At 40.7% G+C, this 144,179-nt stretch overlaps 2 protein-coding genes across 5 annotated transcripts; one reads left to right on the top strand and one right to left on the bottom strand.

The window, feature by feature from the left end:
- Positions 1-14,284: 14,284 nt before the first annotated feature.
- Positions 14,285-23,517, bottom strand: cdc42ep3 (CDC42 effector protein (Rho GTPase binding) 3). Its single transcript, XM_061745478.1, has 2 exons — positions 23,241-23,517; positions 14,285-16,119 (listed from the first exon to the last, which is right to left on the bottom strand). Exon 2 carries the CDS (start codon positions 15,891-15,893, stop codon positions 14,829-14,831), a length of 1,065 nt encoding a protein of 354 aa, XP_061601462.1. The 5' UTR covers positions 15,894-16,119; positions 23,241-23,517; the 3' UTR covers positions 14,285-14,828.
- A 46,674-nt stretch (positions 23,518-70,191) lies between these two features.
- On the top strand, positions 70,192-129,495 carry LOC133463283 (regulator of microtubule dynamics protein 2). Of its 4 annotated transcripts, none has more exons than XM_061744742.1 (13): positions 70,192-70,328; positions 76,002-76,115; positions 79,093-79,126; positions 80,204-80,661; positions 99,379-99,556; positions 99,640-99,742; positions 105,877-105,937; positions 120,357-120,432; positions 120,881-120,958; positions 121,529-121,627; positions 124,400-124,453; positions 124,535-124,615; positions 126,815-129,495. In XM_061744742.1, the coding sequence occupies exons 3-13, from the start codon at positions 79,115-79,117 to the stop codon at positions 126,866-126,868; spliced, it is 1,254 nt and encodes a 417-aa protein (XP_061600726.1). In that variant the 5' UTR covers positions 70,192-70,328; positions 76,002-76,115; positions 79,093-79,114; the 3' UTR covers positions 126,869-129,495. The 4 variants fall into 4 exon arrangements, with proteins under 4 accessions (XP_061600726.1, XP_061600728.1, XP_061600725.1 ...); XM_061744741.1 differs by lacking the exon at positions 70,192-70,328 and adding an exon at positions 75,652-75,724; XM_061744744.1 differs by lacking the exon at positions 79,093-79,126.
- Positions 129,496-144,179: the final 14,684 nt, after the last annotated feature.

The raw sequence follows: 144,179 nt of genomic DNA, 5'->3' as shown, positions 1-144,179 counted from the left end.
AAAAGGCAAGGCAAGTTTATTTGTAGAGCACAATTCAACACAAGGTAATTCAAACTAGTGCTTTACATCAACATTTAAAGCGGCAAGACACAATTAAACAGTAAATAACAAATAAAATGAAATAAAATGATAAGAAAAGAGGTAAAATAATAAAAAGCACAAGTTGTTAAAAAGTAAGGGCAGTAGAGTACAGCAGGTACATCTCATTCTTACACAGAGGTGTCAAAAGTATTCACATTCATTACTCAGGTAGAAGTATAGATACTAGAGTTTAAAAATAATCCTGTAGAAGTTGAAGTATCAACTCAGGTTTTTTACTCAAGTAAAAGTATAAAAGTACTGGTTTCAAAACTACTTAAAGTATAAAAGTAAAAGTAATGTAAGGGGGGGAAAAGCCATTAAGGACAAAAGCGATTGAAATGAATGAATCTTAGTATAATGCAAATATATTATAGAAGCATATATGTGTACTATTGAGCATTAACATGTGTTTCAGAGAGCAGGAGATATGATGACTAGTTGCCTATAAGTATTGTAATGGTGCAAAAAGTCAAACTTCAGAGGCATGTTATCATTTATCCTAACCTTTATTGGAATGTACATCCAAGTTTAGTTGCAGGAATCTGAGGGAACGGATGTAAGAACAAAACTGGACAAGAACATCTGAAACAACCACAACCAAATTCACTCTATCCGGATGGAGCAATTTAACTGGATAGTTTTTTTTAAAGGCTGAAATGAAATAGAGTAACGAGGCTGTTTTTAAAATGTAAGGAGTAAAAAGTACAGATAATTAGTATAGATATAGTATAGATAACCAAAATTTCTACTTAAGTAAGGTAACGAAGTATTTGTACTTTGTTACTTGACACCTCTGTTCTTACAATTGCAAGAATTAAGTTTCTATACAAAATGTAGAAAGACCGGGTCAAATACAGTATTACAAAAGTAATCTGTGCCGATTCGTGCGGTGAATCAAACCAATTTGACAATTCTACATCACAATGCCTGCATTCAGGGCTTATCCATAACTTTGCGTGGTTTTCAAAAATCATAAGTATTTAATTTAAGAGCACGCTTAAATAACAAATAAAATGAAATCAAATGATAAGAAAAGAGAAAACCCTTCCACACCCCCTGTGATTTTTTTTTTTTTGCCGTCCACCAACATATGGGACCAGAGCCCCAAAGTTGGTAACCATTACCTCAAGAAATTGCTTCTTACTTCATCAGAAAATATTGGCCATGAACAGGCTATGTATAGTTGAGTCATGGTACAGAAAAAGAAAAGAATGTGATAAACACCCTCTGAACTATTCTTAGGGGGGATGTGTTTCCCTGTAGACACAACTCCAGGCTAACGCCGTGACCCGACCCGGCTATCAGATCCCTAGTCGTTGACCTCTCAGATGTAAAGCTGGTAAGTGATGTCATCTACATCTATAAGAGGGAGATTCCAAGGCAAGAGAAAATGGATCAAAGTGCAAATATATAAATATCTCCCTACGGGTGAATTTAGAAAGCTGTCAGAAGGAGAGCAGTCGAGGAGGCAGTTGCTGCCTCTTGGTCGGGAGTTCACGCCATTTAAAAAGAGACAATCTATAAGTACGGGTTATGTTAGACGTTTCACATGATGGCTAATCTCTGGTTGGAGCTGCCGTAGAAGGAGACAACAGGGACTGCTGTGGAGCCGGTAGCATTTTCTGGCACCACACTTGTATGTACAGTATATCATGAATAATTAATGATCTGTTGCTTGTGGGAGTTGTTGCAAATTAAGAAGATTATAATGGCAAGAACAGAGTTTCAGAGTCCAAAGCACTCTTGCAGTTCTCATAAAAAACAACTATTAAATTAAGTTAGTATTTGAAGCTGAGCCATCAAAACTCATTGTTGTGTAAGTTGAGGTTTAAATTGTGCCCATTTCTGTAAGTTCCGAATGAATTGAAATAAATTATTTAGCTTCTCGTTTAGTTTAAAATAGGCATTTTAACAAATATATATTTTTCAAACACAATTTACCTAATTAATGATTTAAAGTATTCTTTGGCGAAACTGTTTACTATAGCTTTGATATAAAAGTGTGTTAAAGGTCTCTACCTGTGCAAAGTGGCCCACGCAGGAAACTGTCAAAAAGAGCATATTTTAACTCATTATTGACAGTTACAGAGCAGTAGACTTGTAGTCAAGACCGCCTTAACCGAGTCCAAGACACTACCAAGACCAGAAAGTATCAAGATCAAGACTAGTTCAGCTCAAGACTGAGACCAAAACAGATTAGTTTGGAAAAAAACTAGTTTCCATATGAGCTTGTTTTCAACTGCAGCTCAATAACACAGAGAAGTGGATGATGATGTTGAACTCACTATAAATGTTTCCATCCATCAGCTGAGATCAGATATGTGTGGCGACTGCACTACTGCTATTTCTACACTATTGGAGGATTGACTCCAGTGCTTTTAAGGATTGACACGACTACTAACTAGTCCCAAAGTATCTAGCAGAATAACCAGCTCCAACACCCCCCTCCACCTCAGAAAAGGAATGAATAGTAAATGTTACTGATTTAAATTGGACTCCATTTGGAGATGAAACATGAATTTTATTCATAAATATTAAAGACACAATTATCAACTTGAAATTACATTATTGACCATTATAGTAATCAGATTACACCGTATATCAGCATCACTGAAATGGACCTGATGCTTAATCAATCACAACGATATGCAAATATTATTCATATATTTATTCAAACAAAGCCGTTATAAACACAAAACTGTAATTAAATACAGACACACATGCAGATGCACCAAAACATTAAATCAAATGCAAAATACAAATAGTTTATAAAACTACATTAACAAGCGGAAGAACTGCTGATCACCAGATTCTGTCACCTTGGTGTCCAACAGACTCTCAGTTAACAGAGTCCGGGACCTGGAGAGACCGAGACAAGACCAAGACCACAAAAGTGATCTTGAGACCAAGATGGGTCTCGAGAACAACAAGTTTACACAGCAGCATGTGGATTTTATTAACAAATGACTTAAATAAGTAAAAGTTAATGGTGACTGCAGCATTTAAACTTTGCTACACCTGTCACGGCTGGTGTGGTGAGGACCCAGATGCAGGAGAGCGAGAGGCAGGAGTTCAACAAAAAAAGGGTTTATTTACAAAAAACAAAAACCAAAAGCGCTGCTTGGCAGGATCAAAAAACCTAAGCAAAAACCTGGCAGGACACATGGAGGGAAGAACCGTACGGAACCATAAGGGGCAAGGGAATGACAAGACCAGATATAGACAGGGGATAACGAGACACAGGTGCAGACAATCAGGGCAGATGGGACACAGGCGGGGCAGAACAGAAACACAAACTGGGGGAAATGTCAGACACTGACAACACCGTTCCTGAGAGGGGAGAATGACCAAATGTTTGATGCCTCTAATGTCCGACAAAGAGGGGATGGGAAGGAGGCCGGGATTTGAACTGGTTGCCACGGACAAGTGTCTACAATCAAACCAGCTGTTCAAAGGTTGCTCTGCAGAACACCAGCGCTGTTAAAAAAGATGAAACAAGGCAACTGGACTTGGATGGGAATCCCATGAAAATGTGTCACTCCACAAGTGGATCACAAGATAGAAGCAGTTTCTCTTTGGACCTTTGTACTCGGTAGTTAATACTTTAACCACTCGGGAGAATTAAACGATGCCGTTCAGACAGTTGTGTAGGTTCTTGACAGCGTCATGGCTCAGCTTGCAGGTTAACACATATTCAAAAAGTTAAATCAAACACAAAAAGTGCTGTGAACATTTCTAAGACTCCAAACAAACCCTGGACTCCAGGTGAGAGGTGGGGTACACCCTGTAGACGTGTGGATGAAATCAATTACATCAATACAATGTAGTAAGACAAGAAACAATTGTTGGAAATAATAACAGTAGGGGTGTAACAATACATCCAGCCACAAAATTTTGCGATACAAAAACGTCACGATACGTGTCGCGGAGGTGACAAACTGTATCGCGATATTGGGTTATTAATATTAATATATTGTAGTAACGCGCATCCTATTGGTGCAGCGGGATCACGTGACGGCCGCGCCTCGGCCCGCGGATGAAAATCTTACTACGCTCAGAAGAAACTAGTACCGTTTTGCGGTCCCGATCACGGGACTCTTGCAGGATTTTGAGCTCCAAACTTTTACTTATAAGGTGAGCAGGAATCAATCTTATTTTATGATGTAAAGATTGTGTCGTCCCCAAAGGTGGGAGGATGAAACGATAACGGGGTTCACATTACGGCCTCAGGCTGGGAGAATGTGAAGCTCTTAGCCCTGGCAGAAGATAAATAACACTCTTGGTGCACTTTGGAGTTTGGGACTTTTCATAGTTTATTTATTTACTTTTATTTATTTATTTATTTAATTTTAGTTGTTACATTTCTGGAAAAGAAAAAAGTCAAGTCATACATGAGAGAAACTATTCAGTTTGTAGAAAAATATTTGTACTTGTATGAAAGTGAAGATGCATAATGCAAACCTGACATTTACTTTTAGTTCAGTTTGTGGAAAATGGTTGGCCTGGCTTTCTCTTTAAAACTTAAACAGTTATAAAGCATTACAAACTGTAACAATAGGGCAAACGTACAGTATTGTTTTGTATTTTGTGTCTTTCAAATAAAAGACATTTTTTTCCAGTCATATGTTCCTCGTTCAAGGTTGTTAAAAAAATACTGCTATAATATCGTATCGTTATCCTGACCTCAATATCGTGTATCGTATCCTGAGATTAGTGTATCGTTACACCCCTAGATAATAGTAACGTAGCAACAGTAAAACAGCTGTGAGACGGTTCCATGTAATCAATTAAGGGTTGCCTGATCCTTGAGAACAGATTACAACTGCTGAGGCATATCTTATTTTCTCTAAGGACATACAGTAACACATTTTTTGATAAAGAGAGCGGGAGAGAGGGGGGTGGGGGGGTTGGAGGATCCAGGATCCAAATTAATACCATACAGTCTCTGGAAACAAAGAGCTAGTTTCATGAAACACTCTCTGGATCTGATTTCACTGGGGAGGTCATAACTTAGGTCAACGTCTTACTTGCATCATTCTAAGACCGTGCTACTGAATATGCTTTTGAGGAAAATTTGAGATATTGGAACTGTTTTAGGAAAGTAGACTGGAAAACACTAACTTTTTTACAAAGATCTCACATCTTTACCAAATCAGATTCCTCTCCTGATTATTTTGCTTTCACTCTTGAGACTCTAACTTTAACATACACATTTGATTACCTTAATAAAATACAGATGCAGAAATACAGAATAAACATGTAGATATGTACATTTATTTATATATGTAGATATCAATATATGTGTATATTATGGATATAGATATGTTATATGTAGGTATGTATATAGATATATTAAGTTATATTATATGTACAGTATTTATATATCTATATCTCTATTAATATATATAGATTTATAGTTATTTTTATGTATATAATTGGAGGTAAATATATGAACCAGTATAAATAGCATATCTACTCTTATATAGTTAATCAAGTATATTGTTATATCATTGCTGTCTATTGTTCTCTATTATATTCTAGTGTTATTGTATAGTAATGATAATGTAATACTAAACATTATAATTACTTCTATTATTACATACATACATAGTAGCACAACTAAATGCTGGGCGTTTGTTTTGTTTTCTTTTTGTTTGCTTTGATTTGTTTTGTTTTTGACTATATTTATATATACATATAATTGAGTATTATATCTGTCACACCTAGGCTTAGGCGAAGATAGTGTAACACCTCAGCACTAGACCAGAAACTGTCCACATGAGTAAGGGATGGCAGGCAGACACAACAGGGCAAAGTTCAGGGTGATTTATTCTCAAGTACAAAAGTGGCAATTTACTTGGGGCGGTCCCAACATGCCTTTAAAACAGGCAAAACAGCTCCTCACAGCAACAGCAGGGCCGAAAGAGAGTGAACTGAGGGTTTCACCCACTTTTAAACCCAAGCCTTCTCCAAAACTCCACCCACCCAGCATAAACCTTTACAGTTTTTAAAACTTAAACATGTGTGCCTTTAATCAGGGTCCTCCCCTCTTTTAACAAATTAATCATTCCCAATCTATTTTTTGTAATGTCATTTTTATCAGGATTTTTTTTGCCATAACACCCAAAAAGGAACATTTAATTTGGTTTAATCCACCTGAAGTCCTCCCTGATGCAGGTGGACTCAATCAGCAGCAATCAAGTGAGGGCTACAGTGACCATGGGCACAATATCACTATATTGAATAGTTATTAAAGGGAAAGTTCGGTTTTTTACAACCTGGACCTTATTTCTGGCATTTTTTATGGTTGTATACTCACCCAGAGGTGTTTGGTGTCATTTGGAGTCCTTCGGAAGATATTAGGAGTTTTTTGCGAGCCGCTTCTCCATATAACGGTAGCGCATGAGGGCACAGAGGGACACAGACATGCAGCGTCTAAATAACACATGATTGCCGCGAAACTCTTCATTTCTTTTATGAATCACTAGATCTGCTTCCAGGACCTGTTGTAACATTGTGGCGCTGTCTGTGTAATAAATAAATCCGTTTGTAAACAAGACCTCTGAACTCATGACGTCATATCTGTGCGCGTATCGCAGACACAGCTCCGTGTACAGCTGGAGTTCGCTACTGTTAGTTTACTGTTAGTTATTTGAAACATGTCTGAATATTTGTCAAATTCTGAGGTTGTGGACGACGACTTTGAATATGATGGACTTCCTTACCGTTTTGAGCCGGAGTATACGGCTGAAAAGCTCACTGAACGGAGGACAGAGTGCGCGCACAGAGATGACGTCATGAGTTCAGAGGTCTTGTTTACAAAGTGATTTATTTGTTACACAGACAACCCCAGATGAAGACAACAGGTCCTGGAAGCAGATCTAGTGATTCATAAAAGAAATGAAGAGTTTCGCGGCAATCATGTGTTATTTAGACGCTGCATCGTCTGTGTCCCGCTGTGCCCCGTTCACTACCGTTATATGGAGAAGCGGCTCGCAAAAAACCCCTAATATCTTCCCAAGGACTCCAAATGACACCAAACACCTCTGGGTGAGTATACGACCATAAAAAATGCCAGAAATAAGGTCCAGGTTGTAAAAAAAACGAACTTTCCCTTTAAAGTAGGGGTGTTGGGTTATGTGTGTTTTATAAGTAAGTTTATTGAAACTCTTGTTATATGTAAGAATGTATGTAAGATTCAGGGGTAGGACTCGATAAGTGTTTACTTCTACTACTTTCGAGAATGTTGGTGCATCCGTGAGGTCTGCCCAAGTGCTGTACATATAAATATATATATGTACTTTCTTTTTTTACTTTTTTGTATTGTTTTTTTTTTAACATGCATGTTCGAAATAAAAATCTTCACACAAAATCTTCAAATGTATTCTCCAGCTGAAAATATCACATAAATGTTAAGTAATTAATCAAACCTAGCATGGCATTGTGATGACCCGGGCCGAGGGTGACACTGCTGTGTTTTAATTCTCGTCCTCTCTCCGGCCTCCCGTCCCTTCAGGCCTCCCGAGCAGCAGATACGAGCTCGGCTCACTATGGAAACTGTCGGCCAAACAGCAGTCAACAGAGTCGTGAACCTGAGGTGTCCACCGCCTGCCAGACCAGACTGCAGCATGTGAGCTCGCCTCGTATCTGCGCAGGATCGACCCATGCAAAGGTTCATTCTGTTCAAGCATGGGAATAAGTTCTCTCTTGCCTCCTCGTGTTGTTGTCTTTCGAAAGGGAGCTGCGGCTCTGCGCCGCTGAGTCAGCAGATTTACACAGAGCTCTTGAATCCAAACTCAGCGCCTGAAATCCCAAAGTAAATGTTCCCAAAGCAACGTGTACCACTCAGGGTGCGATTATCGTGATCGTGGCATCCACAGCTGGAATACATATAGTGAATGATATTCGTTCGCTCGTTTTCGTTTATTTCGAACATGTAAAAAAAAACAAGAAAAAAGATAAGAAAACAAATACAGGTTGGCATTCCACCACATAAAGAAAAAAACACATATTTCAAGTTACATGTTCGAAAAGGAGTGAGAGGAAGTATAAACTTATTTAATCCCGCCCCCTTTCCAAAACTAAACATAAATTATATGTCTGTATTTATTTCTTATACTATACACTAATTTGTATAAATAAATATCATTTTTACAAAAATAACCTGTTTAATACAAGATGTAAGCTCTATCATAAATATAATATAACTATGATATTATAATACATATATCTAAGTATATAAACATACAACAGGACAAAATAGCAGAAAACACAGCTGGGGATCTTTAAACACAGTCTTCACTTTTATACTTTATATATTTCTTCTTAAATTGTTTTATGTTTGTACATTCTTTTAACTCCAAGTTCAAACCATTCCACAGTTTAATTCCACAAACTGATACACAAAAACTTCTTTTTGTTGTACGCACAAATAAAGATTTGAAGTTTAGGTTTCCCCTTAAATTATAACCCCCTTCCCTCCCAATGAATAATTTCTGAATGTTATCCGGTAGCGAAGGACTTTTTGCTTTAAACATTACTTGTGCAGATTGAAATGCCACTAGATCCATGAGTTTTGGTACTTTAGACTGTAAGAATAGTGAGTTAGTGTGATCTCCATATCCAGCCTTATGAATGTATCGTATTGCTCTCTTTTGAAGTATGAGTAATGAGTGTAACCTGGTTTTATAGTTATTGCCCCAAATTTCTGCACAGTAAGTGAAATATGGAAGATCTCTCTCAGGCAAGCAAAGTAAATATTTAACAATAATATATCGGAGAGAGGCTATGCTCATACCTTGAATATTTCCCTCTGCCCACACACCTGGCGGGATGGCTGGTCCTGTATGTGTTTGGGATCTTTTTGGGTTGTGCAGGACATTTACAGCGGGTGAAAACAAGAGGAGCATTATCCCGCGGCTCACCTCTCTGCTGTCTCCATCAAGGGCCAGCTAACAGGGAAACGTCTTATTAAATGTTCCCCTCTCGGTCATCTGACGCAGCCCCGACGCTGCTATGAGGGGCTCTTTCAGCCGCCGCGAGGAAGACAGTGCGAGCATTATGCAGCTCGGTCGTGGAGGTAGGGTGGAACATTTTACTGGGCCTTCGCTGTGTGTTCCTTGGCTCCGGTGGCTTCTGGACCAAAGCTTTTTCATCTGCGGATTGACAGCTTCCCCTGAGCTCAGGAAACGGAGGAGCTGGAGCCCCAGATGTACGAGCTGCGGAAGAAGAGTCAAGAAATAATTTTTGTGTCTTTTTGGAGTTTGCTCCCCACATTGTAAGACATTACATCCTAAGAAAGCTGTTTGGCTTTTCCTTCTAGGGTTTTTTACACTCTAACTAAACCCCCATGTTGAGTAATTTCACAAGTTAGTCTGTTACCCCTTTTCCACCAAACTGGTTCCAGGCTGGTTCTGGTTCTAGTTCTGGGCCAGTGCTTGAGTTTGGAACCGAGTTTTTCTGTTTCCACTGACAAAGAACTGTCACGGGCCAGAAATACCGGTTCCAAGGTAGCACCAACTCTTTGCTGGTCTAGAGGAAAGAACCGCCTACGTAAGTGGAGGGGGTGGAGTTATTAAGACCAACTGCAATAGCAAGACTGGGAGACGGAGACATTTTCAAATAAGAATGAATCTGGATGCAGCAAAGCAGCAGTGGTCTGAGGAGGAGACAACCTGTCTTTTATGGCGCTTTTCCACTAGAACCTTCTCAGCCCGACTCGACTCGCCTCCACTCCGTTTGGCGCCTTTCCACTAGGGGTCGAGGTGTGCCGAGTAGATACTTTTTCTGTATCTATTCTGCCAAGGTTTTAATGGCGCTTTTCCACTAGTACCTACTCAGCCCGACTCGCCTCGGTACGGCTCGTCACGCATCGTCCCGGCTCCACCCGCTTTGTCCTTGTTTGTTTTTCCACATCCAGGTGAGGAGTGGGGGGGTTGGGGTGAAGCTGCTGTGACGTACTCGATTGCGCAACACCTTTGTTTGTGTCGGCGCTGATGAGAAATCAGCTGGAGCCGCGAACGGCTGAGAGTAAAACAGAGCTCCTGGTGGATCTGATCGTTCCTTATCACCCGTCTACATCCCTTTTTTAATTCTTTCGTCAGCCACCAGGTTTATGAACATCTGCACTCCAGAGTTGGATCACCAAACAGACTGTGGCAGGGTGGAGGAGCGGCAGCCACTCCGGTGATGGGACACAGGTGTGTCCCGTCAACCTCTCCACCCTGCCTTATAAGGCATGGCTGGACAGCAGCAAGTGTTCGGACTGAGAAGCTGCTGCTGACCTGTGTGATGCTGTACTTGTGCACGTGTGGCGGTGTTTGGCAATAAAAGGGTTCTGCACTAAACTCTGTGTCCTCTCTATCCTGTCGGTCGGGCCCCGTAGCACTCGCCCTGCTACACAGACGTTTGCGCTGTATAATAAAATCGCCGTGAGCCGCCAGTCGTTCTCGCGCTGACTCCCGTTTCCTGATTCAAACGTCTGACGGCCCCGCCCTCCGACCAATCAGTGTTGTGTAGAGTGATGACGTCAGATATAGTGCCGGCTCAGCACGCTTAGAACCTCGGCAGAATGGTTACAGAAAAAGTATCTGCTTGGCACGGCTCCACCCGCCTTGGCCCGTACTGGAAAAGCGCAAGACAGGGGCGTGGCGGGTAGAAGCGCGCTGAGTAGATACTAGTGGAAAAGGGCCATTAGAGCAAATACCTTGTTGTTGCTGCAACTTTCACGCAAACGCAGCGACGTAACTGACGTTTGCAGTGATGTAATGACGTGGCTCCCCTTAACACCCCAAGCTATGGAAAAGAAACAGGTTCTCAGCTGGTTCGCAAGTTCGCGAGTTGTGAACCAGAACCAGCACTGGCTCAGTACCAGCCCCGGTTTGGTGGAAAAGGGGTATTTTTTCTTCTTTTAAACAGCAATCTCCTTATATTAGTTAATGTTCACGATTGTGTTCATTACTCTCTTTCATTTCACTTCATGTGAGTTTCCTTAGTTGTCCAAAAGGCTTTACAGAACGATTATACATTTTCATTAAACTCAGCTGAACGGCTGTTCAAGTGAACTGAGAAATGGTCGCTAAAAATGTGACTTGCAAGACAAGTGGAATATTGTTCTGGATCTGGGGGCGTCACACAGTGAGCCGTCTGATTGTCCTTCTCCGCTCTGCCTTGTTATGAAATCTCAAAAGCAGTTGGAGTCGAGGTCTCTTCAGGTCGAACATCCACCTTGGTCTTGCAGTAATGAGAAACAGCCTTCTACCTTTCCTTCTTTGGTATTTTCTCATCTGGCCGTAGGCTCCCAGGGAACACTAAAGCCGGAGACAAGACAAGAGATTCAAACACACTGATTGAGCAGTACTTAAATCAAATATACTGTCGATGCGGTGATTTGTTATCTTGGCTTTGAGGAGCCCTTCCAAAAAACTTCAGTTTCACTTAAGAAAAACCTGGACGGCTTTGGAAGACTGTTGACTGCCAGTTGCTTGCTCGGACTAAAGAAACTTTCCGTATCCTGTATTTTGTTCGGAGGGGCTGAATTCACAGAAACGAACAGTGCTCACAATCTAACATATTTCAAGTATTTGTCTTGGATTTCATCAAACGCTGGTATTTCCTGGTATTTTGTGTCTGAGAGCTTTGGCATCTCTGCAGAAATACTTCTAATATGTTACACAACATGCTACGCCGCTGTGGTCGCAATGTTCTTTTGCAAACCAGAGGGAATTCGCTCGGGGTCCACGCCTGTCAAGAACGAGGCCTGTCATCAAGTTAGTGAAGGAGCATTTGCAGGTACGAACCCAGTAATTACCCTGACAGAGAGGGTTTTCATTACTCATGTTGGGAGGCTGTGTGCTCGGCGCTGGCGCTGGGATTTTCCACTGGTCGGGGGTATCTGTCATAACACGGATTCTGCTGCGGAGGGAGATGATCACCTCTGCTCTGACATCTGGTTTCACAGCGCGTTCCGATGCCTCGGATGGGCCTGTCGTGGTCGTCTAGGGACGCCCTGAGGCCTTTCGGGGATTAGGAGAGGTTCGCCGCATCGGCCCCGTCCATGTCAAGGGGGCGGAAAAGAGCCCAGATAATTATTTGCATATGAAATTAGCGAGCCGCAAAGTTTATATGGTTTAGTTTTTTTTTGTCTAAACGAGTGTGACACGCTGGAGCGATGCCTATCCCAGACCTCCACTGGCTCCCTTCACAACTAGGACTACGTTTACATGCAGTCAATAACCCTTTTAAAACCCGAATATTGGCAATAACCCAAATTTGCACGGCCACGTAAACACCAATAACCCCTTTGAATAACCCAAATTTGCTCATATTCGCTGAATATGACCCCTGGGTTACTCCTTTTAAAACCCGAATATTCAGTCATGTAAACGCCAAACGGAATATCCCCATCAAACGGAACATGAATTCGCATGCTCTGTTCACAAGGAATCCTGGTCTTTTGAGTCCAGGAAGTTCTTATAAACACGGAGAAACGCAAGACCAGGAGGAGACTAATCACTTCATAAATGTAATGAAGGATATGAACATTTTGGCATATGTAGATGATAGAAATACGGGGATAGCGAGATTTAAAAGAAGGTGAGCGAAAAGTTGCGCGAAGCAGCATTTGTTTTGAATTTGGATACAGGAAGAAGAAGCGGAAATTACGGGAATTGCGTCATCACGTTCTCCGTGCGTCGCTGGTTTGATCGGGATATCCTGAATGATTAATTACCATGGAAACAGAATATTCCGAATGTTTCAGTAACCGGACTATTAGCAATAACCCGAATTTTGACTGCATGTAAACGTAGTCTATGACTACGTTTACATGCAGTCAAAATTCGGGTTACGGTCAATATTCCGGTTACTGAAACATTCAGAATAATCTGTTTACATACGGGAGCAAACAGGTTTATCCCTGTATACATGGTGATTGTAATCATTTGATCAAACCAGATCAAACTCGATCAAACCAGCGACGCACGGAGAACGTCATCACGCAATTCCCGTCATTTCCACTTCTTCTTCCTGTATCCAAATCCAAAACAACAACAATAACAGCAGCACGGCGGATAGTGAACAGCCAAGTAGAAGTCGCCTTCTTTTGCGCTTTGGTGCTGGTACTGACCCACTACCAGGACTTAACATTATTCCTCGTCGCCTTCTTTATTAATGGAAGGCGAGAACGTGAAAAAACAGCAAATGGAGCCGGAGCTGTGGCGTCCATATCCATGCTGCCCGTTTACACCAGAGCACCCCGGACACTTTGGATGAAGGTGCAGTCAGGACTGGTGGGAACGGGTAGTAATGAAGGAGTTCACCGACGCCCACTGGCGTGAGAATTTCTGTATGTCGCTTCCTGGACTCAAAAGACCAAGATTCCTTGCGAAAAGAAAGTGTGCAGAAAACAAATTCCTGTTCCTTTTGATGGGGAAATCCCGTTAGACAAAATATTCGGGTTAGAAAAGGAGTAACCAATTTTTGGGTTTTTAAAAACTGGAATATCAACCAAATTCCGGTTATTTAAAGGGGTAATTGGTGTTTACATGGCCGTGCGCAACCGGGTTATTGCTAATATTCCGGTAAGAAAAGGGTTATTGACTGCATGTAAACGTAGTCTATGACGATGTGCACCTTAGTCTCCCTCGTCAGCAGTACTGCCGTCTTCCTTCCACCCAAAAGGGTCAAGATGTCTCGATTGTGACTGAACAGAAGGACAGACGACGTCTTTTGTTCAGCATGGAGCGAGGTTTGCCCACGGGGTTGTGAGTATGTGTCTTACAGTCTCATTCCTCCGCACACCGGATGATGGATGGTGAAACTCTAGACCGAAAGCCCTTCCTCCTCACTTGAAACAGCTGATTTATGTCCGGTCCTGGACACTTGTGCACTGCGGCTGGAATGCGAGGAATCTGAAAGACCCCTCCTCTGCCCGTCCCGTGCACATGCAAACAAATGGAGCAGGCGCCTGGCTGGGCAGATGAAGGCCCACCGATGCTCCCACTGCCTGACAGGGAGGCAGAATGCGAGGAATGTCAGAGGCGAGAGGATAAATACGTCCTATCCTTCTTTGTTGCCATCTGTAGCCCTTTTATTCTCTATTTGTCCAGTTTGAGAGTTTTAATTGCATTCTCAAGAGGTTTCGGAGTCACCTTTCAGTCCAACGACACGTACACATTAACAATGCAAGGAGAGAGAGTCCAAATAGGAAAAAAAAAGGATTTATTTGCGTTACAATTTTATAAACACAAATATGTATGGAGTTCTGTAGTTTCTAAATCGTCATTTGGCCAATGAACCATGTGACACACACACAACAAAAGTGCTTTGTTAAACACAATCAAAGTCACAAAATATAATCTAAAGCCTGAGGATTGAAACTGTGTAACAAAAAAAGAGAGAAAAGAAAAGAAAAATGAGCTCAAAGTTACTGCATTTATATACTGGAGGGCCAATAGAAGTATGTCATGTAGCATTTTTACAGTAATTGAAAACCAAAGGCCTGACGGCTGTGTTTTAGCTGTAACTCAAAAGCACATGCATCTTTAACACGCTGCTGGACGAAGTAAGGAAGAAGAAAACAACACTCCATAGAAGCTTGAATAGTAATAAGTTTTGATAATGAAAACATAAGCAGCATCGCAATGATATATCCAGACACCATTTTGATTACTTTTTGAGTCTTTTCTGCCGTCATGGCTTCATGTTTCAATAATTCCCTTTGTCATCTCGGGGGGCCTCAGCACAGCTTAAGGCCTTCGCTTCTCCTCGGGTTTATCCATTATGTTGAGCACTTCGTCCAGGATGGATGGGCCCAGATCGAGTTCGAGGGAGAGGAGTGACCCCGTGATCTGGGTGAGGGAATCCTGAGAGGTGCTCTTCTCTTTGGAGAGCTCAAACTCTAAATCACAGAGGCGGCCCTCCTCCACCCCGCTGTCCCTGTCCATCCAGTCTCCGTGGCATTTGGACAGCCTCTGCTTGAAGCCCAGGCTAATGTCATTGTTAAAGTGTCTATAGCTGTTGCCGTTTAGACTCCCGCTGCCGTTGTAGATCTTGTTCTGGAAGACATCTTTACCACTTAAGCTGTCGAAGCTGTCGCTGCTCGCGTTGCTGTTCAGACTTCCGTTGGTTTTAAAGCTGCCGTCGTTGCGGCCGTTGATGTAACAGGATGACGGATTGTCAAATCTGCTTTCGCTCTTTTTCGATTTGCCGGCTTTGACGGCCACCTTGGACGACTTCTCCGTGTTTTCCAGGAGATCTAAGAGCACGTCGGGTTTCGATTGGATGTCTGCGAAGGGAGACAAGGGCTCGTTGCCGAAGACGTCCATGGAGCGCAGCAGAGCGTCCATCTGCAGGAGTTCCATCTCCTCGGCGCTCTCACCTTTACCCGGAGACGCGGGTCCCAGGATGTCCTCCAGCGGCTCCGGCGGCATGGAGAAAACCGTGGAGGAGATCATGGGGAGGGTGAGAGCTTGGCAGCCCCCGATGGTTGGGAGAGAGATGGCATTCTTGAGCACCGGAGACGGGGTCTCGGCAAAGGACGCATCACCTGTGCTGTTGGCTCGCAGGAAGTCGCTGGGGATGCTGTACTGAGGGTGGACTTCCCGCTTTCCTGGCAGAAGCTCATACTTCCCCTGAAGGAAGGACATGTCTCCGAAGGCGTCTCTCTCCCCGCCTCTGCCGATGTGGATGGTGTGGCGAAAGTCGCCCAGAGGGGGACTGATCATGTCGGGGGACAGTATATCCCTCAGGCGGCATTTCTTTCCCTTTTTACTGTTGGTGGGCTTCAGGTATATGGGCGCCTTTGCCGGCATTGCTGCTTCTGTGCAGGAGATCTCAGATATGCAGGATGGAAAAGCTAAAAAATGCTCTGTAAGGTCTGGATGCCTTCGGTTCTCCAGGGAAGAGGCTTGAGTTACATTCTCAGAAGCACACTGCTCTTACAGGACTCCAGAAATAGGCAGAGCATCGATCTGGGAATGGCTCTCCATGCAGGGCCAGCGATGTCGAGCGATGTCGGACGGTCAGATCAGCACTTTCCTGAAATCAGAGACAAATGTGGAGCATGTCAGTGTTTTTTCTCAAACATGGAAGCCCAGTTTCCAAGAGCCAAGATTTCTTTGTTGAACACTACCACTGATGCAAAACTCCTGTAATGTAATTATGACAAGAAATCTGGCCACCAAACCATAATCCAGAAATAAACCAAAAACAAAAAGAAAAAACATCCTCATCTTGCATCTGGTGAGCTTAAAAGCCAAGGCAGAGGAGGATGAAGCCTGGGTCTAAGGCTTTCTGCTGCTCTATTCACATTTCCACACATGAGCCTCCTTTGGCCTCCACTTCTCTGGATGTGCTAATGTGGAACAGCTGGATGGCGGATCGGGGAGAGGGGAAGCGAAGGGGGACTTTGAGCGGATCAGAGCAGGGCAGCCTGTTTTAACAGCGAGCTACTGCTCAGACACGAGATGGACCAGAGGGGGGGAATGGGGTTGACAGGGTTTAAGGGGGGGATTGCGAGAGAGATAGAGCGAGGGATTACAGAGCAAGTGGATTTCAAGAAAGAAGGTGGCGCAGTGATTTTGTTTTGAAGGGGCTTGAGGGTCACCGCATACTTTTGTAAATGGAACAATATACCAGTCGGGTTGAATATTACAGCAGGATGCACTTTGATAAACATTGCAAGATGGCACTTCGCCTTAACAGAGATTTTTTCCATTACAAACCCGATCAAGAATGTCCCAGTGCTGACAGTCAGCCACCTTCGTGGAGGACAGGGAATCGGTCTGAAGCGACCAGTGTTGGGACTAACGCGCTACAGTAACGCCGTTAGTTTTGGCGGTAACTAATACTCTAACGCATTACTTTTTAAATTCAGTAATTCAATTGCCGTTACCAAACGGTGCGTTACTCCGTTATTTCTGGACAGTTACAGTGAAGCTTTTTTTCCCCACACGCTGAGACCGGAGGAAACGTAGTGGGCGTGTGCGTGTGCATTCAAAAACGTGAGCGGTCATGCCGAGCCAAGAGAGCAAGGAGAGTTTGGCAACGTGCAGATATTGTCATTATTTCGGTTTTGTCGAGCGGCACAATGACAAAAACATTTCAGTGGAGTTTAACCGAGGGACCTCTGTAAGCAGGTCCAACTTGACAAAACAATTGAACGGTATCTGGTGGGAAACATGCTACCTATTTCTACAGTGGAGTCACCCGCTTTCAGGCAGCTAATTAGCATGATAGCATGCCCAGGCGGCACACGACAAATGGGACGGAAAACTACTTGGATAAGGAATATACAAAAATGGAAAATAAAGAAAAGAAGACATTCGAAGCACTTGCACTTCTATTCTGAATAATAGCCTATATTCAGCTTGTTATTGTTATTTATTTCAGAGGTCATTTAAAAAAAAAGGCTTTTGTTAGGCTATGATGTTTTAGAAAATCCAGCGTTTGTTCAGTGTATGGCTGACTTAAATAAATTGCCATTTAAAAATAACATTGTGTTTGTGTCAGATTTGTTTGTACAGACCATAATGCTGAGCAGATTTCAGTGATGTGAATGAAAATGAATTGAAACTGTTAAGTTGATCAACAGTTTGTATGATTGTCCATACAGTACCTGCTGAAATGAACACTAGAGGGGCTTTAACCCTTGTGCTGTCTTTGGGTCAAAATGACACAATTCTTCTATCCTTCTTTCCTCCTGCCATGCTCTCTCCTTCCTTCTCCCTTTCCTCTTTTCCTCCTTTCTTACCCTCCTTTACTCCTTTTTCTTCCTACCTCCCTTTTGTCATTTGTTCCTTTACTACCTTCTTTGCTTTTCCTTCCTTCTTTCCTTATTTTCTCCATTCCTTCCTTCTTCCCTCCCTTCTTTCTTTCCTTTTCTCCCTTCCTTACTCCCTTTCCTACTTCCTTCCTTCTTTCCTTCTTTTCTCCTTTCTTCCTTACGTCCTTCTTTCCTTCCTTCCATCTTTTCTCCCTTCCTTCATTCCTTCTTTTCTCCCTCCACCCTCCCTTGACCCAAAGACAGCACAAGGGTTAATGGGAGCATTTAAATATTTTTTTTAAGTAACTAAAAAGTTACTTTTCATAGTAACTCATTACTTTTTGGTCTAAGTAACTGAGTTACTAACTGAGTTACTTTTTAATGAAGTAACTAGTAACGGTAACTAGTTACTAGGGATGGGCGGTATGGACTAAAAAATGTATCACGATAATTTCTGGCATTTATCTCGATAACGATAAAAAAAATACCAATACAAAAACGTCATCAATGGGAATTTATCTTTCTTTCTTTCTTTCTTTCTTTCTTTCTTTCTTTCTTTCTTTCTTTCTTTCTTTCTTTCTTTCTTTCTTTCTTTCTTTCTTTCTTTCTTTCTTTCTTTCTTTCTTTCTTTCTTTCTTTCTTTCTTTCTTTCTTTCTTTCTTTCTTTCTTTCAGGCTCATATCTTTCTTTCTTTCTTTCTTTCTTTCTTTCTTTCTTTCTTTCTTTCTTTCTTTCTTTCTTTCTTTCTTTCTTTCTTTCTTTCTTTCTTTCTTCCTTCCTTCCTTCCTTCCTTCCTTCCTTCCTTCCTTCCTTTCTTTCTTTCTTTCTTTCTTTCTTTCTTTCTTTCTTTCTTTCTTTCTTTCTTTCTTTCTTTCTTTCTTCTTCTTTCTTTCTTTCTTCTCTCTTTCTTTCTTTCTTTCTGGCTCATTTCCTTCCTTCCTTCCTTCCTTCCTTCCTTCCTTCCTTCCTTCCTTCCTTCCTTCCTTCCTTCCTTCCTTCCTTCCTTCCTTCCTTCCTTCCTTCCTTCCTTCCTTCCTTCCTTCCTTCCTTCCTTCCTTCCTTCACGTACGTTGTGCGTGGATTTAACGCAGAACCATAAATCAGCTTTACACAAAAACATCATCAACAGGAATTTATCGTTTTTACCGTGAGATACAAATTCTTACCGTGGGGAATTTTTTTGACGGTTTATCGTGAACGGTAAAATATCACCCATTCCTACTAGTTACTATTTTTCAGTAACTATCACAACACTGGAAGCGACGCAGCAGCCGAGCAGAAAGGGAAAGCTGCAGCGGAGTCCATGGTGATAGCTGTTTGAGACGGGGGGTGGGAGAGCACCAGGGAGAGGAGAGCCTGCCCATTTATAGACATATTTACTTATGAGAGGTCTGTCAGCAGTGACCGTCTGATAAAGTGCCTGGGCGGTCAAGTCCACCCCCCCCTATACCCCCTCCCAAAATAAGAAAAGGTTTCACTGAGAAAACATCCACATTCCAGCTGCAACCGATGGATGCAGAGACGCTGCACGGGCTTATCACAGATACTTTAAGGAGGCTCTGTTTATTCAGGAGGCACATTAGCGTGGAGCCAGAGAGACAGACACTTACTGCGTATTTCAGGCCAGAAAGTAAAAGCTTCAGCTTATCGTCTTGTGTCTTCAACAAAAGAACCACTGTATTGATATCCGTATAAAAGGCGGCATACAGTACATGGTGACATTCTTTCACTTTAAGTTTGACCATTACAGCTCAAATAAACCAGTGCTTCCACGCTAAATATAGCGATGAGCAATACTGAGGGATGCAGGATTGCAGGAGTGAATGTGTGGAACGGCACCTCTGCTATCCAAGGGTGCAGGGCTGGAGTGAGTGTGAGTGTTTGTGCGAGGTGTTTGGGATAGCGGTTTTGAAGGCACGAAATAGTGCGACGGAGAATGTGTTTGTTTGCTTACAATGAGAGAGAGAAGGAAGGAGAAAGGGGGAGGGCGGAGGAGAGGAGGGCTGCGGTCTTTGATCAAGAGAAGGGGGCAAAATCTGCTGCTGGTTGAGAGCAATATGTGTTTATTTTTGCTCATATCTCTCGTTCTTTCATCAGTTTTCTCCACTTAAAATCTCTTTAAAGTCTTTTGCCAGCATCTTCATCTGTCCAATCTGACCCCGAGGGCCGATGCAGACCGACTGCAGCGAGAAAATGTTCTTCAAAAGCTGAGTCAAACGAGTCAAAAGCTGTGCAGGATGTCTATATCTCCATTTACTTTTGCGCAAGAGCTCCCAGCAACAGATGGCCGAAACGCTTCATCACACGCATGTTTATTGATTATTGATCACGTCTGTATACCCTCCAGTAGAGTTGTAGTTTTCGAGACCGGTCTTTGTCTCAAGACCACTTTTTTGTGGTCTTGGTCTTGTCTCGGTCTCATTGAGGTGTCGTTGCTCACCAAGGTGACAGAATCTGGTGATCAGCAGTTCTTCCTCTTGTTAATGTACAGTTTTGTAAACTATTTGTATTTTGCATCTGATTTAATGTTTTGGTGCATCTGCATGTGTCTGTATTTAATTACAGTTTTGTGTTTATAACGGCCTTGTTTGAATAAATATATGAATAATATTTACATATCATTGTGATTGATTAAGCATCAGGTCCATTTCAGTGATGCTGATATACGGTGTAATCTGATTACTATAATGGTCAATAATGTAATCTTAATCTTTAATATCTAAAATTCAGGTTTCATCTCCAAATTCAGTCCAATTTAAATCAGTAACATTTACTATTCCCTCCTTTTCTGAGGTGGAGGGGGGTGTTGGAGCTGGTTATTCTAGAGGACTTTGGGACTAGTTAGTAGTCGTGTCAATTTTTAAAAGCACTGGAGTCAATCCTCCAATAGTGTAGAAATAGCGGTAGTGCAGTCGCCAAACATATCTGATCTCAGCTGATGGATGGAAACATTTATAGTGAGTTCAACATCATCATCCACTTCTCTGTGTTATTGTGCTGCAGTTGAATACAAGCTCATATGGAAACTAGCTGAACCAGGATGATGTTCTACAATCACGCAGGATCAGGACATTACTAGGTTTCTGTTTGGTCTGGAGCTGAACAAGTCTTGGTCTTGGTCTTGATACTCTCTGGCATTGGTCGTGTCTTGGTCTCGGTTTAGGTGGTCTTGACTACAAGTCTACCCTCCAGCATCCTGATAGGGCTGGAATCAGTAGTTATTGACAGAATCCGTCTGAGCGGCTCCTCCGTCTCTGAGGGGGGATACATCTGTTGTACATCTGACCCCGGGTCTCCGGCAGAAGTCAGCTGATGCAATGAAAGCATGAAGGTCTGACCTCCACATCAGCCGTGCTGCTGGTGGGCCGGTTTGGCTCGAATAGCAAACATGAATGGAATTCCAGAGGGCACCGGCAAAGTAAAACAATGACTCCGGGCTAATTTCCTCTGGCCTGCAGTCAGTTCATACGTATCTCTATTGGGGGTTGATAGTTAAAACTCCACACTAAAGCTTGAGTTATGGTTCTGCGTCAAAACGACGCCGTGCCTACGGCGTGTGGTACGCGTCGACGCAGAGCACACGCCGTCACTGACGCCGTCACTGACATGCACGTCCCGAAAATTGTAACTACGCGTCGAGGCGACGCAGACCACACGCAGCAACGCATTTCCGGTTTCCGGTTTGAAGCAGTCGTGAACTTTCAGCGCTCTTTTCTTCGTGTATGTGTAATTTTTTTTGTTTTGGTTTTTTGCACAATAGTTGTCCTTATCTCTTTGATTTACTGTGACCGGAAAAAGTCGGATAAACCATTCAGAAAAAGATCGCTAACTAGCGGTCGTGGGGGGTACTGCACCGCGACGAAATGGAGTGACGGAGAAGTCCGAAGGGTTCACGTCGGCGTCACGGCGACAGAGTCACGGCGACGGCGTGTGCTCTGCGTTGGTTTGACGCAGAACCATAATTCAAGTTTAAGGCCAGTTTTGCATCGATCACTCCACTTCAAGAAGAGGTTACATTGCAAATTTAGTAGGTGCCAGTCGAGCCGTGTCACCAGTGCAGACTGCAGAGCCAGGATTCATTTACACCTCCTGGGAAGTGGGGGATCTGATGGCCATCCGGTCATAATACGAGCTGCAGGACCGAACCACTGTGTCTTCGGGTCGGCGGCAGCAATCTGTCTGGGCACGGAGTGATCTGGAGCCACTCCAGTCTCCCTAAACGTGCAGCTTTGCCTCATCGGTCGGGGATTGGAGGCCTAGATATGAGCAGTGGGTCGGCAGAGGCATCCGGGTGATGAAAGTTTGAATGTGGGGGCAGATAAATACAGGGACGGGGTTGGTATCTGGTAATTAAGCTCACGGCTCGTGATTAGTCTGGGTATTTGTGGACGCCTCAGCGCCTCGCGTGATATCAGTGTGTCAGTGCAATCTTACTGTAGCCTAAATAAAAGCCACAAAATGCTTCACTGTGAGCTGCTGACCCCGACGGCAGCTGTTCGCAAGATGACCCGTAAATGACTTCCCCTTTCTCTAAAATAGAAGCCATGCATTGCCTGAAATATCCCTCCCTTGATGGCGGCACGGGGATGACATTTCACATCAGTGCTGCTGATGAAAACCTTTCAGTGATGGCCAGTGTAACATCATTGAGGTGCAGGAACTGCACTCTCTTTGCAAAACAACCTAGCAGAGCTTTTGAAGTCCCCAAAATACTCCCTCGGCATCCAAACCCTGGCCTTGACTTCTGTAACACTTTAGCGTTGCAGGAAGACCCTCTCTTAAAAAACGGTTATAAAAAGCTAATCCACATACCACAGGGGCAAATTGTAGCTTTGCAGAGTAGACAGAGCTGTTTGCCACATAAAAAAAGTCAATTAAAGGTAAAAGCGTGAGTGAATGACAGGGTGGAGTATTTGCTCTTTTTCTTTCTTTCTTTCCTTCTTTCTTTTTTTCTCTCTCGCCACCCACACGAACGGCCAGCACTTGTCGCAGTTATCTTTGGCAGTAAACGCAATCAAAGCAAACGAAACACGTAGAGAATGTCAACACACACGCCGGCTGAAAAGAAGAGGCATTTTTTTTCTTCTTTTGCAACCATAAAAGTCATCAAAACCCTACGATGAAGCGATGAAGTGTTATCAGCTCTGCACTCCAGCATGGAGGGGAACTTGTTTCTTTGGGGAAGGCGAGCTGGGGTTTTGTCTAGTTCAGAGCCAGACAAACATTTCCATACAAGCTTCACTTACCAATGCGTTAATAATTCATTATTTCCAGGCTGCACACACTTCCACCGAGGCTGTGATGATAAAGCTCCACATGCATGACAGCGTGAAACCTGCTGCAGCAGATCCCAGTCACAGATGGGAAATAAAACACTGCTCTCAGACTCACTCACCTCAGATGATCCAGAGGAGATCTTGATCCTTCCCAGGTACGGCTGCAGCTCCACGGGTCTCCTGCAGCCTCTGGATGAAGCGTATGAGTGTGTGTGTGTCGGTGTGTGTGTGTGAGTGTGTGTGTGCGGCGCTGCGCCTGTGGCTTGTTGACACTGTCCAGCCTTCCGTCTCTGCCTCGGGGGCTGCACTTCTGTCGACTGGGACGTCTGCCGGACAGCTGTTTTGGACTCGCTCTCCGACTCCTTTTCCCCCTCTCCAGCGAGGCAAGTCTCCTCCTACACCCCCCCTGCTTCAACTTCCTCCTCCTCCTCTGCTTCTCCCTCATTTGCCTTTTTCTCTCTCCCTCACTTGCCTCCCTCTCCCTGTCTCTCTCTTTTTAGCGGCACCTGTGCATGTCTGTCCTTGCTCTTCCCCCCAGAGCTTGGATTATGTGTTTTTAAGCAGCTCTGTGGTGTTTGACAGTCATATCCTTCAGGGTGATCACACGCCACCGTCCTGCGGCCCCTGGAGAAGCAGATTCCTCGTACTCTCTGATCTAAAACAGACTTTTGATTATGTGTACGGTGACTTTGTCATTCCTCCGTCTGACTGCTCGCATCTGATAAGACCCCTCTCTGTAAATGCTTCTCGGACTCACCCAGTCTGTCTTTGGAGCCTCTTTTTCTCGATCCTTATCATCTGCGTCACAGACACACACCCAAACTCCAATTATTCTCCTCATTTCTAAAACTCGGCGTAAACATTTCTAGACGATGCATGTTTTTGGTGCGTAGGAGCAGCAGAAGCAGCAGAAGCAGCAGCAGGGAGAGGGAGAGGCATCTCAAACGAGGGGTTAATCACTGCAGAGCACTGCAGCGCTGCAGCATGTGCTCGCTGCAGCACATGGCCGATGGAAACCCTCGCTCTCTCCGTTTCACTGCAACGATACCCTGACGTCAAGGACGTGACACCTGTGCTTAGTTTTTTACCTATTGTATGAAATAAGACCTGGAAACAGGCATTGTGGCATATAATTGTCAAATTGGTTTAATTCACCGTACGAATTGTTACAGATTACTTTTGTAATACTGTATTTGACCCGGTCTTTGTACGTTTTGACCAAATAGAAACGTAATTCTTGCCATTGACCCGGTGTTCTGCCATTTTTTGCTGCTTTGCCAAAAAATGCTACCTAATGGTTTCCTACCTTTGTAGAGCTACAATTTTATTGTGTTTTACTCCCTAAACCACTTCCTTGTCTCTTGCCAGGCCGTCATTGTAAATAAGAATGTTCTTAATGACCTGCCTGGTTAAATAAAAGTGAATAGCCGAATGAATATCAAATAAAGCGATAGAATTGTTTTTTTTTTCTCTTTATCGTATAATTTTCACAAAGTGCAATGTAATTCATGTCATGGGTAATGTATTTTGAAGGATCAAATACTCGACATCCAATATTATCCTTTTTACATCGTGCAAAAAATGATTGGCGTCGCAATCAAACTTTGAAAATCGACTGTGCGCATGCGCAGAACCACAAAGTAGCATTTTCTGGCAGGGAGCATGGAATGGCAGAACACCGGCCTTTGTACGTTCTGACCGTATATAAACGTAATTCTCATTAGTTGCATGAAATAAAAGCTGGAAACAGGCATTGTGGCATAGAATTGTCAAATTGGGTAAATTCACTGTACAAATTGTTACAGATTACTTTTGTAGTACTGTATTTGACCCAGTCTTTGTACGTTTTGACCATAATTCTTCCCATTTTAAGAATGAGATGTACCTGCTGTACTCTACTGCCCTTACTTTTTAACAACTTGTGCTTTTTATTATTTGACGCCTTTTCTTATCATTTTATTTCATTTTATTTGTTATTTACTGTTTAATTGTGTCTTGCCGCTTTTAAGGTTGGTGTAAAGCACTTTGAATAACCTTGCATTGAACTGTGCTATACAAATAAACTTGCCTTGCCTATTCTTGCAACCCCCGCCCCCCCCCCAAAAAAAAAACACTGATCACCTTGGCAACCGCTTCAACACAGAAGTGATTTCATCCTGTCATAAAAATTTCTTCCCCCCAAAAAAAGAGCAAAGAGAGAGGCGTATATGTGTCTCTGCTTGTGCAGTGAGTTTCAAAGCTGGATGAAAACTGGGGGAGGGGTGTATGTGACTCAATAAATGTATGTGCTGCTGGGAAAAAAAAGGTGAATTCATGCCCTGGCAAGCTACAATAATCCAATGCTGCACATCCTTGGGCAAACAGTGCAAAGTCCCCCCTCCTGCTGGCAGGTACATTTCGACCCGGTCAGCTCAATCGCTTTAATCCGTCTTCATTTTAATGTTATATTTCCCATGATGGCTGCTGCTCTGAAATAACTCGCCCTTCGTGAACACGATGCTTTGAACAGTGAGTGCCGGGTTGTGTCTGTTTGTGAACGGCTCACAGTTGCGACGACATCCTTCTATTTAACTGGCGCAGGCGTTGTTTAGCGCCGGTTAAACAGCAGTTGTGAATGAGGCCCTTTGGTGTTGCTGAACGGCCCCGGGGCTGATGTCATCGTGGGATCCATGTGGCTGGCACATGATCTTTAAGAAGACACACACAAGCCTGTCTTCTCATTTACTGTCGGAAGCCCGTTAAACCGTGGAAACTCCGGGACTTCGGCGCAAAAAAAGTCCTCAATAATCAATGCTCCTCCGAAAAAGATAAATCACTGGCCTGAAGCGAGAAGGAAAATTCACTCTTTTGGCGAAACACCCACAAACCAGCACGCCCTTTCCACAGCACATATTTTAGCATGATGTCGTATTAATAGTAGTAGTCCTCCTAATCTCTGAGTGTCAAATCACATGCTTCTCTACTTTGATTAGTAATTAGTCACAATTTACGGCAGCCTGCTTGTGGTCGAATACTGGAATGATGTCATTTCCAGTAAAGCAGTGACCATGTGACCAGTAATATACCGGGACCCCGATCTCGAAACATTCAGAAGGAATCCAGTCATCATAACTGCAGAGCTTCTTTTTTCTTTTTTTTTTAATTTCTTTTTGTTGACATTCAGCATTAGACATTCAAATCCGTTACATCATGTATGCATACATCTTACATCTGTTGTCCCTCCTAAATGTCAGACGAGTGTTTTTGTTTTATGTCCAAACAATGAAAAGAAAAAAAAACACCAAAAAGTACAATGACTACGTTTACATGCAGTCAAAATTCGGGTTATTGCTAATATTCCGGTTACTGAAACATTCGGAATATTCCGTTTCCATGCGTGAGCAAACAGGGTTATCCCTGTTTACATGGTAATTTATCATTTGGGATCTGGATCAAACCAGCTACGCACGGAGAACGTGATGACGCAATTCCCGTCATTTCCGCTTCTTCTTCCTGTATCCAAATTCAAAACAAATGCTGCTTTGTGCAACTTTTCTCTCACCTTCTTGTAAATCTGGCTATCCCGGTACTTTCTACCATCTACAAATGCCAAAATGTTCATATCCTTCATTACATTTATAAAATGATTAGAAAGTGTGGCGTGGTCTTGCGTTTCGCCGTGTTTATAAGAACTTCCTGGACTCAAAAGACCAAGATTCCTTGCAAAAAGGTTTTTAAAAATCCAAATATGAGCAAATTCCGGTTATTCAAAGGGGTTATTGGTGTTTACATGGCCGTGCAAAACCAGGTTATTGCTAATATTCGGCTTTTAAAAGGGTTGCATGTAAATGCAGTGTATGACTACGTTTACATGCATCAATAACCCTTTTCTAACCGGAATATAAGCAATAACCCGGTTTTGCACAGCCATGTAAACACCAATAACCCCTTTGAATAACCGGAATTTGCTTATATTCAGGTTTTTATAAACCTGAATATGACCCCTGGGTTACTCCTTTTAAAACCTGAATATTCAGTCATGTAAACGCCAAACGGAATATCCCCATCAAACGGAACAGGAATTTGTTTTCTGCGAATGTTCTTTTCACAAGGAATCCTGGTCTTTTGAGTCCAGGAAGTTCTTCTAAACACGGAGAAACACAAGACCAGGAGAAGACTAATCACTTCATAAATGTAATGAAGGATATGAACATTTCTGCATTTGTAGACGGTAGAAAGTACCGGGATAGAAGATTTACAAGAAGGTGAGTGAAAAGTTGCGCGAAGCAGGATTTGTACGAAACGCCAGACCAGATCAAGCTCCACTGGAAGACGCTGAAAAAGGCGAACTACAGGACCGAGAAACAAAACGACTCCTACTGGGATGTTCATTATCCGCCGTGCTGCTGTTATTGTTGTTGTTTTGGATTTGGATACAGGAAGAAGAAGTAGAAATGACGGGAATTGCGTCATGACGTTCTCCGTGCGTCGCTGGTTTGATCCAGATAATCCCAAATAATTAATTACCATGTAAACGCATGTAAACAGATTATTCCCAATGTTTCAGTAACCAGAATATTGACCTTAACCCGAATTTTGACTGCATGTAAACGTAATCTATGTACAAGTAGGGAGTGATCTTTTCAACAAAACACAGTCATTGACTTGAGAAAAAAATCAGGCCTATGGCGCGTGACGTAGTTGACCCAGTTTTCCCAGTATGAGGTGAATTTCTACAATTTATTATAAATAAATGCCGTTATCTTCTCCATTTTATAAATTTCCATTGTAATTTCTATCCATACCTTTAAAGTTGGGCTCTCCTGTGATAACCATGTCCTTGTAATAGGCTTTTTACAGGCCACTCCATCTCTTTTTGGCCAGTCCTGAGGTATGTGTCCAAAAAACATGGTCTTACTCTTGAGGGATATTTTGCATTTGAAGATATCCTGTAGTGCTTCATGTATCTCTTTCCAGTAATTCTTTATGACAGGGCAATCTCAGAAAACATGGTAATGGTTTGCATGTTGATTCCCACAGTTTCTCCAACAGACAGAGGAGTTATTATCATAATGAGACTTCTGGGAGCGTGTAATAAAATACCTCATCAGACTTTTCCATCCAAACTCCCTCCACTTCTGTGAGCTGGATTGATCCCTCCATATCATTGTCCATTCTTCCTCCGATATAGTTATCCCTCCTTCCTTCTCTCATTCACAACTTCACAGCTTCTTACAAAACCAAAAGTTTAGGACATTTAGATGTTTGAGGGTGTGTTGATGTCATTTTATTTTAAAGGAGCATGAGGCTCCTTTTAAGAAATGAGACTCTCTAGCGCCACCCTTCACCTTGACGGCCGTTGGGGGTACTGCAGCCAACAGTGAAGCCGGCACGGGAGAACGGGGAGAACGCGCATGCAGCGTCATGTGACGTCACATCCGCAGGACAGCGCGGGAAATTCGGGACCGAATTGCAGCACATTTTGCAGCACACAGCCTGTTCAAGGCAACGGAGAGATACACTAGAGGGCTCATACTTTTGGGTTTGGAACGCTTCATCTGACATTATTACTAGAAAACTTAAGACGTATACAAATTTTTTTCATAAATCCTGCCTCAATCCTGCCTCATGCTCCTTTAACTTTGTAAGTGTACAGAAAGTGAACAGAGAGCATCGTTTGCACAGGAATCTCCAGCCGTTTGCAGTTACGTGGTCAAAAGTTTGTAGGAGTCGACTTTTGATGTCATGCAAAATACTGTCAGCGGACGAAGAAAGGAGGAGAGCGCTGACATAATCTGTGATCAAAATAGGCGTGAGTAATAAGCAGAGGCCACTAACGCATTTGTTTTGTCATCTGTAGTCAGATTCCTGTCTTTTTGCTAAACCTTTTGTGACATACAAAGTTAAGTTTGCCCTTTCTTTGTCTTGCATGACCCTACCCACATTAATGCTCATGTGGAAAGACATTTCTGAGCCTTGTCCAGGGCTTAAAATAGCACTTTATTTTGACATAGCTGTCACCCCCCCAAGTGCTAACATCAATTGTCATGTTGCTGCAAACGTTTATTCGGTTCTCACTCAAAACTACTTTATTTCACATTGTTTTGGCCCCTAAAGAAAGTTTAAGCACCTAATAATAGAGTAAGGGGCCGTTTTGTCTCCGGAGAGTTTCTTTAATATATGCAGTCATGCAAGACAGAGGCATTATGACCGAGCTTTGCTGCCAGTGACCACATTCTTCATATTTGAGCTATGTTCAAGCAAAACTCTAATAGCTGTGGTATTTACCAAAATGAAGTGCAAATGGAAACACGCATAAATCATCCAGTTTGTAGATAATTGAATCCATCAACGGAGAGGTGAAACTGGTTGCCAGCAAGCGAAAAAGAAAAGCCTTCTGCGTAAATATTAACCTTTAAACATTTATAGCATCACATTTATAAGGGATTATAAGGGGGGGCTATTATTTAATCCTGAATCACAACAAAACGTCTGATCCGTGTGACGGTTGGCTCTTATCTGCGGTCACGCTGGGGATCTGCAGGTATGCGCTTTGTTTGGCAGCCTTATCACAATCAGAAGCACTTACACAACTTGCACAAATTGAGAAACTAATTATACGTTTTTCTGAACTCTGCTATTTCTCAAAGTCCCACGCAGTCATCCCGGGCGTCCAGCGAGGGGAACGGCAGCAGGAACGGCCCTGTGTGGCTTTCCTCACCGTCTCTAACCCGTGATCCAGTCTGTGCCGACTGGCTGGTAAATCACTGGTAAATATTTGTCTCCTACAGTAACGTGCTCGCTCAGCACTTGTAAATTGCAGCAGCGATTACATGCTTATTTACAGCACACGTCATAGTGTCAGATATCCGAGGTGTCAAAAGTATTCACATCCATTACTCAGGTAGAAGTATAGATACTAGAGTTTAAAAATACTCCTGTAGAAGTTGAAGTAACAAACAAGGCTGTTTTTAAATGTAAGGAGTAAAAGTAAAAAGTCGTCTGAAAAATAATTACTCCAGTGAAGTATAGATAACCAAAATTTCTACTTAAGTAAGGTAACGAAGTATTTGTACTTTGTTACTTGACACCTCTGTCAGATATAGACATGGAGAGCCGACGTGGTGCTGCCATTTCAAACGGTGCGAACAAAACTTTACAACCGCCACCGTTATTCCTCTTACTTGTTTTTGCACTTCTTTTCTCCAAAAGCCGTTCACCAAACACAGGCTTGCAGTGTGTTATGTGGTCCAATCTGACCTGTACTCTGCCAGGAATATGTTTGTCATCTTGCCCTTATTTTTCATCACGGGTCATATTTTCTTTTTGGGGTTGCGAAGGAAATTTCCTTATTTTTAATTCCAGTTCAAGGCTAATTTGTCTCGGGCTGCATGTCTACGGCGTCTCAACAAGAAGGCCCTCTGTAGATGTGAGGGAGGTTTCTGTTCCACTGATGTCACTCCTCTTCTCCCTCCTCACACCGCGTACCGGCAACCAGTCAGGTAAACAAGTCCGTCCTTGTCCCCGTCTGCAGTGAAAAGTGCCATGAATTCACATTTATTCCACTTCGGTACGGCGATTCGACTCACCAGACGTTTCTATGGCGACCGGCGGATGGAGGTTGTCGGCTCGGGCTTTAGTTAGTCATAACACCTCGCTCAGGTGGGACAGCCGCTATCTCCTCTCAGACAAGTGTTCACATCCGAGTATTTTAGTGAGAAGCTTCATCATTAGCACCTTCTGTCTGACGGAGAAACACAGACCTCCGACTTCTCTGTTTCTGTTGTTTTAATAAAACTACCCAAAAGTGCAATAGGAAGATTTCTCCGTTACAAAGAGAGAAAGAGGACAAGGCTGTGTCTCAGTATCATTTCCGGTGCTATAAGATGTTTACATTGGAGGGAACAGCTCTAAGATAATAGATGTGTGAAGCAGGAACAGCAACATTCCTTCTTATGTCTCTGAAGGAAATTTCTCAGGCTTTGCAGCTTTTTTGCCAAAAAGTCAAGAAAGAAAATGTTTTTACACAAAAATTCAAGAGCCGGAGGCTGAGCATTTCATTTCCACTGCTCTTAAAGAGAGAACCGAATCCCTGAGTTGCTTCTTTCCATGTCTCCGAGGCTCCTTGAGCACAATTATTTCCATCCTGACAGTAAACAACGTTGTCGGCGCTCCGGCCGGCGCTCAGCGAGGCGAGCCGACCCTGGAGGCAGAGGCCGCCCCGCTGCGTGCAGGTGGATGTTAAAGCCCAGCGGTGCAGCGGGTCGGATTGTGGGTAGTCTAAACACCGTCTTGCTCTGTGGCTACTTCCCAAAATGTTTTCCTGTGTGTATCTGTGGGCGACGGATGAACACCGTGAGGCGGCACCTGAGCTTTCCTGTCTATTTTTGCAAGTGAACAAACCTCAGTCAAGGTGAGAGGTAGAGCTCGGCAGGAAGGGACGGGAAAAACACTAATTTCAGTCCTCCACTTGCATTTTGGATAAGTTTCAATAACTGGAAACAGTTTGGTGAACAGCTTTTTATGATTTTTAAAGATAATATAGTCTTCTTCTGTGAATTTGAATGAATGAATGAATGAATGGTTTATTTCGGACAAAATACATTGAGACATTTACATGTTCATTTCACAAATAAAATAAAAGGTAAATAGAAATGTCCGAAAAAGGAGTAGGCTGAAGCCAAGGGCTTATTATAGCCTATCCTGTGCAGTGTGTATCATTCACACAATATGGCATCCGGTGGATGATAATACACAAATAAGAAAAGAAATATATAAAAAGAAAACAAAGAGAAACTGTCATTGCATTATATTATATAAAAATAGTAATATCAATAATGCAAAAAGGGGTATATAGTGGTGCTATTTTCATGTTAATCTATAATAGGCTACACCAAAATAATTAACAGATTTCTTTATAACTGTTTATCGTTTTATATTTAAACTTTAAAATTTTTTTAAAAACATAAATTGAGGTACACATTCTTAAAGGAGCATGAGGCTCCTTTTAAGAAATGAGACTCATTAGCGCCACACTTCGCCACGACGGCCGTCGGGGGTACTGCAGCCAACAGCGAAGCCGGTGTCGTGCCAAAAAGTGATTGCCTGCCAGAATCTGATTTCTACCCAGAAAATGGGTCTTTTTACCTGCCAAATATTGATTGAAGGCCAAATACAGTTAATGAAAGGTTGTTTCTACCTAAATATGATTTAATCTCATCCTTGAGCTTCATAATATAAACACTAGAGCTCACAGGATTGCTTTTAACTATTTTAAAGGACCATTACAACACAAAATAGGCATTTTCACCTGCCAAAAATTGATTGAAGGCCAAATACAGTTAATGAAAAGTTGTTTCTGCCTAAATATAACTTGATCTCATTCTTGAGCTTCATAATCTGAGAAATCTGACATTTTAGTGCTATCGTTCAACGGGCTGTTGTGCGCGCTCCCGCGGCCAGAAATCAGAAGAAATCAGATTCTGGCAGGCAATCACTTTTTGGCACAACACCGGCACGGGAGAACGGGGAGAACGTGCATGCAGCGTCATGTGACGTCACATCCGCAGCCCAGCGCGGGAAATTTGGGACCGAATTGCAGCACATTTTGCAGCACACAGCCTGTTCAAGGCAAAGGAGAGATACACTAGAGGGCTCATTCTTTTTGGTTTGGAACGCTTCATCTGACATTATTACTAGAAAACTTAAAACGTATACAAATTTTTTTCATAAATCCTGCCTCAATCCTGCCTCATGCTCCTTTAAATCCTTATCACAGCAATTCCACAATTTGACACCTTTCACGGAAACACAGTTTTCTTTACTTTTGGTTCTTCCCCATGCCTTCTTAAACATACCTGTGTTCCTTAGTTCATATTTACTCTTGTGCATTTTGAACAGCCTCTGAGAACATCTTGAAGAATTAAACTTTGAAGTATGACAACAAAGTGCTTCTGTAGTTAAAAGAAATAGACGGCATCTGTTAGGAGTTTCAGTGTTCTGTCAGTCCGCATCAGAATACCTCATCTTCCCCGCGTCCCAACATGCTCCGCTGTCATGTTTTGGCAGGGCAAAACTACATGCATGCAAATTACATGCTGTCATATGAGCTCACCGGTGAACAGACAAAAGTGCCTGATCGTTTAACAGGTTTGAATATGCCTATCAGTGCGTGATTGTGGAGAGGAAAGTGGGACATATCGTATAAATAGGCCATGACTCATTGCCACGTACACTTGAAAGTGTATAACAACAACAGGACGTGAGAAGCCTTCATGATCTCAGCGGGACGGTAGAAGACAACTATAGACTTTAATTAACTACCATCCAGGGCACGATGTACCTGGTTTTCATGACCCACTTCCCTGGATCTCGCAGATATCTTCCTGCATCATTATGTCTAATTCAAATGACTGGATCCTAATAATTTGATCCAGGAAAGGGAAACATTCCTCTAGATCAGGGGTCGGAAACCCAAAATGTTGAAAGAGCCATATTGGAACAAAAACACAAAAAACAAATATGTCTGGAGCCGCAAAAAATGAAAAGTTGTTTAAGCCTTAGAATGAAGACAACACATGCTGCATGTACTGTACTTCGAGAAAAAAGTCAAAATTTTGAGAAAAAAGTTAAAATTTTGAGAAAAAAGTCAAAATCTCCAGATTAAAAAAAGAAAGGAAAAAGGAAGAAAAAAAGGAAAAAAGAAGAAAAAGGGAAAAAAGAAGAAAAAAAATTGAAAAAGGACAAAAAAAGAAAAAAAGAATAAAAAAGGAAAAAAAGAAGAAAAAAAGGAAAAAAAAGAAGAAAAAAAGAAAAAAGAAAACAAAGAAGAAAAAGAGAGAAAAAAAGAAAAAAAAGAAAAAAGAAGAAAAAAAAGGAAAAAAAGAAAAAAAAAGAAAAAAAGGAAAAAAAAAGGTCAAACATTTTTGAAAAGCTCCAAGGAGCCACTAGGGCGGCGCTACCGACCCCTACTCTAGATAGATGACATTAGCTGCATGCCGACCTGACCGAGACGTGGACTCGCTGATCCACCTCATTAGGTGTCTAATTCTTATCTGTCTGATCTGCTTTTACCCTATAAACCCTGGCGGACCCTAAGATCCTCCGGACACCGGCCTTTTAATCATTCCCAAAGTCAGAACCGTAACCCACAGTGAGGCATCATGTCACTACTACGGCCCACGTCTGTGGAACTGCCTGCCGGAGAATCTGAGGGCCGCAGAGACTGTTGATGGTTTTAAAAGCTCAAGACTCACTTTTTTAATTTGGCTTTTAGCTGATTCCTTTTAGTCTTTCTTGAATACCCTTGTTTTAACTAGCTGTTCTTGTTGTTTTAACCCAGGTCTTATACTCTTAAGCTTGAGTTATGGTTCTGCATCAAACCGACGCCGTGCCTACGGCGTGTGGTACACGTCGACGCTGTCACTGACGTGCACCTCCCGAAAATTGTAACTACGCGTCGAGGCGACGCAGACCACACGCAGACGGAGAGAGCTGTGATTGGTTCGCTTGGAAGCAACGCATTTCCGGTTTCCGGTTTGAAGCAGTCGTGAACTTTCAGGGCTCTTTTCTTCGTGTATGTGTGATTTTTTTTTTGTTTTGGTTTTTTGCCCAATAGTTGTCCTTATCTCTTTGATTCACTGTCACCGGAAAAAGTCGGATAAACCATTCAGGAAAAGATCGCGAATTAGCGGTCACAGGGGGTACTGCACCGCAGCGAAATGGAGTGACGGAGAAGTCCGAAGGTTCACGACGGCGTCACGGCGACGGCGTGTGCTCTGCGTTGGTTTGACGCAGAACCATAATTCAGGCTTTATGGTTTTAAGTTGTTCTTATGCTTGTTTTAGCAGGTCTTGCTTTTTAGACCTACTTTTAGGATTTTATGTTATACTTTTAAACTCTTTTAGTGTGTATTTTAACCTCATAGCCTCATCTTATCCTGCTTTCTTGTAGCTTTTAGCTCCAGTGTTTCCTCATGGGGAGCCTCCATGCTGGGAGTGACTCTGGCCTGCAGGGGGTCGTCCTGGGGGTGGTTCTGGCCTGGATGGTTGTGGAGCTCTGCACCACGGCTTCACCGCTATGGTGTGGACTCCTCTATCCGTCCGGGCCGGGATGGTCTCTGTGGGCCCCCCCCCTTGTAGCTGCGGGCTATGAGACCTCCTGGCGTGGACGGTTCCCTGATACCGTTTCCTCACCTGGATCCTCTGTGCTCAGCCATATACTTGTGTGTGTGTGTGTGTGTGTGTGTGTGTGTGTGTGTGTGTGTGTGTGTGTGTGTGTGTGTGTGTGTGTGTGCGTGAGGGGGGGGGGGCATTATTAAGTTTTATGTTTTATGTAAAACACTTTGCGTTGCATTTTTTATTTTGTATGAAAAGCACGCGCAAATGAATATTGATTTGATTTGATTTGATTTGATGAAGAGCTAAAACTACCAGAAGGCAACATTGCAGACGCTCAGAACAGCAGAAGTACCTTCAAGATTATCACCCCGGATCGGAAGAACAACATCAACATATTGTATATGTCATCAGATGCCCTGCTGATATAAATCACCTGGCTGCAGGAGCAGCCAGGTGACTCCTCACTCCTCATGGTGAGGAGTTTATATATATATATATATATATATATATATATATATATATATATATATATATATATATATATATATATATATATATATATATATATATATATATATATATATGTATATATATATATCAAATCAAACTTTATTTATATAGCATTTTTCATACTATAGTAAGGCAAAGTGCTTTACGTAATAAAATCAACATTTAACATATAAAAACTCACGCACTCATATACTATTTTAATATTTGGCGCAAAGTTTGTCCAAGAGTCACAAAACATGAAAATTGACTCATTCTGTCCTCTTCATGCTTTTCATGCTTTATCAAGATGCCATCTTCACCTCTGTTCACCTCAAAGGACCATAATGCAATGCAGCCACACTCCAGCTATATTTAGAGCGGGAGGCATGACTTGAATTTTCTAAACGGGAAATCTTCGTAACGCTCATTAATGTCGTTTCCGCCTCCTATTACCATTTGGTATCCCTCCACGGAGTGGATGTTCGTGTAAAACCACAGCTGATCGCAGCAGACCGAGGCAGAGTCTGGATACTGAAAACAAAAGAAAAAAGTACAAATATTTGTAACATTGTGTAGCACTTCATCATGAAAAACAACTCCTGGAATGCAATAAACACTTGTGACTGATGACAGCATAAGAGAACTAAAGGGTTGTTTTTTTTACCTCCAAGAAACAAAGTCTCTGTCTTGGAGTACGAGACTGTTGGACATCTGGCGTACAGTGAGTTGGTGTCTGGCTCGCATCCTTGGAAAGAGAGCCAGCGATGCATCACGGTGTAAGCTGCACGTCCTCCCACCATCGGCCCGTGGTCGTCCGTTTCCACCGGCCTTCATCCTTCTCCATCCAGGATCGCAGCACTGTTACGTCCATGAAGCCCCCCCGGCTGTCCTCACACATATTCTTTTTATCATTCAACTTTGTATTGCTTCTCACAATATCCGCTGCTCTGCTAGCAGTAGTGTTGAGTGGATGCATGCTGCATTGTCCTGGATAAAAGATGACCAAAGGCTGGCGTGTAGCCTGGTAACATTTTCTTTCAACATCTGGAATATTGGTTAACCTATCAATTTGTTATCACGTCTAAAACCCATCAATACTCAACATGGCTCTGCAACCAGATCTGCTGCTGGTGTTCACTTTACTCTTCCTCTACCAAAAACCAGAGCACTAAAGAGGCTACGATGTATAGAGCAGTAACATATTGGAATAAGCTTCCACCACATTTAATGATAAACAATAAAGCTAGATTCAAAAATAAATTAAGAAAAGCAGTACTTAGCAAGGACGTCAGTTTTAGTTAGTTGGTTTATTCTGAGAGTGTGTAAAATTGAATATTTTTTATTGTTTGGTTCTGGCTGGTTTCAACAGTTTAATGGTTGAATTCCATCACATCTCATCATTTTTTTTAGATTTAGTTATGTTTTCATTGTAAGGATTCTATTTTATTATTTTATGTGTGCAATGTTGGACCCCAGGAAGAATAGTCTTCATTGCAGTGAGGACTAATGGGGATCCGTAATAAAAAAAAGAAAAAGTATATATGTACGGTATATATATATATATATATATACACACACCGTATTTTCTGGACTATAAGCCGCACCTGCATATAAGCCGCATCCGCTCTATTTAAAAAAATAAAAATAAAAAAAGATATACAAGCCGCACCGCTCTATTTAAAAATAAAAGATATCCAAGCCGCAGATATTTATGTTGTTAGATTAGATATTTACTACATGTACAGAACAATTTTGAACTGTAAATGATGTACATGTTTGTACCTAAATAGATAACACGGCAGCGACTTTGCTGATTAAAACGGGACAGAACCAAGAGAAAATAACTGGTATTTATCTGTTTATCTGCTTCTATCTACTTCTATCTGCTAAAGAAGAAATATCGTATTCTTCTTTGCATTTATTTTGTCTTAGTTTTGATTCTAATTCCGGTTAGAAAATACGGTATATATATATATATATATATATATATATATATATATATATATATATATATATATATATATATATATATATATATATATATATATATATATATATATATATAAAATCAATAATACACATACTGTATGACAATAATTATCAACATCTTCAATCCCCCCTCCAAACCCGCCCCTCCATCGTTCAGATATAGTTCGTCCACAACGCTACTGTTCCTTGTTGCGCTTGATTAATCCTTGCAGAAGAAAGTTCCAGATATCCAAAAAGCTTCTCAGCCAGTGAGTTTTTCAAATGTCCTGAGGTGGATTCCATCCTTGTACGATGATCTTTCAGCAAACCAGACCTTCCGGGTGTTTTCGGTCAGACGTAGTTTAGAGTCATCATTCAAACTGTACTGAAACTGTACCTACTGTACCTCCGTTACGTCAGATATAATCTTTATAACCTTTCCCCAAAACTCAGTGATTCCTGGGCTGATTCCTGGGCGTTCCCATACCATATGTATAAATGAGCCCAGTGTTCTCGGAGCACAAAATGTGCAATAAGCGTTAGGTGCTAATCCCATCTGATGTCTGATTCTGGGTGTTACATGGGCTCTGTGTCCTCACCTATACTTGAGATGGAGCGGCAGATTTAGGGTACCAGGTCGAGTGAAACGGAGGCCAGCAACGTGTCTGAACCTGCGCTCACATCATCGACTACGGCCAGGATATTAATAGCACAGCAGTTCCCAGTTACCAGACATCTCATGTTGTGCAGATCTTCAGATAAACTGATGGACACAGTGTCCTGTGCAAATCTCTGGGTTAATCTGCAGCCTCCGGCGGAGTCTGTTCCCCATCAAAAATGAGTTTCATGCTCTAGGAACATGTTCCACCACGCTGGAATCCTGGGAATGTGCAGATACAGCGTTTATGTAATGTTCATTTTACAGTATAATGTGAGTAACCTGATGTTTTGGATGCAGTTATTGAGCAACAAGTGAGACAGGAAGGATTTCTGTGGTGCGTATTATTGGTCACAAGGGAGACGGGAAACATGTTCAGCATTTTTGTGAGTGAATAGTCGTTCAGCTCTATTTTTGAACCTGGAGCCTATTACATGGTTGTTGCATGACAGCGCTGGGAGGAGGGCGAGCTCGAATGAAACCCGTCGTTGTTTAGTTACCTTCAATCTGATGAAATGATTGCTTCCTGTTTTTCTTCGTTACCTTCCCGAATGTCCACCGGGAATACGAGTGTCGCTCCAGTTTATAAAAATCTTATCCTTCTGATCAATAAATAACATTCCAAGGTTGCAGGGAAAAAAAACAACGTTTATTTATCTTTTGCAGTTGAAACACTAATTCCCCCCATGTGCATCTAAAGGACACAGACTTGGGTCGTCCTGGAGGCATCGGAGGAGCAGATGATCTGCCGACTCAAAGGGCCAATCCCAATACACCCCTACTTTCTACCACTAGCCCTAAAAAAATAAGCCAAAGATTTTAGGGCACTTGAAATCTTCCAAGGGGCCTGTCCCAATACACCCACTAACCCTACTTTTCAGCACTACCCCTAAATTTTGCTTGCCACGTCACTGCGTGGTTTACGTTCAGGTACGTAAGCGACTGTGTAGTTACGTTTGCACATACGTCACACCATATCAGGAAGTTGAGAGCTAAAAGCTGTTTTAATTTCAGCTTTAGCGCTGTTAATATGCCACTTTATTACGTTTTAATATTTTTTCAGGCGTAAAAGTTACCGTTAAGATCCCCAACCTGGGCTCAGTTTATCCAAATAACGCCGGTTAAGAAATTTTCTCCGATGTTTTCGGAGATGAGAAGAGCCGCCGGCTCAGGAGCAGCAGCAGCAGCAGCCAGAGTACAGATGTGATCGCCAGGTCAACCTGTATGGAGCTAGAACAGTCTCATAATTCACAAATGCACAGGACAAGTTTTACAAATGCACAGACCGATTTGCAAATACACACACCGTTTCACACGTGCACAGGACAAGTTTTACAAATGCACAGACTGATTTACAAATGCAGAGGACAAGTTTTACAAATGCACAGACCGATTTACAAATGCACACACAGTTTCACACGTGCACAGAACAATTCACACGTGCGTAGGACAAGATATACAAATTTATTTTTGATGCACACACAAATATAACCTGATTTACAAATGTTTTTTTGTCTGTGAGCTGCGCTGGATTTGTGTGTGACTTTTGAGACTCCCTTGACGTGACTAGATCCACAAATGTGGGTTTTTTTAACACGGAAGGATCTGCAACCAATCAGATTAAAGGGGCGGATACACCTGCTGTTTGAACTGCGTTCGCTTAGAAAAGTGATTAATATTTGGAGTTGGTGGAGAAAAGATAATTAAACATCAACAGGAGATAAAAGATAAATAAACAGGATGGAGAGGAGATCATTATTCTGATTTTTTTGTGATCTAAAGAAAACAGCGCGATCTGAGATGGTTTGTCGGGCTGTTCAACCAGAGCCGTCGGGAGAGCTCTAGTCCTGCCGATGCAGCATCTGATGATGAGAAACAGCGGAGATATTTATGTATTTGCTCCGTTTGGTTTCACGATGTATTACTGTCCCGCTGATTGAGCTCAGAACCAGACAGACAGCAGAGGCTGCGCTGCCTGACGGGGACGAGCAGCAGCTGCAGGTGGAGCAGCAGCGCATGTCAGGAGATTAATTTACCGAAATATCTGGAGTAAAGTCGGTATCAGTCGACTGATAACCGAAGAACCTTTGCATCCAGCTCAGATGTTTGATGATCGGTGGACTAAACCCCGACCAGCATCATCACGGCTGCATCTTCCCACGACTCTATCTGCACCGGGAATGTGTTGATCTGCCACCGCTGTTTTGACACATGTTTGTCTCTGTGTGGTGGCAATGTCCCATCATAAACGTGAGGATAACAGCTGCTTGTTTCTGACCTCCACGTCTGGTCACTGTGGTCAATGGTGTCTGACCGGGACCAGCGCCACTCACGGCCAGAGCCAGAACGCGACTGCAGCAATATTCACCCCCGTCATTTGACACGTCAACAGGCTCGTTCTCCTGAAACACACCTGTAGTTCAAATACAGAAATATCTCCGCTGTTTCGCATCATCAGTTGCTGCATCGGCAGGACGAGCTCTCCCGACGGCTCTGCTTGAACAGCCCGACAAACCATCTCAGATCGCGCTGTTTTCTTTAGATCACAAAAAATCAGAACAATGATCTCCTCTCCATCCTGTTTATTTATCTTTTATCTCCTGTTGATGTTTAATTATCTTTTCTCCACCAACTCCAAATATTAATCACTATTCTAAGCGAACGCAGTTCAAACAGCAGGTGTATCCGCCCCTTTAATCTGATTGGTTGCAGATCCTTCCGTGTTAAAAAAACCCACATTTGTGGATCTAGTCACGTCAAGGGAGTCTCAAAAGTCACACACAAATCCAGCGCAGCTCACAGACAAAAAAACATTTGTAAATCAGGTTATATTTGTGTGTGCATCAAAAATAAATTTGTATATCTTGTCCTACGCACGTGTGAATTGTTCTGTGCACGTGTGAAACTGTGTGTGCATTTGTAAATCGGTCTGTGCATTTGTAAAACTTGTCCTCTGCATTTGTAAATCGGTCTGTGCATTTGTAAAACTTGTCCTGTGCACGTGTGAAACGGTGTGTGTATTTGCAAATCGGTCTGTGCATTTGTAAAACTTGTCCTGTGCATTTGTGAATTATGAGACTGTTCTAGCTCCATAAACCTGCGCCGTCGTCCCGGGGAGAAACCTGCAGCTCTGTGGAGAATTACCGCTGGCTGAAATAAATCATTTAGGAAGATAAATGTTGGTTTAATAGATGAAATCTAACAGTTGTAGCTACGCCTGTTAAGAAATTTGCTCCGAAAATTTCGGAATGAGAACTGCCTGCCGGCTCGGGAACTGATTTATGGTTCCGCGTTAAATCCACACAGAGCCTACGGCGTAGGGTACGGCGTACGGCGCGCGTCGCCGCGTAACCTACGCCATAGGCTATGTGTTGGTGTAACGCGGAACCATAAATCAGCCTTTATTCTGGCAAGGTTTGAAAAAGACTTCGCAACAACGGGCAAACGAGTGTTTATATACATTCACTGAGTGAATATTATGAAAGTAAAATATATATTTCTCGCTAGAAATGTAATCAAAACGCATTTTTATGCAGAAACTAACTCAAAATATTGATTTTATTCACTAAAAAATAAGAAATGTCCGCCATGTTTTTTTTTTGATTCAGTCCGCAAATGACGACGAAAAGCATTCTGGGAAATTTCTCTAGCCCTCGGTCAGCGAGTCAGCATCTGAAAACCCTCGCTCTGAAGGGCTAGATTCATAAGCACTACCCCTAAATAAGCACACTCCCCCTAGATGAAAAGAGGAATTGGGACACCACTACCCTCACGGGAACGCGCAGAATTTAGGGGTAGTGCTGAAAAGTAGGGGTAAGGGGAGTATTGGGATAGGGCCCAAACTTGTGCTTTTGACGTAATTCAGAAGAAAATAATGACGATAATAAGACTTTTGTGTCCTGTGGAGCATCATCAGAGCGGGAGTGTGTCTTGGCTTCACCAGCTTTAGATAGAGGTATGTGTGGTTTTCGTTTCCAGCAACAGCACTTTGCTCGGTAACATCTGGCCAGATTATCTCACAAAAGCCCGCTTCATTAGAGGCGTCGGAGGTTTCCAGCTGCCGATCTATAAAACACTTTGATTGTGCTGATTGCAGTCAGACTTCTTAAGAAATTGTTTAATTGGGTTGTTTGAAATAAAAAAAAACAACATTTCCTTTTCACTTTATTGAAAGTTATTTGCGTGGCACGCATCCCTCAATAAAGGCATATGATTGTTTCCACAACTTTGCTGAGCACAGAATGCCAGAAAGGCCCTGGAAGAGTTTATCCAGAATCCTGACGAGAGCCAGGCACCATCTGCTTTACTTATTATCATAACAGATTTGATTTGACAATTTCATTCTTTTAAATACTGACTGCAACCTGGCGCGCCGCATTTACATGTCCTAGATGAGCCCAATCAATCTCTTTTTCATTCTCTTTTTTATTTTCAGGAGAAAATAACGTGCGTGTGCTTTGATATTGTTTAGCGATGACCTCAAAGCTCGATTTAAGCCTCCGTCTGGGATCAAAGCAGAGTCTACGATGAGCGATGTACGCAATAACGCTTGCTGAATTGCGTCTACAGTCATGTTTGAAAGGAAATATACCCTCTTTTGATGCTGAGGTTTCTGTATTGGGTATAAAAGTCAACATCGGGTTCTTACCAGGTCTTAAGATTATAAATGTAACTTCAGATGTGCAACAGACTTTGACATATTACTATGCCCCTTTGGTGATTTCTCAAAAATGAAGACAAAGTGCATAGGAAGGGTGTGAAAAACGAATTAAATCCCACAAATCGATAGCTAGTGAAACCATCTTCAACAGCAAAATGTTAGGGGATTTTTTATTTGTACAATTTAATCTTTCTTACAATTTAGTCTTTCACAAAAATAAGATAAGATAAGATAAGATAAGATAGTCCTTTATTGATACCCAGAGGGGAAATTCGGGTGCTACAGCAGCTCAAAGTCGGACAACATGAACTCAGACTAAATAAACGATAAAGATAAATTATAAGTATGAAAAAGAAAAAAGAAAAAATACAGTAAAAAGAAACTGAAACTGAACAAGTTTACTCTAAACTGAATAAATGTACTATAAACATAGTAAGTACAGTATAATAAATAGTGTGTTATACTAATATAGTATAAAGGAATAGTGTGCAGTTGCAGTTTTATTATAAATACAATCGAGAAAATAAATACAAAATGTAGAGGAATTTCACTTTTTTCCAATTTAACACTGCTGTCATAATTTCTTTCAACTGTTTCTGCCATCAACCTAAAAGATAGATAAATAAATGCTGCTTTTACTGATTTAACAGCTTGGTTATGAGAGGGGGGCATACATGGAGGAGGTATCTCAGGAGAAATTAATCATGTTCATTTGTGATCACAGTGAACTTTAACTGTTTCTACCATTTAAGGAATATCTCCAAACTAGGAACAGTTGTTTCTAAAAATGATCTTGAGCTTATTATTCATGCTCTTGTGTCGTCTCTTTTGGACGATTGCAACAGTTTGTTTTCCTGCCTAAACAAGAAGGAACCGTCTCATCTTCAGCAAGTCCAACACTCTGCAGCGAGGCTGCTGACCTGCTCTGATAGAAGGACTCACATCTCCACCGGCTCCCCGTCTCTTTTCGTTTTAACTTTAAAATCCAGGTCCTGACTTTCAGAGCTCTGCATGGTCCGGTCTCCTCCTACATCCAGGACCTACTATTCCCTACTCTCCGTCTCAGATGCTGAGGTCATGTGACCAGAGCTGACGGTCCCTCGTACCGAGTCTCTGGACCGATCTCCCTCCGTCTCCACGTTCTCTGGACTCCATCGATGCTTTTTTTTAAACTTAAAACCCACCTTTTTCTCTGAGCTTTTAAACATCAGTAGTGAGACGGTTGTTTTATGACCACCATGATGATTTTATGTACGTTTATTCTAGGAGTTTTTATCGGTATTGTCTTGTTTTTTTTTTTTCGTATTTCTATTTTTATAGTAGTTTTTTATACAGAAGAGTATTAGGGCCAGGCAGGAGAAAAATAAAAATAATATTTTAGAGGACGAAGATTTTTTTTTCTTCGAGAAAAAAGTCGAAATGTTGAGAAAAAAGTCGAAATGTCGAGATTAATGTTGAAGTACAATTTCGAGAAAAAAGTCGAAATCTTTAGAAAAAAGTCGAAATTAGATGACCATATTGATTTGAAATACAGATCACACATATGCATAACTCCAGAAACGTACCGTTCCACTCCAAGGATGTAAGTTAGTTAGTTAGTTCTCTATTCAACAAATTGTATTTCAACTTTATTCTCAAAATTTCGACTTTATTCACGAAATTTTGACTTTATTCTTGAAATTGTATTTCAACATTAATCTCGACATTTCAACCTTTTTCTCGACATTTCGACTTTTTTCTCGAAGTGCACAATAAAAACTAATCTTCCCCTCTCAAATATTTTTTTTCTCCTGCATGGCCCTAATACTACTATAATAATACTATTCCGTAGTTTTATTTGTATTATTGAGGTTGTTTTATTTTTTGTGAAGCACCTTGTGACATTCCGTTTTACATTTTACTAACTTACTTACTTACTTTAGGACATGTCGTTGTGATGAGCTGACATCGTGAGGCGGGTGTTTGCTGGTGACCACTTCTGCTCCGGCTCCAAGCTCCATGTTCTGCTCAAACATGATGCTCCTTGTTGGGGATTTAGTGTTTGGGAGCCGTTGCCACCCAAATGGAGCTGCTGCATTAGATTATGATAAGTAGCAATATGTTCTCCTCCCTGACCCATAAATGTCAGGAGAACTGACTTCCTCCCTTTTTTAAACTCCACAGTGAAAGTCAGTTGCTTCCTTAGCGAGAAAGTAAAAGAAATTAAAGCTGCAAGCAGCGATGAACGGGCCCTCGCGCGTGAAATTTTCACCAATTAAAGTCAAGGACTCAAAACTAAGTCTGATGACACCACCTATGAATCTGTATGTCAAACCATTCAAAGGTTATGGCAGAAAATAGGAACGATCAAATATCGACCAATCAGAAGACGGGGCGGGGCTAATTTGCACCAATTATGTTCAAGGAATCAAAACCGAGTCCGGTGACACCACCCACGAGTCTGTATGTCAAACCGTTCAAAAGTTATGGCAGAAAGTAGGAACTATCAAATATGGACCAATCAGATGAAGGGGGGGCGTGCTTTTTGCCGTTTAGCGTCGCCACGGTAACGCTTTTGACTGAGAAAAGTAATGCGCGTCGTCCCAGGATGGAGACGCACATTTTGATGTATAACACACCTGGACGTTACGGTTCGGGCCGCATTAACGGCCGAAGGAATGGCATAAATTGTGCCAAAATTACACGATTAATTCAAAATGGCCGACTTACTGTTGGGTTTCGGCCATGGCGCCAAGAGGCTTTTCTTTAAGTTGCGAAATGATACAGGTGTGTACCGATTTTCGTGCATGTACGTCAAACCGTGTTGTGGGGCTTGAGGCACAAAGTTTTCTAGGGGGCGCTGTTGAGCCATTAGGCCACGCACATTAATGCAAACCATGAAATATCAAATTTTTTGCCAGGCCTGGCTTGCGTGCAAACTTTGGTGACTTTTGGGGCACGTTTAGGGGGGCAAAAAGGCCCTCATTTCGTTGGAAGAAAAACGGGAAAAACATTTCCTACAGATACAATAGGGCCTTCGCACTGTAAGTGCTCAGGCCCTAATTAACCACATTAGTTTCACGGATCTTAAAAAAAAGAAGAAATCATTGACATGTTGTATTTAAAATAAACTGTTAAAGCAGACAGGATAGAAGCTGGCAGTGGTCATGTGATGGTAAAGTGTCCAAACCTGCTGACAGAAGGCAGAAACATCACAGCACACTATTTTTACCCAACATTTCTTCAGTCGCTCTGTTTTTAAATCCAATGAGCCGTTTCACTCGTCTTCTATTCATTTTCATAAGAAGCCCTTTCACTTTCGGTAACAATGCGTGGCGAGGACAATGTCATACTTTTCTCCGCTGAAACATAGAAATTAACTCGTGTGGGGGGGGTGAAATAAAGGCCTGCACCTCGAAGCCTTTAGTCCGTGTGAGAAACAGACTGCAGTGGCAAACATAAATGCCAGCGATTCCTCTGGCTTATTGTTTTCAGAGGACTTGAGTGCGGTGGAACACAGAGACCACAACAGAGGTGATCGCATGACACAAAGAGCATTTACTATTTTGAGGCACAAGTATGAGATCCATCGAAGAAGATGCTGATAATTAAGTGTTGTGTCAAAGTCAGCCCATGTTTATGGTTTAATGTTGGCTGTGAACGGATTATATTTTAAATTAAAGCTTTGGTTAAGGAAAGTCCTTCAGTGCCCTCAAAGTTTAGAGCCAGGAGAATACCTTCCCTTACCTCACTCCAAAATAATTTCAGAACTGCTGATTTGATGGACATCTCTGTTTCAGCTCTGGTAGCATTAGACTTGTAGTTTTCGAGACCGGTTTTGGTCTCGAGACCACTTTTTTGTCGGTCTTGTCTCGGTCTCTCCAGGTCTCTGACTCGGATAATTGAGAGTCCGTTGCACCAAGGTGACAGAATCTGGTGATCAGCAGTTCTTCCTCTTGTTAATGTACAGTTTTGTAAACTATTTGTATTTTGCATTTGATTTAATCGATTTTCTTTGGCAATATGCATGTGTGTCTGTACTTAATTACAGTGTTGTGTTTATAACGGCCTTGTTTGAATAAATATATAGATAATATTTGCATATCGGTGTGTTTGATTAAGCATCAGGTCCATTTCAGTGATGCTGATATACGGTGTAATCTGATTACTATAATGGTAAATAATGCAAGTTCAAGTTGATAATTGTATCTTTAATATCTAAAATTCAGGTTTCATCTCCAAATTAAGTCCAATTTAAATCAGTACATTTACTATTCATTCCTTTTCTGAGGTGGAGGGGGGAGTTGGAGCTGGTTATTCAGCTAGAGGACTTTGGGACTAGTTAGTAGTCGTGTCAATCCTTAAAAGCACTGGAGTCAATCCTCCAATAGTGTAGAAATAGCGGTAGTGCAGTCGCCACACATATCTGATCTCAGCTGATGGATGGAAACATTTATAGTGAGTTCAACATCATCATCCACTTCTCTGTGTTATTGTGCTGCAGTTGAATACAAGCTCATATGGAAACTAGCTGAACCAGGATGATGTTCTACAATCACGCAGGATCAGGAAATAACTAGGTTTGTTTTTGGTTTCAGTCTTGAGCTGAACTAGTCTTGGTCTTGGTCTCGGTTTAGGCGGTCTTGACTACAAGTCTAGGTAGCAATTACAGAAATTCTCACAGTTATGTTAAAAATGAGTCAGAAAATTACTCTAAACGAGTAATAATAAGCAAAAAGCAGTTGAAATCCATCGGACTGAGAGTACAATACTTGGCATCTGCAAAACTATTGATACATATTTTAAAGACTCCCCGTTGTTTCATGTTTTAATGTCCACGCCCACAGACCAAATTAAGCTGTTAATGCCGTCACAACTGAGCATTTGCACTTGGTGAGCGGCTTCTTCCAGCGTGCTTGTGTGCTATTTTCATCAGCTACATGATCAGCACATCCATATGCTCGCCTATGGAAAAAAAAAACTCCTCGTCATGTACAGAAGGGGCCGGTAGAAGAGAAGGGGAAGACTGGAAGGGGATCCACAGCTCTCGGAGACTGCTTTGAAGGAGATCTCTGGGCTGAGTGGGTGTCACAGGTTTAAATTAAACCTGATCGTCTCCTCTCCCCAAATCATCATGGAGCATTGAGATTTATCACAAATTTTAGATCTCTTACTCACCACTGTTCTTCGTACGCCCGGGTTGGATGGTATGCTCTGGACACCCGTAGACAGGGGGTCGGCAACCCGCGGCTCTAGAGCCGTATGCGGCTCTTTAGCGCCGCCCTAGTGGCTCCTGGAGCTTTTACAAAAATGTTTGACCTTTTTTTTCCTTTTTTTCTTCTATTTTTTCTGTCCTTTTTTTCTTAATTTCTTTTCCTTTTTTCTTTTTTTTCCCTTTTTTTCTCTTTTTTTTCCTTTTTCCTTTCCTTTTTTAATCTCGACATTTCAAATTTTTTCTTGACTTTTAAACTTTTTTCTCAAGATTTTACTTTAACATTAATCTTGACATTTCGACTTTTTTCTCGAAAATTTCGACTTTTTTCTCGAAAATTTCGACTGTTTTCTCGAAGTGCATAATGAAAAAAGAAATCTTCCCCCAGTTATAACTAATATAGAAACATGCAGCATGTGTTTCCTTCATTCTAAGGCTTATACATGACTTTTCATTTTTTGCGGCTCCAGACATATTTGTTTTTTGTGTTTTTGGTCCAATATGGCTCTTTCAACATTTTGGGTTTCCGACCCCTGCCGTAGACTTTATCATTGGCATGTCTTTGTTTATAAGGCCATTCTGAGCCTGCTTCCAGCTTATTTGGGGAGGTATCTCTCTCAAAAAAACACTGGGAGTTGCAAAAAAAACCTTAAAATTAAATAATCTGGTGTCACTTGATGCTTTTAAGGTTCTTCTGAAAGACTTGGAAGCAAGTACAACTGGCTGTAGATGCTTTGACTGCTGATTTTGTTTGTGATCTGTATTTCTAATTTGTTTTTACCAGTTTTGTTACTGTTTGTTTGTGCAACTTTGTGTTTAGGCTGCCCGTCTTGGCCAGGACTCTCTTGTAAAAGAGATTTTTAATCTCAATGAGACCTTTTTTCCTGGTTAAATAAAGGTTATAATAATAAAAATAATACACCACATGTAGATCTTTGTCTCTCCAGTTTTCAGGATAGCCTGGTCTAATGTCCTGCAAATTATCCAAAAGGTTTCAACAACCAAGACCACCTTTTTTAGTCTGTCTGACTGGCAGGACTCTGAGATCCAGCAGCTCATTGGCTACTGATAGACTCAGAGCTTTACATTGACTGAGGTAAGTATCCCCCTCAATTGGCCTCTAGGAACGTGACGAGCAAGTTTTTGGAGCTCTGACGTCAACGTTGGCGCCGAGTCATTCAGTAGCAGAGGTGTCAAGTAACAAAGTACAAATACTTCCTTACCTTACTTAAGTAGAAATTTTGGTTATCTATACTTCACTGGAGTAATTATTTTTCAGACGACTTTTTACTTTTACTCCTTACATTTTCACGCAATTATCTGTACTTTTTACTCCTTACATTTTAAAAACAGCCTCGTTACTCTATTTCATTTCGGCCTTTAAAAAAAAACTATCCAGTTAAATTGCTCCATCCGGATAGAGTGAATTTGGTTGTGGTTGTTTCAGATGTTCTTGTCCAGTTTTGTTCTTACATCCGTTCCCTCAGATTCCTGCAACTAAACTTGGATGTACATTCCAATAAAGGTTAGGATAAATGATAACATGCCTCTGAAGTTTGACTTTTTGCACCATTACAATACTTATAGGCAACTAGTCATCATATCTCCTGCTCTCTGAAACACATGTTAATGCTCAATAGTACACATATATGCTTCTTTAATATATTTGCATTATACTAAGATGCATTCATTTTCAATGGCTTTTGTCCTTAATGGTTTTTTCCCCCTTACATTACTTTTACTTTTATACTTTAAGTAGTTTTGAAACAGTACTTTTATACTTTTACTTGAGTAAAAAACTTGAGTTGATACTTCAACTTCTACAGGAGTATTTTTAAACTCTAGTATCTATACTTCTACCTGAGTAATGAATGTGAATACTTTTGACACCTCTGTTCAGTAGCCAATGAGCTGCTAGATCTGGGCTTCGTCCTGCCTCCCTGCTGTAGATTAACTGATGGGACACTTGTTGCAGAATTGCAACCACAAAAAGAAAAAGCATTACTGAGAAAGACGGATTGAAAAGGCTGGAAGTGATTGTGAGAAAAAGAAAAGTGAGACTTAGGAAGATGCAGGATTTGATTACATTTGGTGATGAATTGATACCATAAAATTGGCCCAAACAAGTAGATGTTACTGTAAAATGCTCTCAAGGCCCCTGCAGACGTGCACTTCTCCCCATCATCTGAACGATTCCCTTTGGTGTCTGCATCACTCTTTGGTTCTCTTCCATAACTCGGTGCGACAGCACAAGCAATCTGACCAAGTTTGGACATCGTAGCACGCATCACTTCCAACATGGCACAAGTCTGAACAGCTGCAGTCTGTTTAGCAGCCTCTCCGTTTATCGTGCCAGAAAACAGGGTCACAGAACGAGTGGCTGCACAAGAAACTGATGAACCTGAAATCCGAGGCAAATCCATCAGTTTTCTTCCTTTTGTATAATTAGCATCCATATGTTTCCTCCGCTGCGATTGAAGCAGAACTCTGCACGTCAACCACATGAGAAAATGCTGATTCCCACAACGGGGCAGATCAAAAACCATCATCAAAGTGATCTACACCTCTCTCATGTGGTATGTATTTGACATGGTATGGGAGTGGGGGCTCGGCTGCAGCGTCTGTCCCCTCCGACGTCCCAGACTTGAGGCTGAGTCATGCGGACAGACCTGCCCCATCTGGGCCTGTTTATCCCTGACTTTGTGTAACCCAGACTGAACGCTGATCAGAGCCGTTCAGCCGTGATACAGACTAGACTTAGAGCTCTGGAGACCGGTGTCGGTCTCAAGAACACTTTTTTGTGGTCTTGGACTTGGATCATTGAGAGTCCATTGGACACCAAGGTGACAGAATCTGGTGATCAGCAGTTCTTCCTCTAGTTAATGTACAGTTTTGTAAACTATTTGTATTTTGCATTTGATTTAATGTTTTGGTGCATCTGCATGTGTCTGTATTTAATTACAGTTTTGTGTTTATAACGGTGTTTGAATAAATATATGAATAATATTTGCATATCGTTGTGATTGATTAAGCGTCAGGTCCATTTCAGTGATGCTGATATACGGTGTAATCTGATTACTATAATGGTAAATAATGTTATTTCAATCTTTAATGTTTTATTTATCTATTTATTTATCCTTTATTTATCCAGGAAAGTCCCATTGAGATACAATATCTCTTCTGCCAGGGAGTCCTGGTCAAAATGGTAGCAGAAAAATAAATTCAGTTTCATATAAAAGAAAATACATACAAGGACAAGTAACTTTACAAAAAAAATAAAAAACATATCAAAACAAGAAACAAACAAACATAAAACATACAAGGATCAGAAAGCTAAAAACAATTCATGATAAATAATGGCATTTGATTAAAAACATTGACATTGTTCTGTGAAAACGGATTTTAACATATGTTTGAACATGTTAAGAGAGGGTAAATATTTCAAGTTGAGTATGTGTTGTAGCTCATTCCAAGCTTGCGGTGCATAAAAGGAAAAGGCCGATTTACCAACTCTGTTCCAGTGCTTGGGACCATGAGGAGAATTTTCACTGATGATCTAGTGTTATAGCTACTAGAGTAATATTTTAATACATTGGATATGTACAGCGGTAGTTTACCCAGTAATGCTTTTGCAATAAATATTAACATATGTGATTTTATTTTGTGATTATTTAAAATTCAGGTTTCATCTCCAAATTCAGTCCAATTTAAATCAGTAACAATAACTATTCACTACTTTCCTGAGGTAGAGGGGGGTGTTGGAGCTGGTTATTCTGCTAGAGGACTTTGGGACTAGTTAGTAGTCGTGTCAATCCTTAAAAGCTCTGGAGTCAATCCTCCAATAGTGTAGAAATAGCGGTAGTGCAGTCGCCACACATACAGTGTTTGATACACTGCCGATTTCGAAAAAAATCCAGAAAATCACATTGTATGATTTTTAAGTAATTAATTAGCATTTTATTGCATGACATAAGTATTTGATACATCAGAAAAACAGAACTTAATATTTGGTACAGAAACCTTTGTTTGCAATTACAGAGATCAGATGTTTCCTGTAGTTCTTGACCAGGTTTGCACACACTGCAGCAGGGATTTTGGCCCACTCCTCCATACAGATCTTCTCCAGATCCTTCAGGTTTCGGGGCTGTCGCTGGGCAATATGGACTTTCAGCTCCCTCCAAAGATTTTCTATTGGGTTCAGGTCTGGAGACTGGCTAGGCCACTCCAGGACCTTGAAATGCTTCTTACGGAGCCACTCCTTAGTTGCCCTGGCTGTGTGTTTCGGGTCGTTGTCATGCTGGAAGACCCAGCCACGACCCATCTTCAATGCTCTTACTGAGGGAAGGAGGTTGTTGGCCAAGATCTCGCGATACATGGCCCCATCCATCCTCCCCTCAATACGGTGCAGTCGTCCTGTCCCCTTTGCAGAAAAGCATCCCCAAAGAATGATGGTTCCACCTCCATGCTTCACGGTTGGGCTGGTGTTCTTGGGGTTGTACTCATCCTTCTTCTTCCTCCAAACACGGCGAATGGAGTTTAGACCAAAAAGCTCTATTTTAGTCTCATCAGACCACATGACCTTCTCCCATTCCTCCTCTGGATCATCCAGATGGTCATTGGCAAACTTCAGACGGGCCTTGACATGCACTGGCTTGAGCAGGGGGACCTTGCGTGCGCTGCAGGATTTTAATCCATGACGGCGTAGTGTGTTACTAATGGTTTTCTTTGAGACTGTGGTCCCAGCAAATACTTATGTCATGCAATAAAATGTATAACTTAAAAATCATACAATGCGATTCTCTGGATTTTTTTTTTAGATTCCATCACTCACAGTTGAAGAGTACCTATGATAAAAATTACAGACTTCTACATGCTTTGCAAGTGGGAAAACCTGCAAAATCGGCAGTGTATCAAATACTTGTTCTCCCCACTGTATCTGATCTCAGCTGATGGATGGAAACATTTATAATGAGTTCAACATCATCATCCACTTCTCTGTGTTATTGTGCTGCAGTTGAAAACAAGCTCATATGGAAATTAGCTGAACCAGGATGATGTTCTACAATCACACAAGATGATGAAATTACCAGGTTTTTTGGTCTTGGTCTTGAGCTGAACTAGTCTTGGTCTTGGTCTTGTTTTGGTCTTGATACTCTCTGGTCTTGGTAGTGTCCTGGTTTCATCTTCTGAGAAACCTTGGGTTTGACAGCTTGGGCTTTTCAGGTCTCTAAACTCTTTAAAAGCGGTCCTCGGTCTGTGATACTTGCAGTGCACGGTTGAGAAATACAGTAGTCGGCATATTCCCAGACCATTACAAGTAAAGTAAGTGTGAGTTTGGGATCCAAAAGAGGGAGTAAGATGGGGGTGACATTGTTTGAAATACGGCGTTATACAGTTTTCAGTGGTCACATTCTTCTTCAGTGAGATTGTGTGCATTTGTGCTTCACCAGGTGCCTGGAATGCATCTGGACAAACAGGCGATATTTCACTCATACGGTCTTTTGTGTTGCTGAGTGCTGCACATTTGAGTCAGTAAAGGGAGCTACAGAGTGACAAATGTTAACTCAAGGCCTCCCTAAAACAATAGCACTCTCTGTATGACTAAATAGTTCCCTAACGGTCTGCCATTACGTTGTTTAGAATTTATATTTCCCAACGGTGCACTTCGTCAACACATTCAGATACCCAAAAAAAGAAAAAGAAGAAGGAAAGAAAATGGGAGGAATGTTCTGCATTTCGTCCGCTCTGCTCCGAACATTCATTACTCACTGAATTTGACTCAATCGGCTCCACATAATTGGGTGATCAGCAGCAATAACAGCCCAGGAATGCTGGTGTTATCGTTAACTCCGATGACTGATGTTGTGATTAACAGCTCCGCGGGGTGTGTTTATCCTGTCCGCCACACTGCTTACATTTTTACACCCAGAAACAGAATCGTGCGTTTCACTCCCCTAGATATTCAAGCATCTCTGAACGGCTGAGCAATCCTGCGAAAAAAGGGAGGACGACACCTTATTCTGTGACCCCAGTGTTTAGTTACAGCAAAGCAGCTAAAAATAGCTCAAAACAGACAGAATGTGGAGTAAACAAGTTAAATAAATGTGTTAACAAGCTATTCTCTCACTGACTGCGTTTACATGCACTCAATAACCCTTTTAAAACCCGAATATTGGCAATAACCCGAATTTGAACGGCCATGTAAACACCAATAACCCCTTTGAATAACCGGAATTTGCTCATATTCGGGTTTTTAAAATCCCCAATATGACCCCTGAGTTACTCCTTTTAAAACCCGAATATTCGGTCATGTAAACGCCAAACGGAATATCCCCATCAAACGGAACATGAATTTGTTTTCTGTGCATGCTCTGTTCACAAGGAATCTTGGTCTTTTGAGTCCAGGAAGTTCTTATAAACACGGAGAAACCAAGACCAGGAGGAGACTAATCACTTCATAAATGTAATGAAGGATATGAACATTTCTGCATTTGTAGACGGTAGAAAGTACCGGGATAGCGAGATTTACAAGAAGGTGAACGAAAAGTTGCGCAAAGCAGCATTTGTTTTGAATTTGGATACAGGAAGAAGAAGCAGAAATGACGCTAATTGTGTCATCACGTTCTCCGTGCGTCGCTGGTTTGATCCAGATATCCCAAATGATTAATTACCATGTAAACGGAATATTCCGAATGTTTCAGTAACCGGAATATTAGCAATAACCCAAATTTTGACTGCATGTAAACATAGTCATTGTAACTCACACAATGGAGACTAGGGCTGGGGATCGAGAAGATCGAAAAGAATCGAAAAGATTCCGATTATTAAGATTCAGAATCGATTGTCAAGATTTGATTCGATCCGATTTGATTCAATATTGATTTGGGTTAGTGGTATTAAAACTGTTTTTTGAGCTGTTGCATGAATTATATGACTGTGTAGTTATGCAACATATTAATACTAGTATTATATTGAGATTCCACAGCAAGTATTGGCAGCTAATGATGCTGTAAGGACCAATCACCTCCCAGAATGCTGATAGAACTGCTTTCAGAAACATCGTGGAGCAGAATTATCAAACAGATCCAGTGAGGAAACAGAGGCCGTCTGAATTTGGTTTTTAGCATTTTATGCAAATGTAACCCCAAGACAGTATATGATAGACAATTTATGCAATTATAACTGAAAACTTTAATGTTTTCATACCTTTAAACATATTTAAAGGCAAAAAAAATGGCACTAGTTATTCTTGTGTCCAACAAAACATTCCTTTTTTTGGGGCATAAACAAAAAAACACCAAAAGTTGTAATGTAATGATGAAAAAATTGGAAAATCGTTTTTTTTAACACAGGCCTAATGGAGACAGTAGATGTTTCCCCTCTCAAAAGTAATTTCCCTTCCACCTTTTATTTGCATGTATGCTTGTAAGTGTATTTCCAGATGTTTTAGATCTTTTAAAGACAGCTGTATGTGAGAAAGAAAGAGGAAGCGAGCGAGTGAGCGAGCGGCTAAAAAGGAGTTGGAGAGGGGAACAGAAATAGTTGAGGGTGTGTAGGCCCGGCTCCGACCGCTGGCATGCATGAGGAAGCAGCCTCCATTCCACAAACCGGCAGATGGTTGAGAGACGCTGCAGAGAGCGCAGCTCGGCAGCCCACATGCAAGTCCGCTGGCCTTCCCCACCCTGGGCTATTCTGGGCCGGCCTGCCACCGTGGTGGCTTTCCCTCAGCAACCGCAAAAATAAAGGCCGAGCGAGAAAAAGCATGAGAAACTGGAGGCTCGGGGCGGCGAGGCGAGGAGAAGCACTGCATTTTGTTTGTCTTGTTTTTGTTTTGTGTGTGTGTTTTAAATCACTTGCTGCCACTCGGCTCGAGAGCTGATTTACAGGAGCGGTGCTTCCCCCACAACACATCGGGCTGCCTTTGTTTCAAACGTACCATCACCAGAATCCACAGTCAATCCCCTGGTGGTCGGCGCCCTCTTTTATTATTGTTGTAGGAACTTAATAACAGGTTAAACTATAAGGACAGGTGCTAATCTTACACCTTCCTTTGTATTTATACATTTGGTTAACCACGGATGGTGAAATTTCCTTTGTTTTTCTCGATTTGTTAGTCACGCTAACACACGGTGAGTGCAGAAACTTAAAAGAATAATGGTCAAATCTAGGCCTGTGTTGAAAAAATCGATTTCCCAATTCTAAATCGATTCTCATATTAATTCCTAAAAATCGATTCATATCTCTAAAGATCGATTTTTTTTTTTTTTTTTTGGAGGGGTTTTAAAAAAAAAAACTTTGTTTTGTATTTGTGTTTTTTTTTCATCATTACATTACAACTTTTGGTTATTTTTTTGTTTATCCCCAAAAAAAGGAATGTTTTGTTGGACACGAGAATAACTGGTGCCATGTTTTTGCCTTTTAATATGTTTAAAGGTATGAAAACATTAAAGTGTTAGGTTATAATTGTATAAATTGTCTATATTTCATTACTTTATATACTGTCTTGGGGTTACATTTGCAAAAAATGATAAAAATGCTCAAAAATGAAAAACCAAAATAGACCGAAAATGGAACAAATAAAAACGGAATGTGGGAACAAATAAAACCGATTTCATCCGTCTCTGTTTCCTCCCTGGATCTGTTTGGTAATTCTGACCCACACGATGTTTCTGAAAGCAGTTCTATCAGCATTCTGGGAGCTGATTGGTCCTTACAGCATCATTAGCTGCCAATACTTGCTGTTGAATCTCAATATCATACTAGTAGTAATATTTTGCATAACTACAGTCATATAATTCATGCAACAGGTCAAAAAACAGTTTTAATAACACTAACCCAAATCAATATCGGAATCGAATCGAATCGGATCGAATCAAATCTTGATAATTGATTCTGAATCTTAAGAACCGGAATCGAATCGATTCTTGACATTTGAATCGATCCCCAGCCCTAGTCAAATCTATGACATCGTCATTTAAAGAAACACACCCCAAGTTAAAGCTGCGTTAAGTAACTAAAGTCCTGCACCTCCAGTACGTTGACAACATGATTTGTGTAGGAGAGGAAATCAGGTCTTATATTACAGGAAACGTCTCATCCAGAGTAAAAGTACCCTGAAGAAGGCGAGTAATGTGAGCAGGGAACGAGGATCTTACTGTACGTTCCAGGTTTGATCAGTCAACTCTCGCAATGAAGTCTTCAAATGTTTTCTCAGCGATAATACACTTGACTTTTGGATCTAACCTCTAATCGAGTTAATCTCCACTTATTAGGTTTAGATATTGAAGATGATGAACATAAATCACCTCCCAAGCCGTATATAGGAGCCCTGCATGTGGAAACTGGAGGAGGGACAGCCGAAGACACGTGCCAGTCTGAGAGACGGATAGCTCTTTAAATGGGTTCAGAGGAGCGCCGTGTAACAATACCACCCCCCATCCACCGGCCGCTGAGTCTGGTCCTTCCAGAAACGTCTAAAAACATGGAGCTGGCAGGATCCCAGACATGAGACCGCCAGAGAAACTCTGGAGACTTTCGGTGAACAAAGAAACCAAAGAATCCAAATCAAACATTGCATTCAAAAGAACAATTAAAACCAGTATGTTGAGGAAATATAATTAAATATGTTTGATTGACATACCCATTGTCATGAAAGGTATAAACATTGTTCGTTGTTGTTTGAATGGTATTAACTGAATTGTAACTTGGGAACTAATAACGAATGTAACCATCTGTATAGAGCAGGGGTCAGGAACCCGCGGCTCTTTAGCGCCGCCCTGGTGGCTCCTGGAGCTTTAAAAAAAATGTTTGACCTTTTTTTTCCTTTTTTTCTTCTTTTTTTCTTTTTTTCTTTGTTTTCTCTTTTTTTTCTTTTTGTCCTTTTTTCTTTCTTTCTCTTCTTTTCTTTCTTTCTCGAAATTTTGACTTTTTTCTCGTCATTTCGACTTTTTTCTCGAGATTTTACTTCAACGTTAATCTCGACATTTGGATTTTTTTCTCAACATTTGGACTTTTTTCTCAACATTTCGACTTTTTTCTCGACATTTCAACTTTTTTCTCGACATGTTGACTTTTATTTCGCGATTGTACTTCAACATTATTCTCGACATTTCGACTTTTCTCTCGACATTTCGACTATTTCATCGACATTTTGACTTTTTTCTCAAGATTGTACTTCATCATTAATCTCGACATTTCAACATTGTTTCTCGACATTTCGACTTTTTTCTCGATATTTCAACTTTTTTCTCGAAGTGCATAATGAAGAAAAAAATCTTCCCCCAGTTATAACTAATATAAAAACATGCAGCATGTGTTGTCTTCATTCTAAGACTTATACAAGACTTTTCATTTTTTGCGGCTCCAGACATATTTGTTTTTTTTTGTTTTTGGTCCAATATGGCTCTTCAACATTTTGGGTTGCCGACCCCTGGTATAGAGGGTTTGCATTGACGTCACTTTCCCACTGGACCAGCCCCCTTACCCGTACTGAGTGGCAGAAATATCTGCAACTAGTGGAGAAGACGGGATAACAGCTGATTATCAGCTTAAATAAAAGCCAGTTGGCCTTGACAATGACCCGTACAGTTACCAAGAACCAGTGGTCCATGGACATTAATATTTGGTACAGTTACCAAGAACCAGTGGTCCATGGACATTAATATTTGGTACAGTTACCAAGAACCAGTGGTCCATGGACATTAATATTTGGCCACAAATCCAGTTTCCTGATATTTAAATGTACTTAATTTATACGCCGGGGAAATACACGAAGCAAAGCTTGAAGGCTTACAAAAGTTTTGACGCTTGGTCCTACTCCAAGGCAGGATTTGTTGGTGAAATTAAAGTGATGAGGACACTGAACTTTATGATTTGACCGTTTAACGTTAGCTACCCAAAAATCCAACATTACCTGATACAAAATGGGAACCGCAAATCCACGTTTCGGTGCCTGGAATCCAGTTGTTTCTGTGAATTGCAGCGATCCATTTGTCTCTCTTAAGCTTATTTTTCAGCAGTCTGTAAAACGATAACTCCGATTTCTTGCTAAATCTATGAGTACAGTCGATACCACAACAGCTCTTTCCCATTTTGGATGTTTTCCAGTTGCTCAAACTGAAAGTTTACGCTGACACTCAGTCTTTCTGACACTCAGTCTTTCTGCCACTCAGTCTTTCTGACACTCAGTGGGCGTAACCCGCTGTGAAGTCTCATCTGTGACGTCATGCGCATTCCCTCTATTAAGAATGTTACTGTCTGTGTTGATCGGCAGCTATTTTCTATTATTTTGTTGTTGTTTTTTTAATTTACGTTCTTTGTAAATTGATTTCTTGGGGTAAATGTGCAGATTAAATAAGATTATTCTTCTTTCTGCTCCCTTTCATTCAGTATTTAAGACCGTTTGTGTTTATATTAAATTATCCTTTTATTTAAATCAATGAATGAAATAAAGAAGAAATTACTTTTCAAAATAAAACACTTTGCATTACATTACATTACCAGGTTTGACATAGAAATGTTTTCTTCTCTCGTTTTTGAACAGAGATTCCTCCAAATACTGATAATGAAGCAGCGTGTTTTCACGCTTCCTGGAGCATCTACTGAAGTGCGTAAGTGTGTTAAATGGAGATGACACTGTTTTATTTCTGGACGACAACAAGTTTTCAAAAAGATGTCTAGATTTTACACAAGGAGTATTAAATACACACAAAGTGAAGACTTGTTCAGCACATATCTAATTACATGTTCTGGTTGTGCTGAGGACAGCAGACATAATTTGACTGTGCAGATAGACATGACTCAGGTTCATGTCCTCATGGTGTACACAGATGCAGGCTGGGTAATGCGTCTGGAGCAGCCAACCTAATGTGCAGGCTGGGTTTTAGAGCAGATTATCTTGATCTTTGCCTTATTTCAGTCCGACCACAAGAAGCTGCTCAGTCACGACTCGTGAAGAGACTCGTCTGATCCTCACAAGTCAAGATTCTGCTGAAGATGAGGGACAGAGTGCAGGCCTGACATCCTCAGCTCATCCCCAGGTTGGTCTCAATAACCTCTCCGGAGGCGCCGCCTGCTGGCCACCCACCGCCTACAGCCAGTTACAATACTTTAGTGTTTAAAGAATCATGATTTATTCTGTAATACTTTGTTAATAGGCTTCACGGATCTCAAGTTTGAAAACATAGTACATGTAAGTAAGATCAAAGATCAGAATGTGCTACATTTAAACGTTTTATCAGACTTGAAGTCAAGTCTAGAACAGCCTTGTAGCCTAAACCGAAACCAAGACCAAGACTAGTTCAGCTCAAGACCGAGACCAAAAAGAAACTTAGTTATTTCCTGATCCTGCGTGATTGTAGAACATCATCCTGGTTCAGCTAGTTTCCATATGAGCTTGTATTCAACTACAGCTCAATAACACAGAGAAGTGGATGATGATGTTGAACTCACTATAAATGTTTTCATCCATCAGCTGAGATCAGATATGTGTGGCGACTGCACTACCGCTATTTCTACACTATTGGAGGATTGACTCCAGAGCTTTTAAGGATTGACACGACTACAAACTAGCAGAATAACCAGCTCCAACTCCCCCCTCCACCTCAGAAAAGTCATGAATAGTAAATGTTACTGATTTAAATTGGACTGAATTTGGAGATGAAACCTGAATTTTAAATATTAAAGATACAATTAACAACTTGAACTTACATTATTTACCATTATAGTAATCAGATTACACCGTATATCAGCATCACTGAAATGGACCTGATGCTTAATCAATCACAACGATATACAAATATTGTTCATATATTTATTCAAACAAGGCTGTTATAAACACAATACTGTAATTAAATACAGACACATGCAGATGCACCAAAACATTAAATCAGATGCAAAATACAAATAGTTTACAAAACTGTACATTAACAAGAGGAAGAACTGGAGATTAGGGATGGGCGGTATGGGCTAAAAAATGTATCACGATAATTTCTGGCATTTATCCCAATAACGATTAAAATGACGTGACCAATTCAACTCGACCTTTGTAACTATAAATCTATCACCACATTCAGTCTTTGGAGCCCCCAAATCACTGCTCTAAAAGAATACTAAATACTACTAAACTACACCAATTAAATTGAATTAATAAAAAACAATTAAATGAGTTACACCTGTACTGCAAAACTGGAATGACTCAGATCCGCCATGTTTGTTACACAAACACGTATCAACGGGAATTTTTCCTTCCTTCCTTCCTTCCTTCCTTCCTTCCTTCCTTCCTTCCTTCCTTCCTTCCTTCCTTCCGTCCTTCCATCCTTCCCTCCTTCCTTCCTTCCTTCCTTCCTTCCTTCCTTCCTTCCTTCCTTCCTTCCTTCCTTCCTTCCTTCCTTCCTTCCTTTCTTTCTTTCTTTCTTTCTTTCTTTCTTTCTTTCTTTCTTTCTTTCTTTCTTTCTTTCTTTCTTTCTTTCTTTCTTTCTTTCTTTCTTTCTTTCTTTCTTTCTTTCTTCCTTCCTTCCTTCCTTCCTTCCTTCCTTCCTTCCTTCCTTCCTTCCTTCCTTCCTTCCTTCCTTCCTTCCTTCCTTCCTTCCTTCCTTCCTTCCCTCACACGTACGTTGTGCATGGATTTAACGCAGAACCATAAATCAGCTTTACACAAAAACGTCATCAACGGGAATTTATCGTTTTTACCGCGAGATGACAAATTCTTACCGTGGGGAATTTTTTTGACAGTATATCGTGAACGGTAAAATATTGCCCATTCCTACTGGAAATCACCAGATTCTGTCACCTTGGTCTGCAACAGCATCTCAATTATCCGAGTCCGAGACCTGGAGAGACCGAGACAAGATCACAAAAAAATCCGGTCTTCGGGAACTACAAGTCTAATGTGTTCATGAGTTAAACTAATGCATCCTCAAAAACCTTTTCTTTATCTTAATGAGGAAAAGAAAAGGGCTCTATAAAAAGACTTCTGACAAGACGTTGTGTAAGCGCTGGTTATCAGCTAGTCGGGGAATAACAGAGACTGATGGCGTGAGAGGAGGCCGGAGAGGAAGGAAGTAATCACTAAACCACAGAGTCACAGAGAGGTCTCTGCTGTGACACGGCTGCCTCAGATCGCCACAGATCTGGTCACTTCTCCTTGAGTAATAAACAAATCAGTGGTCCGCCTGCAGCTGTCTGTATGAATCACAGGACAGTTGTGTGAAATCTTTCAAATGGCGAGTTGTTCGGAGGAGTTTTAATTAGAAGTCGACACACTGAAGGTCAACTCCCTAAAATCATCATACAGGCTGTATTTGGGCTTTACATTTTGGAATATGTTCATTTTATAATAAAAAAAAAGGTTTGGATTTCATACTGTGCGTCGTATTGTTTGGGTTTTCTGCATATACACGAATGTTATGAGGTTTGAGAAGCTGGAGATGTTTGTGCTGCTGTGAAACAGCCTGATGTTTGAAGCCTGTAACGCACAAACATCTGCAGAAGTCATAACAACATCGTTCAGCTCATCGTCTCACAGAGGACTCGTAAACGCAGCATGTATAAGTCCTGATGTCGCACGAGACCCTGGCACAGACACAGTAAACCAAACCAAACACAGATCCACTCTGACTGAAGGGGAAAATAGTGGTAATGCTATTTATATGCTAACAGGGATCAATCAGGATGTGCACAACGCACATGTGGAACTTATTAAAGAGATAATATATGCATGATTTACCACATGTGCTCATTATTACAATAGTGCCAGCTAATCATTTAATAAAGCTCATTTTGTCCACGGCTTTACAATTTAATTTGCTAATTCTTTTTGTCGGACAAGACATTTGTAGGTTTTTTAAATACCTGACATGTTTTGGCGATTCCTTTCACTTTCATCAGAATCACAACTGAACTGAAACTGAACTGAACTGAACTGAAAGAAATCACTGAAACATGTCAGGTATTTAAAAAACCCCAAAAATTCTTGTACGACAAAAAGAATTAGCAAATTAAACAGAGGAATATAACTTGAATGTCTCATTGAAAGGTTCCAGTTTAACAGCAGATCCACTACACCTAGGATTAAAACCCTCGAGGGAAGAGAAAAGTGTAGAAATCTTGTTTTAAATGATCCATTCGTGTGGCGTTCCAGGTCGTAAATTGAACTCAAATCAAGGTCAATTAAATAAAAGTGCATTTGTACCCACATACTTATGGTTGTTTTGGATGTTTGTGATTGTTTTTTTCAATGCAGAGGATTTTTCTTTTCCTATCTGGCAATAATAATTTGTAAAAAAAAAGTTTGTAGCTTTGTATCTACAAGTACAAATATTTTTTGCACACGCACAAAATATTTCTACAAGTACAAATATTTTTTTCACATACACAAAATATTTCTACAAGTACAAAGTTTATTTACAGATACAAAATACTTATGGCATTAATTTGAGCCCATAGCAATGTTACATCATTTTACCTGTATCTGTGACTGAAAAACCAGCAACAGTTTTTCAGAAAGGAATGGAAAGGAAGATGAACGTGATGGCTCAACGTGCCTTTAAAGGGGACCTTTTTTGTGTTTCAGAGCTTAAAGTTATAGTATGCAATGTTTGAGAGCTAGCAAGATTTGAAAGTGGCACCTCCTCTAAGCCCCGCCCCCTCCTCCCCCTTTCAGCTTAAATCATGTAAAAACTCTAACCAATCCGTTCCATTCGGTCCGAATGAAACGGATTGGTCCAGGACCAGAGGCTTGGCAGGGGGGGAAAGAACCAATCAGATGCCTTCATGCCGCCCACGACCCCCCCCCCCGTATCTTTGAAGTGTTCAGCTCAAAACTCAAAAACACTAGAGAAGACTTTTTTTTTAAAATGGGGCGTAATATGTCTCTTTTAAAAGGACTAAAAGGAAAGCTGTCAAATAGCTGCCTTTTTCTTTCTTTTTTTACCTTAAATAATTATCATTTGGATGGGTTTTTTTTCGTGCATTGGTGTGTGTGTCCTTCACCAGCCCTCTTGACAGTCTACCCTAAAAAACCCAAACATTATTCTGTCAAAGAGGACTAAAATCACCGACTGTGGGTTATAAAAGAGCAGGAAAGGAAAGACAAGATGGTGATGGCTGCAGCTCGGTGACGGGGTGGTGTGTTGCAGTGTATGTGAGTGAGTGTGTGACGTGCTGTATGGAGATAAGAGGATAGACATTTTAACAAACAGAAAAGGGAGGAACATTCCCTGTTTAGCTGTATAATTTGTGTGTGGGATGCGTGTAGGTCTGTGAGCATGTTTGAATGTTTGCATCTAGACTGGGGGGATAGATTTACTGTATATCCATTACATCCGTCAACCAAAATGGCTTCATGTCATTCAACTTCTGCAGGAAAGGTTTCCAAAAAGCAGAAGCTGAAGGGAGGACGGGGCGACCAATTTGTGTCAAATTTAGAGAATACAGTACCTGCAGGGTGGATAAAGAAGTACAGAGCTGGAGTTTGGGTATTAGAGAAGTTACAGTAGCAGAGAACGGGACGACAACTGAAGACCATGTGGACCAAAACCGCCTCAGATCAAATACATGCCACAAGTTTAGAGAATGCTCCTTCTTGTCTTTCTCCTCTGAGGACTGTGGTCTGGCGCTGCCAACACGGTGCCCAGGGCGGTTTTGGTCCACATAGTCGCTCCTAACTTCTGTAATAACCTGACTCCAGCTCTGTACATCTTTATCCACCCTGCACGTACCGTCTTCTCTAAATTTGACACAAATTCTTCACCCCGTCCTCCATTCAGCTTCTGCTTTTTGGAAACCTTTTTTCTGCAGATTCCAGTTGATCAAACAGGATTTAAAGACTCAGGCCCTGTCCCAATACTATCACTACCCCTATTTTTCATCCCTACCCCTAAATTTTGCGCGTTCCCGTGAGGGTAGTGGTGTCCCAATTCCTCTTTCCACCTAGGGGTAGTGAAGAAAACTAGTGTAGTGGCTATGAATCTGTCCCTACGGACGTGGGGATTTCCGATCCTCACTAGCGGATCGAGGGACAGAAACTGTGGCAGGGTGGAGGAGCTGCAGCCACTCAGGCTGATTAGGGCACAGGTGGGCCCAATCAGCCTCTCCACCCTGCCAGCCTTCATAAGGCATAGCTGCACAGCAGCAAGGGGTCAGACTGAAGCTGAAGCTGCTGGCGTGAGGTGCTTGTACACTGTGTGTTGGTGAAACTGGGCTAATAAAAGGGTTCTTCACAAAGCTCCGTGTCTCTCCATCCTGTCGGTCGGGCCCCGTGGCACTCACCGTGCTACACTGGCGCCCAACGTGGGGCCCGATGGGAGGAGAGGCATGGAGCGGGCCCTGGACGCGCTCGCCCAAGCCATTGCGGGCCTGGCCGCCCTGCGCCGGGACCAGGGCGGGCATCAGCTCGCTGTGTTGGCGGCGCTGATGCCCGCGGACCGACCCACCCCTGCGCCACGCCGGAGGTTCGCCGCAGCAGCGCGGGAGGAGCTGGCGGCGCCGCAGCTGAGAGGCTGTGAGGCAGAAGCTGCAGGCCGCCAGGCGATGGCTCCCGAGGCGGCGTGGCCAACAGAGCGACCCACCCCTGCACCCCGTCTGAGGTTCGCCGCGGCAGCGCTGGCGGTGCTGCAGCTTAGAGGCCGGGAGGCAGAAGCTGCGGGCCGCCATGCGACGGCTCCTGGGACGGAGGGGGAGACGGAGGCGGAATTGGCTGGGGAGGCGGCTGCGGAGGCGCAGCCACCAGCGGCGGCGGGTCCTGCAGAGACGGGGCCGGACCAGCGGCCAGAGCAGTGTGTCAAGGAGGAGGAGGCGGTCCTGGACGCACCGTGTGGCCCGAGGCCACCATGGGCCCGGCCCCGAGAGCGGCTTCCATGGCGGGCGGGCCGACGCCGGGGACGACCCCCCCGACCAGGAAGGCCCGGGGGTTCCGGGCTTCCTCTCCCGCTCCGAGAGGGCGGGGGGGGGGAGTAGGCTCGGCCGGACAGACCCCGGCGCGAGTTTGGCGTTGGGGTGTGTGGCAGGGTGGAGGAGCTGCAGCCACTCAGGCTGATTAGGGCACAGGTGGGCCCAATCAGCCTCTCCACCCTGCCAGCCTTCATAAGGCATAGCTGCACAGCAGCAAGGGGTCAGACTGAAGCTGAAGCTGCTGGCGTGAGGTGCTTGTACACTGTGTGTTGGTGAAACTGGGCTAATAAAAGGGTTCTTCACAAAGCTCCGTGTCTCTCCATCCTGTCGGTCGGGCCCCGTGGCACTCACCGTGCTACAGAAACATTTCCCAGAATGCTTTTCGTCGTCATTTGCGGACTGAATAAAAAAAAAAAAAACATGACGGACATTTCTTATTTTTTTGTGAATAAAATAAATATTTTGAGTTAGTTTCTGCATAAAAATGCGTTTTGATTACATTTCTAGCGAGAAATATATATTTTACTTTCATAGTATTCACTCAGTGAATGTACATAATCACTCGCTTGCCCGTTGTTGGGAAGTCTTTTCAGATCTCGCCAGAATAAAGGCTGATTTATGGTTCCACGTTACACCAACGCAGAGCCTACGGCGTAGGTTACGTAGGCTACGCCGTACCCACGCCGTACCCTACGCCGTAGGCTCTGCGTCGATTTAACGCGGAAACATAAATCAGCTCCAGAGTCGGCAGGCAGAAATCTCGAAATTTTCAGAGCACATTTCTTAACAGGCGTAGCTACAACTGTTAGATTTCATCTATTAAACCAACATTTATCTTCCTAAATGATTTATTTCAGCCAGCGGTAATTCTCCACAGAGCTGCAGGTTTCTCCCCGGGACGACGGCGCAGCGCGATCATGTCTGTACGTGAGCTGCTGCTGCTGCTCCGAGCCGGCGGCTCTTATCATCTCCAAAAACATCGGTTCAAATTTCTTAACAGCCGTTATTTGGATAAACTGAGCCCAGGTTGGGGATCTTAATGGTTACTTTTACGCCTGAAAAAATATTAAAACTTAATAAATTGGCATATTAACAGCGCTACAGGTGAAATTAAAACAGCTTTTGGCTCTGGGCTTCCTGATCTTAGTGGTGGTGCTGAAAGTAGGAGTAGTGGGAGTATTGGGACAGGGAACAGGGAAGATTTCAAGTGCCCTAAAATCTGTGGCTTCTTTTTTAGGGCTAGTGAAAGAAAGTAGGGGGAGTATTGGGATTGGGCCTCAAACATGAAGCCTGCTCACACTTCCACACTTGAGAGCACGTTAGCCTGCGACGCAGCTCACAGTTTCGGGGTATTAGAGACGCTCTCTCGCGGACAATGCTGCCAGACCGGTCTTCCTCGACCCTTGTTCTTTGAAAGCAGCATTTCCTGAATGTCGCTTCAAACGGTCACATAGGGGCATACCAGGACACACTCTTTGGTACAAACTGTGGCTGTACTTCTCTTTTTTTAGGTTTAAATTTTTTGTTTATTTGTGCCACACCCTGGTTCAGCAAAGCAAGAGCTCACAGCTGAGATACACATCAGCAGAGCAGGCAGGACTTCCCCAATTCCTCGTGAATACAGTCGCCAAGTGATATTGTGTCTTCTGTTACATCTTGCCACATCTTTATGCACGAATGAATCGTTAAACTATCCCCTAAATATGGCACGCAACTGATACAGAAGCAGATTCTGGTCCCACGGAGGCTCGCCTGTCATGCACATGAGCAGAAAGCACTCCCACAAGACTGACGGGGAACAATGAGGCTTCACAGGCTGCGGTTTGCTCGTCAGGTTCTGATAGCGACGCCTTATTTCAGCAGGATTCTTGTCCCGTGTATTGTTTGACAGCTGTAATGGGCTTGTGTCTGTAAACAAAGGCAAATCTGAGGCTGCTTTAATTCCTCCCACTGCCGTACGAGAGCCTGGGCAGATGTCTGGTGGGTGGATGAAAACAAAAACTGTCGACAATATCAATTCATCTGCTGGCTTTGACCTGCTGAAAGCCAGGTCACGGCTGGTTGAGCGTCCCCTTATCGCCTTATCTATATCTGCACAGCCAACCCAGAACCACTGCCCATGCTTTTTCAGTTTCTTTCTTTCTTTCTCTCTTTTTCTCTTTCTTTTTTTCTTCATGTACCACCATGCCTCTAGGTTTCAGGTGGGCTTTGTGTTCCTTGTGTTGGCTGAATGCAGGCTGTGGGCTGAAGAATAATACTGTGTTCAGAGAGCAAGGAAGAAACTGCACGTAGCAAATCCCCCACGTCATTATGCAAGGGAACTCCTCGTCACCCCCCCCACTCCTCCCAATCCTCGGCCTTCATACCTTTCTCGAGGTTAAAAGAAACGTCCATGAAGAGAGTTCATGTTCCTCTGCCAAATCAAATAAACACTGATCCTTTTTGTTATCCATTGAACCAACTCTTAAGGTCATCAATGTTTTTGTTGTTTCTTGGGTTTTCCCATAGTAGAGGATTTTCCAAACCATTACTCATAAACTTTTCTACGTGTGTGTGTGTGTGTGGATGAAATGATAAAGAGAATAAAAGAAAAATCTGGATTTTTTTATTTTTTTATTTTATTTTTTTTGGAATCACATGTCAACAATACATACATCTTTATAGTATAGTCACTTGTTTCAACACAGTGCTCCAATTTGTTGTTTTTTTTCATTCACAAAACATGTTATAACAGAACACATGACCATGGGGTGTTTTCTATTATAGTAATACAAGAAAATAGATACTTAAACAAATCTTGTTTAAAAGTACGACGGAGTATTAGGGCCAAACTAAGACAAAAAAAAATTGGAAATTACGAGAATAAAGTCATAATTTAATGAGAATAAAGTCGCACAAACGAGAATAAAGTCATAATGTTGCGAGAATAAAGTCGTAATAGAATAAAGTCGTAATATTATGAGAATAAAGTCGTAATATTACAATAATAAAGTTGTAATATTACAATAATAAAGTCGTAACATTACGACAATAAAGTCGTAATATGACGACAATAAAGTCGTAACATTACGAGAATAAAGTCGTAATATTACGAGAATAAAGTCGTAATATTACGAGAATAAAGTCGTAATATTATGAGAATAAAGTCGTAATATTATGAGAATAAAGTCGTAATTTATGAGAATAAAGTCGTAATATTATGAGATTAAAGTCGTAACATTATGAGAATATAATTTATGAGAACTCTAACAGGAAGAGCAGTCCTCTCCATGTGTTAAAATGAGGAACATATTACACATATTAATAATATATTTAATATTATGACTTTATTCTCGTAATTTTACTACTTTATTCTCATATTATTATGACTTTATGAATTCTCGTAATTTCCTTTTTTTTTGTCTTAGTTTGGCCCTAATTCTCCATCGTATAAAAGAGGTAAAAGAAAAGAAAATTAAACAAAAGCAGGCAGTTTCAGGGAAATATACATTTTCCATTTGCTCCCAGATGTCTTTGAATTTAGATTGCTGCAGCCTCATTGAGAAAGTAATTCTTTCCATCACAAATATATCATAAATTATATTATACCATTCATCTATAGATGGGATGTCTGGCTTAATCCATTTCTTTGTTATTGCTTTTCTTGCAGCTATGCTCAGTATTCCAAATAAGTGTTTAGTTTCAGAACTTACAGTGGTTGAACGTACAAGCCCAAGGAAGAGTTCGTCCCAATTAAATGCAATGTCCTCCCCAAATATGATCACTACTTCTGTGTGAATGTTATAAAATATTTATTTTTGGACAGGCCCAAAACCGATGGTAATGATTGGCTTCCTGGGAATGACACATCCTCCAAAATCTGGATTTAATTAATTCATTTATTTTCTAACCTCAACTGACATTTGGTGTAAAAACTGGCGGTGGTGCTCAATCATTACTAATGAAAGATATTATTGCACATTTATATACATTCATCATTATTAGATGAGTATTTTAAGTGTTCAAATGTTAATTTTTAAAGAGAATAATGACGACAGACAAGTCAGTAAGCTGCACTTCGGAGCTGAGGTCAACTATTTCAACTCTACCTCACATCAGATACCAGTTAAACCAGCCCTGGGAAGGACATCTCCGCGCTCACTGATTACAGGTCCAAGGTTGGTGCGATAATCCGTGTGTTTGGTCACGTTTTAGACCTCGCTGCACAGTCTGGCCCAGTTCTCTGCAGGGACACGCTCCAGATAGAAGAACGAGGTGAGTGGTCTTTAAACTTCCTATCAGCAGGATAATACATGATTAGAAAAGTTGTAGTTGGACGGTATAAACGGGGATATTCCGACAGAAGTTGGAAGCAGTTACTCTTCACATAACAGCTTTTATGTTTGTAGCGGTGAACTTTGATCACTTGCTGATTGATCATTCTCCCACATGCTGGCAGTTGAAGTGAACCATGCACTTGTGCAAGATACTGTACAAGCCCAAATCAAATGTCCGTCCGTCTGTTCATATAATGATCACTTAGAATTATACTTCTTTGTCAACATTGTGAACCCAAGTTATTTCATATTTATTTCTTGTTAAAATCATTTCATTTGTTTATGCACTTTTGCATTTCTGGCCAGCAACATATCTCACAACACTTAAAAGTTGTATATCAGTATTATTATGTTCCATTCTTCTTGAAAATCCATCTACAAATGTTCAACGCAACGAGGTCAGTATGTTGTGTTTTTGTTTCAAAACTCCAGATTACAGTCGGTGAACAACCCTCATCTTCCTCAGTCACGCCTTTGTACCCATGTAATGTTTCCAGAATCTGGTTTGGCATTATCTTCTTTAAAAATGAATGGCATGCATATATTATGTCAGAGCTTACATTTCAGAACAAATGTTTATTTAAAATCTCACTACACTTGCTGCATTAATGTCGGCAACATAGAGGTGTAAATGGCCTGAGCCAAGGCCACTCATTAAACTCCATAACAACTCAGACCCTAAGTTTTTTAGTTGTAGCTGATAACAGTTTCTTTGTTTAGTTTTTTTCTTTCCCCCATTTGATTATGACAACTATGCTGTCCTCATATCAACCAAGTTTTCCTTCCTGAGGCTGAAGCAAAGGTGCAGTTCTTTGAATGACCACTAGAGGGCGTAAATCTCCATTTACTTCTGTGTTTTTTTTTATTTATTTCGTTTATTTCGGCATGTTTATATAGACACATTTCATCTCCAGAACATTATACATTGCATACTCAGCACATGACGAAAAGGGTACGGGAGAAGCTGACGCTTATCAAAGTCCCGCCCCGTTCTATGTAAGATTCATGATCACATCAACAACAGAATTCAGTAAGATACATAGTTTACCCCATAGCAATTTGTCTAATTTCATCCTTCACAGTCCAGATAGCATGTATGTTTGTACACGTGTCCAGTCCACTCATCCTGATCACCGTTCCTGTGATTTACTACTGTGTCCACTGTACAGTTATTTTTATGTCCAAGTCTCTTTTTGAATGCAATCCACTTTGCAATGGAGGTGCGTGTGTCAATGCAGATTTTGATTAGTCGCTGTCCTCTGGCTCTCTAGCCGCCACAGCCTTTGCCCCCTCCGCTCGTACTGACTTCATCTCCTCACGAGCTTTGGACACATCCGACCATACACTGGTCAGTCTCCCCTGGATGTCAGAGAGGCCAGAGAGCAGCTTTGCCTGATCAGCTCTCACTTTTCTCAACTTTTGTAGCATCCAGACCCCGCCAAGCCCTAGGATCACCAGGCCCACCGTCATGCCCGTGAATATATAGACGTCCTCCACGTCTTCCATATCCAGCACCCCAAGACACACCACTTTCCACTTATTCCAACTGTCCATGGTGTATCCCGCCAAGAATGTCCCATCTGGACAGGCCGGTTCCCCTGTCCCAGCACGCCGTGTAGAAAAAATCTTGTCAATAGCATTTACTGACCAGTTCAGAATCTCCATTCTTGATTTTATGTTCTGCTTGGTCGTGATATCTGCTGTGCTGTGATAGAGCTCAATTTCACACACACACATTTTATAGTCACTTTGTTTTGTTTCCATGTTTTGTTTCCATGCCAGGTGTTCCAGTGCTGATTTTCCCACATTGCCATTGTTTTGTACACATAGCCAGACATTGCCTTCCTGTACCTAGGTTTGATATTCCTTCAATAACAGCTTCTTTAACTCATGTTTGAAAACAGTTAAATTTCTTGCTAACTTTAATTCATTGTTTAGGCTATTCCACATTTTCACACCAGCTACTGACAAACTATGGCTTCCCATCGTTGTCCTTATCTTTTTCTGTTTAAACTGCAGCGAGCTGCGCATGCTGTGAGGACCTTGACTAAGAGTGAACAATTTCTGAACATTTACTGGTAATGCCGCCTGTGTTGCTTTGTAAATTGTTTGTAGCATCTGAAAATGAAGTATCTCTCTCAGTTTTAGATATTTCGTCTTTATGAACAGTTGGTTCGTATGTGCCCTGGCTGGGACAGAATGAATGATGCGAAGCGCTTTTTTTTGCAATTTAAATATTGGTTCTGTAATGCCCTTGTAAGTGAAACCCCAATTTTCTACACAGTACCTCATATGTGGGACTATTAGTGCCGAATATATGGTCTTAAGCGAGTTTAAATTGAGAGATTTCTGCAATTTCCACAGAATAGACACACTCCTTGCCATCTTATTTTGAATTATTTTTACATGTGGTCGCCATGTCAAGAGGTCATCCACTAATATACCCAGAACCTTATGTTCCCTCACTCTTTCTATATTGTTTCCATTAACTTGCAAGTTTATGCTTTTCTTTACATTATTTCTCCCAAATAGCATGAATTTGGTCTTTGCCAGATTTAGTGATAATTTGTTTATATTAAACCATGTATTTAGTTTTGTCATTTCTCTGTTAATCCCTTTTTCCAGTATATTCAAGTCGTTTCCTGAGCAGAAAATATTTGTATCATCAGCAAATAAAATAAGTTTTAATACATCAGATGTTTTGATTATGTCATTGATATATAGAGTAAATAGCTTAGGGCCTAAGACTGACCCCTGTGGGACCCCACAGACGACGTCCAGGCATGTAGACCTATTTGTTCCCATCTGGACATATTGGACTCTACCAGATAGATAGCTTTTGATCCATCTTAAAGCTGTATCTCTGATACCGTAATCATATAATTTTTCAATCAAAATATCGTGATTTATAGTGTCAAAAGCTTTTTTGAGGTCAATAAAGATGCCTACTATATATAATTTGTGGTCAAGCGCATCTTTAATCAGTTCTATGGACTCTGTGAGGGCAAGTGCTGTCGAATGTTGCTTTCTGAACCCGTATTGGCTGTCACACAGGATGTTGTGTTCAGTCATGAACTTTTCCAATCTGCTATTATAGAGTTTTTCTAAAATCTTTGAACACTGCGGCAATAAGGAGACCGGGGTGTTAAAACGTCTAACTTTAAAACAAAACTAAAAATATTCATAGTCTGGTTCAAATATTGTTTTGTTCTTATTAACAAGAGGGGGTGCATTATTATGAACCTCATCAAGTAAATGTAAATAAAGCCACAAATCTATGACCTTTCCAGTCCATGGTGTTACCGTAGACGACATTAGGTTGAAGAAAACATTGGACAATGCATTGACTCACATGACACATAGGTTTCTGAAGAGTGGTTATGAAGCCTCTTTTTCTTCGTACTGCGCACAGCCATGTTGAAGCTGGTGGGAACACTGCAGAGCTGCAGGCAAACATTTAGAGAAGATTATCTCTTCTTATTTTGTTTTGATGGCAAAATCAAAAATTGCTGCTTCATTCAGCCAATGCTTGGTTAGTACAAACTGTTGATTCCTTCAGAAAGCTTGGTAGCATCACAATTACGGATGAGGTGATCAGTGATCATTCAAATTCTATTATCTATACTATCTATATCTATCAAAACTTAATTAATTAACAAATAAGTTGTTGCAGTTCATTGTAGAGGTGTATTGCTGTGGCCAGGAAGGATCTCCTGTAGCGGAGGCAGCAGATCTGAAGTGACTGATGTGAAGAGGAAGCTCAGGGTCGTCCATGATGTTCTTCATCTTATGAATCGTCCTTTTGCACAATCAGCTACAAAGTCTGTTCTGTCCTTCCTTATAAACATCAGTGCTGCATCTTCAGCCCAGTCTTCTGCCCAGGTGGACGCCAACGTATTTATACTCCTCCACCGCCTTCTCTTCTCTCATGATGAACTAGTATCTCCTTTGTCTTGTTCACATTCAAGATGAGATGATTGACTGTTGTACCAAGTTAATGTGTTGAGGGTAGGACTGTACAAAGAGAAGTGGACAGACCAATGCTGACGTTGTCAACATGTTGATGTTATCCATACGTTCTCTGCCAGGTAGTTTTGACGGACAGCTGTGGGATCTCTGAAGACATCTTGCCAGGAACTGACTCCACCCGAACCCCAGTTATTAAACAAAAATGTGTGGAATGTTCAAGCCTGGCGGTTGGTTGGAACATGTCCCCATGACTTCATTTACCACAAACTGATTATTCTAACTTGGCTTCCCTGGTGTTCTGCTACGATGCAAATTTCTGTTACATTACATGCGCTCTAATCGCATCCGTCCATTCTTCCTCATTTCAAATGCCATTTCAGTGGTGTTATCTCATCAGCCCTGACTCCTGCATGTGTCACACTGATGGTTTGAAGATGTAGGTGACCAATATCTCTGCAAGTCTCCTGTAACGGTTAGGTCAGAAATGCGAACCACCTTAGCCTTTGAACCCTTCCTGAAAATGAACCAAGTTGGTGCAAGTAATGAGGACAGATTCTGACTAAAGGGACCAGGGCTGGGGATCCATTCAAATGTCAAGAATCGATTCGATTCCAATTCTTAAGATTCAGAATCGATTATCACGCTTTGATTCGATCCAATTCAATTCCGATATTGATTTGGGTTAGTGTTATTAAAACTGATATTGAGATTCAACAGCAAGTATTGGCAGCTAATGATGCTGTAAGGACCAATCACCTCCCAGAATGCTGCTTTCAGAAACATTGTGGGGCAGAATTATTAAACAGATCCAAGGCAGCAAACAGAGATAGGCCCCTATGAAATCAGTTTTATTTTTTCCCATTTTTGAGAATTTGGTTTTTAACATTTTATGCTAATTTAACCCCAAGACAGTATATAAAGCAAAGAAATATAAACAATTTATGCAATTATAACTGAAAACTTTAATGTTTTCTTACCTTTAAACATATTTAAAGGCAAAAACATGGCACTAGTCATGCTTGTGTCCAATAAAACATTACTTTTTTGGGCATAAACAAAAAAATACCAAACACATGCATTCAATAGCCTTGGGAAGTAGCCGTTTCAACACAAAAAACACCTAAAAGGCAAACGTGACTTGAGTTTCCTAGGGGATTACGACTGCATCATTTATTTTTAATAAGTATTACTTGACATTTTATTGCTTTTATTTTGATTTTGCTTTGAGTTATCGTTAAATTGAGGTGGATGAACAGCGGAACGGTACTTTGCGTGGCTTGATTCCGCACGGAATATTTTGGCCGTTGCACCAGAGGACTGTTGAGTAAACAGGAGCCACTTTGCTTTTTCTCCTCACCTGGAACAGTAAGATTCTTCTAATCTGGAAACCGTTTTCACTGTCAGACCCATAAACAGGTCTGATTATAATTGTATTATTATAATTGTGTTTAAATTAAAGCGGGAACCGACGAGTTTGTTCTGTGACTTTGCCACTTCCTGCTTCTTAACCAGGTTGAGCTGCTCATGAGGACGTTTGTTTAGGCTGGTTTAACTGACACCTGGGCAGGATCTCTCCACGGGTTTAGGCTGTAGTAGTTGATCTGAATCCTGGGCATCACTCTGCATTTCTCTACGTGTTTAGGGTGTAAGAGCTGCTGTTTCCCTGCTGTTTCCCTGCTGTTTCCCTGCTGGCTGAACCTGCTCGTCCAGGTGATTATGTGCTGATCCAGTGACCTGACCGGCCGGACGAATCAAGGCAAGTTTATCTGTATAGCACAATTCACAATTAAAGTCACCCAAATACATCTCACATTTCACCTAGAAATTAAACAAATTCCCTTCAGTTGTAGTCTATTTCGTATTCTATTCCATTTATAATCTAATTAATTCCAAATCAGGACTTCAGGAATTGTGAGCAGGGGCGTCAATTGGGTATGGCAAGGTATGGCAGTCGCCACACCTTGGCTTCAAGGGAAAATGTAAATGTTTGTTTTTTTAATACATTTATGGAATTACTCTGTGTCTATTTGTATTGATTATTCTATGACTTAATACATATAGAATAACTACAAATTAAAATCATAACAACATGATCGATTTCACTAGTTATTATACACTGCAAAAAGTCAAAATCTTAACAAGAATATTTGTCTTATTTCTAGTTAAAATGTCTCATTTTTAGTCAAAAAAAATCTCATTACATTTAAGATATTTAACACCTGTTTCAAGTAGATTTTCACTTAAAATAAGTGGAAAAATCTGCCAGTGGAACAAATTTTTTTTGCTTGTAATGAGAAGATAAATCTTGTCCCACTGGCAGATTTTTCTACTTATTTCAAGTGAAAATCTACTTGAAACAGGTGAAAATGGTCAAATAACAAGTTATTTTTCTGGTGATGACTCTTGTTTTAAGTGTAATGAGATTTTTTGACTAAAAATGAGACATTTTAACTAGAAATAAGACAAATATTCCTGGTAAGATTTTGAGTTTTTGCAGTGAGCGAGACTGCATTTGAAAAAGTTCCAATTTTCTTGACCACACAGATAAGCTACATAGCAGACTTCTGTGATGAGTATTTGCTGGACGTGTTGATTGATACTCTAGTTAAGTTCTGTGACTCGTAACCTTGCCATACCTTAGCTTCCACTGAATTGACGCCACTGATTGTGAGTCTGTCTAGCGGTCAACTGAAACTGAATTGAGACTCATAATTTGAAAATAATTAAATGAAATGATAGCTCCTTTAGAAAAACAAGTCATAAGCTTAGAAAATCAATGATTTTCAGATGTCCAAAGCGTGTCTCAGTGTCTCAGTAATTGCTTCAAATAAGTTGTACTTTCTTCAGAGTCTACTCCAAGTTGAGTCTGTTATCAATTAAGTGTTAATATTTGTCTTAACTGAAATTCATTTTGGTTTATTTGTATAGCACAATTCACAATTAAAGTCACCCAAATACATCTCACAATTCACCTAGAAAATAAACAAATTCCCTTCAGTTGTACTCTGTCATATTTTAATCCATTTATAATCTAATTAATTCCAGTTGTGTTAAATTCATGTTGCTTGTCATCAAGTCCTGTGGAAAAATTGTGAGTCTGTCTAGCGGTCAACTGAAACTGAATTGAGACTCAAAATTTGAAAAGAATGAAATGAAATGACAGTTCCTTTAGAAAAACTAGTCATAAGCTTAGAAAATCAATGATTTTCAGATGTCCAAAGCGAATAAGACTGCATGAGTCTCAGTACTTGCTTAAAAAAAGTTGTACTTTCTTCAGACTCTAGTCCAAGTTGAGTCTATCAATTAAGTGTTAATATTTGTCTTAACTGAAATTCATTTTGGTTTATTTGTACAGCACAATTCACAATTAAAGTCACCTCAAGGCATTTCACAATTCACCTAGAAAGTTAACAAATTCCCTTCAGTTGTAGTCTATTTCATATTCTATTCCATTTATAATCTAATTAATTCCAAATCAGGACTTCAGGAATTGTGAGTCTGTCTAACGGTCAACTGAAACTGAATTGAGACTCTTAGTTTGAAAAGAATGAAATTAAATGACAGCTCCTTTTAGAAAAAAAAAAAGTCCTAAGCTTAGAAAATCAATGATTTTCAGATGTCCAAAGCGAACAAGTGTCTCAGTAATTGCTTAAAATAAGTTGTACTTTCTTCAGACTCTACTCCAAGTTGAGTCTATCAATTAAGCGTTAATATTTGTCTTAACTGAAATTCATTTTGGTTTATTTGTACAGCACAATTCACAATTAAAGTCACCTCAAGGCATTTCACAATTCACCTAGAAAGTTAACAAATTCCCTTCAGTTGTAGTCTATTTCATATTCTATTCCATTTATGATCTAATTAATTCCAAATCAGGACTTCAGGAATTGTGAGTCTGTCTAACGGTCAACTGAAACTGAATTGAGACTCTTAGTTTGAAAAGAATGAAATTAAATGACAGCTCCTTTAGAAAAAAAAAAGTCATAAGCTTAGAAAATCAATGATTTTCAGATGTCCAAAGCGAATAAGTGTCTCAGTAATTGCTTAAGTAAGTGTTAATATTTGGCCTAACTGATCTTACATCTCAAGACAAATTCATTTTGGTTTATTTGTATAGCACAATTAAAGTCACCTAAAGGCATTTCACAATTCACCTAGAAAGTAGACAAATTCCCTTCAGTTGTAGTCTATTTCATATTCTATTCCATTTATAATCTAATTAATTCCAGTTGTGTTAAATTCATTTTGTTTGTTATCAAGTCCTGATTTGGGATTTTCTTTTAAATGCTGTAGAAAAATTGTGAGTCTGTCTAGCGGTCAACTGAAAGTGAATTGAGACTCTTAATTTGAGAAGAATTAAATGAAATGACAGTTCCTTTAGAAAAACAAGTCATAAGCTTAGAAAATCTATGTTTTTCAGATGTCAAAAGCGAATAAGACGGCAAGTGTCTCAGTAATTGCTTAAAAAGAAGTTGTACTTTCTTCAGAATCTACTCCAAGTTGATTTAATTTGATTTGATTTGAAAATATTTAAAGTCCCCGAAGGGTAATTTGGTTTGCAACAACAGGACAACATACATATCCCACTTCAAACACACAATACAATAAATAAAATAAATATAGTAAATACAGTCATCACAGTAAACAGGTGCATTGTTTCCCCTATATGCTGTTTAAAAACGTAACTGCAGGGGATAAATGATTTGAGGTATCTGTTTGATTTGGCTCTACAGGGAAAAGAAGCTGAAACTCAGCATGAAGAGGATGGTGACTTACTTACTTACTTAAACCCTTTGGCTCTTTGGGGAGCATAGGTCATTCATGAACTTCTTCCAGCTGGTTCGGTGTTGCGCGATCTTCTCTGCTTCCTTCCAAGATGTTCCTTTCTCCTTGAGTTCTGCCTCGACAGACCTTTTCCAGCTGTTTTTGGGTCTTCCCGGTTTTCTTTTCCCCTGAGGGTTCCGAGAGGATGGTGAGGGTTCCCCAAAATGGCCTTTGCCCTGATTGGCTCTGGCTTGATAAATATAATCCAGATCATTCAAGCTAATGCCAATTGTATTCTGGCAGAGTTTGACCACATTCCTCAGCTTGTTTTTATTTAAAATGCTAAGATTACCAAACCAGCAGATCAAAGCAAAAGTTAAAATAGACTCAATAAAAGATGAATAAAACATTTTAAGAAGCTTCTCATCAACGTTAAAACATCTCAATTTTCTCAGATAAAACAATCTCTGATTTGCCTTCCTACAGAAGCGTCTGAGTTGATTCCAAATTCAATTCCATGCAATTCATGCATGTGCATTTTGGCAAGCTGAGTCTGTTTGTCAATTAAGTGTTAATATTCGTCTTAACTGATCTTACATCTCAAGAGAATTTCATTGCGGTTTATTTGTAAAGCAACAATTCACAATTAAAGTCACCTCAAGGCATTTCACTTAGAGAGTAAACAAATTCAATTCAGTTGTAGTCTGTCATATTGCAATCCATTTATAATCTAATTAATTCCAGTTGTGTTAAATTCATGTTGCTTGTCATCAAGTCCTGATGTGGGATTTTCTTTTATATGTAGAACTATTGTGAGCCTGTCAAGCTCTCAACTGAAACTGAATTAAGACTCAAAATTTGACAAGATTAAATAAAATGACCGAAAAATCGAAAGTTAGATCAACAGAGATGAGTTTAATCAATAATTGGAAGTTCATAAGTGTCAGAAAAACAGCACGTTGGGCATTCATGTCTGTAATTTACTTACGAAATAACTTATTTTTTAACTTTTGGGTCACATTTTTAACAAACTGTTCCCAAAGTCAGCGAAACAAAAAGCTTGTGTGTTCTTCTCTGCAGGCCGATAGGATGGCTCAGGCAGACGGCAAGGTGCTGGTCCTGGGGGCCCTGGCTGGAGTGGCCGGCATCAGCTTGGCCGTGGCCTGTTACAAAGGCCTGACGTCGAAGCGGAGAAGCTCGTGGCCCGGCCCCTACGCCGGCCGCGCTGACGGCCAGGGCTCCGGCCTCATGCTGGTGGACGGGCCAGGTCTGCACCCGGGTCAGGTGGAGGTGCTGCAGCGCCTCGAGGCTCTGATCCAGTGCGTCTCCGAGCTGAAAGATGAGATGAAAGCGCTGAAGAACGCTCTGCCGACCCTGCAGGACAAGGTCAGGGAGGAACTGAGTAGCCGGGATGAAGCGCAGCGGGCCGGCCCGGCGCACAGGAGCACGCCGGCCCGGAGGAAAAGGACGGCAGGAACCCTCGCCAGCGCCAGCGCCAGGACCGAGGGCCGGAGCTCCGAGGCCGAGAGCGAGGGAGGGTAAGCACTTTCCAAACTGACATATTCAGCAGGTGGATACAGTCGACAACATTAAGACCGACTTTGAGTCTAGTTTGACCAAATCTAATGAGAACCAGCTGTCCATAACCAGATGTTACACACTTATGGCACTTTTACACTAGTACCTACTAGGGATGGGCGGTATGGACTAAAAAATGTATCACGATAATTTCTGGCATTTATCCCGATAACGATAAAAATGACGATATAAAATTTTTTTTTGACGGTATATCGTGAACGGTAAAATATCCCCCATTCCTAATACCTACTCAGCCCGACTCCACTCGCCTTGCCCTCGTTCATTTTCAACACCCAGATCAGAAGTAGGAGGTTGGAGTGAAGCTGCTGTGACGTATTTGATTGTGTGATCTAAACGGAGAAGACAACAACACTAAATATGTAGAACCTGGAGGAGATGATAGATGTGCTGCTGGATCTGTGGCTTGTGTTCGATATCAAGTTAAAAAATGAGAGAGAGAGAAGCTTCAAGCGGCATCGCTTATTAATTTTTTTTGTTAGTTTGTCTCTGTGCTGCTGAAAAGTCCGTTGGTAGCCGTGAGCAGCTATGAAGTGACAGATCTCCTGGTAGATCTGGTCGTTCCTTATCGCCCGTCTAGATCCCTTTTTAATTCTCTCCTCAGCACCAGGTTTATGAACATCTGACCCTCAGAGTTGGATCATGAAACAGACTTTTGCTGGTGGAATAAAATAAACAAGAAGCCGCAAGTCGCTCTTTCACTGATGTCACATCCTGACTCAGACGTCTGACTCCAACCCCCTGACCAATCGGTGGTCTGTAGTGTGATGATGTCAGATACAGCCGACTCAGCCGCTTAGAACCTCGGCAGAATAGATACAGAAAAGTATCTACTCGGCACATTAGACCCCTGGTGGAGAAGAACCAAACCGAGTCGAGTCGGGCTGAGTAGGTTCTAGTGTTAAAGTGCTATTATAACGCTTACAAACACAGAACAACAGCCTGAGCATAGAGGACCAGCAATCGTGGAACCAACCTGTCATGTAAGATTTACAACAAGGGCCAGACATTAGTTTTGAAGTGATGTTGAATCACGCACAGATTTTTTGTCCGTGTGAGTAAGTAAAGTTTATTCATATAGCGCTTTTCACAGACAACGTAATAATCAGTGAAATCTTTACTGCGCGTGGGCCGCGCTGAAGCGTCTAGCACGCGTGTTCGGAGGGTTGGAATTGGTTGAGGATGTTTTTTGAAAATCGAGTATGTAGCAAGACTAAGAGAGAGGCTTCTCTGAAACCCGCTATCAGGCGGGGCATCGATGCGTTGATTTTTCTTTAAGCCCTTGGACTCTACAGGGCAGGTTTCAAAGAGAGAATTTCGTCAAAATTTGGAAGAATTCACAGTTTCGTCTTAAAAAGTGAAGTCTTTATAACATTTTACTGAGTGCAGAATAACCAAAGATAGACAGACTTTATTTATTTAGTTTATTTATTTATCTATCTATTCCAAGCTGGGGAATTGTAGCAGCAGCATTACACACAGTGACGGTGGACAACATATAGGATAAGAATAATTAACTATAAGAACGGACTGTACAAAGAGTACAAAATAAAATATCAATCAATATCAAGATATAATAAAATAGAATAAAGTAGCAGGCAGTATAATGAAATAGAATAAAGTAGCAAGCGGTAATAACAAAGTGTATATACAGTAAATGGCAGTGTGTGTATAGGAAATAAAGTGCACAGTGACAGTAAGTTATGAGCTGAGATTTTTCTTTTTTTTTTCCTTTTAGAGAGCAAATTATGTAACCTTTTAAGACAAAAATAAGGCCTGGAGAAACAAAAAATAAAATGTTTGGGATAACAGACTTTAATCTCACACATAGGTTATCATCCTCCTTAACAGGACCAAGTTAACGCAGGCTAAGAAGCTAAACATGGAGCATCCAGAGCGTGCAGCCTGGAACCTCTGCTGCATCTCACGTGTTTGTTATGTTGCTGCTTGTGAAAAAGGTGTGCGGGAGTTTTCTTTTTAAATTTGGCTGCAGCTTTCCTCCTCCGACGCACCTTTCTGCAAATCCGGTGTGCAAAAAGTTTTCTACTTTGGATAATCAGCAAGTTTGAAATTGGAACCAACCAGACAAAACACACACACACACACACACACACACACACACACACACACACACACACACACACACACACACACCTACCTGTCTGGGTCGTCATCAACACAGGAGATCCAGTTTAAAGCCTAACCTTAAATCCAAGCCTTAAACCTGAAAAATCAGTAGGTGGACAGTCCGTCTAAAGTCTGCATGAGGATATAAAAACACGGATTTGACAACTGCATCCAGAGTTATAGGATTCACATGCAGCCATGCACTAAAATGAACAAACACGTCCGTACCCTGCGCCCTGCTAACTTCTAAATGAAATGTTAATTGTGATGTAGAAATCGTGGACCTTTTGATTACAGTGTGGCTGTTATTCATTTTCCACATGTGAACAAAGGGGTGATTGTGAATTAAATTCCAGGTTATTTCCCCCCTTTAACAATGTTAACTGTTGATTCATGTGCCTGGTGCAAAGTTTGCATCCGTCCCGCCTAACCTGTTAGACTCGCTTTACCTTAAATTACAGTTTTGACAGCGTGTCCTCCTACCTGACATGCTACATAGCGCTGCGTACTAATCGAGCACTCCCTGCCCAGGGATCCACTTCCATCTCCAGCCAAGAGCCTTGAAGTCGTGCCAGCCTCAAATAGCATAAACAACAGATGTGTTTCTTCTGAATGGACTACCTTTTCAAGGCTTGGCCAGTAAAAACAAGTATCTCACGTTAAATGACACTACTTAACAGTCAGGCAAGAGTTGGGTTTTTCTTGGACATGACTGGATTTGTCCTTTTAAAGCCAAATTGGATCAAATCTGGGTCGTAAATCACAGACTGGATGTTTTCATAATGGTTGTTTTAGCAAATGCTGGGATCTAAATAGACATTTTGCCTGTCATTTCTACCTGCACTTAACCTGGACCGACCCCTGATTTAGTGGCGTAGGAAGTGGAGCGTGTCGGGTGCCAAAAAGACATCACGAGACGGGGTTTCAACTGTTCCTGCATCCCAGACATTTATTGCAGGCTGTGCAGTACCCTGGATAGCGGAGGTGTCAAGTAACGAAGTACAAATACTTTGTTACCTTACTTAAGTAGAAATTTTGGTTATCTATACTTCACTGGAGTAATTATTTTTCAGACAACTTTTTACTTTTACTCCTTACATTTTCACGCAATTATCTGTACTTTTTACTCCTTACATTTTAAAAACAGCCTCGTTACTCTATTTCATTTCTGCCTTTTAAGAAGGAAGGAAGGAAGGAAGGAAGGAAGGAAGGAAGGAAGGAAGGAAGGAAGGAAGGAAGGAAGGAAGGAAGGAAGGAAGGAAGGAAGGAAGGAAGGAAGGAAGGAAGGAAGGAAGGAAGGAAGGAAGGAAGGAAGGAAGGAAGGAAGGAAGGAAGGAAGGAAGGAAGGAAGGAAGGAAGGAAGGAAGGAAGGAAGGAAGGAAGGAAGGAAGGAAGGAAGGAAGGAAGGAAGGAAGGAAGGAAGGAAGGAAGGGACAAAAGAGGAAGTGAAGAAGGAAGGAGAGAGCAGGATGAAGGAAGCAAGGAAGGAAAAAAAGAAGGAAGGAAGGAAAGAGGAAGGGAAGAAAATAAAAACTATCCAGTTAAATTGCTCCATCCGGATAGAGTGAATTTGGTTGTGGTTGTTTCAGATGTTCTTGTCCAGTTTTGTTCTTACATCCATTCCCTCAGATTCCTGCAACTAAACTTGGATGTACATTCCAATAAAGGTTAGGATAAATGATAACATGCCTCTGAAGTTTGACTTTTTGCACCATTACAATACTTATAGGCAACTAGTCATCATATCTCCTGCTCTCTGAAACACATGTTAATGCTCAATAGTACACATATATGGTTCTTTAATATATTTGCATTAATACTAAGATGCATTCATTTTCAATGGCTTTTTTCCCCCTTACATTACTTTTACTTTTATACTTTAAGTAGTTTTGAAACCAGTACTTTTATACTTTTACTTGAGTAAAAAACTTGAGTTGATACTTCAACTTCTACAGGAGTATTTTTAAACTCTAGTATCTATACTTCTACCTGAGTAATGAATGTGAATACTGAAGACACCTCTGCTGGATAGTAAAGTACTGGAAAGTAATGTTTTTATTTTGCTTGTCTTCTAAGAAACATTAGGGATCACATTTCAGGGAAAAGATGAGCTTAATAGTTTCTTCTTCTTCTTCTGTGAAAAGCAACATTTATCTAAAAATGAGATCGCTTACATGCAGACATGCATGTAATTATCAGTATAGTTTATTGCTTGACAAATATAAGCTTCTGTTATCTTTCATGCCAGAAGTTGCACAACACCAGCATGAAGACTCAAATAGTCTGAGCTGATATACGTTTCTTGGCAAAGGAAAGGAGACGGCTCATAGACGGGTAATAACAGCATATCGCACAAGTCCTTCTTTATGATGTATAAACATTTCAGTTCACCCTGCCTCTACTTATGTTACCGTTTCCCACCTGACGGGATGCAGCGGCGCTGCAAGACTGCCCTCTAGCAGAAGTTGTTCACCGGGTTTGGAGTGACAGTCCTTGGCTGCATCCAGTGCTCCTAATCACAGCTCGGGTTATTATGCCTTAAAAGAAATCACATCACATGCACACCTCCCATAATTAAAGAGCCTCTTCTGCCGCTCTGTTATTTGTAGGAGAAGTGGGTGTGTGTGTGTTTGGGGGGGGGGGGGGGGGGTAATGGAACTGGTGCAGTGAAGAAATTCCACAGCCCAAGGGAGTGTGAAGCGTCTCCCAGGGGAGCCGGTTACCGTCCCTTAAGCCTCGCCTGCTTTCATAGGGCTCTCCATGTCTGCTCAGCTGGGCTGCAAGTGTTTTGAGAAGCACATCTAAAACACAATAAACCCCCCAACAGGAGCCGCGATGCTAAGCGACGGGTTAAAGTCAGGTTAAGGAGTTTGCTGAAATCCAAAAGCTGCACGATTTAGAAAGATTAGTATGTTTGCTGCTCGGTGCAGATGGGAGGTTTTGCAAATGTAAACATTTGTACAGGGATTGCATGCTATCAGTTCTTGTTGCATGCAACGACTTAAATCAGAGGAAAGAATATCAACCGTTGCATATCTCGCTAATCTTGTGTCAATAAAGGCAGTTAGTTTGGCAGCAGAGTCCCGACAGGCGGCGTCGTGCAAGTGTGAGCCACTTTAACCGGCAGCAGGCTGCGCTGCAGAACATGATGGAGATGGATGTGATTTTATTCCTTTGGGGTTGATTATTTGTGCAAGCTTAAAGGTTTCTGACATGATGTTACAATGTTTAAACATAATTGCATACAATTATAAATTTAATTATATTTTCCTCTCCGATAAGAGATATTTCACGTGAAATATCTCTTAACAATCAGTGTTTGCAGGAGGGAGACGACCTCCAGCCCCAGTTTATTATGACGCACGAGTTCTGCAGCCAAGTAGGCAAACGGCGAAACGTTTAGAGAGACAAAATGTCACAACTGAACCTGCCGATCGAGGTTTTATTCACCTATACAGCACTTTTGGTGGCCTTATGGCGCGCCCCACTGGTGGGGAAGGAAGACCTGACAGGTGGGGCGCGACAAACGGGAGGGCATTTTTCAATTTCATGCCTATCTTACTATAAATGCTATTGACAATAAAGATAATTCACTCCAAACAAAACACACACACACAAACATAGTAATAATTAATAGATACAATTATTATTACCCTGGAACTAAAGTGCAAAAACAAAGATTGACGTCGGACTGTTAATTGCAGCGGGCCAATATTTGCAGCAGTATATCCCCTCATCGGACAGAAAGCTTTAAACATCGTTCTTCCCTTTGCCACTTCATATCTCTGCGAGAGAGGCCTTTTCAGCTGTTGCTTCTCTAAAAACCAAGTACAGATCCCAGCTCAAAATTGAGCATGATTTGAGAGTGGCAGTTTCCATCCTGCAACCCCGTTTTGAAAGGATGTGCAGTGCAAAACAGGCAACACTGCAGCCACTAGTAATGCAGGGAAAGTTCTCTTGTTTATGTTTTTGCAAATAAAGTTATGATGGCACAACTGCACTTTTATTTTCTCTTTTTGAACTTTGTGTTATTTGCTGTTTTTGATTTTGATTCAGTATCAAATATGACTGATATACTTGGTGCTAGTAATTTCAATACATTTAAAATAACTTGAAGTAATTCGTCAAGATTTTTGTTGAGGCGACGGGGGCAAGTGGGGCTTGAAAATCCCCACTTGTTCAAAGTGGGGAATGACAAAAAAAGTTTGAGAACCACTGCCTTATGGCTTGTTAAAGCGCTTTATAGATCAAGCTTTGATTTGAGTGACTGATGGAGGTGGAGCGTTCCAGCTGTTTGCTCCCTTCACTCCTCGTGTGTCACAATGACTTCCTCAGAGCTACATTTCTTACAGGAAAAGGAGACCCATCAATCAAACGGTCTACGTGCCAAGCTGTCAGAGGCATCACTTGAAGGCGTCGTGTAGGAACTTGTAATTCCACCAACAGTTCCCCGTGAGTTTATTCAGATCACGTTGCCGTAGCTCAAGGACATTAACCACTTCTTCTTTTTTTCTTTGTCCAAAAAAAAAAAAAAATTGCATCTCTGACATTGGATAGTTGTTGATTTTAAGTAGAGTTTTGTTTAGTGAGAGGCAAGCCTGATCAATATGTAGAAAATGCTTAGTTAGAGAAAAAGGAGCTCATTGTCTGTTTTATGATTAAAAGCTTTAGTCTAGCTTCCTTGTGATGTCATTTAGTTTGTCCACACCTGTCAGTCTCCAAGACACTCACATCCGTATCCGTGTATTCATTCTTTGATGAAAGGTTTTAGTCAAACAAACATATTTATTCACTCAAGTTTTTATAGTCCTGTATATACGGTGAACGCAGGACTGACACGGCCGACATTTGACCACCCACATCTTCCATTCACAGTTTGCTTTGAAGGCTCATGCTTTTCTTTCTCCCATAACTAAGATCATTTTTAAAAAATTGAATGAATTTGTTTTCTTCTTTATTACACGGGTTCCTCGACGGAAGATTATTAGGGCCATGCAGGAGAAAAAATATTTGAGAGGGGAAGATTTTTTTTTATTGTGCACTTCAGGAAAAAAGTCGAAATGTCGAGATTAATGTTGAAATACAATTTCAGGAAAAAAGTCAAAATGTCAAGATTAATGTTGAAATACATTTTGGCAAATTTTGGCTTTTAAAGCCAAAATTTTGTGAATAAAGTCGAAATTTTGCCTTTTTTCTCAACATTTTAACTTTATTCACAAAATTTTGACTTTTTTCCTCAACATTTCGACCTTTTTCTCGAAATTGCACTTCAACATTATTCTCGACATTTTGACTTTTTTCTCGACATTTTGACTTTAAGAAGATAAAATCAAAATGTCGAGAAAAAAGTCAAAATGTCGAGAATAATGTTGAAGTACGATTTTGAAAAAAAAAGTTGAAATGTTGAGAAAAAAGTCAAAATTTTGTGAATAAAGTTGAAGATTTATTTTTATAGTGCACTTTGGGAAAAAAGTCGAAATGTCGAGATTAATGTTGAAATACAAGTATAAAGTCGAAATTTCAAGAATAAAGTCGAAAGTTTGCCTTTTTTTCTCAACATTTCAACTTTATTCACGAAATTTTGACTTTTTTCTTGAAATTGTATTTCAACATTGTATTTTTCTCCTGCCTGGCCCTAATACTCTTCCGTATTCCTCAGTCCCCTAAAACCATCGCCTAAGATCTCAGGAAGATCTTAAAAATCGGTTTTAGGCGGATACTAATTGGAAAAACACATTTATTGCATTCCCCAAAGTCTGAGTGAAGATGAATCACAGCAAACAGCTCTTTTGCACAGAAGTATGCTGGTTGAGGTGAGGACAGATGATTAGGTGTTTCATGAAATTGCAGGAATTAAAAAGCTGTGGAAGGAGCACATGTGCAGCTCTCTAACAGCTGACTGATGCAGTTTCCCTGAAAGCGGCTTAGTTCACGGACCCATTCACACTCCGACACCGACAAGCGGATGCAGAGTCCGGAATTAAACTTAATCCACTTTAATATGTGCTTCATGCGCAAAACTGAGCCTGTATCTTTTTTATTTATTTATTTTCCCAAAGCAGAGGAAACAGTCTCGTGGCACCGTCCATGCAGGTTTATGTGTTTTAATTTTCACGCTCTTTAATCAGCATGTGAGGAAATTAAATCTAGTTTGGCTGATCTGGTTGCATATTTATCAAAGTAATCCCTTTAATCAGCCAAAGTCGGATAATTGTCAGAGCTGCTCACGTGAATCGGTTATCACATCAGCTCAGATGAGATTATTGATCATTGTGAGCAAAGTGAAATTTAACTGAAACTTGAGTAAACAATCTGCTGTGATATTAATCCTCCTTGTTCGGGGTCAAAGCAGCTCTGACCTCTTGAGGTTGGTGGCGTCTGGCTCCTTCAGATTTGGGAAACTGTATAATGGGCAGTTTTTAGCAAACGCATGGGCAGGACAGGGAAATACAGGACTGTTTCAGAAAATTTGAATATTGTGATAAAGTCCTTTTTATTTTCTGTAATGCAAAAATGTCATTCATTCTGGATTCATTACAAATCAACTGAAATATTGCAAGCCTTTTATTATTTTAATATTGCCGATCATGGCTTACAGCTTAAGAAAACTCAAATATCCTATCTCAAAAAATTAGAATATTATGGGAATCTTAATCTTAAACTGTAAGCCATGATCAGCAATATTAAAATAATAAAAGGCTTGCAATATTTCAGTTGATTTGTAATGAATCCAGAATGTATGACATTTTTGTTTTTTTAATTGCATTGCAGAAAATAAAGAACTTTATCACAATATTCAAATTTTCTGAGACAGTCCTGTATATCTAGATTTACTAAAGCCTGTCCTTTGTGTCTTTCTCCATTAAGTTAGTAGTTTCAACCACTTCAGGGACTGGAACTAGAGCTGGGAATAATCACTGACCTCCCGATACAATTCCGATACAGTAGGTCCCAAGTCTATACGATTTCCGATACGATTCGATATGGATATTCTAGTTACAATACCAATTTTGCTTCGGCAATGGAAGGGATTCTCAAAGGACTAATGCTGTAAATGAAATTGTAAAAATAATGCTTTAAAGGAGCTTGAGGCCGGATTGTGGCAAGATTTATGAAAAAAATCTGTATACATTTTAAGTTTTCTAGTAATAATGTCAGATGAAGCGTTCCAAGCCAAAAAGAATGATCCCTCTAGCGTATCTCTCCTTTGCCTTGAACAGGCTGTGTGCTGCAAAATGTGCTGCAATTCGGTCCCGAATTTCCCACGCTGGGCTGTGGATGTGACGTCAAATGATGCTGCATGCGCGTTCTCCCCGTTCTCCCGTGCCGGCTTCACTGTTGGCTGCAGTACCCCCAACGGCCGTCGTGGTGAAGGGTGGCGCTAGAGAGTCTCATTTCTTAAAAGGAGCCTCAAGCTCCTTTAACCTGGTGCATAATTGATTTAATATTTACAAACTGACCATTACACAAATAGTTGTACATCATGTAGTTTTTATTTATAAGTCATAAGTATATGACCAACAGTTATACAAAATCAAAGTGCAACGTACACCTCCACAAACAAACATACAGCAGCATGTTGTTAACAGTGTTTCATATGAAGTAAAATGTCTTTAAATTAGATTAAAAAAAGTATATGAAGATTTTCAGTTCTCGAACAGTAGTGCAAATAACCAGCAGCCAACTAGTGTTGCTTTAAAGTCTAATTTTTCATATTTTAGTTATTTAGTCAAGACTATCACTCACTATGCATGAACTAATTGGGCCTAAATCACTAAAATAGCTGGTAATTTTTGTCCTCTGCCATTTTCTCTTTGGTCTGAAACGCATGGACCTGGCGAGATTATATGACCGCTAGAACGTGCGCTAAGCACTAAACCACGCGAGACTAAAGGGCAAACAAAAACAAAACAAGCAATGACTAAACCTTTAAAAAAAAATCGATACTTGTATTTATGTATTGACAATCATTCCTACGCATCGATAAAATATTGATATATCAATATTTGTAACCCACCCCTAACTGGAACCAGTTTTATTTTTAGGTTGGGTTATTTTTAATCTGTTTTCCTGTAACTGAATCCATCTTTATCACACGTCTTCATTTACCTTTTGCCAAAATTACAAAGGCAAGATATTTGTGCATCATTGTGTACAACCCCCACTTTCCATGATTGTATTTCTCACCTGCTATTTTAGGAATAAACGTGTACCACTTCCTAAAACTGCTGCTATTTATAGTCTCACGGTTGAGATGAAACTAGGATGACGGCATCAAACCACACGATGAAATACTGCTCCATTACTGCCATGTCATGCTGTTTCAAATGAGACCATGCACTTTTCTTCTCTCCGGTGAGGGCCAGCGATGTTTTTTCAGTTTCAGACGCCACGTTGAGCCTTCAGGGGTTCCCCCTCAGGGATGTTGGGATGGTTACCTGGGTTTGCTTTGAAGAGGGTTGCTATGGAGACGGCCGTTGCTAGGGGCCCCTTGGAGTCTCTATAATGAAAGGCTGATGTCCTCTTTGTGAGAGCAAACCCTGTTGAAAACCACCGTTTCTTACTGAATAAAAATCAATGAAAAAAGCAGCCAAATAGTTTGGTTTTTTATACAAAAGCAGAGAAAACAAACTGTTCCAGATTTGAAAATGATGATTTGATGTTGAGGCTTTAACTAATGAGCAATATTTGGTGCCTTAGAGCCAGAACCTAATTTTTTCTCTTCTTCATATTGTTTTACATCCGTGCTGCGTTAGATGTCTTCCTCTGTAATTAGTTTGCTTTATTTGTGGTTTGTTTCTTCCATCTCTGAGAATATAATTGGAGCTGCTCAGTAGGGATGGGCGGTGTGGACTAAAAAAATTATCACAATAATTTCTGGCATTTATCCCGAAAACGATAAAAATGACGATTAAAAAAAAAACCCCAATTCAACTCCACCTTTGTAACTATAAATCTATCACCACATTCAGTCTTTGGAGCCCCCAAAACACTGCTCTAAAAGAATACTAAATACTACTAAACGTCATCAATGGGAAATTATCTTTCTTTCTTTCTTTCTTTCTTTCTTTCTTTCCTTCCTTCCTTCCTTCCTTCCTTCCTTCCTTCCTTCCTTCCTTCCTTCCTTCCTTCCTTCCTTCCTTCCTTCCTTCCTTCCTTCCTTCCTTCCTTCCTTCCTTCCTTCCTTCCTTCCTTCCTTCCTTCCTTCCTTCCTTCCTTCCTTCCTTCCTTCCTTCCTTCCTTCCTTCCTTCCTTCCTTCCTTCCTTCTTAAAAGGCCGAAATGAAATAGAGTAACAAGGCTGTTTTTAAAATGTAAAAAAAGTACAGATAATTGCGTGAAAATGTAAGGAGTAAAAGTAAAAAGTTGTCTGAAAAATAATTACTCCAGTGAAGTATAAATAACCAACATTTCTACTTAAGTAAGGTAAGGAAGTATTTGTACTTAGTTACTTGACACCTCTGCTATCCAGGGTGCTGCACACCCTGCAATAAATGTTTGGGATGCAGGAACAGTTGAAACCCCGTCTCGTGATGTCTTTTTGGCACCCGACACGCTCCACTTCCTACGCCACTAAATCAGGGGTCGGTCCAGGTTAAGTGCAGGTAGAAATGACAGGCAAAATGTCTATTTAGATCCCAGCATTTGCTAAAACAACCATTATGAAAACATCCAGTCTGTGATTTACTACCCAGATTTGATCCAATTTGGCTTTAAAAGGACAAATCCAGTCATGTCCAAGAAAAACCCAACTCTTTGCCTGACTGTTAAGTAGTGTCATTTAACGTGAGATACTTGTTTTTACTGGCCAAGCCTTGAAAAGGTAGTCCATTCAGAAGAAACACATCTGTTGTTTATGCTATTTGAGCCTTCCTTCCTTCCTTCCTTCCTTCCTTCCTTCCTTCCTTCCTTCCTTCCTTCCTTCCTTCCTTCCTTCCTTCCTTCCTTCCTTCCTTCCTTCCTTCCAGGCTCATTTCCTTCCTTCCTTCCTTCCTTCCAGGCTCATTTCCTTCCTTCCTTCCTTCCTTCCTTCCAGGCTCATTTCCTTCCTTCCTTCCTTCCTTCCTTCCTTCCTTCCTTCCTTCCTTCCTTCCTTCCTTCCTTCCTTCCTTCCATAAATCATCTTTACACAAAAACGTCATCAACGGGAATTTATCGTTTTTACGGCGAGATGACAAATTCTTACCGTGGAGAATTTATTTTGACGGTTTATCGTGAACTGTAAAATATCACCCATTCCTGCTGCTCAGTGGTGTGCGTGTCATAGCAGGGTCTGGTAGCCAGACCGTGTTAAGGTTTTAGTGACCTTAGAGCTGCTCGGATAATACTGGATCCTCCAGAAACAAACTGGAGATTATATAAACACAAATAATGGTACAAAGTGATCTTTCGCGTCTTTTCTTCTTTAAGCCCAGGTGATTCATGAGCCGTGGAGTGGCGTGACAGGAATGCACTGATCACTCAGTAATATGTTGTGCTCCGCTTGTCTCTCCGGCTCTACTGAGTAAATAACTGCAGGGAAGGAGGGAAGACGGACTGTTGAATGAATAAAAGCCCCGAGGGATGAATGAATCTGGAAATGAATGAATGAATGTCACAAGTACAGCAAAGTGACAGTTTTGTCTCAGTTAAATCCTCGTCTCGCGGCATTCGTTGGAAGTTAAAGCCCTGTTATCACGGCGCGGCCAGACAAAAAAACAGACTAGAATAATCAGAGTAAACACAAAAGCAAGCAACACCCATTGAGATTTTCCTTTTTTTTTTCAGGCTGGATTGCATTGGCCAATAAATAATTTGAGCCCTGGCTTTAGGGTTTACTGGGGGTTACCGGGTACGGGGAGGCTGCAGCTCGGCTTTGGCACTCGATCCTCAAACGATGAGAGAAAAACAGATGGAGATTGAAGTAACCATCGTGCTAAGTCTGGTCTTTTTTGTTTGCGCTTGCAGTGATTCTCTGTTTCAAGCTAAGCTACTGGATAGAAGTGAACCACAAACTAATGAGTCACAGAATTATTTTAACTGCCGTTTAATGCTGCCATCAATTAGCCTGTCTAAAACGTCAGTCTCGAACAACTTTGTTTATGTGTTCCTTTTAAAAATCAGAACGTTTAATTATTCACATAAGCATATGACTCAGCGTTTGCTTTACAAGCTATAACTGGAATTTATAATTTAATTATGTTTACCACTAATGGAGAGAGGATTTTTTTTTCTTCCTTCAAAATATATCTCAAACACGCGGCACCATCATTTACCTATTTCAGTTCCTATACAGCATGTTAAGCTTATTAGCAAAAAGCTACTCATGCTGGTGTTAATATAGTGTGTTTTATGCATCTATAAGTCTTTTGCACCAGAGTTGCATGGCTCTCCATAACTTTTTTGTATCTCCAAGTGCATACTGTTAACGGTAACGTGAAAACCCTGCAGGACACCCAACAGAGGGAACTTTCACCTGTTTACTCAACAGAAAAGTCTTTGAAACAGCACAGATGTTCTGCACAAATTACATACTTACTCGATGTCTGAAGAAAGACGATAGAAATTACAGCGCCAGGTAACAGCAAAGTTCATTGAAAGATAGATTTTTGTATGACTCGTCTATCTTCCTTATCGTTATTTAGCATATCATTTAAAGAACCCTTATGCAAAATGTAATGGCTAAGAGCGAAATAAGAGCCATTTAATAATGATGAGATTCATAATCCGATTAGTCGACTAATCATTTCAATAAAAAATCAGAATAGTCGTTAGTTGCCGCCCCAATGATGAATCTGATCACGGATGACCAGCGCTCAGTTCTTGTTCGCACCTGGCATTAAAATGTGACATGTGTGATGGGATCCAACGTTTCTCCTCTATATGCAATTAAGTGGATGTCATTTTCACTCGCAAATAGCAAACGTGTTGCTATTTTTTTTGCATAAAAGGCAACAGTTTAATGTAACTATGTGACTACAAGAGGCAATCAGATGACGAAGAGCTTTATTTCTGTCATTTGTGACCATAATCAAAAAAGGAATCATTGACGTTAGTTAGCAGACCCTTGATGCATGATACCGTAATATGCATCCCGAGTGATCGCCTCTAAATCCGTCTTGGAATGTGATCAGATTTCCAAAGACGCATTTTAATGACAGGTATGAAAACAGATCACAAAAACAGATGATCCTCCCAACGTTGTGGTGATTTTACCAGGAAGACACCAATTAAATAGAGATGCAATGGAAAGCCCTAGTCCCGCCACTTACTGAGTAAAGGTTTATAAAGCGATGGAAATATACATCCATATATATATACATATATCCATATGGACCAATAAAAGTCCAAAATTCATGCTGTTTGCTGTAAAGACGTCTGCTAGGGAACAAAAGTAACGGTCAACGTCTAAAGTTATTGTACAGCCGTCCTGCAGTGGTTGGTCATCTTTCACGTGGTCAATAATTAGGATAAATGATTAAATACATCAACTTATGAGAGGCTTTAAAGCAGATTTTGTTCAAAAGAGAATGAATTTGATGTTAGTAGGAAAGATAACATGGTGGTCGTTCACCTTCGTCTGTGTTTGAGCGGCAGAAGTAACTGATTACAGCAGCTCAACTGGACATGAACTGAAAACAGAGTTGAGAGATTGTCATTTATGACATTTAAGTAATTTGATTTATCCAAAAGAAAAATTGAAGATATGGAAATGCTTGCAGATTAAAAATATGAAAATATGTGAATTGGAAAATGGTGATAAACTATCAACAAATGTGATCAACTTAAGCTGTTTCTGATTCCTTCTCGTTTCATTTTATTGTTACAATATTCTCTGATAATCTTTATGTCATCACAACATATCGGTTTTGTTGCTTCCAGTCTGGAAACGTAGCAAAGGGACCAGAACACCTACCGTGTTAGTCACTGGAGATGGGATGTCTGCTTTACAGCCAAACACGAGGAAAATGATGAACACACGGCTGGTAATGAGGATGACAGCGGCATGCGTGTGCCGGCACCGAGGGGCCTGTTTTATGACGAGCCTTTCATTGGTCTGCGTGGATTCTTCTTCGGTGTAACATCTTTGTGGAAAAAGGGCTGAAGTGGAGGGCCCGGCCCGACTTCACCGCCTCGTTTTTTGCTCCTGATTTTTTCTCGTAGCAAAAAATGACTCTCGGAAAGAGCAGTGAAAGATCTAACACGTCTTTGTTTTTTGTCTTACTATTTTACGGAAGAGTATTAGGGCCATGCAGGAGAAAAAATATTTGAGAGGGGAAGATTTTTTTTTTATTGTGCACTTTGAGAAAAAAGTCGAAATGTTGAGAAAATTTTGCCTTTTTTCTCGACATTTCGGCTTTTTTCTCGAAATTGTACTTCAACATTAATCTCGACATTTCGACTTTTTTCTCCAAGTGCATAATGAAAAGAATAATGTCGAAATTTCGCCTTTTTTCAACTTTATTCACAAAATGTTGACTTTTTTTCTAAACATTTCAACTTTTTTCTCGAAATTGTATTTCAACATTAATCTCGACATTTTGAGGACAATTTTTTTTTCATTATGCACTTGTCCGCAGCTGGTAGTGCAGCGGTCTCACAGCAAGAAGGTCCTGGGTTCGATTCCCGCCGGGGGACGCTGTGGGTGCTGAAGTGCGTGTTAGTTCCCCCATGACTTCAGTGCCCACACCATGGGTGGGGTTGGCGAAAGGATCTTTCTGTGTGGAGTTTGTATGTTCTCCCCGTGTTCCCCTGGGTAGCTAATGGGAGCTACCCTCACAAAAACATGCACACAGTCCTGGGCTACACATGCCCCCTCTGGCCAACCGGGGCGCCAGATGGGGTGGGGAGGATCTGGCCGGAATAACGTGATCCTTCCACGCGCTACGTTCGGCCGGAGAAACCCCACCCTGTCTGGTGAAAAGATGCGGCCTGCTCACTCCTCAGGTTAAGGAGGAGACCTGAGCTCAGTGCAGGGCCCTCCCGGGGTTGGTAGAGGATGGCAATGCCCAGGACTGTCAGTAGGTAGGAGCACGGGGTGGTAAAAAGGAGAAAAAAACCGGGATAAAAATATTAAAAAAAAAAAAAAAAAAAGTCGAAATGTCGAGATTAATGTTGAAATACAATTTTCGAGAAAAAAGTCAAAATGTTTAGAAAAAAGTCAAAATTTTGTGAATAAAGTTGAAATGTTGAGAAAAAAGGCGAAATTTCGACATTATTCTTGAAATTGTATTTCAACATTAATCTCAACATTTGAGGAAATTTTTTTTTCATTATGCACTTGGAGAAAAAAGTCAAAATGTCGAGATTAATGTTGAAGTACAATTTCGAGAAAAAAGTCGAAATGTCGAGAAAAAAGGCAAAATTTCGACTTTATTCTTGAAATTGTATTTCAACATTAATCTCGACATTTCGACTTTTTTCTTGACATTTCGACTTTTTTCTCGAAGTGCACAATAAAAAAAAAAATCTTCTCCTCTCAAATATTATTATTAATATTATTCATATTTCTCCTGCATGGCCCTAATACTCTTCCGTATTATTTTACTCAAATCGTTAAATTTATCAAATCACTTGACGATTTATTCCGATTTCATTTGTGCATTTTCACCACCTTCACGTCAATCATTTTTCAGGTTTGTTATTTCCACCCTGGAACATTGTTGACTGTGCTCGTCCGGGAGCTTTACGCCTCACAGTCGTAATTGAGGAAAATCTGAGCAGCTTAACTGCTCTCATATTATTCCTGTAACCACAGCTGTAAGATGTGAGGGTGTGTGTCGGGGGCGGGGGGGCCGGTAGCCGGCAGCCGTCGGCACCCCCGGCACCTGTTGGGCCAACAGTGTTACTGTCTGTGGCCCGCTCTGACACATCCCCTCTGAACCGTGGCTCGCAGCCCAAAATACTCTCTAAACCACCAATGACGCACGAGCAGCTGCTTGCCAACACTTAATAAAGGCTTTTCATATTTTTACCCCCTTGTCTTTCATTTTACCCATCGCGCTAATACAGCTGTATTTCTTCCCATGCCTCTTAAGTGTTAGCTTAGAGTGTCAGTGCATGTTTGGAGCGGTTTGAAAAGGCACCATAAAACATCTAACACAAGTGTTTGCGTGCCTCGGCGTTCTAAACAAGTCCCTCTGTGTTCCTGGAAACCCTTCAGGTATCTGGCGGCGGGAGCTGAAATGCATAAACAATTATGCGGCCCACTTATGTAAACATACCTGGTGCCATTTTGTATGTAAACAGGCTGGGAAAATTGATGCTTCGCAATCAACACCTGGCAGCATGAGGCTCATACCAGCGTTTATTGTGACGAGACGAGATTCTGATTTTGACTGCCGTTAAAAACTGTAGCCGAGGCGGGTTCTTTCCACTCGGTTGGACCGTAGATGGAAGGAAATAGGCCTTCTAATTTGGTGAAAACATGTAATTTTGCGTGTTTATTAATGTTTCCTGAGGCTACGTTGCACATCTTGCCGATACAGGTTCTTCATATTAAATTGTACATGGTGCATGGAGGTGGAAATCTCTTATTTTGTTAACTCAGGGCGGACGCGGGTCCTTAAAAAGTTCCATTTTACTAAAGTAAAGCCTTTAACTGTCTTAATTTGTCTTCAATCTTAATCCAATGGTCTTAATTTTAGAGGGAATGTATCGACTCATCAATAAAAAGTTTATTTCATCGTTTTGAGATGAATCTCCTGCGGAGGTTCTAAATCTGTGTTGCCAGGTTGGCCAAGTTTCAGCCCAATTGGGCTGAAAAATATATACCGGTATTTGGGCTGCTTTTCCTGGTTTTTACTAAATATTTAGGAGAAATTATTAACAAAAAAGTTCCCATTATGGCATCATTATTAAAAGGTTGTCTTACACTTTGAAAAGGAAAAGTTTATTTGATCGTTATGAGGAGAAATAAACCTGTTTACCAGTTGTTAGACACGTTTGCTTGACAACGCCTCCGTCGGTGTTGCCAGGTTGAGCGGGTTTCCGCCCGATTGGGCAGGTTGATAAAATTTGTGCAGCTTTTCCTGGTTTTTACAAAATATTTAGGAAAAATTATTAACAAAAAAGTTTCCGTTTTGGCAGAGAAAAGTTGAAACTTACACAATAAACTCATTGATATTTTATCTGCTTTAATCTACTCGATTTAATTGTAGTCTTTGTTTGGAGCATGACTTTTTTTGGGCTATTTAGTGGTGATGTGAAGCTTAATTTGCCTATGACTTGAAATGTATTACATATTTAATAGTTTATGGTTTTAACATGGTGAATGTATGATTTGGGTTGATTTTTCATTATTTTGGCGGGTTTTAAATCGCGTTTGGGCTGGGACCTGTCAGATCTGGCAACCTCGACCTCAGCGCTGGATTTCTTAGTCATGTAGTCTCCAGACAAGGCAAGCAAATATAGGTAAATGTAAATTTAGCGACAAATGGCTTGAAAATTCCAGTTTCTCTGGACATTGGGTTACATTGGGGTCTTTTTGGTCTGGTATTAAAAAGTCTTAAATGTGACTTGGTCTAACCTGTAGACGCCCTGTAACTCTTCCAGCTACATCACTGCACTGACGGACTCGGAGGAAGACGAGCCGAGTGGAGCAGAACAGAGTGATGAAGAGCAACCGCCGGACCAGTTATCCGTCCTCCTGGAGAAAACGGACCGTTTACGTCAAGGCAGCGAGTCGGACAAAATGGAAAGTCTCAGCATCCTCCTGGAGCAGAGAGAGGAGGTGTGTGTTTACATGTTCAGTGTTTGTTTCCCTGGATCTCAGCGCATCACCGTGTGTCTGAGCACTTTCTCTTGTCTCACCAGTTTGGACAGAACTCGACGTTCCTCTGGCGGCTGACCCGAGCTCACTGTGACGTCCACGACATCTGCTCCAGTCTGGAGGAGAAGAAGGCTCATGCAGAAAGTGGTAAACTCCCCTAAAATATCCTGTATATCTGTGTGTCAAATGTTAAACAAAAAAAGAAAAAGAATCCTTGCAAGTCATGGAGGTATGTGTACAGTTCATCGCAGGACTGAACAATTATTCACCTCCACACTCACTCTGACGGACGCTTGAGCCACCAGAACGTGCAAACTGGCCTCAGACAGCGCTCCTGCTATATGCTGTCTATGATGATGATAATAATAACAATAGATTTTATTTATAGGGCACTTTTCATTCAGGGAATCTCAGAGTGCTTACAAGATTAAAACAAGTTAAAAACAGGTACAAAAAAAATTAAAGCTGCAAGCAGCTCATCACTCATGACCACGACCCCCCATAAGCATATCAGACATGACACCACCCACGACTTTCTATGTCAAACCATTCAAAAGTTATGGCAGAAAATAGGAACTATCAAATATCGACCAATCAGAAGAAGGGGCGGGGCTAATTTGCACCAATTACAGTCAAGGACTCAAAACCATGTCCGATGACACCACCCACGAGACTTTATGTCAAACCATTCAAATGTTATGGCAGAGAAAAGTTTTCTAGGGGGCGCTGTTGAGCCATTTTGCCACGCCCATTAACGCAAACCATTAAATATCAAATTTTTCGCCAGGCCTGGTTTGCGTGCAAAATTTGGTGACTTTTGGGACACGTTTAGGGGGGCAAAAAGGCCCTCCTTTCGTCAGAAGAAAGAAAGAAAGAGAATAAAAATTCCTACAGATACAATAGGGCCTTCGCACTGTAAGTGCTCGGGCCCTAATTATCAATAAATATCAATCCAAATCAATAAAATGAAGACATTTTAAAACTCAGAAACGGAGAAGCGGCAAACAAACACGCCAGCGTCCTCTCCTCTCTACTCTCCTTAGCAGTTAAACGCTTTCCTGAATAGGAAGGTTTTCAGGCCTGTTTTGAAATTGTTCAAGTTCTGTGGAGCCCTGAACTGGGCGGGGAGACGGTTCCATATGATTATTATTATTGTTAATAATAGGCGTGATGCTGATGAGCAGAAGGCTTGGTCCCCCATGGTGAAGAGTCTTGATTTTGGTACTCGGAGGAGCAGCTGCCCGTAGACCTGAGGGAACGGGTGGAGGTTTGTGGAGTGATGAGGTCTTGTAGGTATGGGGGTGCGTGTCCATTGATGCATTTAGATAGATAGATACATAGATAGATATATGTTTATTGTCCCCGTGGGGAGATTTGTTTGCAGCAAAAGACACACATGGCAATTTGACAAACAGCATAAAAACAGGGACACAGAACAGTAACACAGACATGGAGCATCCACTTGTACATGGTATTGCCCAGCCAGCTGGGGTGCTATTTCCTAGCAATATTTAAAAGTTTAATGGCTTGGGGTATAAAGGACCTGTTTGACCTGTTTTTAGTGAACAAGGGGGGGCAATAACGCCGAGCTGATGGCAACAGTTGGAGGTAAGTGGGAGCCTCTCATCAGCCACAATGACATTTGTCTTGTTTGTTACCCGTCTCTGTATCTGCTTTGGAGACTTTGGTTTCTAACAGTTTGCTGGCTGTTGTTTCTGTCCTCCTAACAGACCTTTATGGGTGAGTAGCAGGATTTTGTAGTTGGTCCAGGAAGAGACAGGGAGCCAGTGCAGCGTGTGAAGAATGGGAGTGATATGTTCATATTTCCTGACTCTCATCAGGACCCTGGCAGCGCTGTTCTGAACAAGATGTTCTTGCCAGGGATCCCGAAAAAGAGTCTGTTGCAGTCGTCCAGCCTAGAGGAGATAAAGGCATGTACCAGTTTCTCTGCATCTGGTAGGGTTAGAGTGGGGCGGAGTTTGGAGATGTTCCGGAGGTAGTAGAATGACGTTTTGCATAGTTGTTGTATGTGGTTGTTGAAAGTGAGGTGGGGGTCAAATCAAACCCCCAGATTTGTGACTGAGCTGGATAGAGGGATGACCTGACCATCGAAGGTGAATTGGGATATGGATGGAGACTGGATGTGATGTGAGGGCGTAGTCACCAACTATTGATACGACCACAAACCAGGAAAGGTTGGGATGGCATGAGTTTACAGTTGGGTCCGGAAGTTATTTGACAGTAGAGGTTTTATGGTTATTTTTTTTCCCATACAGGCCACCATATATTTGAAATCAATCAATCAACACCTAATCAGCTTTAAGATAACAGGTTTCACTCAAATATTTGGACACATTTGGAAAATCCTTGACCACCGCGTCTGAAGGCCATGGACATCGACAGTTTCTGAGTTTCCTGCCTGCAGATGTCTCGCCAGGCTTTCACTCTACCGCCTTTAGTTGCTGCTTGCTTGAAGATTTTTTCCGATCGGTTGAGTTCTCTGGAACTGAAAATCTGCTCTGTTGGGTTGAAACCAGGTGACTGACTAGGGCGTTGAAGAATATTCAGTTTCTTTGCCTTCAAAAAGTCTTGAGCCGTGTGTTTCGGGGTAATTATCCGCCTGTGAAGTGCTTTCCTGTCAGTTTTTGAGCACTTGGCTGAATGTGAATAACAGAAATAACCTCAGAGCTCTTTAGAGACGGTCTGAACACATTTGTTTTTCTTTTCGATACTAATTCCAGTACGTTTTTTTTTAGACAGATTATCTGTTATTGAAAATATCTGTCAATTACACTTTCAGCTCATCCACACATATGTCAACTAAAGAGGCATTTAATAGGTATTATGACATTTGAAAACATCGAGTATGCAAATATTTGCCGTAAAAATATCATGAAATTGAGTCGGTGAACCTCAAAGAGTTTGGAGAGATCGGTTTCAGAGATGTTTCTCTGATCTGAAAAACTGTCCTGCAGCCTCAGATGTTCTGTGAGATCCAACATCTTCAGGATTTAGTCGTACTGGATAATGCATCTCACAGTTTTGTCCATCATTGGTCTGGTTTCCAGCTTTCTCAGGGTCATTTCTCTCATTTCTGAGAATTAATCTTCATAGTTTGCTGCTATGATCATCTCCCTCGTCCTTTGACTTGATAAACCCGCGCTTTTTCCTCGATGGCTCCTTAACTGCTTATTTTTAGCCACGTTTGTGTCCCCTCTGGAAGCCAAAGGCTTGCAAAATGAGCATCTCACTGTTAGTGGTTGACAGAGGTGTCAAGTAACGAAGTACAAATACTTTGTTACCTTACTTAAGTAGAAATTTTGGTTATCTATACTTCACTGGAGTAACTATTTTTCAGACGACTTTTTACTTTTACTCCTTACATTTTCACGCAATTATCTGTACTTTTTACTCCTTACATTTTAAAAACAGCCTCGTTACTCTATTTCATTTCGGCCTTTAAAAAAAAAACTATCCAGTTAAATTGCTCCATCCGGATAGAGTGAATTTGGTTGTGGTTGTTTCAGATGTTCTTGTCCAGTTTTGTTCTTACATCCGTTCCCTCAGATTCCTGCAACTAAACTTGGATGTACATTCCAATAAAGGTTAGGATAAATGATAACATGCCTCTGAAGTTTGACTTTTTGCACCATTACAATACTTATAGGCAACTAGTCATCATATCTCCTGCTCTCTGAAACACATGTTAATGCTCAATAGTACACATATATGGTTCTTTAATATATTTGCATTATACTAAGATACATTTATTTTCAATGGCTTTTGTCCTAAATGGCTTTTTCCCCCTTACATTACTTTTACTTTTATACTTTAAGTAGTTTTGAAACCAGTACTTTTATACTTTTACTTGAGTAAAAAACTTGAGTTGATACTTCAACTTCTACAGGAGTATTTTTAAACTCTAGTATCTATACTTCTACCTGAGTAATGAATGTGAATACTTTTGACACCTCTGGTGGTTGATATCCCTAAATGCCCATATTTTGGTGAAACCTCTTAAATTACAGTGAGAAATCTGCACTTTGATCACATCTTGATTCATTTATTTTAAATCCATTGTGGTGCTGTAAAAAAAAATATATATATATAAGAATAATGTTACTTTCCAAATACTTCTGGACCTAACTATGATGTTCAGGATCCACGGGATCCTATATTGCATAGAAAGTGGATTTCAGAAGAATTACGTTGTTAGATAGATAGATAGATAGATAGATAGATAGATAGATAGATAGATAGATGTGCTTTATTCCAGACTCAAGGTCCATACACAAATACAAATACAAACAGAAACACACAATACAAAAAGATTAAAAAACACAGAAATGAAAAATAGTCTAATGACTCATTTTAAAAGACACTTATACCAATGGTCCCAAAACCGAGACATGCAGCGTGTGGCACTGTACATAATGTTCACCAGTACCACAACAATTTGATTATCAGCATAATTTAACCGACAGATAAACCTGTACATTACATTTCTCAAAACAGATTGCAGCGCGTTCACTCCAGCACTCACAAAAATCTCACTCGCGCTTAATGTTTCAGTTTAGAGTTAAAATGATGCTGAATCCTAAGTTGAACCCAGACCACAGCCTCTCTTGTTTTACACATGCAGGGGGGGAAATAAAAGGCCGTAAATCCAGGTCAAGTGACTGTTAATGTCTTTCCACTTAACTACACTTAGTAGCTTAAGTGCAATAAATTCATCAGAAGAAAGAAGCCAGTGAGAGCTCACTATCACATTACACATTCGGCGGCCTAAAACCTGTCGGGAAAGTAATGTTTCTCTTTAACAGGGCCGCACTGTTGTGGTAGTAGATACCAACACTGAGCAGCAGGTACGGAGATTTCCACACAGATTCATGAATCTGTGAGGAGAAAAACAGAAACATGACCAGTGACTGAACACCATCAATGTCCTGTTTAGCTTCAAATCCTGAATGATACAATACCTTTTTCTTGCAACCCCCCCTCTGTTCATCACTGAAGGGTTTACTGTAGACCAGGGGTGTCAAACTCATTTTGCTTGGTGGGCCGGATTTGGGCTTGGGCTGCACGCTCAAAATAACAAAAACGGTGCAAATTCTTTTTTTTTTTTTACTATTGTTATCTAATCCAATATCAGTTTAGTTAATTTTAAAGGAAATATGCACTTTGTTTACACTCTAATTATGTAAAATATATTTCTTCAGGATCTTTTCTTGAAATTTCTCGTTTTTTTTTCAAATTATGTAAGATACTTTTAATATCATTTTACAAAGATAAACAGAAACAAGTATGTTTCTTTTATATTTAGCTTTTTTATAGGAAATTTAATTAAAAGCAAAATCTTTCTTATTACATCCGAGAATGTTTCTTTGTGATTTAGAGATTTTTATTATTTATTTTTAAAAATTGGCGCGGATATTTACGCCAGTGTGCCGAAAAAATCAGCACTTCTCTTTTAACTATTTTACTTTGTCACTATCCTCGTATCCAAAACTGAAATTCTCAGAATAAATATCTTCTATCATCTTTTTTAGCAGTGATATTTTTCCTGCGAAAATATATAATAGTAGTCAGTTAATAAAAATAAACGACCGTCTACAAAGAAATAAAATCGCCAAATGCATTCTAGAAAACTAAAAAAATGTCAAACTGCTCTCTTTGTGGAATAACGATGGATTTGTAGAAGAAATATATTATCGGATATGCTGCGATTCATGGCAATTATTTCTGCCTTCCTTTTTAGTAAATTAACATTTCGTTTTTTTGCGTTGGAAACTTCTCGCGGGCCGCACATTTGACACCCCTGCTGTAGACCATAATGCTTTTTGTCCAGGAACAAACGCTGTTATGTGATTGGCGTGTGGTTCAGACTGGATTGACCTGCTTCTCTGGACTGTAAACCGAACTCATCGGTGCGCCTCAAATCAAAGTTGGCCAGGTGCCTTGGGTTAATGAGTGTCAGGGACGTGCACATTTCTAAAACATGGCATCATATGTAACGTTCATTCAGATATGCATAGAGCCAAGAGAATCAAACGCTTGTGCTTGAGTGATGAAGGATTTAAAACGGAGCTTTCCTCCCGAGTTGCATTTCACGTCTCTTCTATTGTCATTGCTTTCATCCACCGCCCGGTAATAACTCTTGATTTATGCTTTTCCGGTACTGTTCTCTAAGTTAACACGCCTTATTTTGACTAATCTGAACGCCATTCAACTGTCATGTGAACTTTTGTCTGTGTTTTGGGCTTGTTTTCCTTTTCTCCTAGGGAAAAGAGTTGGGGAAGAGGCGGTGAGCTTGAATCCTACATGTGCTGAAAGTCATCAATGGTAGGTTTTTTGTAGTTTTTTCTTTTATTCCCTCCCATCTTTTTCATTTTCTTATACTCATCATCATGCAAGAGTTACTTTTTTTTTCTCAAATAAAGCATTTGACTGCAGTTTTAAGGGCTTATCAATGAAAAATACCTGAACGTGGGGTTTGATGGTACGTGACCTGCTGTCAGGAAATCTTTATAATGTTGAGTCTGTTTTAGCTGAAGTCTAATCAGGTTCGACTTGTGCATTGAGGCAGAATGAAAGCGTCAGGAAACGGGTACTTTCCCCAGATGAGGTGGGTTGGATGCAGCGAGCTTTTGAATGATGTGTTGTTGCACTGGAGTAACTTTTCCTCTTGTGTTTGAATGAGTAGATAGATGTTCGCCTCCAGCGTTTATTAGGTGGTTTAGCAGATGTTGCAAAAACAAATGAAGCAGAAGCTGCGAGGAATGGACGGGAAGTAACTGAAATGTGGAGGTTTAATGCTTCGCCACTCTGATCTGGGATTATTTCTAGTAACATAGAACAACTTTTGAGAAACACCCTCCTTAGACCCCCCCCAATCCACCTGATAACAGATTCAGTTTCATGAACGTAAGCAGTGACACTTTAGATTTATAGCGATATTGACAGCTGTGCTGAAATATTGAAGGTTAATGGTTCTGCGTTTGGACCATCATGCAACATTAAAGGAAGTAAAGGCAGAACTAATGAAAGGAACTGCTTGCTCTGTGACTAAGCCAACAAAGAAAAAAAAAAAACTTTTGCTTTTAATTAGTTGTGCAGAGAGAGGGCCTGGTAGAAAGAGGCCCATTTGTATTTGTGCTAGCCCCAGTGCATTCCTCATCTTTAAAAACTCCTCATGTCAAAACTTGACTGCTAATTATACAAGAAATCCACACCTGGAATAAAAAAATTGAAGATTTCAAACACAGTTTCAGAAGCCTCTCCAGTGAATAGACGCAGTGGGTTATTTATTTGGCTTTTGTTAAACTTTTCTTCAACATTGCGCACTGAGTGACTGTTTTGTCCTTTTTTTTCCTCCCCCAAACTAAATTGGTGTTACAGTTAATTATTCTCCTGTGTAACATCTGTCCTCATGCAAGATGATATGTAGCCTTGTGTTGGAAAACGGAGCTGAGATCTTGAGCCTGTTAGTGAATAATTGGTATTTACTCTTGCACTTGCGCTTGAAATGTCAAAGGTAATTGAATGCATTACTTGTTTAGTTAAATTCGTGCAACAGCTTTAAGCAAGCTTAATGCTTAATCTCGCATCTGATGATGGAATCCGTAAGGTTCTTAAAGTGAGCGAAAAAATCCGAGTTGCACTAAATATACAGGGGAAAGGAGATAACGCCACTTGCGAGAGGGGCGGAGGAAAGGATTGGGGACGGTGCCAGGTCGTGTTGCAAGGAAGTTTATGTCTGAGGTAACTGTTTACTTAGAGTACAGATGCCGTGAGAAAAACTTGTCACCTGCTTCTCCGAATTCCATCCAGCTTGTCACAGTTTGGCAGATATTGTTTAGATGGGCTGCTAGTCGTTTCCTGCTCAGCCACTGAAACTACACGTACAGACTCCTTTATATAACTCGTGATGGATGTCATTTTCAACCGTTTTCACTACCACGCACCCTTATTTAAATACCCCACATGGATTTGGACACACCCTGGTGTTAAAAATAAACACGAGTAGAAAAAAAACAATCACGGAGACCCAAACTGAAAATATATGTGAACACTAACGTTAGGAAAATACGCAGCTTCCAGGAAAAATAATTTCACAACTTTTCATTCGTGATAATTTGAGTATCTAGAAATTCTAACCGAAGCCTAATTTATGTTCAATGAGATGTTGATGAGTGACAACTTAATGGGTTGGGTGAGGAGGACAATCTGAACAAACCTGCTCTGTTGTTTTTTAATGTTGTATGTCGGTGAAGACACTGTGTCGCAGTGAACTATCGCACTTCTCTGCTTCTTATTCTTACACTTAAAGGGGGAAAACATGTCCCGATGTGCTGACGAGGCCTTAGCTCCATTTTTCTTTTCGACGAGGCAGAACGATGCTCCGGTGGACGAGTGTTCAGTTTAGCCCTCAGTTTCCCTTTTGGTCACATTATAGCTTGAGAGTAGTTTCTTCCCACGAGATGATGGGAAAGGATGTCATCACATGTACATTCCTTCATGGATTGCACCTCAAGGGGCCTTTTTATAACTTGCTCGAAGAAGCACAGAGAACCGTAAACACCAGACATCTCCAGTAATATGTAAAAGAGAGACAACCTGACTTCATTTCCTACGACGGAGTATTAGTGCCAAACTAAGACGAAAAAAAAATTAGAAATTACGAGAATAAAGTAATGATATAATGAGAATAAAGTCGTAAAATTACGAGAATAAAGTCATAATGTTGCGAGAATAAAGTTGTAATAGAATAAAGTCGTAATATTATGGGAATAAAGTCGTAATATTATGAGAATAAAGTCGTAACATTACGAGAATAAAGTTGTAACATTACGAGAATAAAGTTGTAACATTACGAGAATAAAGTCGTAACATTATGAGAATATAATTTATGAGAAGGAAGAGCATTCTTCTCCCTGTGTTAAAATGAGGAATATTGAGCATCTTGTGAAGTTATATTTATAATATATTTAATATTACGACTTTATTCTCGTAATTTTACGACTTTATTCTCAAAATATTACGACTTTATTCTCGTAATATTATGACTTTATTCTCATATTATTATCACTTTATTCTCGTTCGATTTCCATTTTTCTTTTGTTTTAGTTTGGCCCTAATACTCCGTCGTAATTTCCAAGGTTTACAGTAGGGGTGGATAAAAATATTGAAAAATCGATGCATTGCAATTATCCCCGCCCTAATTCAATATCGATTAAGCAAAGCCTCTGAATTGATTCACCTCCTGGCCAGTGGGGGCGCCGTGCGCAACATTTTCTTATGATTCGCGTTTTGTGGACGGTGGCTGCACGCGACCAAACAACAATAAAATGGCGACGATGGAAAATCTTTCAGATGAGACATTTAAACTAATTTTGAATTCCCATTTAAAGAAGGAACACGAGAAACAGACAAAAGTAGGGTGGTGTGTAAGTTTGCCAGGCAGAACTAAAATACAACAGCAACACGACAAACCTGCAGAACTAATTAAGCCGACACCACGCGGATGTAACAACCTACGGCTAAAACTGTGGACCCAAAACAGATGCAACTTGACAAAGCCTTTGTCTGCAAACTACCGCCAAGATCTGTCCGCGCACGGAGTGTAATTAACAGTGTATTAACAGTGTTGTGGAAAATCAAGGTTTTAAGAAGATAGTACACACACTTGAACCACGATACGCTATCATGTTGACACAGAACTGTCATGTGTTTTTATTTTAACTTTTGTACTACAGTACAAATGCACAAGTGAGCCATTATGGTGCTGCTAAGTTTAATTTCTCAGTTCATTTCTATGTGAAGTAACATGCCATGTGTTTATAGGCATGAAAATAAAAATAATGAAAAATTGCCAACAGGTATTTGTGTATTTCTACGTCTTACTCAATCGATATCGAAGCATTTAAATCAAAATCGAATCGAAATTGAATCGAAACCTAAAGAATCAAATCGTGAGGTTCTTAACTATACCCAGCCCTAGTTTACAGGCATTTATTTAACAGAGACTAAACCAAAATACAAAAGCAAAGCGTAAACAATTAAGATCCCCGTCAATGTTAACAAACTGTATGAATTAAGATGCTATGCTGCTGCTAAAAAGTTACACTTAAGTGATAATCGACAAGACGTGGTTAATTTAAAAGCACATTTCTGGTTTCCACTAGTCAAGTCTCTGTTAACACACTGCAAAGAAGGAAAGACATCAGTGACTTTCATCAATGAGAACCAGCTATTAATGCTCATCTGTCTAGGAAGGGTTATAAGGTAAAAAAAAACACTCAAATAATATATCATGAATAAAAAAAAAACAACACTTATGAAATCCAATGAGATTAACATGAATAGTGAAAGGAGAAAAATAAAAAAATCAATCGGCATGAGAAAAAGATGTAAGCTCTATCTTATAACTAGAAAAAGGGCATTTTGTTCCTACATTTGGAGCTGGTTTCATAAGAGTATATTGAAAAGCGAACGCTCAGCCCCTCCCAGCGCTGCCCCTTAATTCCAGGAACAACAGGTAAGCTGGCATTCTGGGAACGAGGTGCTTTTGTAGGGACATATGGAACAATGAGATCATTCACTTAGGGTTTGAATGTGATAAGAGGGATTTTTAGTTGCATTACAAATTTCACCAGGGAGCATTGTAAAGTGGCTAAAACGGGAGAAACGTGCTCTTGCTCGGTGGTACCAGTCCGTGTTGTTCCCACAGCATTTCAGATCAACTGAAAGAATTTAAAGCAATTATTTTAACTGTAGTTTGAAATGGCATAATCGCAGTTTAGCCTAGAAGAGATAAATGTACGGATCTGTTCTTTACTGTCACTTTGGGATATGATATTCATAATTGTTCTAACTTTAGTCTTTTTTTTATGTAACACTACACTTAGAAAGCAACTCTAGGTTGTTCCAAGGTTCTTAGGTGTGTGATTTATGCTGCATTTCTGTTTGTCACTTCAATGTCCTCCTTGTGTTATGAATATAGCAGACAAGATATATCACTTGTTACTATTGGCTGGAGAACTAAGAGTTGTATCCTCATATGACTGATAGATGATAGATGGTTGGTTAGTTTACTACAGAGACGACTATATAAACAGATGTAGACAGCAGGTGGATAGAGGGGGGACTGCAGGTCAGGATGTCAGCAGGTTTCTGACAGAGATATCATGGCAAAGATATGTTGTGACCACATTGAGGTAACTTTAAATTCTTATTGCAGAGCTATTCCATGTGTTAACAGTCAAAGCCATGTAAAACTACTCCGGACCTCCGTAAATGAGAACCCACTTAAATTATATCCAGCGTAACATCATGGTTGGATTGTGATCCGCTGACATTGACATTACATCACTGGCAAACATTGACTTTGCTTTTGTCTGAATTTAGTTTAATGTAGAGCGGGGTGTCATCAGCATAAGAATGAAAGTGAATGTCATGATGCCTGATGATTTTATCTGAAGGAAGCATGTGCAGGGTGAACAGAACTGGTCCTTATCCATAACCCTGTAGAGCACCACAACAAAATCTGGTATGTGTAGGTAGGCATGGGGCGATATACGATATTATCGTATATCGCGATAAAAAACGGCCGCGATAACGTTATCGTGGGGTACTGTAATTATCGCCAATTTTCTTTTTTTTTTTTTTTGGTCACACAAGGCTACCAGCCAGGTAGAAGCCAGTGTTATTTTTTTCATGTATTTTATTAATATTATTTATTATTATTATTATTATTATTTATTAAATATTTTTTCAGAGAGTAGTACAATCCGTGTGCATTTGACTACTGTGGCACTTTATTTTCACTCAATCTTTGTGTTGGCCATGCAGCTTTGGTTTTGTATACTACAGAGCAGTGCCTTTATTTTATTATTTTTCCAGAGAGCCGTACTAAGTAGCAGGCAGCCAGCCACTGTTAAAGTTTCAGAGAGTAATACAATCAGTGTGCATTTGGCTCTACTTTGTCACTTTATTTCTATTTGTCACTTATTTCTTTCGACTCTCAGGGAAGTATTTTCTTACAAAAAAAGAAAGTTCAAATAAGTACCGGTACTATAGTTTACACTTTGTAATGCATAACATTTACAGTACACTATTTGTTCTCTACCTCAAGTGTCACTGTGTTGAGAATGATTTGAGAATAAATTTTCTGAAGGAACCAGTGGATCCACGGTTAGTGTTTTTCCTTGCATTTTAAGAATTTTATAAGCGACACGCTAATATCGTGATAATATCGTAATCGTGATATTTTTGTCCACTAATATCGTGATATTAAATTTTCATATCGTCCCATGCCTATGTGTAGGGAACCTTTGCCTCAATTACTTGAACAAATCGAATTCTATTAGATAAATATGAAAAATCACGCCAAAGCTGCACCCAATGATATGTTAAAGTCTCGGTGTTTAACATGATTTAAGCAGTCGTGTGAAATTCAACTGATGCAGAAACGAGACCTGAGGCTTAATTCAGACCGAATTCATAAACCATTATTTTGCTAATATACAATAAGTTGATAAAAGTAAGGTTGGATATAAGAGATTGCCTATACCTCATGAAAAGAACATTTCAGGTTTGCAAAATTGCATCTGAACTGACCACAAGATTTAGACGAGACATTGGAAGTGGAAATGCGTAGACATAAATTACAACACCAGACTTGGTAAAACCAGCATATCAGCTCAAATAGCTTGATGCTTATGCTGATGACACCCCGCTCTACATTAAAGGTATTGTGACATCATTTTTAACATGCTTTTAACACTATTAAAAGTCTTGGCCAACATCCCTCAAATGTGTCTAAAAGAGTGTAACAAGAAAAACTTCACTCTAGTACTCCATTCCTGGCTTTTTATGACAGTGTTTTTTTGCGCCGTGAAAAACGCTTCCTTTTCCCCCTTTCCTGTCAATCAAGCAGCACGGCGAACCACAGCAAACAATCATAAAAATAAAGGCATGGCAAGGCAAGCACCCCTTATCTTAAGTCCAGTCAGTGGCCGCGGGTCTTCTTAGCAGTTTTCCTCCGGTGATTAGAACAAAAGAGGCTCTAAACAGCTCCGTGTTAAGCCTGATTCATGGTTCCGCGTTAAATCGACGCAGAGCCTACGCCGTAGGGTTCAGCGTACGGTGCGCGTCGCCGCGTAACCCACGCCGTAGGCTCTGCGTCGGTGTAACGCGGAACCATAAATCAGCCTTTATGGTGCGCTGGAGAAGAGAGGAGGCAGGGAGCTGGGTGGAGGGGGCGGTGATTTAGCGGATCGTTACGTAACGATCCGCCACCAAACCAGGTGCGCCGTTTTTGCACAGTTATGCGGAAAATCCCAGAAAGCACACAATACACTGAATGTTAAAAGTTTGTTGTTTTTTGGGTGTAATTGATGTCAAGACACCCAACAAAACACAAAAAATCAAGAAAAATGTGTTTTTCATGTCACAATACCTTTAAACTAAATTCAGGCAAAAGCAAGCTCAAATAGCTTGTACTATCTGTTGTACAGGCCAGGAGTGGTGACTGCAGCCGACACCACATGGTGACATTTTCAGAAACGGGTAAAACTTGGAAATTGACTGTGAATTTTAAAGAGGCTGTACATGTTTATAATTCAGTATTTGCAGTTCGGAGAGCACGTATGAGATGACACTACAAGAGTAGTACATGTTCATCTAGTAGGTGCATCCACCTCTCCTGTATCAGGTTTCTCTCTTCAGACGGTCTTCAGGTTTGTGCATCAGTTATTTCTCCCGCTGGTCTTGATGGCATTCACTTTATGAAGGGATGATGCCTGAGAAGGTTTGGACCAAAGTTGAACATGTGTTATTGTTTGTATAAACATGAGTGAGTATGTTCATACATTTGGTTTCATGAGAGAGTTTCATGATTTCTAGGTTCGTTTACAACGATTCTGCCATCCAGAATCCAGTAGATGGATGAGTGTAGATGTGCGGATGAGCCTCGCTGAAGGTGAAACAGTCCTTGTATTAATCAGGGAGACTGTGAAAGTGTCAGTTAGACGAGCTCAGAATTTGGAGTGTCTTTAATTTGAAACGGTTGCCTTGTTGTTGGTTGCAGCACTGCGCTCTTTTGTCAGTAGCTGTGGGAAACCCGTGTGAGTGGACAGACCTCAGATTCCACCGTGTTTGGGTTCATCACTGTGGGAACATCACACATACGTGCAAATCCTGGCCGTCTTTGAAAAGAAAAACTGATTTCTCCAAGCTGTGAGTGTCAGCATGACCAAGTCCCACCTTGCACTCTCTGCTTTTTAATAAGCTCTCTATTTTGATTTGTAGAGACTGAAATCAGTAGACTGTTTTCAGGAAGCACCTGGCACTAAAGTTGATTTCGTCAACGAAAATTATGAATAAATATCATCGTCAACGAACCTTTATCACGTGAGGAAAACGAGACGCACCGAAAATGCTGGTCATGTGACGATAACGATAATTAAATATATAATGCAATATCGTAGAGGAATAAAAACCAAACTAAAATGTAGATTACATGATAAAAACTGCTGAAATGTGTCTTCATTTTTGTTGACCGAGACGAGACGAAATGTTCAAACAAAGATCCTTAATATACATTTTTTTTAAGTTGTTTCTTAAAAAAATGTATGGGAGAAGAAGAAGAGACCATCTTTGGATACACTTTCCTACATAGACGTGGAAAAGAAAACCCAATGTGTTGTGGAAAAAGAAAAAGATGGGGAGAAATGTGGAAAAATAAATATGTTGTAAACTCAAATGACAGTCTTCTGTATCTGGAATGAATGTATTCTTGAGTCTATAAGGTAACAATAATATAATAATAATAAGATAACCTTGTTTGAATTATAAAATAAGTTTGGCTAAATACAATCTTTGACTAAAACTAGACTAACACAACTAAAACGTGACTAAAACTAATAAAAACTAAAATGATACCTTGAGCCAAAGACTAGACTAAAACTAGAATTGAAACAGGCTGACAGAAACAACACTACTTGGCACTTTAGGCCTTTTGATTTTGCCCAGTAGAGCAGGGGATTTCTACGAGCGGTGATTTAAAAAGGAGAAAAGAAAAAAAAAAAGTGGAGAAAGTTTGCACAATAAAGAGCTTTATCCTCCCCTCGTCTTCCCCTGTCATGCTCGGCCCCCACCCTCCCCACCTCTCGTGATATTTCCCTTTTCTTGCCGTAGACAATCAGGGAGAGATAGCATTTCAACTGGCAGTAAAAGGAGAGGATAGACTGCAGCACGTAGACCCTGAGGCCAGACACACCTCTCTACACGTTCACATCCCATCTCCTCGTTGGCTCGCCTGCTTCTCCTTCTCCGAGCCCCCGTCTGTGCCTCTGCAGAGAAGGTGCCTGCTGCAGTTTCACCCAGGGACAAAACATATGTTGCATAACACCACAAAAAGCACAGACTCCATTTCCTGCATGGCACGGGAAGACTGGTTTCACTTTTTTTTCATGCTTTGAGCTTGCAGACTCAAAATGATTACAACATTTGGTCAAATAAAACTGCCTACCTTACCGCTGTGGCATAAAACTCTTTATAGTTTCTTTCCTACTAAGTGTTTGTACACAGAAAGGCAACTTCTTCAACCTTTTTTTTTGCCTGGTTAACAGAGTTGTTTCTGGCAGCCAGTTTCAATGTTAGTTTTAGTCCAGTCTTTGGGTCAAGCTATCATTTTAGTTTTTATTAGTTTTAGTCACGTTCATTCTCCTTTTAGTCGTGTCAGGTTTCAGTCGACTAAAAGTCTGAGCATTTTAGTCTGATTTTAGTCAGAATTGTCCAGGACCATTTTAGTCTAGTTTTAGTCAAAGATTGTATTTAGCCAAACCCATTTTACAATTCAAACAAGGTTATCTTATTATTATATTATTGTTACCTTATAGACTCAAGAATACATTCATTCCAGATACAGAAGACTCTAATTTGAGTTTACAACTTATTTATTTTTCCGCATTTCTCCCCTTCTTTTTCTTTTTCAACAACACATTCGGTTTTCTTTTCCACGTCTCCATTTCGTCTCGTTTTGATCAACAGAAATTAAGACACATCTTAGCAAATCTAATTTTTATGTAATATTTTATTTTGTAATCTACATTTTAGTTTTTATTCCTCTACGACATTGCATTATCGTATTTTCCGCACTATAAGGCGCACTACATTATAAGGCGCACCTTCAATGAATGACATATTTTAAAACGGTTTCCATATATAAGGCGCACTGCATTATAAGGTGCACTAAATATATGGTAAAATACCGTACTATAGTGGCTGGGGTTAGGTATCTACCTGATGGAGCTGCGCTACAGGAAATGCAAAAAAAAAAACAACAAGAAGTACCGTATGTCAAACTTTATTAACAAAATAAAAACCAGCTTTTGCTCCGTCTCGTCAAATTCGCCATTATGCGAGTCAGCGTCGCTGCTGTTGTCTTGAACGTCTGTGACAATCCCTGACGTTTGTAGCGCCATTATTTTGGCGACATCAACTACAGTAGCTACAATCCCCCGGATTACAGTAACAGAAATTACCGTAATGATCACATATAAGGCGCACTGCATTATAAGACGCACTGCAGATTTTTGAGAAAATTAAAGGCTTTTAGGTGCGCCTTATAGTGCGGAAAATACGGTATATATTTAATTATCGTTATTGTCACATGACCAGCATTTTTGTTGCGTCTCGTCTCATTTTCCTCACGTGATGAAAGCTCGTTGACGACGATATTTAGTCATAATTTTTGTTGACGAAAGCAACTTTACAGGTTAATAAAGTTAGGGCTGTGTACGGCTCTATGTTATCTCAGTCCTTGGGAAAATCTCTCCCACTCCCATAATTAGCCATAAATGGGTGTAAAAATCTTTGAGCCCACACGTTGTTTATGTATAAAACAGCCCCTCAAGAAATAAGCAAATGATGCACCGAATGTTCGGTAACCGAAATTGTTCGGCCGAAAATAGCAAAAAAAACACCCTCGGTGTTCGGTGGAATAAGTGGGGTAAAAAACGAACAATTACCTGTAATAACGGCGTGTTTAGATGACACAAAAGAAGTGGATAAAACAAAATAAAGAAAATCAATCCCTTTCCCATATTAATACTTGTATGGGAAAGGGATTGATTTTCTTTTTCTTTATTTTGTTTTATCCACTTCTTTTTCACTTATTTTCCAATGCACTTTAATGCATTTTTTTGTTTTTTTTGTTTTAAGGCCTATGTTACAATTTCTCAGCAGTCAGTTATAGGCCTAATGTAAGCTCAAAGATGGCCAAAAAAATGATTTTGCTAATTTATTTACTTTAAGTTATTGTGCCTTGTTGGTATAATGTCTGCTGGAATATTTAAAAAAAAATGCTGGGAAATTAAAAAATGTTCAGTTGTTCATGTTCAAAAAATATTTCCACCTTTTTAATTTTGTAAAATATTTTTTTCTTTGAAAAGCATGCCTAAAATACATTTATTTGATTTATGCAATGGTGAAAAAATTGGCAAAATAAATGGAAAAACTGCGAAGAACCATTGCTCGGTATGTTATTCGGTATTCGGCCAAGTCTTTATTATTATTTTCGGTTTCGGCCACAATTTTTCATTTCGGTGCCTCACTAAAATAAGCATATTAGTCCAATAAATCTAATCAGAATTGTCTTATTTTAAGCAAAAATATATTTGTCAAACTAGCAAAATGGTCTTCGACAGTCTTCTAATTTTCAAGGGAAAGGATTGTTTTACTGATACAGAAATTATTTTTTTCCTGTGTATTTGTTGGCCCGATCGCCAGCCTCTCCAGCCGTGCTGCTCGTTGGCTCGTAGTGCCTTCAGTAAACATTTCCAGAATTGTTACACGCTGAATAATGCTCCTGCAAGCCAATCAGTGGGATGCGAAAGTGTGTCTTGCAGTATCCTGCACGATGAGCAATCTCTCCTCCAGCTCTCACCTGGGCAGAGCTGGATCTGGGTCATAATTACTATTCATCTCCGGTATGTTACCCAAGGTAGTCTTTTCATGTCTCTGCTGCTATGATTCATTCAGTCCCATCAGCGCCTTGCAAAACGCTCAGGCTGGAGACAAATAACACATTTTTCTTAGTTAAGTGGAGTAGGTTAGTTCAGTGAAGACATTTTGGATCCACCGGTCTCTCATTGTGTTATCATAAAAATGTAAAAAAGAACCATACTGTAAAACTGTTCAATATATCAGGATGTTATTAGTTTTGAACTCTTATTTTTCTTGTAATTTGTATGGAAAGTTTGTTTACAGTTTATCCTTGTGATGATTTTAAGTACAATCCTATAAAAACTGTCCTTTACAACTTCTGCAAATGATAATTCATTGTTAAACCTGCGAGGAGCCGTTTGACTGGCAGGAGCTGACAGTTGGGGTTAAAACATGGTGGCCAACCAAAAACCAACAGTGTCCTGGCTCCGTTCCCTCTCAGATCGTATTTAGTCAGCAGTGATAGATGTACCCAGCAGTTTGTTTTCATTGGAAAGCAGGCAGCACGAGTGCAGATAGCATCTCCCCGGTGGATGTCTCCGCTCGCAGAGCGCCAGCCAGCGGCTGTGTGGGCGCACCTGACGCTGCCTTACCAAAATAAACACACGCAGCCTTTCTGGTTACAGTTACACGCACACAAGTCATCTGCTTTGTGATCGCCTTTCAGAGCTGCATCTGTAATTGTTTTATCTCGGTTATTTTCTCCCAGGAGTAATAGCGGTTGAGTGAAAGATTTCACTCGGGTTGTTTGAGTTATATTTTTGTCAGTTAAAAGCTAGAAAATTGTCAATTAAATCTTATTTCCCTCCATTTAGTGAGTATCAGATGAACTGTGTATCCGCTGTGTATCATTGGTGTAAAAGTTTGCCTTCATCGTGGGCCGTGACAGAACCGGCAGGATTAAAGCAGCCTGGCTGTGAAAACACTTTGATCAGCTCTCTCCTCCCTTCTCCAAACGCTTGGAGTCGTGCTGATTTGTACATCTCAAAGTCCACCTGTTCATTGATCCAGGCCTGTGTATTAATTACCGAGCAAAGGAAATACAGAAGAGCGGCTTGTCTTTGTTGTTTCTGCCTAATGACGAGTTTTGTTGCAGATCTGTGAATTAGGCCTGTGTAGAAAAAAATAATTTTCCGATTCTAAATCGATTCTCTCATCAATTCCTAAAAATCGATTCGTATGTCTAGATCTTTTTTTTTATTTTTATTTTTTTTATTTATTTTTTCTCTTCCCATCATTACATTACAATTTAATTTGGTATTTTTTTGCCCAAAAAAGGAATGTTTTGTTGAACACAATGTTTTTGCCTTTTAAATATGTTTAAAGGTACGAAAACATTAAAGTTTTCAGTAATAATTGCATAAATTGTCTTTATTTCGTTACTTTATATACCGTCTTGGGGTTACATTTGCATAAAAACCAAAATACACCGAAAATTTGGAAAAAAAAACAAAACGGAATGTTGGGAAAAAATAAAACCGATTTCATCCGTCTCTGTTTCCTCCCTGGATCTGTTTGATAATTCTGACCCACAATGTTTCTGAAAGCAGTTCTATCAGCATTCTGGGAGCTGATTGGTCCTTACAGCATCATTAGCTGCCAATACTTGCTGTTTAATCTCAATATAATACTAGTATTAATATGTTGCAGAACTACACTCATATAATTCATGCAACAACTCAAAAAACAGTTTTAATAACACTAACCCAAATCAATATCGGAAGCGAATTGGATCCAAATGTTGATAATCGATTCTGAATCTTAAGAATTGGAATCGAATCGATTCTTGACATTTGAATTGATCCCCAGCCCTGCTGTGAATGTTGAGGCCCGTTGTTAATGACCCGAGACCCGAGCTACTGAACATCCTTCTGTGTCAATATGGCTTTTCAAAGGTTAATGCTCTCAATTTTGTATTTTTTTTTTTTTTTTTTTAATATATATGTACTGGACAAAACACATCAATATAAGAAGTTAAATGAAACCACTGAACCTTTTGTAGATAAAAAAAATGCGTCAAATGTCCCCAGGTCTCCATAGAAATCCTCCCACTGTCTCCTCACACTTCAGAGAGTCTACATACATTTTTGTTCAACGTCGTCTGGAAATAACAGGCCGCCAGCGCTGTGAAATAATAGACGGATGCCAAATGCATGACGACATCCCATCATCAGTCCATCTATATAAGAACTTTAAATCCTTCTAGTGGGATTTTAGCTTTTCCTGCCGTCGTGGATAAAGCTAAAGGCGGTCTGTCTTTAGCTTTAGGATTTTGTCTTTAGGCAAGAATATATTCTTATAATGTGCTATCCAACCACATAGTAAAGAACAAGTTTTTCACAGCTTCATAATAGCCGTTTTCACTAATAATCTTTCAAAAATCATCCAAAATGTTGCTCTCATCTTGAAACATGAAAGCTCTTTTCACTTCTCAAGGCCACTCCCTGCGTGGGGTCTTATTGCCACTTTCGCATGATCATTTTTGGGAAATCGTGCGTTTTTTTCGTGCTGTCACAGGGAGGGAGTTTCAGACAGCACTCAACCATCAAACAATCACTTCAGCTGAAGTGAAGCGGCTCTTCTTTCTGCGAACTTCTCTCTCTCCGACCCGTGTTTATCACGCAACAGGCTTCTGTTTGAACATCTTTCACTTACTCATCAGCATTTTTCTCTGATTGTGCTGCGTTTCTGAGAAACGTGTTGCTTTTTAAGAGCCGGGGTTGACGTCAGCGCTGGGTTTTGTTCTCCGCAGGTACGCCATCATGTGTGGAATCATGGCAGAATACGACACCATCCAGAACAAGATAAAGAACGGTTACATCTTCAAGGTGAGGTGCATGAACGTGCTGCGAGGGGGTTTGGATTACGTACATGCATAGATGATTACGTACATGCATAGATGCACACGGGGGGATTGAGGGGGGGGACTCGCGTAACTTAAGCCGGGAGGCCCCTCCTGCAGCTCCAGTTGCATAAGAGGGAGCGTGGAACAACGGCACGTAGCGTTTTATCTTCCGTCAGCAGTTTCCCCAAACACTGCGAAACTTCAAAACTCTTGACAGCTAAAAGAGAGGGAGAAGGAGAGAGAGGGAGAAAGTAGCTCATCAAAGGGAAGGAGGGGGGAGGGGGGAGGTGGGAGCTCTGGTGAACTGGCGTGTGTGAGAGGTGTTTGTTGAATATTTGTGGCTTGGTGGAGCAGGACAGGTCAGGTTGGAGCAGCTGCTGCATCATGAATAAGGGCTGAGGATCTTCTCCCCGTCTGCTTCTCCCCCCCAGGATCACCTGGATAAAGCCATCGAGCTGAAGCCGCAGGACCCCATGTCCTACTACCTGCTGGGCCGCTGGTGCTACGCCGTACGTACTCACAACACCTCCATCACCGCCTCCCAGATGAAGAACTCAAATGAACCTAATAAAGCTAATAAATGTGGATTCCTGAAATCTGCTCATGTTCTTTTGATAATGTTTGAAAAGGATTCATAGCCTCAGTCTGGTGGAGGTTTTCAGGAACACCTTGCAATAGGCCCGGGCCATATGACCTTAAGTCAATATCAAGATAAATTGGAACATTTGACCTCGATAACGATAAATGCATGATAAACCCGCCTGCGTGATGGTATGGTACCTTTGGTCGGCTACTTTCATGAGGCGTTTAATAATAATAATTATACCACGGTCTGTGTGAATACTCGATTCTGATTGGTTGGCAGGTCTAGGTTAAAAGTGATAACCTACACCGAGAAAACAAGTTTGGTCAAATTGCCTGATAACTTTAATATCATTGCATTGGGAAAACTGATGTCGGTCATTGCAGTGAATGTCGGTAAACTTTCCGTTTATCGCCCAGGCCTAATGTGGGACGTCAGGGATGGAACCATTAAAGAGAACCGTGTTTTCTCACTTGGGTGTCTGATTGTTTCGCAGGTTGCTCAGCTGTCGTGGATCGAGAGGAAAGTTGCTGCGACTCTGTTTGGAGAACCTCCGAGTGCTACGGTTGAAGATGCTCTGAAGAACTTCCTCAAGGTGCGTTTCCTGCAGTCGGCCTCTAAAGGCCGTGGCAGAGACCGTTTCGACCACGTAAAACAACTCAAATCTCATCAACTTCATGGCAGATCAATGAAATCCTGCATTACATCATTTTACTGTACAATTCACTTGCTTTGTGTCTCTGACTGTGCAGCATTTTAGCTTATTGGTGAATGTCGCCTCTGCAAAGCTCTTTTTAAAGCAGGTTGCTTTCATAGTCGCTCATTTTGGATGTTTCCTAGTTGCTCTAAAACACCAGAGCTCATAGACTTCAGGCAGAGCAGGACTACATGTACGTCTGGCGTCATACACAAGGAAGAATTGTTGAAAACCATTAATACTTGGGGATTATTTTATTTTATTTGTTGGTTTAGTGGTCCGTCAGTAAGGGGAACAGCAGGAACAGCTCAAAGGTCAGGAATGTGACTCTCGAGCCTCGCTATGGGAGTCTGGTCATCAGGAAAGCTCAACGGATAATAAAGTTTGAATAAGAAGCACATTTCTTCAGGGCGACGTTATCAACTAACTATTAACTAAAACTAATCAGTATTCCAAGACAATCATCCCATCTGGAATCAGGCTGCTTAATTAATTATTAAGGAATTAGTCCTTCTTGAACTTCAAGACTTTTTATCCCACATTTATACATTTATTCTTAGAAGACAAGATGATTTTACTTACAAAGTCACGGACACACTTTCTAGTTTACCAACTCCCTCCTCTCATGTGCCGATGGCCGACAGTGAAAGTAAGTGTTGAGTGATAATCAGGAGGATCAGTCTCTACAAGTCTGAGAGCAACAGAGCAGTTAAAAAGACTTAAAAGTAACTTAAAACCAACATTCAGTGAGGAAACTTCTAAAATCTAGAGATTTATAACAGGAATCTGGTGCGTTTGAAGCACGGAGCGATTCAGGAACCGCTCAGTCGTGAGTCAGGTGAAGAGCGTCAGCTCCAAGGAAGGAGGGTTGGCTCAATGCAACGGACACAGAAAAAAAAAAATTTTTTTGTTTGTTTTTTTTGTTTTTATTTTACAAACAAAGCAGTATAAAAACAAAACAACAAAATCAATGTTTTTGATCAGATTTCTTCTTATATGTGGGTGTGTATGAGTATGATGGTTTTCTAGAATGATGGTTATTTTAGGAGAGAGACAGCAGCTAAAAATAAATAAATAGGATAAATTAAAAAAATAAATAAGGAAAAATGATGGATAAATAATAATTTTAAAAAATTGTTAAAATGGAGAGTCAGTATTAACGCGGGAAGAAATTAGAGAAAAAGAGATGATGGAGAAGAGAGAGACAAAAGGAAAAATATGGAGCCAAATCAAGGCCAAAAGTTTTGCTAATTTGAAAATAAAATTGTAATTGAAAAACTAAGATTTGAACCTGAAAATTCAAGTTTTGATCATGAACTTATTTTTTTACAGTTTCAATTTTGAAACTGAAAAAAAAAAAAATCTGAAACTGAAAAAAATGTAAACTGTAAAAAAAATAAGTTTATGATCAAAACTTGAATTTTCAGGTTCAAATCTTAGTTTTTCAATTACAATTTTATTTTCAAATTAGCAAAACTTTTGGCCTTGATTTGGCTCCATAGAAAAACAAACAAAAAGTGACCAAGGTCAGAAACTATTGACACGAGTAAGAGCCATAAATGAAGGGAAGGGACAGGTGGTTAAATGCTGAAACGTGATGGGAAAAGTAACTCTTCGCTGCATCTGTGACTAATGATAATGAAGCAAAAAGCTATCAAATAAGCCCCTGAGAAGATGAAGTGTAAAACCCAGACTCTGCTTTAGCCCCATTCAGCCCCGGATGACCACTCAGGCCTGAAACTGGGACCAGATGGCTCTTTAAGCTCTGGAAGTGACAGAGAAACTAAGCATCTGGCCTGATGCGGCCTGGATGAGCTCAGTTTAAACTCCACATCATTGTTTATGAGAGTTGTCTAAACCCTGCCTGATTTGGCCCCGCGTCCTTTAAAAAACCTGCAGGTTTTAGTGTTTTACAGGAATGAAAATGATCAAACGCAGCAGCTTGTTTCCAAAGCCCCGAGGTTTAAAGACGTGACATCAGTGAAATAAACGATGCACTCTGCTGCTTATTTAGCGCTTCGGTGCAGTTTTTCTGCCTCCAGGTTGCTGCTGCACTCAGCTTTTAAATGTAAAAACCACTGTTTTCCCTCGTCTCAAATGTTGATACAGGAGAGAGAAATCTGTTCCTCCCGGCCGGTATTCCTGCACGTCGCCTGCTTGCCTCTTGTGCGTCTGGCCCGCCTATTTAATCTAAGCGGGGCCAGTTATCACACGCCACTCGTGACCTGGAAGAGATTCTTGGCTGAATTTAAACAAACACATTTGTCAGAGTCAGAAAGTGCAGACAAACTAAGATGAAATGAGTGCAGAGGGTTCGCTCAGTTAATGTTTAGGTCTTGTGATCAGCACATTTTTACTGGCTAAAATTAAACCATTATTTACTATACTGTATTTGACCCGGTCTTTGTACGTTTTGACCGTATAGAAAAGTAATTCTTGCCATTTTAAGAATGAGATGTACCTGCTGTATCTACTGCCCTTACCTTTTAACAACTTGTGCTTTTTATTATTTTACCTTTTCCTATCATTTTATTTGTTATTCACTGTTTAATTGTGTCTTGCTGCTTTTAATGTTGATGTAAAGCTCTTTGAATTACCTTGTGTTGAATTGTGCTATACAAATAAACTTCCCTTGCCTTATTTCTGTTTTTGTGTTCGTTTTAAATCCAGGTTGAAGAGATCCAACCAGCTTATTCCAAACTCAACTACGTGTTTCTGGCCAAGGTCAGTGGAGGAGACGTGGGGTTCGTGGTTGATCTTGGGACAACGCCGTGCGTTGACAGTGTTTGCTCTTTTCTTCTGCAGTGTTATAAAGACCTGGGGAAGATGGAGAAGGCCAGGGAGATGTGTGAAGCAGCTTCTTCTGTGAGCAGCATCTCCAAGGAGGTAGATATCATCATCATCATCATCATCATCATCAGCGCAGCAATGCTTACTTTAGTTCTCAGCACACTTATGGCACTTTTCCACTAGTACCTACTTTGCTCTACTCAGCCTGGTTTCTTTTCCATAACAATTCAGCCTCTGGAGAAGTAGGAGGTTGGAGCGAAGCTGCTGTGACGTATTTGATTGTGTGATCTAAACTAAGACAACACTAAAGATGTAGAACCTGGAAGAGATGATAAATGTGCTGCTGGGTCTGTGGCTTGTGTTTGATATCAAGTTAAAAAATGAGAGTGAGAGAAACTTCAAGCAGCGACGCTTTTTAATGTTTTTTGTTTGTCTCGATCATGGATGTATTATAGAACTGGATGGGACACTAAAAATGGCCGCCCATTCATTTCAATGCATTCTGCTCAGCCAGCGCATACGCTGAAAAAATCTCTGACTTCCGGGTTTACTTCCGCATTATGCGGCCCATAGAGCATGCGCAGTTGAGTCACCTCCCATGATGCTCTGGGGCCTCCCATCATGCCCCGGGGCAATGACGCAAATATTAATATAATATGTATTAATATAATATATTAATTAATGTATATTATTACATGTATAGCATTACATATATTATTAATGTATTAATATAATATAATTGTATAATATATATTAATATAAAACATCCGTGGAATGCACGGACACGGCTGTGACGTCAGCCGTGACGTCACGCCCAGAAAGAGACTTTTCTTTGACTTTTCTGGCCGTTATAAAACATTTTTGACGGATATAAAGTCCATGACTTAAAAATATAGAATACAAAGATTAGTAATTGCCGGGGATTACAGCTGGAGGTGTCCTGTGAACAGTTTTAGAGGCTTCTCTTTTACTATTGCGGTCTATGGGGAAAAAAGCTTTCTGGGCCACATGGGATTTTTTGTTGCAGTACCGCGGCTGGCCACTGGAAAAAATCGGCGCGCCTTCTGAGTGCGAGACCCGGGGGCTGGTCTCGATGCTGCTGAAAAGTCAGTTGGTAGCTAGGCAGCTATGAAGTGACAGAGCTCCTGGTAGATCTGGTCGTTCCTTATCGCCCGTTTAGATCCCTTTATAATTCATCTTTAATAAAACATCTGCACCTCAGAGTTGGATCAGAACAGACTTTTGCTGGTGGAATAAAATGAACAAGAAGCCGTCAAGAGTCACTCTTTCTCTGATGTCACATCCTGACTCAGACGTCTGACTCCAACCCCCCGACCAATCGGTGGCCTGGAGTGTGATGACATCACAGCCCGACTCAGCCGCTTAGAACCTCGGCAGAGTAGTTACAGAAAAAGTATCTACTTGGCACGTTAGACCCCTAGTGGGAAAGAACTAAACCGAGTGGAGTCGGGCTGAGTAGGTTCTAGTGTTGTTTCTGTCAGCTTGTTTCAATTTTAGTTTTAGTCCAGTCTTTGGGTCAAGCTATCATTTTAGTTTTTATTAGTTTTAGTCACGTTCATTGTCCTTTTAGTCGTGTCAAGTTTCAGTCGACTAAAAGTCTGAGCATTTTAGTCTGATTTTAGTCAGAATTGTCCAGGACCATTTAAGTCTAGTTTAGTCAAAGATTGTATTTAGCCAAACCCATTTTACAATTCAAACAAGGTTATCTTATTATTATTCCATATTATATATTATATTCTATCTTATATTATATTATAATATTATTATTATTACCTTATAGACTCAAGAATACATTCATTCCAGATACAGAAGACTGTCATTGGAGTTTACAACATATTTATTTTTCCACATTTCTCCCCATCTTTTCCTTTTTTGACAACACATTGGGTTTTCTTTTCCACGTCTATGTAGGAAAGTGAATCCAAAGATGGATCTTCTTCTACTCCAGCCCCCAGACATTTTAGTCTCGTTTTTATTCCTCTACGATATTGCATTATATATTTAATTATCATTATCGTCACATGACCAGCATTTTCGTTGCGTCTCGTCTCGTTTTCCTCAGGTGATAAAGGTTCGTTGACGACAATATTTAGTCGTAATTTTGGTTGACGAAAGCAACTTTACTAGGTACTAGTGGAGAAGTGCCATTAGGAAGCTGCCAGGAATTCTGCTTGCTGTGCTTGTGCTCGACTCCTTGGTGAAAAAACCTCACAGCTCGGCTGAAAAGTGCAAATTGAAGCAGAAGCTCTTTTTAAATGATCATTTTCCTTTTAGGATGAAGAAGCACAAAAGGAGCTGGATTTACTCTGCCCAGCGCTGGGACTGTGAGAACAGGAGCCGAGCGTTTTGGGAGTTAATCAACCATGAACTAAGGGCACTGTATTTGTGTGAATGTGTGTGTGTGTGTGTGTGTGTGTGTGTGTGTGTGTGTGTGCCTGGGTGTAGGTGTGGGTGGATTTAGAGTCTATTGATAAACTGTCATGTTAATTCACTCTGTGAGTGTAAGGAGGTTTGTTGTGGTGTGATATATAAATATCTTTATCATCAATAACAGCAAAAGGCCACTGTTTTTGAAACCGTCCGTTGTGCTACTAATTTAGACGGTTGACTTCTTGACTCTAAAAGCTGAAGTCTGAGTACAGCAGAGGGAAATGTGTGTTCTGTCACATGACAGATGTTTTGAGATTAAAAAAAGAGTCTACAAGTCTTTCTAATCAGGTTTCACCATCAGACGGTGAGCAGTTTTTCTCATCGAGGGTTAGATGACGAGCAGTTAAAGGGGAGCTTGTTTTAACTGAAGCTACCTGAGACTTTTACAACCAACACATCAGCTGCTGAAACTGTGAATATGCTTGAGGTAAATGTTAGTGACAAGTTTTTAAAAAATGAAAAGAATGGCAGCTGCAACAACTATAAAATAGAAGAGATGTAATACTAAAACAGGTAAAGACGTCTCACGATAAGTTCGTCTCTGGAAGATCTTGTGTGCAGATAAGACGAGCAATTTAGATGTAACTTCACCATCATGAAGTTGCAGTTTTTGAAAGTTGTAGCAAAATATCTAGGATACATTATTGCACTTAAAAAGTTCAGAGAATCTTGAAAAATCCTTGCGTGTATCCAAGGGAGGAAACTTCAAACTGCCGTCGACCCGATAAGCTCTCCAAGCAGACAGTTTTAGAAATCCTTCACAGACTCTAACTACCGAGCGAGCAAAGTATCAAGCAGCAAGTAAAAATCAAATTAGATTTTGAAACTTCTGTATTGTTAGAAAAGGTCGTGTTTAATATGCACCTATCCTATTTCTTTTAAAACCGATGCAAATAGTTAGTTTACAACATAAATGTGCAATTATTTTTCTTTGGGTTTTTTTTTTTTTTTTTTAAGAAAGTGACCTTCAAAAATTACAGTTTAATCAAATGATTGCATTATTCAGCCTGAACTGGAAGTAAACCGAACCTATTGTTGAGACCCGCCATTGCTGAAAATAAAAGTAACGCTGCAAACAGAAACAATCGCCGCTGCAAATAAAATAAACGCTTAGCAAATAAAATAAACGCTGCAAACAAAAAGAAACGCCGCTGCAAATAAAAGAAATGCTGCAAATAAAATAAACCTCGCTGTAAATAAAATAAAAAAACGACGCAAATAAAAAAGCCACAACGGAAGTGAATTACCGGGGACTATTTTTGCTGATGCACCAGTGTTGCACATTAAAAATTACACGTAGCGACGTTGAACACTAACCTTTTCACTTATTTTCTCATTCGTTGTTCTTCTTATTCCTCGCTCTTCTTATTTCTTCCTTTTCACTTACTATTCGTCTTCTTCTTCTCCTCTCACGTAAAAAACACTGGTGCATCAGCAAAAATAGTCCCCGGTTTTTCACTTCCGTTGTGGCTTTTATGTTTGCGTCGTTTTTTTTTTTTTTTTATTTGCAGCTGCGTTTCTATATGTTTGCAGCGTTTCTTTAATTTTCAGCAATGGCGAGTCTCGGCCACCGTACGTCCCTTCATGGAAACAGCTGGATTCTGCAGTGATATTGACTGATGCCGAAAAGAAAAACACTGTAAATAAAATAGAGTACAAAACTTACAGAACTGCAAGTCTGTCCAGTTGACATTTTGCCAGGTTTCCAATTTGTTGCTTCTCGCTAAACTAAAGATCTGTGTCGTATGAACTATAAAAGTCCAATGTTAATGATTTTGAGAGAGTACGTAATTTGATTAGTTCATGTATGTTAAGAGAAAGACAGGAGTCCAGTTAAGGAGCCTCTTCCAGCTGTAGCCATCGTGTTTCGTTCACATATCAAAGATCTGACATGGTCTAGAAATCCCTTACCCTACCTTTAAAACCTCAGCGGCCTGAAATGAACTTCACAGTGATGCATTTTCACCGACGTCTCCAGTGTCTGAAGCAGCAATTTCAGACTGGATACGATAATGGTAGGTTCAAGTTTGGGCAGGATCTCATCACACTACACGTTATATGCAGTAAAAAAACCTAAATACACTGTTTAAGCTTCAACTGAACAAATGTTAGAAAACATTTGAAAAAAAAGGACAAATCACAGATGCATTTATTGATGGATTACAGTAGATAGTGATTATGTAAATAACAAGGATCAGAGGGTACATTTGTTTTTTTTTCTTGTTTTTGTTATGAATTTTTCATCTTTATTACCGTTCTTAGGCATTCCTAATTACTGAAATCATGTTTCATCTCAGTCTGCATTTTTTTTTATTTCATCAACAGTTAATTATTTAATTTATTGTTTCACTGATAACCTGTCATGTAAAATTATATACATAAAAGAAAGTTCTGTCACCACTATGAATGTATTTTTTTTTTTTCTTTTTCAATATTCCTCAAGGTGATATCCAATCTGACAGACATTAATGTGTAGCGGATGATTGATGGTACTGGTGTGTATGATTAAACTTGTGAAATCCTGAGAGGCGTTGTCATGTATTTGACTCGTTTGTGTTCTTGTTAGTTTTATTGCTGTTTATAAGAAATGGCTCTGCTCTGCTCTGAAGCTTATAATTAGGGCACACGCTATTTTCTTCTTTTTTTTTTTTTTTTTTTGTAATAAAAACTAAATTGATCCTGCTCCAAAGTCAACACATAGCCGCACGTAGTCTCCTGCAGGGAGTATAAATGATTGTGGAGTTATAATTCATGCCCTTGACTTTCATCGCCGGCTGCACATTTTGTACCGGGGCAGCGGGGAATGTGTTACTGGATCAGACTCCCACCGGTCTGGTCATGTTTCAGCTCTTTTTTCTTTTTCTTCTTCTTGTCTGCAGCTCACCTAAACGGGTGCTTTCCAAATCAGCTGGTGTTTGTTTACACACTAATAAAACTTCACCTTGCCTCACTTGTTTTGTGAGCCTCTTTTGAACTTGGGTCTAAAGCCTCCATTGAGACAGCTGCAGGAATCACTTGCACTTGTCGTGGATGTCCGTACATGTCGGCGGAGCAGATGTTGCATAATAATCTCCAGGTTCTATTTGCCGCCCAACGTGAAATATTTTTATCCCGTTCCAGATGTTGCAACATCGATGTTTATTCAGGTAACTGGAGGATTGACATGTTGCTTTTTAAATCCGAAATAGAGCTGCAACTTGTCTCTCAAGGAAAAACTAAATAAAAAATCTATAATTTGCCATGTGGATTTTATTTTTGTATTCTTTTTTTTTTTATCCAGATGTTCAGAAGCACCTGATTCTGTCATTTTGACACAAATAATTGAATGATTGTTGGAGGAGTTGAAGTTTTACAGAGCATTTATTTATGAAAAGCATCTGATCATATTAGGTCTAAACAACAACAGATAACTTTTCCCTGTTTAATTGACAAAAATTAATCCAAATTAAAAAGCAATCATCTGGTAATACCAATATGATAGAGGAAACATCTCCATCGTGTCGCTGCTGACAGATCTACAAGCTACTGAAAGATCTTCATCAGTCTCGCACAAAGTTGTGGTGCAACTTTGTCATTCATTGAACGTTTATTGAGTTTTGGGGCATTTGCTTATGCACAGCTCTCATTAGGTGGACTCATTTTTTGTCAGATTTTAGTTATTCTGATGTAGATTTGTGGTGTGTTGTGAATTATTGTCCTATCTCAATACCTAATTTTGACCCAATTTGTCAGAGTGATATAGTAGTACAGCAGAGTGGATGGTTTCACATTTATATATATAATCACAAGTCCAAAAATGTTAAATTATTCAGGCTTTAAGACTTCAAGGCATGCTTATGACTCAAACTGACTGGCTTCTTTCTTCCAAGCCAGAGGTGTCAAGTAACAAAGTACGAACACTTCGTTACCTTACTTAAGTAGAAATTTTGGTTATCTATACTTCACTGGAGTAATTATTTTTCAGACGACTTTTTACTGTTACTCTATTTCATTTCGGCCTTTAAAAAAAAACTATCCAGTTAAATTGCTCCATCCGGATAGAGTGAATTTGGTTGTGGTTGTTTCAGATGTTCTTGTCCAGTTTTGTTCCTACATCCGTTCCCTCAGATTCCTGCAACTAAACTTGGATGTACATTCCAATAAAGGTTAGGATAAATGATAAAATGCCTCTGAAGTTTGACTTTTTACACCATTACAATACTTATAGGCAACTAGTCATCATATCTCCTGCTCTCTGAAACACATGTTAATGCTCAATAGTACACATATATGGTGCTTTAATATATTTGCATTATACTAAGATGCATTCATTTTCAATGGCTTTTGTCCTTAATGGCTTTTTTCCCCCTTACATTACTTTTACTTTTATACTTTAAGTAGTTTCGAAACCAGTACTTTTATACTTTTACTTGAGTAAAAAACTTGAGTTGATACTTCAACTTCTACAGGAGTATTTTTAAACTCTAGTATCTATACTTCTACCTGAGTAATGAATGTGAATACTTTTGACATCCAAGCACCTTCCATGTTTCCAGTTGAAGCCACCTAAGAAAAGCTGCACTTCCCTGACCGACCACTGGGGGGCGGATCAAGAGGTGAGTCAACCTGCACTGACCTCCACGTTAAAGGGCCGGTTTTGCGTCCAGAACAAACATTACAGACTGGTGAAAGATCCTCCGGTTCGTTTGTCTGGTGCACCATAAGAAAACCAGGGAACAGAATCAAAGTTTTTTATTATATCATGCACAATGTTTTCCAGCCGGAGGTTCACTTTTCTCAAACCACATAGGTAGGAGAGAAATGCACACCGTGGTCATCGATCCACTCATATTTATACTGAAAAAGGGAGGTGTTTTGTACGTTATAGGAGCCGATGTTGAACCTTCTCTTGGAGGCCAACTGCAGTGAAAGAAACTTAAACATGTCACACTTTCAGCCAGAGAAAAACAGGAGGGGAACCATCAACCTTAAACATCCATTCCTCTTCACCGTCCTCACCTAAAGAAGAACTCAGCTAATAAGTCTGGTCATAAAAAACAGTAGGTAGTTCTGCGCTGAGAGCAGAGATCAGTGTACAATCCTATAGAAAAACCCCCTCATACTTTTAACAATTTCATAAAAACTTAACACTGGTTCAAAAAAACAGTTTTGGTCCCTATAGATCAGGGGTCGGCAACCCAAAATATTGAAAGAGCCATATTGGACCAAAAACACAAAAAACAAATATGTCTGGAGCCGCAAAAAATGAAAAGTCTTGTATAAAACTTAGAATGAAGGCAACACATACTGCATTTTTCTATATTAGTTAGAACTGGGGGGAGATTTATTTTTTCTGATTCTGCACCTGAAATGTCGAGAAATGTTGAGAAAAAGTCAAAATTTCGAGAAAAAAGTCGAAATGTTGAGAAAACAGTCGAAATGTCAAGGAAATCGTCAAAAAGTTTGTGAAAAGGCTTCCGGCTTAGCTTTACATGGGGTGAGACGTAATTAGCGGAGCTCCTGCAGAGTTAATTTTAATTCAGCATTTATTGGCACTTTTTGTATCACTCCCACGGCTTTGGTTTTAACCAACCTATTTTCAACGCGGTTACTTCGACGACTTACCACGGAAATGCCTCCAAAGTCCGTCAAAGCGGGGAATAACCCTCCAGCTAACCCGCGGCCTGCTGCTCATGCCGTCTCCTCGCCCCGCGGTGATTCCCCTCCTCCGGAGAGCACCTGCGCTGCGCAGGTTCCAGCTGCGGAGTTCAGCCGGCTTAAAACCGAACTTCTCTCCGCTCTTCGCAATGATGTTGCGGCTGTATTTAGGTCAGAGCTTCAGCAAGCACTGAACGAGAATTTAACGTCCATTAAGTCCGAGCTGCTTTCCCTTAAAGCTGATCTTTCTGGCAGTATTTCCTCCATGAAGGCGGACGTCGCGGGTCTCGCAGCCACGGTCGCTGGGATCGAGCTCTCGCTCTCAAGCTGCTCAGATGACATCGTTGCTCTCCAGAAAAAAGTTGATCACTTGTCGAAAGAATATGTGAGGCTGGAGGACAGATGCGAGGATTTGGAGTCAAGGTCCCGTCGGCAGAACCTACGGATTATTGGCGTCCCGGAGGAGGATCCTGACTCTTCATCTGCAGCCGGCGTTTCCAGGCTCCTGGCGGAAGCCTTCTCCCTCGACGCAGAGCCGGTGGTGGACAGAGCCCACCGCACCCTCATGCCGAGACCGAAGACCGGGGAGCGGCCCCGCGCAATAGTGGCAAGGCTCCATTATTACACCGACTGCGCTGACATCCTGAGAAAGGCGAGGGAGCGGCAGCGGATCAAAGTCCGGGGTATGAGCATCTCCGTGTTCCCGGACCACACAGCCAAGACAGCGCGGGCGCGCGCTGCCTTTAATGACGTGTGCCGTCAGCTGCGGGAGATTGAAGGAGTCCGGTATGGATTGCTGTATCCCGCCCGGCTGCGTGTAACCCATGACGGCCAGCAGCGTGACTTCACGTCGCCAGATGAAGCCCTGGCATTCATCAGGAAAATAAAAAAAGTGACTACCAGCTAATTTTCTGGGACGATTTATCCAGCTTGCTGTCCATGCGGGACTCTGGCCCGGGGTTAGTGACTGAGTCAATTCAGAAAATGGGACTTTATGTCGTAATTTTTTTTATTTTTATTTTTTTTTTATTTTTTTATTTTTTATTTTTTATTTTTTTTTCTCTTCTAACTATCAATGGGAACAACACCGTTTAAAATTGAAGGCCTAATCATTTCTCTGGTATGATGCCTTGATTAGAAAATATGCACACACCCCTGTCTTTGCTTAAATTGTGTGCATGTGTGTGCGTGTCTGTGTGGGTGTGCGAGTGCATATATGTTTATATCATTGTTCTATAGGCCAAAGATCTCCTTAATTTTAATTAACGTTTGTTGTTACCCTGACAAGACAGCGATCGTCAGAATGGCTCAGATTGTTGGTTTCATATGCCTCCATGCGGGACTCTGGCCCGGGTTGAGTGACTGAGTCAATTCAGAAAATGGGACTTTATGTCGTAATTTTTTTTTTTTTTTTTTTTATTTATTTATTTATTTATTTATTTATTTTATTTTATTTATTTTTTTTTTTTCTCTCTTCTAACTATCAATGGGAACAACACCGTTTAAAATTGAAGGCCTAATCATTTCTCTGGTATGATGACTTGATTAGAAAATATGCACACACCCCTGTCTTTGCTTAAATTGTGTGCATGTGTGTGCGTGTCTGTATGGGTGTGCGAGTACATATGTGTATATATCATTGTTCTATAGGCCAAAGATCTCCTTAATTTAATTAACGTTTGTTGTTACCCTGACAAGACAGCGTTCGTCAGAATGGCTCAGATTGTTGGTTTCATATGCCTCATATTTTATTTTATTTATTTTTTTTAAGGTTTTAACTCTGCAGGAGCTCATTTTGTTTTCGTTTTTGTATCTAGCTTTACAGTCGAAAGCATCTCCTTTCGAGAATGGCTTCCTTTGAAGCCAGCACGGCTGTTTCCATCGTTTGGGGATGGGATCATCTAATGTGCGTTGGGTGGGTGGGCGGGGGTTATGGGATGTTGGCTTTTTGTCTCTGTAGGTATGTATATACTCCTGAGTTTTGTTTGTTTTGGTTTTCCCTTTTACCTTTTTTCCTTATATCTCCTCTGGTGGTGGGTGAGTCGGTCTTATTTTCTCTCAGAGAATGCCTATGAGCGATCGTAATCTGCACAAGCCTGATACTGGATCAAACATTACATTCACTAGCTGGAATGTTAAAGGTGTGAATAATCCAATTAAGCGGTCAAAGATTTTTTCACATTTGAAACGCTTGGACACTGACATAGCTTTCCTTCAGGAAACTCATTTGCGAAATAAAGATCATTTCAGACTCAAACGAGCTTGGGTGGGTGATATTTTTCATTCAAATTTTGATTCTAGGTCTAGAGGAGTAGCAATTTTGATCAACAAAAGAGTCAATTTCTCCGTCTCCAGGACAATATCTGATAAGAATGGTAGATATCTTATTGTTGCGGGCACTCTATACTGTAACCCTGTATTGTTGGTGAATATATATGCCCCTAATTTTGATGACCCCAATTTTACGGATAGGCTGTTTGGCAACCTCCCTTTCTTAAATACGCATATTACAATACTGGGCGGTGATCTGAATTGTGTTATTAATCCTTCTTTGGACCGTTCGAATCCTCGTACTTTGACTCAATCCTCTATGTCAAAATCTATTACCGATTTTACAGTCAAGAACGGGCTTGTTGATCCGTGGAGGTTCTCACATCCTGGAGATAAGGAATTCTCTTTTTTTTCTCAAGTACATCAGTCATATTCACGTATTGACTATTTTTTTGTTGATGGCTCTCTTCTCCCCAAAGTTACTTCTGTCGTATACCACCCAATTGTTATTTCGGATCACGCCCCTCTAACTTTGAATATAACATGGTCTGAGCGCCCCCGTTTTTCTTCTCCCTGGAGGTTTAATCCATTGCTTTTATCCGACGATGCATTTAATGTTTCTATATCTGCTTCAATAGATGATTTCATTGCATTAAACAAAACAGACTCTACCAGTTTTTCGCTAGTATGGGAATCACTCAAAGCATATTTGCGAGGACAGATTATCTCTTATTCAGCATACGCCAGTAAAATCCGCAGGGCTAAATTACAGGAGCTCACATCTAAAATTCAGGACACAGACAGACTAAACTCAGTCAACCCAAGTCCGAGTTTACTGAAACAACGGCTTGATTTGCAGTCAAAATTCGATCTTATAGCGACAGCCGATTCTGAACGGCTCCTATTACGCGCTCATGCCAACTATTATGAACACGGCGATAAACCAAGCAGGTTATTGGCTCACCAATTAAAAAGGCAAGCAACGTCGAGACTGATTCCCAGCATTAGAGATTCTAATGGCACACTTACCACCGATCCAATCGCCATCAACACAATTTTTAAGTCATACTACTCCTCTCTCTATGAGTCAGAATCTCCACCTGACACAGCAGAAATGACCTCCTTTCTTGATAATATCACTGTCCCTACTATTAATTTGGATGTGGCTAATGGCCTCGATGCTCCTTTCAGCTTGCAAGAAATTGCTGCCGCCATTGAAGCTACGCAAAGCAACAAGGCCCCTGGTCCCGATGGGTTCGGAGCTGAGTTTTTCAAAAAATTCAAAGACAAATTAGCCCCCCTTTTACTTTCAATGTACAATGAGTCCCTTGATCATGGCTCATTGCCTCCCTCTTTAATGCAGGCGTCCATTGCCCTCCTTTTGAAGAAGGACAAGGACCCTGAATCATGCACTTCTTACAGGCCCTTGTCTTTACTGAATGTGGATGTCAAAATTTTAGCCAAAGCACTAGCAATTCGTCTTGATAAGATCCTTCCTAGCATCATATCTGAGGAGCAGAATGGTTTCATCAAGGGACGCCAGCTCTTTTATAATGTTCGTACACTTCTTAATGTGATTCTCTCTAAAGATTCTTCTCCACTCCCTGAAGTTGTTATCGCAATTGATGCTGAAAAAGCGTTTGATCGTGTCGAATTTAACTATCTTTTTGCAACACTTCATAAATTCGGATTTGGACACAGGTTTATATCGTGGATTAGACTTCTTTACACTTCCCCTCAGGCCAGCATTCACACCAATGACAACTACACCACTTATTTTACATTATCACGTGGCACGAGACAGGGCTGCCCTCTCTCCCCTTTGCTATTCGCTCTATCCGTCGAACCACTTTCAATTGCTCTAAGAACTCTTCCTTAATTTCGCGGAGTCTCTAGGTCCAATGTGGAACTCAAATTGTCACTTTATGCAGACGACCTCCTTTTATATGTATCTGACCCTTTAACCAGCATTGCACCAATATTATCTCTGTTGAAGAATTATGGATCCTTCTCCGGCTATAAGGTCAATCTTAACAAGTGTGAATGCTTCCCCATAAACTCCTCTGCTTTACAACTCAAACAATCTGATATCCCCTTTAAACTCAGCCCGTCGGGCTTTAGATACTTAGGGATTAATGTGACCCGCACTCTGCCCTCTCTTTTCACCGCTAATTTTTCCTCACTGGTAACTCAAGTGAAGGCGGACTTACAGAGGTGGAACTCCCTACCACTGTCGCTGATAGGAAGAATTAACACAGTGAAAATGACTGTATTGCCTAAATTTCTTTTTTTGTTCCAATGCACTCCTTTATTTCTACCAAAATCTTTTTTTAAATCACTTGACCAAATTGTTTCCAACTTTTTATGGGCCGGTAAGACACCCAGAGTGAGGTATTCGCTTCTCCAAAAATTTAAATTTAATGGGGGTCTAGCACTACCAAACTTTATGCTTTACTATTGGTCAGCGCATATTCACAAACTAATTTATTGGCTTCAGTCTCCTGAGTTATTATGGTGCAGATTGGAGGCTCAGTCACTCTCTTCATCCTCTGTAACGGCCCTACTCTCCTCCTCTTTACCATTGAATCCCTCTAAGTTTACAAATAGCCCTGTGGTGCTTTCCTCCCTTAAGATTTGGTCACAGTTTAGGCGCCACTTTAAATTTGCTTCTCCATCCATCTATACACCTGTTACTAAGAATCATCTGTTCCCTCCATCACTAATAGACACCACTTTTATGATCTGGTACAACCGGGGCATTAAGCACTTCAGGGATCTATATAAGGATGGTATCTTTTCCACATTCTCAGATCTGAGGTCAAAGTTCAATTTGCCTGCCTCCCATTTGTTTCGCTACTTCCAGCTTCGACACTGCGCCTCTGCTTTGTTTCCATGCTTCCCTTCCCTTCCTGCGAACCAACCGTGGGATGATCTTCTAACTATGAAACTCAGTCAAAAGTCTCTGATATCTAATATATATGCACTGTGTATGACATTTGATGATCATTCAGTAGATAAAGCTCGGGAGGGTTGGGGACGAGAGTTGGGCCTTGACTTCACAGGGGAGCTGTGGGATAAAGCTATCCGTAGCATACGATCTAGCACGCCTTGCGCTAGACTAGAACTTATTCAATTTAAGGTGCTGCATAGAGCCCACCTATCAAAATCCCGATTATCGGAAATATATCCGAATGTTGCAGACTTATGCGACAGATGCCAGGGTTCTCCCTGCAATTTAAGTCATATGTTTTTCTCCTGTCCTAGGTTACAGAAATTTTGGAGTGATTATTCTGTGATCATGTCTAAAGTTCTGGGTAAAAAAGTTGTTATGGCCCCTCTCTTAGCAATATTCGGACTCTCTGTTGACTCCTCACATATCAGCCACACACAGTCAGAAGTATTGGCTTTCACATCCCTTTTAGCAAGACGTCGTATCTTACTTTTATGGAAATCCCCCAGGTCCCCGTCTATTTCTATTTGGCTTAGTGATGTTATGTTTTTTCTTAAATTGGAGAAGGTGAGATACTCGGTAAAAGGCAACTCAGCTAAATTCATTCGCAAATGGCAATCGTTCATAGACCACTTTACCGCGTTGAAGACTCTACCCACCGACTGACCCCCCCCTCCCTTAATTTTCTTTTCATCTCCTTAATTTGTTTTTTTTATGTTTTATTTATTTCCAGTTTCATTTCTTGCTCATCTGTTTATTTATTTTTTAACGCTACAGAGACTCTGTTCCTTTGTTAGGTTTTGTGTGTTTAAAAAAAAAAAAAAAAAAAGGAGACAATGTATAATGCGTCTGTTTGACTACACGTTTCCATGTTTTAAGTGTATGTTGTTTCTTATAAAAAGATCAATAAAAAAAAAAAAAAAAGTTTGTGAAAAAAGTCGAAATGTTGAGAAAAAAGTCGAAATGTCAAGGAAAAAAGTCAAATTTTCGAGAAAAAAGGTCAAATGTTGAGACTAATGTTAAAGTACAATTTCGAAAAAAAAGTCGAAATGTAGAGAAAAAAGTCAAAATGGCGAGATTAAAAAAGAAAGGAAAAAGGAAGAAAAAAGAGGAAAAAGGAAAAGGAAAAAAAGGAAAAAAGAGGAAAAAAAGGAAAAAAGGAAAAAAGAGAAAAAAAATGGAAAAAAGAGAAGAAAAAAAGGAAAAAAAAAGGTCAAACATTTTGAAAAAGCTCCAGGGGCCACTAGGGCGGCGCTAAAGAGCCGCATGCGGCTCTAGAGCCGCGGGTTGCTGACCCCTGCTATAGATAGATTTCACGTCCATGACAATTGTAGAGGGGGGATGTTGTTTTTTTGTCCCTTTCTTTTTCTTTTGTGCTACTTAATGTCAAATGAGAAAAAAGCAACAAGTTTACATGTAATTAGTGGATTGGACTTTTGATTGATAGTTATTTAGGTCTTTACTGACTCTTGAGTGTAGCTTCTGAGCTGTGAATAAAAACCTAACAGAGCAAAGTTGTTCATATTTGTTGAACTGTTAATTGCAGAAACAGGCTGATGACTGGCTGTGGCTTGAAGTGTCCGAAGACGAGCGGTAGCTGAGTAGCGAGGTGTTTTCACTAGCCATTCATCATGTAAATGCAGCAGAGCTCTGGCAGTCCTAGTTTCCCCTCAGCCAGAACTTGTTTTGCATCTCATTTCAGTAGCAAGACTTGAAAGGAGGGTGTTTGGACAGATTTGGACACAATGACTATATTAGCCTGCAATGTGTTGTGCATCGGAGGGTTGCATGTGCCAAATCGGCCGAGCTAAAATGACGCTGTGGCTGAAATCAGGTGGGCGTGTTCCAGCTGGCTGCCCAGGCCTCTTTCTGCTTCATTCTGCTCATTAGCAACTTGCACAGTACGGGGGGGGGGGGGGGGGGGGGGGGGGGTGGGGGGTGGGGGGGTGGGGGGGGGGGGGGGGGGGGGGAGCTGCTTCAGAAGCACAAATCTGTGGGTGGCATCTCACCCACCGGTTTGGTGGAAGAGAGGTATGATACCCTTTTTCCACCAAACCGGTTCCAGGCTGGTTCTGGGCCAGTGCTGAGTTTGGAACCGGGCTTTCTGTTTCCACTGACAAAGAACTGGCTCCGGGCCAGAAGAACCGGTTCCAAGGTAGCACCAACTTGACCTTGAGCAAGGGAAGGAGCCTGGGCCCGTGGCGCTGGCTGCGGGGGGTCCGGAACCATCACCGGAGGCAGGGGCTGATGCGTCCGGGACAACCAGCGACGATGTGCCCAAGCCCACCGCTGGAACAGCGGCTAGCTGGGGCTGGCGTCGACGCCGTCGTCGCTCCAGAGCCTGAATGCTCCGGGGCCCACCTAGAGCCAGGCGTGTTCCCCAGAAGGGGGATTCAAGCTCGTCCGGGTGCCGCCAACCAGGAATAGTGAGTTCCGCCTCCCGGTACAAGATGTCCCAGAAGGCAGAACTCTCTCCCGCTGGGTCCATACTGGTGGTTCCGTTCTGTCACGACTGGTGTGGTGAGGACCCAGATGCAGGAGAGGGAGAGGCAGAGTTCAACAAAAAAAGGGTTTATTCCACAAAAAAGGCAAGGACCAAAAACCAAAACGCTGCTTAGCAGGGATCAATAACACAGAAACAGGGATCAAAAAACTGGAGGAAAAACTTGGCAGGACACATGGAGGAAAACACAGTACGGAACCACAAGGAGCAAGGGAATGACAAGACCAGATATACACAGGGGATAACGAGACACAGGTGCAGACAATCAGGGCAGATGGGACACAGGCGGGGCAGAACAGAAACAAACTGGGGGGAAATGTCAACCACTGACACAACTCTTTGCTGGGCCAGAGGAAAGAACCGCTTACGTAAGCGGAGGGGGGCCAACATCAATGGCAAGACTGGAGACGCAGGTTCGGGGGGCCTGGGGGGGGGGGGGGGGGGGGGTGGTACTCTCCCGACCCGGGGACCAATGGGGCCCCTGAGGCAGCAGGACCCGCCCGCGAGATTTCTTTTTTTTGTGGCGCCACTTGGTTCATATTGGGTATAAAGCGTTGTATAATATGTTGTGCTGAGATTTTCACACTCACAGTTAACATTAAAACAAAAATTGCAAGTGAATCTCCAAATGTATTTTGGGTAAAATCGTTCGTCTATCAACGTCATCATCGATCACTTGTCAACAGAGCACAGTAATCCTACAGCCTAAACATGAGCGGGAGTTATAAACACAAAAGTGGAGCGATAAAACCCAAAGATAAAGAAAAAAGGGAGCAAGAAAAAGCCAAATTGCCCAAGTTAGAAGCACATTTTATTCGCCCGGCTCTGATATGTTCCACTACTGGGGAGACGGAGACATTTTCAGATAAGGATTAATCTGGATGCAGCAAAGCATCATGGGAGGAGGAGGAGACAACCTGTCTTTTAGAGATGTGTCCACGGAGGAGCTACGTGGACCAAGTCCTGTTAGAGAAAATACCTGGTTGTTGCTGCAACATTCACACAAACGCAGCGACGTAACTGACGTTTGCAGAGACGTAATGATGTGGCTCCTCTTAGCACCCGAGACATGGAAAAACACTCGGTCCTCAGCTGCTTCGCAACTTGAAGGACTTTTGAACCAGCACCGGCACTGGTCCAGAACCAGCCCTGGAACCGGTTTGGTGGAAAAGAGGTAACAGAGGGTTCGTCCAGTTTTTCTTAAACAGTCTATGGGGTCATCATGAAACGTGTCGGCCCAAGCGCAAAACCCTGTTGACCACCATTAGCTTTACTAAATGAGGGAATCTCCACATTAATATCAACAAAGTGATGTTTTTTTTAAATAGAAACAACTGAAACCATCCTGTATTGTGTTTGCTTTGATCACAGTAACACAATCATGCACTTTGATACCGTAGAACCCAATTATAAACACAAGTCCATTATTATCAGTGGCATATTTTGCAATAATGACACTCACACACACCGGTTGTCAAACTGGAAAAAATAAAAAATACAGCTGCAGCTGTTAAAAAATATTTTTGTGCACCCACATGCCTGAGAATCTCCTGCAAGCACGACACACCGCAGGCTTTGCTGGAGGCCTTCTACGGTTTTTTCTAATATATTTCACTCTGCACGTAAGAAAAGGTTGGGGCTATATGAAAAAGGAAAAACAGTGTGTCCTAGAGATATGTTCTTTTTTTCCATTATGTATTATTCGATTTTATAAGCATCCATTTTTGCATTTCAGAACAGTATTATTAAGAGAATAAAAAAGAAGCTGAATCTTTGTGGAGAAACGCTGAGCAGAGGATCTCCAGTTCCCAAAAAAAGTGGAAAAGTTCATTGAAATTTTAGGACTTTTGCTGCCGCCAACGTTTACATGTAATCGAGGAGACATCCATACTTTTTTTTCTTTCAACAAAGTTAATAGAGAACCACATTCTGCACACATTTCAAAGTCATAGCTGAGGAAGAGGAGGGTGTGTAGACCGGATCGACCTGCTGCAACGCTGATCTGCACACAAGAGCGTTTGGAGATGTTGAAAATGGAGAAGGCTACGAGATTTTCAGTTGCAAAATGGGGTAAAATGATCATGTCGATTTGGATTTATTTATGTAGAACATTTTCAAAGGAAGGCTGTACAAAGGGTTGTGAATACGGCCTATAATATCATCGGCTGCCGTCTCCCCTCACTGGAGGACTTGCTCAACGTTAAAAAGGTAAAACGGATCATAAAGGACACTTCTCACCCTGGACTCTCTCTGTTTTCCCTCAGGTAGACGGTACAGAGCAGTAAAAACAAGAACAACCCGATTCAGAGACAGTTTTTATCCTTCAGCTGTAACAAAAAAAAAATTGTAACATGTGTAGGCTATTTTTAATTGTTTATTGGTTTTAATCAGTTATTTGTTTTATTTTGTGTTGTGTGAAAGTGTTTTATGGTATTTATCTGTTTGTTTTTTAGCACTGACTGATGGCACCTTTAATTTCGTTGTCATATAAAAATGACTAATAATAAAGATCTAATCTAATCTAATCTAAAACAACTGCTGTCAAACTAAAGTCCTTTAAAGGCAAATATTAACATTAAAATGAATGCAAGTAAAAACAAAGCAAAGTAAATTAACCGTTTAGCAGATGTTAATTTTTAAATCAAACCAAAGGCAGAGGAGAATAGATGAGTCTTGAGCAAAGACTTGAATGTAGCGACAGTTTTAGAAGTTGTTATTTGTAACAGGAGTCTGGTCCAGAGGACGGGACCAGCATGATGAAGCTCGGTCATCCGGTTTTAAAGTCTGGGATCATCAAGGACCATCCGGCTGGAAGACCAGGAGTCTGAGCATGAATAAGGTCAAATAAATTTAAAACCTTAAAACAATCAATGAAATCTTAAAATCTGCTCTAAAATGGGCAGGAAGCCAGTGCATACCTGTCAAGTTTTGGATTTAAAAATAAGGGACATTTTCCGCCACCCGCTGTCCCACCAGCCCAACCGAGGTCCATTAATACATTTTAAGACGGATTTAAGAGAAATCTAAAATATCTACCTGTCAACCACTTATAAACTACAATTATGTGCTCAAGATCTGATACGCCGACCTTTGTTGACACTGAAATGCTGTGTACTTCCTATGTATGTAATTCCTATAATAGAGCCTAAATGAAAACACAAAAGGGAATTAAAGCACATGTATTTATTTTAAATATTTCAGTTTATATACACATTGATTTTCTTCAAGTGAAACATTTACATTTTCTTTTTATTTGTCATTTTCGCAGATGTGGCTCTCTGGCATTCATGACTGATGACACAGACGCATGTTATTGTTCCCCGTCCTGCTCATCTTTAGGAAAGTAAATTCTGTTTCCCATTTTTAGAGCTATTTACACGAACTCTTCGCTTCTTTGGGCAGAAATGTCTTCTTTCTCATTACATTCATCCATCTCTCTGATTTGTTGTGCCGAGTTTGTTCCAGTGTCGCAACTAACCTCGCGAGAACTGCCACTGCCACAGTGGCAATTCAGTTTACAGTTTAAAAATGATTATATTATAAAATGGGAAATTTACAGGAAAATATTCATTCAATTCAATTCAATTCAATTTTATTTATATAGCGTCTAATACAACAAAAGTTGTCTCTAGGATCTTTCCAGAGACCCAGAACATAAACCCCCGAGCAATTATTACATAAACAATGGCAGGTAAAAATTCCCCTAGTGGGAGAAAAACCGTAAGCCAAACAGTGGCAAGGAAAAACTCCCCTTTAGGAGAGAAGAAACCTTGAGCAGGACCAGGCTCATAAGGGGGGACCCTCCTGACGAGGGCCAGACTGGGGGAGTCGGGGACGTCAGCAGCACA

Source organism: Cololabis saira, chromosome 17, assembly GCF_033807715.1.
Source record: "Cololabis saira isolate AMF1-May2022 chromosome 17, fColSai1.1, whole genome shotgun sequence".
Taxonomy (NCBI): domain Eukaryota; kingdom Metazoa; phylum Chordata; class Actinopteri; order Beloniformes; family Belonidae; genus Cololabis; species Cololabis saira.
Note: the sequence above shows the minus strand (reverse complement) of the source record. Positions and strands in the feature narration are given on the sequence as shown.

Coding starts and splice junctions, on each gene's coding strand:
- cdc42ep3 (XM_061745478.1), bottom strand. CDS start 15,893: ATGCCGGCAAAGGCGCCCATATACCTGAAGCCCACCAACAGTAAAAAG.
- LOC133463283 (XM_061744742.1), top strand. Junction 105,938..120,356: donor TGTGCTGAAAGTCATCAATG/GTAGGTTTTTTG, acceptor TGTTCTCCGCAG/GTACGCCATCATGTGTGGAA. Junction 120,959..121,528: donor TGGGCCGCTGGTGCTACGCC/GTACGTACTCAC, acceptor ATTGTTTCGCAG/GTTGCTCAGCTGTCGTGGAT.